Source organism: Populus nigra, chromosome 13, assembly GCF_951802175.1.
Source record: "Populus nigra chromosome 13, ddPopNigr1.1, whole genome shotgun sequence".
NCBI classification, from domain to species: domain Eukaryota; kingdom Viridiplantae; phylum Streptophyta; class Magnoliopsida; order Malpighiales; family Salicaceae; genus Populus; species Populus nigra.
In genome coordinates, this window is record NC_084864.1 from 14,584,022 (window position 1) to 14,701,149 (window position 117,128).

Here is a 117,128-nt window from a genome sequence, read left to right on the forward strand (position 1 = left end):
AAATTTAAAATTGAAAAGCATTTGGTTAATAGGATAGGCCACAGCTTTTTTTTTAGATATTTTCAAGAATAGAAGCTATTTATAAGAATTAAATTGATAATATAATTTTTTCAATAGTATAAATATAGTATTTGTTTATATATGCATTTCAATGGGAAAAAAATCATTTAAAAGAGCTAATACGATTAATAGTAACTAGCTAGTACAATTCTAATCAAAACTTCTCTTTTGCGAAAGATATATTAATTAAATCTTTAGCTCCTTTGACCAACATGTAAGAATATCTCTTCAACTCAAAAAGACTATCTTGGCCCTTCAATACAGTTCTTCCTTTGGAAGTGTAAAAAAATGAGGATACCTTGAATCATCATCATTCACTATCTTTCAAGCATCAAGGCAGGTGATATCCTCGTAGCGGTGTTATGAGCCCCGACTTGAGTAATGCGCCGCGTTTTATTAAAATTTAAGTTTTTTTTATATTTATTTTGAATCGTTTTAATATATTGATTTTAAAAATAATTTTTAAAAAATAAAAAAAATATTATTTTAATACATTTCAGCATGAAAATATTTTGAAGCAATCATAACCACATTTCCAAACAGAAAATCACTTATTGATTTATTAATTCAAGACTTTAACCATGATAAGTGTTTTTCGATTGCTTGACAAGTTAATTAAGTCAAGTCAAATTAAAACTCAATATATTTAATTAATTTTTTTTATCTGTAATTAAAATAATATTGTTTAGTTTTCTTTTCTAAAAATAATCAAAATAACATGTTTTGGATTAAATATTAAAATAAAAAACAGAACTGAGTTAACTCGCTTATATTAATTTCAAGTTAACTCAATAACTCGAGTTTTGAATGGTATCTCTTCCCTACGTCTCAATGTCCATGGCATTTTTTTTGGTTGGTTGGCAACGTGTTGTCCACCAATCACTGCATATTGTTTTAAAAGCATGATTGCTGCCCGACCATAAAAAACACACCAAAAACCTTGCAGAAAGCCAAAAACTTTTTTTTTTCAAAAGTTTTGACTGAGAGACTCTGGTAATTGAATGTTTGATTGGAATTCATATGGTCAATGTTTTAATTACTCGTTTGCCGGCCTGCTAGGGCTCCATATAACTGTTGTGGATCAAGCTTTGGCATCCCATAATCATGGCTGTTCATCGATTAAAACCTTTTTGTTTGCTAGGGTTTTCTCAGAACCTAGCTAGTTCTCTTATTGATACAATTTGATTTACTTTATTATTCTCTATCTTGACTATATATATATATAGGTAGTTATAGCCAGCCTCCTCGAAGGTTAAGCCCTGAATATTGTTTTTAACTACTCTGTGAAAAGAAAATTTAATTAATAACATGAAAATTCAGTGGGACATTAATGGATTTTCATTAATTTTCCTGTAACAGAAGGAATTTATTAACCACATGTAAATTGATAATTGTAGCGGGGCATGTGATATCGAGGTAAGCAATCAACTTAGATCTATGAATTCATGGATGGATGTCTATCCATCCATGCCATCTTGGGTTTCCTCCACGCCCTTCACACCTTAGAGGTATTAGTTCTAGTATTTTTTAAAAAAAATTATAAATGTTTGAGTTAGTTTACGAAAATCTTAATTAATTTCTCGAGATTTTAAAATTAACAATCAGATGAATCTCTAATAACCCTAAAATTTGTGGCATTCAAACTAGTGATCTCTAGAGAGTAAACTCACAATCTGACTAATTAAACTATATCCCTCAAAATTAGTTATAGTGGTTTATAAAAAAATATTTGGATATTATTAACTCGCACCTTAGAGTTACTAGTTATAGTATTATTTGTTTTTTAATTATGAATGTTCGAGTTAATTTATAAATATTTTAATTAATCTTTTAAAATTTTGAAATTAACAACCAAGTAAGTCTCTAATAACCTTGAGATTTGTGGTACTCAAATTAATATTCTATAGGGAGTAAATTTAGGATCTAACTAGTTAAATTATATCCCTTAATATTAGTTATAGTAGTTTATAAAAGAATATTTGGATATTATTAACTCGCCGTTGAGTATTATTATTTTTATAAATACATTAATCAAGTATAAAGATTGAATCAATCACGTGTTGAAGAAGATATTTTTATCCAAAATATATATAAAAAATGAGCATGAATGCTTTAATTGAAAATTCCAAATTTAAGTTCAAAGTGTTGAAAATAAAAAAAAGGAACTTGACTACTTTAATTGAGAATTCCAAAATTAAGTTCAAAGTGTTAAGAATAGCAGTGGAGATTCAAGATGGAAAAGCAACTTTTCAGCATGATGCGTGGAGAAACTTGAATTGATTGGTGGAGCTACGAGGAATGAAATGCCAAAGTCAATTATCGTAGGCCCTCTTCTTTAATCCCCCTTTTTTTTCACGATGACAATATTGTTTTTTTTTTTAAATATGTAAATATTTGTAAACAACCTTAACATTTATTTTTAGTTGTAAATATTTATTTTCAGTAAGATGACAATAATTATTAATTTTAGGTTGCAAATCATCGTAATAGAATCTAATAGCGTTTTATCTTTAATAATAAGTAAGAACATATTAATTTAAGTAAAATTTTAACATTTAAATACATTAAACATTTTTATTATTAAAAATAAATACAAAATAATTTATTTAAAAACTATAGTTAAATTTTTTAATTATTATAAAACTAGACAACAACTGTTTTTCGTAGTTTTATCTTGATTTTATACATAGCACGCCTCAATATAGATGGGGATTTTTTTTTTTTTCTGTTGGCAACGTGTTTTCAACCAATCACTACCTTTTGTTTCAAAAAGCAAAGTGACTGCCCCACCACAAGTAACACCGCCAAAAACTTGGCGGGTAGCCGGAAACTTTATTTTCCCCGAAAGGTTTGAACGTGAGACTCTTAAAATTTTCGAAATTTACATGGTCAATGTTTTAATTACTCGTTTGCCGGCCTGTTAGGGTTCATATAACTGTTGTGGATCAAGCTTTGGCATCCCATAATCATGGCTGTTTACAAGATCCCTCCATGGATGTCTTGGTACAAGTTTAAGGTTATTATTATTATTATTATTTAAGTTTAAGGTTATTTAAACAGTCTATCTATACTTACAGCGAACCAAATTCAAGCATCCAACCGGCAATGATTGCAATAAAGGGCAAGTTGTGCCCTAAAGCCTGTAATAAAACCACACCAGAGACCGCCATTGCCACATCTATGCTCCCTCTTACACGAACACCAACAACTTATTATTACGTTAATTGAAAAGGAAAATGATTTAATGTTTCATGCACCATGAGAATAGGATGATTCTACGTTCTTGACATTGCTTGTAATAGTAGACGTACTCGTCCTGATTGCTCAATTCACAACTTATTTTAAGATTTATTTAAAAAAATAAAGTAAAGGATAACATTTTAAAAAAATCAAACTAGATTTTGAGTAGGCTAACCAAATCTCGTATCGACTAATTATATTTATTAGAGAATTATATAAATTATATCTTGAGATTTTCTCTAAAAATTTAACCTGTTGCGCTGAGATCGTTCTTCAACATGATATTAAAACCTTGATAACCAAGCGGTCATAAAATCGAATCTCACTATCCTCAATATATTTGATAAAAATTAAGTATACAATAATATAAATTTCAAACCAAAAACAATTTTCATGTAAAATTATATAAATTATATTTTAAAAACTCAACAACTATCTCATATTTTTAAATTAAAATAATTTTTTAATAATGTTATTCAATGTTTAATTTAAAAACTCATCCAAGTCAATTCCGGGATGGACAGGACACGGGGCATTAATTGTGGCTTTTGTGACTTTCTTGTGAAGAAAAAGGAGGTGTGGGATAGCTTTGGTCAGTTGTGGCTTTTATATTTCCCGACCTACAATAAATGCTTTGAATTCCAATTATTTTTGTCAGAAGCGAGTGTATTTGCATTAAAAAAAATCAAATCGACAAGACATAAAAGGGTACTTGTTATGTTACGTAACACGTGGTGTATACCATGGATCATAGATTTTTTTAATGTATTTCTGTAATTTAAAAAATTTAAGTTTAAATAAAAAAGTTTATATACATATATATATATATATATGTATGTATGTATGTATGTATGTAATTAAAATTTTTTTTAACTATACATGCAAATAAATAAATAAAAAATCATTAACGAAATGTAAAAATAAAACTTTAAAAATCAAGAAACATATATAAATCAAGATATTTAATCCTGAAAGACATGATATTTACCGGGTTGTGTTTGCTAAATTTTTTTATTTAAGAAAATTATAATAGAAATAAAGACATAAATTAAATTGATCGAATAAAATAAAAGGAGAAAAGAACATTATGCAAGGCTACACATATTAAAAATATTATTTGAAAATAATTTTTTAATTTTCAAAAATAAAATTCATCAATACAAAAGATAAGTATAAATGAATCAAAAAAACTTTTCAAAGTTAAATGCCTAAAAAAATTAATTATCATTTAAAATAGACTCTTCAAATAAAATGAAAGAGAAAATGGATTTTGATTTAAATATAAATTAAAACAATAAGAGAAAAACTATAAAAAAATAATTAATTTTTGAAAAAAATAGAAAAAAGAGAGTAAAGGTCAAGTACTGCTGGGTCTGTCAATCCATGACATCTCATCTGGTCCATTTTATAGGAACTCGTGCTATTGGACCTTTAATTTATTTTTTTTATATATTTGAGGTAGATGAACCTTAAATGTTTTTGAAAATTTGCTAGGATTCTGCTTATTGTAGTGATTGAAAAATTGAGATTTAATTTTTTTTTATCAAAAAACTAGTTTTTAGCTAATTTTGATTAAAAACACTTGTAAAAACATCGTATAAATCATAATAAATCTATATATGACATAAAAAACCATCCTAAACATCAAAATTGACCATAATCAAGAGGGAGCCTCAAATGTTTTTGAAAATTTGCCAGGATTCTGCTCATTGTAATGGTTGGAATATTAAGACTTAATTTTTTTTACCAAAAAACTAGTTTTCAGCCAATTTTTAATTAAAAATATCTGTAAAACACCGTATAAATCATAATAAACCTGTATATGACATAAAAAACCATCATAAAAAATCAAAATCGACCATGATCTAAAAATCAATTTGAGTTAAAATATATTTTTTTCATGAACTTTAAGAGGTATACAAACATTTAATATGAACTTTTTTTTATCAAATAAAACCATTTGACACAAATATAGTTTATTTTAGTGGTCTAAATCAATGCCAATAATATTTTTTTCTCTTTACAAATTTAACGACCTCTCTTTCTTTTTTCTCAATCAAAAACTAAAAAAATAACAAAAATAAATTTTTATATAAAAATTAAACTGGAAAAATATCAAGGAACTAAACTTATATAATTCGTGTAATTTTTGAACTTCAAAAACCAAAATATATCTTTTATAAAACTTATAGCATACCACCCTATTTAAAACCATTTTCATTTTATCCCTCTTCTTTTAATTCAGTTGATTAAAAACCTTGATTAAAAATCCATCAGTCGTCCCCGCAGGTCCGTTTTACAACAAATGGGCAAGTCCTGGTCTGCAGCCCTATACGAAACCTTACCAGCAATGGTAAATCCGTAAATGTATCTATTTTTCTTCACAGGAAACAAACCCTAACAACCTACTGCTACTGCTACAAGACTCGCATTTCTAAGGTTCGAGTAATATGTTAAGATAAATTAACCTAGATTAATTCAGTTTAAATTGAAATGACATTATTATGAAAAAAAATCCAATCTAGCTCAACATGAAATCCTAACTCTAGTAAGGTTTTAGGTCGACAAAAAATAAGGTTAACCAACTTCTGAAAAAAAAAAAAACCAATTATCAATTGTATTAACTAAGTTTAATTTGTTAACTTTTTATTTTATTTGATATAAAATTTAATCTAATTGAAACTTAAAATTAATAAATTATCAAGTTAATTTGCTATACTTATGACATTGTAACAATTATACCATATGCATCACCAAAAGTAACAAAAAACAACTTGATGTAATCCAGATGTAATCCAGAGAGGTGTAATTTAACCAATAACTGGTCACATTTTAAATTTACTCCGTAAAGACTATTAGTTCAAGTCTCATAAATTTCAGGGCTACTAAAAGCTTATATGGTTGTTAACTTTAGAGCCCGTAAGATTAGTTAAGATATGTACAAACTAATCAAGATACCTATATTAATAATAATAATAAAAAAACGTGATGTTACCACAATTATAACCCATGCATAACATTTCTGTTGTAATAGTATAAATGTCGAGAAAGTAAAAATCATTGACCCAAAAACTACCAAGAAAAATGAACTATTGCACGAGATGGGTCCCTCTCCCCAAATCTACACCTCTCTTTAAATTTTTTTATTTTTAATTTTTTTATTTAAAAATATATTAAAATAATATTTTTATTTTTATTTTTAATATCAACATAACAATAACAAAATAATTTAAAAATATAATTTAATTTGAAATAAAATAAAAATTATTTTTAAAACATAAAAATAAACTGGATTTAAATATCATGTTGTATTATATAATATCTTATTTCTTGTGAAAAAGTTTTTTAAAGAAAATGTTTTCCTTTTTAACATAATCTGTACCTTTTGACAATTTGAGTATATTTGGCAACACTGCTAGCCATGTTTCTATTAAAATTTATTTTTTTATTATAAATTTATATTTTTTTGATATTTTTAAATTATTTTAAAATGTTAGTAAAAAATCTAATTTTGAAAAAATTAAAAATATTATTTTAATATATTAATAAGTAAAAATTAATACTACCGACCATTGAAGGATGGTGGCACATGCATGCTGACATATCATTCACAAAATATCAATGGCCTAGATCTTCCTTGTACGGACAAATTAACGGTCAAGATCTAACTCACTCTCTCTTTCTCTTACAAGTATCTCTATCTTTCTCTCTCTACTGTCCTCAAGTCCAGCTTTGTCGGGTCCTCTTATAAGGCAAATGACACTGACCTCACTCACTGCATTCTCTCCTTTTCTCCCTGTAAACAGTACTGTAAGTTAAATAGCTCGAGTGAAAGATTTGAGCTTTAAAGCCAAAACCCACTCTGGTGAGGTCATTTTCATTTTCCTGGAACTTAGGTGAAAGGGAAAGTTTCTTGCTTTTATGGGTTCTTGATTTGTGTAATGAAGTTGCTGAAACACTGCGAAAGTTTTGATCTTTTCTCCAAGAAAGTGAAGGAGAAGATCTAAATGGATTTGGGGTTGGTTTGGTTCTCAACTTTGTTATCTTTTTTTGGGGGTTTTGTGGTTAGGGTTTTGGAGGGGAGGAAATGAGAGGAAGGAAAGGCGGGGTTAGTGAGAGTGAGAGAGAAGCAGTGGTGTGTTTTTGTAGGATTAGAAGATGATTATTATTATTAGTATGGCAGCTGTTAGTGAGGGTTATTTATAGTAATTAATTAGTCGGACTATCTGTATTTAGCAGTATTAATTACTATATTTGTTATAATTAAGTGTATTTATTTAATAAAATTAAAAAAAAAGGTGTGATATGAAGCTTTCAACATCAGGGTTGGGTGGTCAGCAAGCGGGTCAAGAAGGTATTTATCTTATTAACCTTCATTTTACTTCATATTATTACTATTTGTGTCATTTCAGGTTCTTGTTTGGTTTCTTTGAGTTTTAAATGTCTTCACATTTATCCTTGAAAACTTATGATTGAATTTTAAAGGGATCGATTTGCTTACTAAATTGTGTGTGTTATCGTTATGATGATTGTGATGATAGGGGAGAAGAAATGTTTGAATTCAGAGTTGTGGCATGCTTGTGCTGGACCACTGGTGTCCCTACCAACTATGGGGAGCAGAGTGGTCTACTTCCCTCAGGGTCACAGTGAGCAGGTGTTCTTCTAATTCTCATTATCTATCTTTATTATGATTCTGAATTCTAGTTCCAAAAGTAATGCTTTTCTATTTGTTGCTTGTTATATGTGCACAATGTGGGGGAGATTGAAAAAGAATGAACTTTTTGTAGGTAGCTGCAACTACTAACAAAGAAGTTGATGCACACATACCAAATTATCCCAGCTTGCCGCCCCAGTTGATATGCCAGCTCCACAATGTCACTATGCATGTGGGTTCTGTTTGCTTAATTTAATCAATAAAAGTTACTTCATTTTCCCTACCCCCAAGAGCGCTTTTTTTTTCTTTCTAAATATTCACTTATGATTATGCTAAGGCCATCTGGAAATGCTAAGCAATAAGTGTGTTTGAAATTTCAGGCAGATGTTGAAACAGACGAAGTTTATGCCCAGATGACATTACAGCCTTTGACACCTGTAATAACTGATTAAAATTCAAATCTCGAGTTCATTTGTTTATTAAATTGCTTTTTAGCAAAAGAATATTTGTTGGTTGTGTATATTTAGATGTTGTCTAATCACCTTTTGTTATTAATGAACATATAGCAAGAGCAAAAGGAGACTTTTCTTCCCTTGGACTTGGGAATGCCAAGCAAGCAGCCCACAAATTATTTTTGCAAGACATTGACTGCAAGTGATACTAGCACACATGGAGGATTTTCTGTTCCTCGTCGCGCTGCTGAGAAAGTCTTTCCTCCCCTGGTAATCTCTTTAAGTGGCTTGTATTGCCTCAAATATTTAGGCAATGCTAATGGTTTTTCTTTTATTGTGTCTGTTTCTTTGTCATGTAGGATTTCACCCAGCAGCCTCCAGCTCAGGAACTTATCGCTAGGGATCTCCATGATGTTGAATGGAAGTTTCGGCATATTTTCCGAGGTAAGTAATGGAATTAATGTCCATTAATCGGACGGGTTTCTTATTGAATTAGGATGTATTTAAGGTTGAATATCAGGATAATGATGCTCTAAGGTTATTACTTGGTGCCTCCTAGGATTCTCAACAATGATGCCATTGCTTTAACCTGTAACCCTACTGGAGGAAAATAGGCTGCCTGTGTTCTGCCATCACAATAACTTTGTGTAATGGCAGCTAGTGTCTTAATTATAATAGCTTTGTTGAATGGCAGTGTCTTACACCGCATTTTGATGCCATGACTCTGAAAAGATCAATTTTAGCTATAATTCTTACTCATAATTCATATTTCTAATTCTTTAGTAATAATTTATCCTCCATTTGTATTGTAATTTTACCACGCAAACAGACTTTATACATATACTATGGGTTATCAAGTAACTTAACCAAGAAGAAATTTGTGCATATAGAAGTCAAATTCCTTCATTAATGGGGAACTTGATAGTCAATTGCATTGCAGATTACTTTTATTGAAAAGTGACTCCGCAATTAGGCACCAAGTATGTGGTGGTTAATAATGATTACCATGTTTTGAAACTAGTAAAAAACAAGTGAATACGGAGTAGCATTTCTTAAAAGCTTACATGGTAATGAATCAAAATCCAATTCCAGTTGTGTTTGCAGTATACATTAGGTGTAACTCTTATTAATTAAGTAAATATGTATGAAATGAGCTGTCAGAATTACAGCCATGTACCAGCTACTTATCAACTATACGAGTCGGTTTATCATGCCTATAATATGGCTTTTCTATCATTTCTTTTGCATCAATGAAGTTACTTTTGTGCACACCTGCTAGCGTGTCTGTGCATGTTGTGCTCTACTTTTTATTGGTGTAGCTCACACCCTAAGCTTCAATGAACACTGTGCCCGGATGCTGAACTTATTTGGAATTGCTTCTCCTAACACTAGCCGTGTTTACCACCTGCCTTGATGCAAAACAAGGCAAATTACTTAAATACACCTGTTTCTGCAGGACAAGTCAAATGCACCATTTGTTTCACGACTCATTGACTCAATTTATCACCATTTGGCTTATCAAAAGATGCTTGCCACCAGACAATTTTGGGCAGCTCATCTATATGGGACATTGAAAACTGTTCTCCTTGTACATCATGTATCATGCTTATAAAAGAAACATGGAAAACTAAAGTTTTATCTGAATACGTACTAAATAAGTCACAGCAGAAAAAAAGTGATTGATTATGCTGGAAAAATACTTGGTTTATTTCCATTGTATAATATGGGAGACTGGACTTTATTCTTCATGACCCATAGACTGTTTGTGTGGATTATAAACCCAGCACAAGGGAAGTAATTATTATGAAACCTACCACTACCGGTGTTAATGGGACCAAGTATGTGCTTGGTTGTGCAGTTGCTTATAAGCCACTACTGCTATGGTGTAAGGTACCTCTAATTGGAGCAAAGCATTCATCTGAGTGATACTTTTCCCCAATTGGTGGTAATAATGCTAAGAAGGCCACACTTCCCTGTTGTTAGCATTTGCACTCGCTTTGTCTTCGTATAATAACTGCCAATGAGTTAATGTTGTAGTGCATAATTGGATGTTCTTCTATCATGTCATTGCTGATTTTTGTGCTGGCTTACATTTTTTTTCCATCCTCATCTTGCAGGACAGCCCAAACGGCATCTACTTACGACAGGTTGGAGTGTGTTTGTAAGTGCCAAAAGACTTGTTGCTGGAGATTCTGTTCTTTTTATCTGGTACGTAATCATCTTATTTCCTTTCCAAAAATTTTCAGTTAATACAGCTAAGCTTGTCGTTTCCTTCTATTAGGAATGAGAAAAACCAGCTTCTTTTGGGAATTCGCCGTGCCACACGACCGCAAACTGTAATGCCATCATCTGTGTTATCTAGTGATAGCATGCACATTGGACTCCTTGCTGCTGCTGCTCATGCTGCTGCGACTAATAGCTGTTTCACAGTGTTCTATAACCCAAGGTGGTAGACATGTTTGTAAGTTCCTTGCTATTGTTGCTTTAGTTTTTCATCTGACATGTATATTTTTTGCAGGGCTAGTCCATCTGAGTTTGTTATACCTCTATCCAAATATGTTAAAGCAGTTTTTCACATACGCGTTTCAGTTGGAATGCGCTTCCGGATGCTTTTTGAGACTGAAGAATCAAGTGTCCGTAGGTATTATTGCAGTTGATAGTTTAGTGTTATTTATATTCTACCGCTTGGGTCTTTCAACTCACATAATTGTTTATATTCTGTGAAGTGTCTCTCAGGATTGATGTATTCTTCAGCAATGCATGGCATTAAGTTACATAACTTTCATATTCTATTGCTTGTCAATTTGTTAATTAGCTGCAGATGAACTTAGACCTCATGGAAGCAAAAAATATTCTTGATGTAGAGGTGCATTCTCGTGTCATGATGCTGAGGGTTAGATGGCATGCACGAGTATCATCCTTTTGAGGACTCAACTTGGATCTTAAGGTATTACAACCACAAATATAAGAGTATCAATCTACAAATTACTGTTTGCTAGGTTGGCGTTGTAGGAAATGCAAATTCATCACAAAATTATGGGCCTTGTGTGTGATTTGGGCTGATGAGTAAGTTATTGGTTCTGATAGCAGGCCACTGAAAGCAGTCATAATGCATGCCATGTATCCCTCAACATTATGATGATGCCAAGGAGCTGCTGCCTCTACATCACTCATTTTATTTTGTCAAACTGCCATGTACGTGTGTGCAGCTATGTTTATGTGGAAGGCTTGTCTTGTCCAGGTACATGGGAACGATAACTGGCACAAGTGATCTAGATCCTGTTCGCTGGCCTAATTCACATTGGCGATCTGTCAAGGTAATTGATTTAATGTGTAGACTCTGGATCCATAATACCAGGCATGTTTGTACCATTATATCTCATGCTATGTCATGTAGTCACTCAATGCATTGCTTCATTTTCAGTTGGACAGGTATTTGATTTCTTGTGTTTTTGCACACACACACACATTTATCCATCTTTAATTTTCTTTTGAACTGAATTTAAATAACCAATTCTTTCATGTTCTTTCATGGTTGGCGCTGCACACATATTGCAGTGTTGTTTATTTTCCCATTAAGTATTTAGCTCGTGCCTGACATTAGGGTGAAAACTGCACTTGGTCTCTGCAGGTGGTGCATGTTGACACCTTTCAAATAAAGTAGGTTGTCTTTTATGGTTTAAAATAGTTTTTAATACTGATCAGTCCTGTTGGAAGTCCTGATGTGGACTATTTTTATTTATGTGCAACTATCATTATCTAAAGAAAAAAAAGCAAGCTTGCTTTGAGCAAGACTAACATCCTCCTGTCAAAAGTTTTCTGGTGAGAATTCCCTCTCCTTCATATGTATATGTATATGTATATGTATATGTGCGCCTGTATGTATACAATGTGCCTCTTTGATGGCCGAGGGATTCTACTTTGCCTACTAGATAGCATAAGGCATAGCTTCTGTTTGTTTTACCTAAAACTTTTGAAGCACCTTCTTATTTATTATTTGTATTCCTCTAACTTTGTCCTTAACCTTTTCATGCAGGTTGGTTGGGATGAGTCCACAGCAGGTGAGAGGCAGCCAAGGGTGTCTTTATGGGAGATTGAACCTTTAACCAGTTTTCCCATGTATCCATCACTATTTCCCCTCCGACTGAAACGGCCTTGGCATCTTGGGTCCTCATCTTTGCTTGGTACGTTCTCTATATTTAAGGACATGTTTGATGCCTTTCCTTAAGAAAGCTAGTAGGATTTTAGTTTATATCAAGGACCTGAACTCAACAAAGTCTTCTTTTTAGGGATGTGAATTGATAATTGAATAACAGGGGAAGAAGATTGACTATTCTCGTAGGTTAGAAAATATTTGGAAAAGCTTTAGATGCAAGGGGAAAAAATGAATAGCTTACTTTCCCTCATCTCCATCAAAGTTTTTATTAAATGGCCTTCTGAAGTGATTGCTGATAATGAATCTACATGTTTTGGCCAAACTGTGGCTTGCAATAGTTGGAGCTGGGAGTTGTAGTGGTTGTCTTGTGCACAATAGTTGAGCAGTTGGAGTGACTGGGGGGCTGTAAGAATAAAACAGCAAAACAAGAAAATATTAATATAATGGCTAATATTTGAAGGAAAGCTGGAACAAGTGATTTAGGTTTAAAGTTACATGACTAATAGGGAATCCAAATAACACAAGGATTACTAAACTAAATAATAAAACTGAAAATAGTAAGGAGAGCTAAATGAACAGCTTCTGCTTCACGGAGGAACTACCCAGGGGAGGGTTGATAAATTGAATATTATTCTCAATAGGTGGATTTTTGGGATGCACGAGTGTATGATCTGGATAGCCAATATGTAGCAATCGTGCCACATGTGGTAGAAGGTGTGGTTTGAAGGAGAAAAAGGAATAAAAGAAGGATCCCAGGTTATGCCTGTGTAACTGTGGTGCTTTCACCATCCCAGATCAGAAGTGTACTATCTGTATTTTCAAATTTGAAAATCTGTTGTTTTGCTTCTGTGAGGAGAGGTTTCATGACAATCATATTATCAATTCTTCTGTCAATGTGTTCAATGCTCTCATTAGAAGTTCTTGAAAAACAATTCCTCTTACTAGAAAAAGTGACGTGCATGCTCGTTTGAGAGTTTACTAGTTTTGCTTAGGAGTTCTAATAGCCTACTTGAAAAAATTTACAAAGAAATCCTTTTCAGAATGGTAAAATCAATGATTGTCAAAAATGAATTAACTTTGAGGCTGATTCTCAAGGACAGGGTATGCATTTTCTGCATATCAAGCACACAGTTATGTGAATCATATCCCACTTTTGTTGAGCTTGAATTTTCCATATGTTACATTGTAGCTAGTCTAAAGTTACAGATTGCACGGCTAATGTGTATAAACAGCTGTAATTGGAATGGTAGAACTGAAACTGCTCATATTGGATAATTTTTGTGTAGCATAGTCCTCACTCCAAGGTCTTGTGTGGGTCTAAAATCGACAGCTTGTAATTTTCTGCCCTTATGTAGGTCTAAAGTTAACCTCTGTGTGTGTCTCTGTCTGTCTTCCTTCCCTCTCTTTCTTTCAATCGCGTGCGCGCATGTGTGCGGTAACCTCCTCATTTTCAGATAGCAGAGATGAAGCAAGTAATGGCTTAATATGGCTAAAGGGTGGAAGTGGAGAACAAGGTCTTCCATCTCTGAATTTTCAAGCTAATATGCTCCCCTGGATGCAGCAGAGGCTAGATCCAACGATGCTGGGAAATGATCATAATCAGCGGTACCAGGCCATGTTGGCGGCTGGTATGCAAAATCTGGGAGGTGGAGATCCCTTGAGGCAGCAATTTATGCAGCTTCAGCAGCCTTTTCAATACCCCCAACAGTCTAGCAGCCCCAATCCACTGTTGCAGCTGCAGCAGCAACATCAAGCAATGCAACAATCCATCCCTCATAATATTCTGCAACCACAAAACCAAATTTCTTCGGACAGCTTGCCCCGTCACCTCCTACAGCAGCAACTCAACAATCAGCCAGGTGATCAGGCTCAGCAACACCAACATGCCTATCATGATGGACTGCACATTCAAACTGATCTACTCCAGAGACAACAGTCAAATTTGCCTTCTCCATCATTTTCAAAAACAGAATACATGGACTCAAGCCCAAAGTTCACAGTATCTACGACCCCAATGCAAAACATGCTAGGTTCTTTGTGTACAGAAGGGAGCGGTAATCTTTTGGACTTCACCAGAGCTGGTCAGTCCACACTAACTGAACAGTTACCCCAACAGTCCTGGGTCCCAAAGTATGCACATCATGATGTCAATGCTTTTTCTAATTCACTCTCTCTCCCACGAACCTACCCTGAGAAAGATCTTTCAGTGGAAGCAGAAAACTGTAATTCTGATGCCCAGAATCCTACTTTCTTTGGACTCCTGCTACCTACCACAGTGCCCAGATATCCTACTTCAACAGTTGATACTGATGTTTCCTCAATGCCATTAGGGGATTCTGGGTTCCAGAATTCTCTGTATGGTTGTGTGCAAGACTCTTCTGAGTTATTGCCAAATGCAGGACAGATGGACCCACCAACCCCAAGTCGAACATTTGTCAAGGTACAAGCCATCAGTAATTTGCTTCTGTCTTGTCACCACTCCTGATTGTTCCAAGGAATGTGTAATTTCTCCTTATTTTTGTTTTAGGTCTACAAATCAGGATCGGTTGGGCGCTCATTGGACATATCCCGGTTCAGCAGCTATCATGAGCTGCGAGAAGAACTGGCTCAGATGTTTGGAATTGAGGGGAAATTGGAAAACCCTCATAGATCAGGCTGGCAGCTTGTATTTGTCGACAGGGAGAATGATGTACTTCTCCTTGGAGATGATCCCTGGGAGTAAGCACTCAAGTCTCCTTTTCCAGCTTCTTTGAGAACTCTCATATTTCAGCCAGCTTTCAGCCTAATACTGTTTTTGTCGTCCCCATCTGCAGGTTATTTGTGAACAATGTTTGGTATATAAAGATACTCTCTCCGGAGGACGTTTTAAAAATGGGAGAGCAGGGTTTTGAATCCTCTGGCCCAAATGCTGTCAAAGGATGAGTGGCAGCGTGGCTTAAGAACTGGCCACTGGCTCGCTGAAATTGAGTGATGTAAACCATATGGCATTCTTCCTTCCACGTAGTTCATTAAATCCTCACACCCTGGAGTTAAAGATGAACTTACACGAGATCCCATCTCCTCCAACGTGTGCACCTCTCCCTGTTTCTTTGTATGTCTCAAGTTATATTATATAGTATTCCTACATATTTTGCTTAGACTAGCTAGTTATTCTGAAGAATTGACTTCTATCATGGATTAGATACTTGTAAGTTCATTAGTGAGCCTAAAGAATTAGAATCTGGCAGAATGGTTCTAGGTATGTAAACTTGTACGAGCAATCATGCCATTCATGTTATTGAAAGATCTTACTGTTTTTGCTGTTTTATGGTTGTTATGCAATCTAGTGTGACAAACAACTGCATACCAGTGTCCATGTGAACATGCAAAGGTACACCATGCTTTCATTTAGTGACCTGATTATCTTAAACATGTTTGTAGGAAATTATCTTTGAGAAATATTTTCAAACTAGTTACCCGGTAGATTGATGTTTCTTGAATTGGTAATGCTGCAGCTGATACAATTATCTTTAAACCGATTACTGGAACATTGAGCCATGTAGTTGACTAATAATCACGACCTATTCCTTCAACGAGTTTATCTCCTTACACAAGATCCCTTCAAGTTAGATTTTTGTTTAGTAGGATTGATCATATTTTTGGTTATTAGGATTGGTCATTTCTGATACCCATCCTCCATGGAAAACAGACATGATAATTCTCCATCAATTAGCTCAGGCAATAAGATGGTAATTTGGTTCACATAGAATGTTCATTGTCCTGGTAGCTATCTAACTCCTCTTCCCCAAAACGAACAAGATCCTTTCATATATAAAGAATTTACTTGTGACTTATATAGCTTTCGAAGTTATGACTACCAAAATGCATTCAATGCATATGATGGCCATTCGTTCAATACCATCTCAAGTAGAAGTAAAATGATCTCTTTTAACAGTCAAAAGATTCAAGAATCAAAGATATCCTCGTACTGGAATCGGCTCTGAAATAGATAATATCCTTCTCATGATCTTCAATCCAAACCCAAGATGCTGATATCGTCAAAAGCATGCCTGTTATTTTTACCCCAAAGATGAATCATTCTCATTAATGAGAAAATAAGTTTGTGCCTCCAAATGATTTTGGAACCGACTTACAAGGACATTTAGAGTCAGTTGTCATACGTGCAGGATTCAACAAGGACCGTCCATGCTACATCATGAACAGCACTTGAACACAATCGCAATGAGTTTCACAAGAGGAAATGAAATAGGGTGAGGATCCCTGTAACGTGTTCTCAGTGTATACCCCACTAACGAAATTAAATGCATGACTACAGAATTGCTAGAATAGAAAATGAATTACACCACATCACCTCCGCTATAGGTTTTATGGAATCAGTTTGTGCACGTACAGCATCATGTTCCTGAGATTAGTCAGTAGGAAACAATACTTTGGTCAATTTATTCTTGAAACTTGAGATATCAGATATCCCTGTAAAATGGAATACAAGGGCACGCACAACATGGACCAAAGATTTAAAATTTCTTGGCAAGATCTTAGACATCAACATCATCTGGTTTCATAACATATTTGTTTTCCCTGTCACAAGCTGTTCATGAAACACTACAAAACTGTAAAAAGACCATAAAAGAGAAGGGAACCCTGGGTAGAAGTTGGTCCAGTACAAAAAAAACCAAAACAGATCACTTAAAGCCCGGCTACTTCTGACCCTCTTCAGCAACAGCTTCAAAGGTCTCACCAGCCACAAGATCTGGGACATCATCATCTTCTTGTGCAGCACCTGCCTCACCAGCTGGCATCTCCTTTTGAAACTGTTCTGCTAACTTCCTGAGGTTGTCCAAGTTATCTGGCCCTGAAAATTGCGGCAGCAAAATATCAATGACACATCTTTCAAACTACAGAATTGATCACAAGGCATGGGTAGAGCATTGCAGAAGAATTGAAGTTAAATTATGAGTATTACTAGGGAAAATGCCTTCATTTGATTAAATAGATTAGTGGAAGAGGTAATCAGATAACAAGCTACCCCACATAACAAGTGAAAGAAAAGGGTATGCAGTAACTAGCACAAACCAGTACATGTGTGCTTATGTGCCCTTGTCAACAAATAGACACGTCTGTTTTTATAACTACCAATGACCAAATTTCCAGAAGATTGCAGTTTGGAATGTTAGGATTTTATTATATTACATGCCCATGAATATTTAGCAGAGTGAAAACTGAAATTAGTGGACAAGACAGCATGAGACAGTTTAGCATTATTAAAAATTTACAAAAGGAATATATCCTCTCCAGAGGATTATCAATAGCAAAGCAGGAAGTGCTTTCAAGAAATGCACTGATCCAACATTGGTTAAACAGTGTCTGCTTTAAGAAAACAAGCTGAGGATTTGGGCTCAGATAACACATTTTGAACATTAAATGCCTCACATGTCTAAACTCTACTTTTAAACTCGAGGCTTCGACAGCTCTATACAATTATCTCATTGTGCGTCAAGTTGAAAACTTCACCATCAGGGAGATTTTCATGGCAATTTAAGTTCAAGGTATTTTAAAGAAAGCTTGAGGGGAATCTGAAAGGTTTTCATAACAATTCATGTATAAGATAACATTTTTGCTTTTGGCACAATCAATCCAAACGCATGACACCAGCAAGCACACAGATAGAAAAAAACTGGATTAAAACAATACAAGCAAAAATGAAAAGCAATTTGAGTTATTAACCCAAACATTTTTGCACATTTAAATATGAAAACAAGAAAAATGTATTGGACAAGAATGAACTAGTGCAATGTTTGGAGCTAAAGATCCTGATGGCTGAAAAAGCTATGTACACAGAGAACAAGTGCAGGAGGTAAACACAACCACTGTGCAAGAAAAACTAAAATCTCATACTTAAACACGAGTATTATACACCGGAAACTTCTTGATTCCCACTTTTGAAATATAAAAGCAAAAGAACAGTATGACATGTGAAATGGAGACTATATGTAAAATCTACATACCAAGTTGGTTGATGATTCCTGGAAGAATATCTTGCAGTTCTGCAGCCACACAAATTTAATTCGTGTAAGTTCTTGTCAGTCTCACTAACTCACTGACTCATGTATAAAAAACTTTAAATTAAAGATTGCAAAAAGACGGTAGCAAAGTCAGGTCACAATTAAACACCCACTTCATATCAACAGTATCGCAAGAAACAATGACATTTCGTTTGACTAAAACCAGTGTCAAATTCTTAACAGAACACCAGTACAGATAAGCTAGTACAATTGTTACTCAACCAAAGCATTGCATGGACTATTGCAAAACAGAAACCAATCCAGTTGAAATAATCAACAAACAAAAATACACCTCCAAGTAAAGATAGCATAAAAACTTACTTCTGGTTTGAGGAGTGCCAGAAATAACCCAAGTGTTAGCAGGAATAGAGGCTTGAACTTTAGGATTAACAAACTGAATAACCAAATCATCCTTAAAGATGTTCACTTCTTCAATAGCTGGAATTGTATTAACCCCAATTCTCTTCAAAGTACTTTGCAGCTTCTTGTCATCAGTTGTTGATGGCTTGTGCACTGCCTTCTTCTTTCTACACAAACAAGACAAAAAGAAAACAGACTTTGAAAAATCCACAAAAGATAACACCTTTATGCAAATAATGCTCCAATACTAACACAAACAAGCAAAAGAAGAAAAATCCATGATTTTATTTTTTGAAAAATAAAGAAGCACCACATTTTAAAAACACAGATTAAAGCTTTATGCAAACAAAATTCTAGCACCACCACAAATCAACCAAAAAAACTAAACTTCAACTCTTCAAAAGCACAAAAAGTTTGAATCTTTAGAAGTTTTACAGCAATACAGTACCTTCTCATGGTTCCCTTGCCACCGGTTCGAACAGAACCAGCCATCTTCATAAGCTTCTCTCTATTCATCTGTATGTATTTCACTACAAAGTCAGTCTCTTTGAAAAAAACCTAAAATTATTTGCTATTAAACCCTAGTTTATCATCAAAAGAACAGAAAGAAAGACAGAGAGAAGTAAAGTTGCTAAGAGCTTAGAAGTTAACAGTGAGTAGTAACTTGTGAGATTAGATTTCTTGAAGAGATAAAAGAGAGAGGCAACTGTTAGCAGCAGCAGCAGCGAGCAGAGCTAAAATGATGAAAGAACCGAAGGAGAGATTGGGGTTAGCATGATGGCAAGGGTTTCCTTACGCTATCTAAGGTATAATTCCTGTATTACCCTTCTCCATTTTCTTCTTTTTTTTTAGGACGATCAAACTCTACTTTTTTTTTTTTAAAGTAAAAAAATCTACTTGTGCTTTCCAAATCTTTAGGTTTTTTTTTCCATTTAATTTTTATTTTAATAAGTGTTTAATATTGCCATAGTTTTTATAATTATAATTTAAAAATATTTTTAGTTATAATTTTAAAAAATATATATTTAATTAAAACTAATATGAAATAGTTTATATATATATATAAAATAAATAAAAAAAATATTATTTTAACTTCTATAAAATCAAATTTTGAAATATAATTATATGTGAAGTTTAGTAAATGTTTGGCATTGAAATCTTTGATATTTTTAGTTTTAAATAATTTTTTTTATATATTTTTAAATTATTTGATGTACTATATCAAAAGATAAATTTTAAAAAATAAAAAAATATTTTAATATATTTTCAAATAAAAATACTTTAAAAAATAATTTTTAATATATTTTTAAATAAGTATTAGTACGGAAAGTAAAAAATATTTAGTTAAATAAATGATTTTTTTCTTAGATGGTTAAGAAAAAAAAAACCGCCTACAAAATACCAAACCATTCTAAATAAAATCATCAAGAGATTCTCATTTTTTTTTTTAGTCATTTGATGGGGCCATTCACATTCAAAATGTTCAATCGGCGAGGAATTTTATTTTCATAACATTGGATTGTATTCGAATTGAAGAGAATAATTTAGAAAGCCAACCTATTTATTAAGCTAATAGATTATAAATTCTAATTATCCAGTTGATGTAATTGTTGTTGGAAGTTGTAGATTATGGCAATGTTTTTTCATTTATTATATACATTGAGTACTCGATATCTTGAAATATATATATAGGAAAGAATACTCCTAGAAGAATCACTAGATTATTTCAATTTATAGATGGTGTGTTCAAACTGGAGGAGGAAATATTTTTTAAGAGAAGATTAGAGGAGGCATCGAATACTAAAAGAAGAGGTCGTTCATGTCTCGTTGTGTCTTGGTTTAGGAAGCAATGAAAGGTTTAGGGCGTCTGAGATGAACAATGATCAACGTTTATGAAGATGATAAAGACAGATGAGACATGTTTTCTGTATATTCTATTTTAAAAGAACAAAATTCACTTTAAAAGTGTCTCAAAAATAAATTTGAGATTTGAGACAACGAGATATGTGAGCTAAACAATCAAGACAGTGCCATTAGCCTCACCATTTCTCAGCTGCATGTGATATGTCAGCTTCCAAATATTTGAAAGCAAGCAAGAAAACCATCTCCCTCTTAGACCAAAAAGGCCTAACCATCTCACAGTTGAAGCAAATTCAATCCCATCTCACTGTCACAGCCACCCTTAAAGATCCATATGCAGCAGCAAAAATTATCTCTCTCCATGCACATTCCAATGCCAAAAGCTCTCTCTTTTATGCAGAAAGACTCTTTCTTTGCCTTCAAAACAAGTCCACCTTCATCTGGAACACCATGATGCAAGCTTTTGTAGAAAAAAATGAGGCCGTTAGAGCCTTTTCTCTATATAAGCACATGCTGGAGAGTAATTACTTGCCTAATAACTTTACTTTCTCTTTTGTTATCAGGGCTTGTATTGATGTTTTTAATTTGCAAATGGGTTTATGTTTTCATGGCCAAGTTGTTAAATTTGGATGGGAAAGTTATGATTTTGTGCAAAATGGATTGATTCATTTGTATGCAAATTGTGGGTTTATGGACTTGGCTAGGAACATGTTTGATATGAGTATAAAGAGGGATGTTGTTACTTGGACTTGTTTGATTAGTGGGTATTTAAATTCCGGTCAAGTCTTGATTGCTAGGGAGTTGTTTGATAGAATGCCTGAGAAGAATCCGGTTTCGTGGGGTGCCATGATCGCAGGGTATGTGCGAATTGGGTTTTTTAAGGAGGCTTTAGAGGTTTTCTATGATATGCAGGTTTCTGGGTTTAGGCTTAATCGTGCTAGCATTGTTGGTGCTCTTACGGCGTGTGCTTTCCTAGGGGCTTTGGATCAAGGAAGGTGGATACATGCTTATGTTAAGAGGCATCATATGTCATTGGATAGAATGCTTGGCACTGCGCTAATTGATATGTATGCAAAGTGTGGATGTATCGAGATGGCTTGTAGCGTGTTTGATGAGATGGATGATAGGGATGTCTATGCTTTTACTTGTTTGATTTCGGGACTAGCTAATCATGATAAGAGTGAAGCTGCCATTGATTTGTTTAACAGGATGCAGGATGAGGGAGTTGTGCCGAACGAGGTCACATTCGTATGTGTCCTCAATGCTTGTAGCCGTATGGGAATGGTGGATGAAGGGTTGAGAATATTCGAGAGCATGAGTAATAGATATGTCATTGAGCCACAAATCCAGCATTATGGCTGTTTGGTGGATCTTTTGGGGAGAGCTGGGAAGATAGAGGAAGCAAAGAAGGTGGTGAGAGGGATGCCACTGCAGCCAGATTCATATGCCTTGGGAGCATTGCTAGATGCATGTAGAGTACATGGTGATGTCCAGTTGGGTGAAGAAATGGTTGATAGCTTGGTGCAGCGGTGTCTTGACCATGGTGGTGTACATGTTCTTCTTTCAAACATGTATGCCTCCGCTGACAAATGGGAGGATGTCTCAAAGGTAAGGAAGAAGATGGAAGATAAAAACATAAGAAAGTTGCCAGGTTGTAGTTCAATTGAAGTGAATGGTACTGTTTGTGAATTTGTCACTGGAGATAGGTCCTATGCACTTGAGGAAGATATCATGTTCTTGCTGTTTGGAATTGACAAGCAGTTAAAGTCTCTTTTTCTTGATGATGATGAGCATTATAACGTAACCATGGAACAAGTTCCCTCGTAGCCAAGAGTGCGTGCACAATCAACTGTATTGCAATCGCTGGGGACAGGTCCTCTGCGCTTAGAGAAGATATCATGCTCTTGCTGTTTGGAATTGACAAGCACTTAAAGTCTCTTCTCTTGATGACGATGATGATCATGATAGTGTAACCTTGGAGCAAGTTTTCTCATAGCCATTAGCGGGTGCACATTTAACTGTATTGTGATTGTTATTCACACAGTGTATAGGAAGGATAAAACTAGGGTTCTGAAGTTTTAAGATTAATTATAAGAGAGATTTAAAGAAATGTTTTTGGTATTTTTATTAAATCTGAATAATAATATTGAATAAACTAGAAATTTCTATTTATATTTATATTAAATTTTTTTTTACAAAATAATTTCTAATTAAAATCTACATAATCAATAGAATCTATCTATCTAGCTTTAGATTTACGACGTAGGAAAATATTAATTAAATTTAAAGTACTAAACTAAGTAAAAAAAAATAATTAAAATTTAAAATTAATTAAGAAAATAATTAAAATACAAAAAACAATAACTTCATGATTCAATTTAGTCCATAAACTCTTAAAAAAATTGTTTTATGTCAGTCTCAAGCCTGATTGTAAGTGTCATCCCCCCGATGCATGTCTTTTTTTTTTTCTAGTTTATGCTTGCATGCAACCCTAATATCTAAAGTTGTTAACGCTATTGGATAATGATTTAACCGACTCCATATATATCCCTTGATCACCGTCACATAGATGATTGTCACCAACTGCTCCATAATTCTCTTCTCTATTCTCCATGGATCTAGATGTTGATACACTCTAATATCACTAAGTACAGCTTATAACAAAGATAAAGTTACTAGATTTTTCAAGCTCTAAGGTTACATACCAAATTATAGAGCAATTAGATAAAATTCTATAGTATTTTTATTGAATCTAAATAGTAGTATTGATCTCTGTAGAATAAACTACACACCTCTATTTATATATATAAATACTAAAATTCTTTATAGGAAGTAATTTCTAATTAAAACTTATCTAATTAAGTGAATTCATCTAATATTAAAATACTAATTAAATTAAAATTTCTAAATTATATACTAAATAAATAATTAAAATCCAAAATTAACTAGAAAAATAATTAAAATAAAAAAAACAGCAACGGTAAATAAACTCCTATGATGATTGTTCCATGTTAGTTATGCATTAAGAAAGTAGAGCCTCTTTCCTCATTGGTGAACCACTAATTTGGCTTATTGTTTTTTCTCAGCCTGGTGCAATTTGAAGCAAACACTTTCACAGTTGAAACATTGTAAAGACCCTGTAATAAAAACGTGGATGTAATGATGTTTGCCTCCATTGTAGGTGTAGGTTTCTCATACAAATTGTTTCCCATTTTCTTTTTGTTGCTAATTATTTAATTGCCAAAAGTAAAATCGTTTTGCGTTCTGAAAACAATTCATACAATTTCTTTCATTTTTTTCCATGTTGCAGTAGTTCGATGATATCAGTTAAAGTGGGGAGTTTTATCCTTTTCTTTAGTTAAGAATTTATATTTTGTGTTCCTCGTGAATTTCCTGTGAATTTTGGAACTCAGTAGTTAGATGGTTTTGGTTAGAGTGCTAGAGCTGAAAGTGGGGTGCGCATGGTTTCAGTGGCTGTTAAAATGATTGTCTTTTATTCACAAAAATGACTAATCAAGCTTAAGATCATTTGCCTGTTATTGACAACAGATGTCAAGTGAAAGGTTCAGGAATAGATTTCGTTTTCCTTTGAATGGTCTTATTTATGTGCCAATCTCTCATGGAGGGATCACGATGATGCAAATTCACAGGTCCTATTAACTATTCATCTTCAAGGCTTGTTGCCAAAGTTGCACGTCACATTTTATGAATCAACGGGTCAGCGAGCAGACACCACAGAGAAAGAAGCAGTGGCATTGGATGAGGAGGACGCGGTAGAAGTGGATCTGTCTCCACGGATCCTTTCAACAGATTCAACAAAGGGAGGTCTAGTTGGTTGCGTGTGCTCCAGTGAACCCCTACTTTTGAACAAAACAACTACCTCGGACATTGTTGGCCTTAAAGTTGGTGATGATTGGGTGCACATCAAGGCAATCTCTATGATTTTCTTTGCATGCTCTGCTACATACTCACTGGGATCTAAGCTTTCATCCACCAATTCAAGGTGCGCTCCATTCTCATATAGCTTCCATGCCTGTTGAACATGACGCAGACAAAGATACAAGACTGAAATGACAGCATAATAAACAATGTCTTAGTTAAGGTTCTAGCCTTCCGGGACTCACCTTTTTGAGGAGGTATTCAGCACCAGGATCAGCTATCATCTCACTGCTCTTCTTGCCACTAACGATTTCAAGGACAACGATACCAAAGCTGTACGTGTCAACTTTTTCCGATAACTGTCCATGGAGAGCATACTCAGGTGCTGTGTATCCCCTGAATTCATGCGCATTGATTCAAATTTTGATGTGAGATATAGAGACATTTGACAAGTATTAGTGTTCTTTAACAAAATTTGGTAGTATGAAACCCAATCTGTTATGACTAAATGTGAAACATCGTAACTGATTCGTGTTCCATTAGCATGGATTATAGTTATGTTCACATCCACCATCATGTTTGCTATATAGTTTCACCATACAAGGAAATACAACAGGAATCTAGTAGAAAAATGGTGGAAAGCTGTTATGAGACTTAAAACTCTTCTATATAGTGCTGCAACCGCATTCATCTTTCTGAAGGTAATGTTTCCTGTGCTTACAGATGAAAGTTTTACTTCCCAAGACATAAGGGACAGGGACAGATACCGGAGAGATAGAAATATGTTTGGTTGAAGAAACAAAGAAGAAGATATCAAATAAATTTGTATCACAACAATTGCATGGACCATTCTAATTTCAACAGTTTATTGCAACTTACAATGTTCCGGCAAATTTTGTGCTCAGGTGGCTCTGATTTTCAGGTAGAAGCCTTGCCAACCCAAAATCTGCTATCTTGGGTTGGAAATCGTCATCCAGGAGAATGTTGCTGGATTTTATATCTCTATGAATGATGCACACATGGAATTGCTCGTGCAGATAGGCGAGCCCTTGAGCTGTGCCGAGGATTATATCAAATCGTTGCTTCCATCTGAGGGATCCTCGTTTTTCACCTGCTCCCAAGTAAAGATTCAGCTGAAATTTCAGTCTTAAAAAAAATTGTAACTATTTTGAAGTGGCATCATAGCCTATTTACGTTACCAAATAAGAATCTATCAAGGCTGCTGTTTGCCATGTATTCATATACAAGAAGTAGCTCTGGTCCTTTGTTACAACAGCCGAGTAAACGGATAAGATTCCGGTGATGAACATTGCTTATCAGTGTGACTTCACTTGCAAAATCTGCTTTGACCCTGTTGGACTGGCCTAGAGCTAGTTTCTTTACTGCAACTACTTTCCCATTCTTCAAAGTACCCTGTGAAATTGACAAAGGATTTATTAAAAATAGAACAGTGAGGCAAAGGGTAGAACTGATATGAGCGTTTTCCATAAAGGAAAAAAGCTTCCATGCTAGATGTGATGGCTATATGTTGCAGAATATTTGCAGTCTCTTCTATTTCACCTTGTATACATCACCAAAACCTCCTTCTCCTAGCTTGTTTTCTTCTTTAAAATTTTTTGTTGCCGATTTCAAGTCCTTATAACTGTATATGGTGGCGACTCGCAGCTCGGTTGCATCTAATATATTACCTGCAACAATATTAGGAGTTAGGATTTCACTTTGTAATAGAACATGAAAAGTGAAGATTGTGACCATGCCGTTCACTTTACCTCTAGGAGCTGCCTTCCGCTTCTTAGATAGTTTAAACCAAACAAACAATCCAACAATAAGCAAAACAAGGGCTGCCCCTCCAGCTGCACCCCCGATAATCGCGCCTTTTTTGGAGCTTGATGAACTTTCTGCAAGAAAAACAGAATGTTTGATTAGCATACAGGACTGGACATAGCCAGTAAAAAACATCACTTTTTTGTTTCAGTATCATATGCTGGCTTCAGACGTCTATCTGAACGAAATGTGCTCTGATGAACATAAGTCCGCATAGCCAGTAAAAAACATCACTTTTTTGTTTCAGTATCATATGCTGGCTTCAGACGTCTATCTGAACGAAATGTGCTCTGATGAACATAAGTCCGTAGATGATCTAGATTGCACAGTTGCTTCAATTTGCAAATGTCCATAGCATTTTTCTAAATCACAGAAAACATAACTTAATTGGCTCAAAGACCTCATGAAATAGACAAGAAAACAGATGGAGACTTGGTGTTGGTGGAGAGGAAATCTCACCAGTTTTCAAGAAAGGCAGGAGATTGATAGTCTGGTTATCAGCAAAGAAGGGTTTGTCCGAGTATCTCATAAAACATCCTGAATCAAGTGCCCTGCCATCCGCATTTGGAGGACACTTCTGTATGTTTTTATAGGCAACTTCCATACAAGCTTGGCAACCAGCCGAATCAATAGTTTGCACACATTGTGCAATGCCATACACGGATACATTTGAACCTGCCACTTCCCTCTCGCTAGCAGCAAAGAAACCATCTATCCTTGGTGTCGCCACTTGAAGATCGCCTAATAGGCCTGCCACAGTTGTGTTAAAAGTAGTATCTGGTGATGATGTAGTTTGATTCCCGCAATACTCGCGATTGGCATCCCGAGTGGTCTCCCCATAGAAATCGCTCCTCTCATACCTCAACAAAGCAGAGAACATAAAGTTTAGTAACAGGTTAGCTAGTTGCCAGTTTTCCAGGGTGTCTCAACATCCTTGGTTCCTGAATTATTTGCTGTATTTTGAAGCAATAGAACCATAAACCAACAGGTTATTGATGAGAAAAACTATCCAGGAGAAACTGACAGTTCATGGCAAACTATTCGACCATCTAAACAGTTAGATGCTGTCCACTGACAGAAGGGATTGATTGGTAGTTTGATGCCATTTCTGGTCATAATTTTGCTAGAATTTTTCACCTTAGGCAACAAGCATATGAACTCACAAGCAGGGTGTTTCTCTGTTAGAAAATGTTTTTCTTCCTAAAAACTGTCCTGAGATCGTTTTCAACATCAAGAACACGGGAAATTCTTAATATATGATTAGATGCTATAACATGTTAAAACCTCAAAAGAAATTCTTCAACCAAGTCTTAACTTAACTTACAGTATCCAGGAAAATACCTGAGGAAACATCCATCATAGACAACACGAGCACCATTGGCCACAGAGCAGTTGCGAATCTGCGTCGAAGCAGCAGAAAAACAAGCAATGCGGTCAGCTTCAGACATATAATCTCTGCATTGAAACATGACATAAACCGGGTCCGAACCACTCAAACTTTGCTCGGTTGCAAAGTGTTTGCTGCTGTTCATCAAGTCTGTCCTGACTAACCCGAAGGTTATGTTCAGGTTGCTCTTGAAATTCGACACGCTGCTAACATTATAATTGCTGCAACCTTGGCTTAGCATATTGATTCCTGGGTCTGATACTCCCATTTTCAGCATAAAACACCATGTAATTACTACTACTGCATTAAACATGCAATTCCTGGCCTCCATCTTTGTGTTCATTATTTGATTGTCTTTCTACAGGACAAAATTAAAATAAAATAAGATACTTAAATATCAAATGACCGGGAACAAAAGCCGCCTACACAGAATTTTCTGTTATATTTTTCAGTATCTATCCACTATTAATTATCATGTGGAAGCCTATATATGTGTACATGTTCAGGAATGAGAACCCTATGGGTGGATCAAACAGCCTGGTTTAGAACATTGTTGTCGCCACAGCTAGTAGATTTGTAACCTAGGCTGTCTTAAAATAATTCTTTGAGGGATATTATTTTTCTATTATGTATTATTATTCTTTTCTATTTGAAGGGTTGTAATAGCCTTTGTAAAACATGAATGAATAAAATCAAATATTTTCAAAGTCTCTCACAATCACAAAGTTTTTAATCTTTAACTGTTTCAACTTTTAACAAACCCTATTATCTTTTATTATCATTTTATAAAATGAAACTTTTTCTTTCTTGAAATGAAGGGTCAACCACTTGTTAACTTGAGTAACTTATAATTATTCTTAGAAATAATTGAGAAATGGCAGTGACACAATTGCATGCGTCACAATTTTTTCAAAGAAGAAACAATAATTGAGAGATGTTAATTAGATAATAGCACATCTATCCTTAGAAGCTTGTACTCCTCCAAAGAAAGGTGAAAATAACTCATATCTGGCCTGTGCAAACGACAAATTCCCCAGCAAAAGGGAGTTCGACACAATCTTAACCCAATGAGGTAGACAGACATGGGGCACATCTTCTCCCTTACGCATAAATGGGGTTGGAATGGAGGAGGTGGCGATGGCGATGGGATGGGGACAAGCCCCCGCCATCTCAAGCAGTCTCTGGACTCGATTGTATGGTGCTAATTTAATTTTTAAGATAAACCTGTCGTTGAATATGCTTCCATTACTTAGATTTTACCCTTTTTTCCTCCTAGTATTAGACTTTACTATGTATCATCAAAATTGTAGTAAAATTCATTATTTATATGTAATAATTTTTTTTGTCCGAACATTGATTTTTAACTATTTTAATTACTTTGTATGTGTGTGTTTGTGTGTATATTCATCGATGTAGAATCTCTTAACTTACTCCAATCTTATAAAAACCTCGATAAATATGAGGTGTACACAAAAAAATATATTTTTTTCTGATATGTTATCACCTGACTGGTTTGAAATTTTTTTTAACTGTTAAAATAGATTCAAGTCAAATTCGACAGGATTGAAAAAACCCTAACAAATAAAAGAAATTCAAAACTTCAAGTCAAATACCATGTCCATAATCAACTTACAATAATGCACAATATCTAATGTTTTAAAAGGTCAACAAGCTGGCAGAGAATGCTGGGTTACACAGAAATAACAGGTTTTGCAGGTGAGGGAGGGCTAATTCGAGATAAACACGGGCTTTTGTACTTTAATTAGAGCAGAGTTATGGATTAGTCTTGAACTTGTATGGTAGCTTGAAGTTTATCTTATTTAATTTAGAGCCCGACTCTTTTCTGATAGTGAATCTTGTTACAAAATAGGTGAGAAAATAGACAGAAATTATACTTTTATTGTTAGAGCTTGTACACTTTTTACTTAGAGATTGGGAAGTCAAGATTTAACATAATTTTCGAGAGGTTAACTCTGCAGCAGACTGGTTAATGAACTTTGATTTATCTTGCAACTCATTTAATAAGGAAGATTGTATTATTAATGACCCTTCTATGAGTTTATACACTATTTTGTATTACAACCTCAAGTCTCTTTTACCTCGTTTAATGTAATTTTTTTGAGGCATTTAAGCCCCAATTTGCACCAAAAAAATAATAATCATGCAGAGAATGCTAGGTTACTTTCTTTGCAAGCAACAAAATACTAGTTTAACAAAATAGAAGAGGAAGGTGAGATCACAACAAGGAGAACAAAACAAGAAACTTGCACGTTGTTTATAGAAGATGGCTTTGTTTTTCTTATTATTTTCTCATCTTTAAAATATATTTTTTGGTTGATGGGATGATCAACGTTATTGTTGCTAGACTTTTTTTTTTTATTTTACATGAGGGGCCTAAGCAAGCCCAAAACAACAAGTAAAAGTCTACCTGTGATACCTAAACTATCCAACCTCGGCCCTATGAAATTTGTATGCAAGCAGTGTACAATACAATCAAGAGGTTCATGCAAACTGCAGAGTTAGAGCCTAAGGGAGCTCCTTCGTTATCCAAAACATTTGCAGTGTTAGTCTCACGAAAAGTACTATTCTCAATCTGCACATGCCAACATGACTCCAAAACCTCATAAATAGCAGCGGAGGTATAGTTTTAAACCCGATCCAGTCTTATATATATGTTGATCTGCAAAATCTGTGATTCGAGGTCTAACTTAAGAAGGTTTTAGTTGAATCATGCAATATATTAACTTGGCCAAATCTGCTTAGCCAAACCAATCCTGGTTCAAATCCGGTCGGTTCAATGTCTTGTAAAAAAAAGCAACAAAATGCTACTATTTTAATAGAAATGATTCAAGTTTGGCTGAAAATGGGTCTAGAGTTGAATTTACGAACGGGGTGAGAGTAGATGTAGATGTCAAGGTTGTGCAAATGGTAGATGAAAAAGGAACTTGAAAGGGGGACATGCTTGGAGAACGGTTGCCAAATAATGTTGTGCAAACCCTTGCTAGCATATGCCCTCCCAGCCCCTCTAATGGAGATGATAAAAAGCAATATGGCCTTGGGCCTGTAAAAGGGGGTTCTCAATATCAGCTGCTTATGATTATGTTGCAGAAGAAACATGGAACAACATGATTCTACTTGGGACAAAATCTGGAAATGAAAGGGACCACAGAGAGGATTAGAGTTTTTTTTTTGTGTGGCTGTCTGTTATAGAAAGATTGTTAACTGATGCTGAAAGAAACAGGAGACATCTTGTAGAGGATGACTACCGTGACATGCCTAGGTTAGTCTGAATCACTTATACATGTGCTCAGAGGTTGTAAAGCTGCAATTGACATATGGTCTGTTTTGCTCTTCAAGAACACATGAACTGGTTTTGTCAATTGGAAACACAAGATTGGCTTATACAGAATCTTTGTTCTTTGCATGCCCATTTGGGATGATGCCTGTGGCCGATTTTTGGTTGGTTGTTGTTGTTGCTGGAGCAGGGTGGTGCAATGCCATCAAAGCTGAGCTGTAGGCAGCCACACTTGGACTTCAGCTTGCTTGGGACAATCGATTTAGAGCAGTGGTTCTGGAAGTGGATTCTAAACTTGTGTGCCAGTTGATCATTTGAAGACGAGTATGTTAATTCTCACTCTTCTTTGCTGGCCTATATTTTTGCTACTGGCCGATATTTGTAGACAATAACAAGGCAGAGGAACGGGAAAAAGAAGAAGAAGAAGATCTCTCTCATGAAGAGCCCAGGTCCACTAATCGTATTCAAAGCATAAATATCCAACTCTGACAGCCCATCAAGAGGAGACCTCTCAACACTCTTGAAAGGATCGGAGAAAGACATCTCGTTAAATATAAATCAGTAAAAGGGCTGGATTAATTTTTTTTTTAATATTAAAAAAATACTTGATAATACTGTTTTTAAAAGAGGAAGAAAAATTTAGGATTCAGGTTATTTATTTGAATAAATTTAATAAGATTGTTAATTTAATAATATAATTATAAATATAAACCAAGGAAAGTAAAAACAAAAAATTAGAAAAGATAAATAAAAAACAACAATGAAAAATTAAAAAAATTAAACACTTGTTAATATTACAAAAAGATATCCTATAAATATTTTTTAAGAATCTGAACGATTTTATTTGATAACAAATAAAAAATTAAATGAGAAGTCAATTACTAACAAATCTAATATTTAAGATGAATTAAAAAAAATTTAAATTTTAAAAAGGATAAAGAAACTTGACCCTAGTTAGAAAAACTACAGTACAAACAGTATATTTTTAGTTTATTTTTATTTACTGTGTTCGGGAAAAAATATATTTTAAAGATGAAAAAGGATTAAGAAAGGTAAAATATTGGGGATACAATTAAAAAGATAATTTAATTAAAAGATAATTAAAATAATAATAATTAAAATAATAGAAACCAAATCTTAAAGATAAAAAAAATCAATGAATAGTAAAATTGAAAGAAAAATCCAAATTAAGGAATTATTTTAAATAAAACAAATAACAATAAAAAATAAAAAATCAAATTTAAAAGAAAAAAATTAAAAAAATTAAGGGAAAGACTTTGAAACCGTACAGGAGAGAAGAACTAATGAAAATTGAAAAGCGAAACGATCACCAGGCCATCCAGAAACAAAGATGATATTGTGAGGATTAAAATGCAATTGTAAAAGTTGGAGTTTGGCCGTTATACGACACTGTACGTGTCATCCGAAGCACCCATAAGTGTTTGTGTGAAATGTGAATAACACATATAACTGGCTTTTTAAAATTAATTAATATTTTTATATTTTTAAATATTAAGTAGGCAAAGAGAATTTGAATTCAAGTGCTTTTTAAAATAAGAATTTTTGCCTCGAAGGGTCATTTCATTGTGGAAAAATACCACCGCCCCATCTCTGCCGTGTGTTTATAATGGCAACCATTCCAATTCACAATACGGATAAGTCTACGTCTACAATAACAAAGCTACAGTAAAAACACGAGGTGTTTTAGTTTCTTTCCATGGATAGACTTTTATTTATTGTGTTCGGCCTGCTTTGACCCCTCATGTAAACCCCCCAATATATATATATATAAACGAAGCCAAGTTTTTTTTTTTTTTTTATAACTCGGGGTGTCCGGGTCAGCTTACGTGCACCACAACTAATCTTCAGATCCACTGAACACCCTGCAAGTTCAGCAGGCAGGTAAGACACCGCGGGAATAACAAGCATGCACGCTGAGTCTCGAATCCATGTGACAGAAATAAGAAAACCTTATCTCTGTTGTTGGACCAGAAAACTCGGTGCACGAAGCCAAGTTTCTTGTTTTGTTCTTCATGTTCTGATCTTACCTTCCACTTCTGTTTTGTTAAACTAGCTGCCTATAGAGAACGTGACATAACATTTTTCTGCCGGCTTGCTGACCTTAAAAAATTACGAGTGTGGAAATCTTCTTGATATATGTCGCTGTTAGCCAGTCGTGCATTATTGCAAGATCATTCATGTGGACATTGTTTATATTTCTTTGTCTTCTTAAATTAATACGACCTTCTTCAGGTCGTGTTGATCTTCAAAATCATGCAGCTGGGAGGAAAAGATAGGGAGCGAAAAGTGTTTTTTTTTTTTTTAGCAAGTTTAGAAATTCTCCATCGACGAATATACACACAGACACACACAATAAATATTGAATTTTACTATAATTTCTTAGGATAAGTAGTAAAATCTCTGAGTAGTTTTACGTTTCCTACCGTTTGACTATGGTTCAAGCTTTGGCATCAGCAAAAAAAAAAGAAAAAAGAAAAAAAGAGTAAAATTTAATGAAAGCATAAATTAAAAAAAATCAATAATCACCATCTAATCGAGTTCAGAGATTGATGGAGATGGGGCAGTCCTCCATCCCCATTTACGATTCATGAAAAAAATGTCCCTCCATTTCAACCTCATTTATGCTTCAGGAAGAAAATGTGCCTCATGTCTGCCTCATTGGGTTAAAATTGTGGCGAGCTCCCTTTTCTTGGGAAATTTGTCATTTCTACAAGTCAGATGTGCTATCATCGATCACATCTGAAAACCAATATTGAGTTATTCTCCCCTTTCTTTGGACATTCAAGTCATCTATGGATCAATATAACAAGGCTAGTTCAAGAAGAGTTCATCCCATAACTTTCAATTTGATAGTTGTATCACTCTCAAATTCGGTGAGAAGATTCTTCAGGCTGATTCTATATAGGAAGGCCTTCAAATTGAGAAGTAATTTTTTTTTTATTTCAAATCTCAAAAGTGATTCTAATAAAGATATCTCTCTGTATTAGAATTACAGGCTAAGAAAACCATGAACTTTTTTGTTTTTGTAAAAAACAAAAATAAATTGGCATGTCACAACAATTAGTTAAGTAAACAATGATTGATTTAAATGATTATTTGGTATTGTGTTTTCAACTGCGTTGAAGTATGTTTGTCTTGTAATTTTTTTAAATGAATATATTTTAGTGTATTTTAATGATTTTAATATGCTAATGTGAAGAATTAAAAAATTTATTTTGATTTTTCTGGAAGCTATCCTGTAAACGAGCGGTAGGAAGGAGAGTTTCTAAAGCCCACAGAAAGTAATGAATTATTTTAAGACTAGGCTACACATCTGCTAGTGGTTGCGACAAAAATATTCTAAAACATGTTGTTTGATACCCAAGTGGTCCTTATTCATGAACGCTTAAACGGTTGTCTTACCAGTCGATTGGTTGCAGCACATACACACTAACATCATTGACGTGTTCATCACCATATATCAATTAGTTTACTCTTCATGTTACATTTTTAAATTCAAATCTCAAAACTCATTGTAATAAGAAAAAATTCTCTGGAATTGAATGACTTGTCTTACTTCAAACTGGAATAGAATCTAGTCTCCATGCACAAAGTTCGGCTGAGAAAACTATGAAACTTGAGAGAAAAAAAAGAAACAGGAACTAGAAATTTGATATATCACGACAATTAGTGAAGTGGATACTGGATAGTGATGTGTTTAAGTCAATTAGTGATGTGTTTAAGTCTCCCTATTTATATATATATATATATATATATATATATATATATATATATATATAAAAGAATCTCTCAATGAATTATTTTAAGACAGCCTAGGCTACAAAACTACAAGTGGTAGTTACAAAAATGTTCTAAGACACGATGTTTGACAAGTCTACTTGTGTGGTTGTTGTTCCTGAACTCACAAGGGGTCTCGCTGTGTCTCACTTCCATATGGGGTCGGTTAGGCTTCCTCGTTTTAATTAATATTGGACAGATACTGAAAAATATCACAGATAATTCTGAGTATAGGCGGCTATTAATTGTTTCCAGTCACTCAATGTTATGTATCCTATTTGATATTGATTTTGTCGGTCAATTAATGAACCCAAAGATGGAGTCCAGGAATTGCATGTTTAACGCAGTAGTAGTAATCACATGGTGTTTTATGCTGAAAGTTGGAGCATTAGACCCAGGAATCAATATGCTAAGCCAAGGTTGCAGCAGTTATAATGTTAGCAGCGTGTCGAATTTCAACAGCAACCTGAACATAACCTTCGGGTTAGTCAGGACTGACTTGATGAACAACAGCAAAAAATTTGTAACCGAGCAGAGTTTGAGTGGTCCAGACTCAGTTTATGCCATGTTTCAGTGCAGAGATTATATGTCTGCAGCTGATTGCATTGCTTGTTTTTCTGCTGCTTCGACGCAGATTCGCAACTGCTCTGTGGCCAATGGTGCTCGTGTTGTCTATGATGGATGTTTCCTCAGGTATTTTCCTGGATCCTGTAAATTAAGTTAAGACTTGGGTGATGAATTTTTTTTGAGGTTTTAACATGTTATAGCATCTAATTATATATTAAGAATTTCCCGTGTTCTTGATGTTGAAAACGATCTCAGGACAGTTTTTAGGAAAAAAAACATTTTCTGACACAGAAAAACCCTGCTTGTGAGTTCATATGCTTGTTGCCTAAGGTGAAAAATTCTAGCAAAAGTATGACCAGAAATGGCGTCAAACTACCAATCAATCCCTTCTGTCAGTGGACAGCATCTAACTGTTTAGATGGTCGAATAGTTTGCCATGAACTGTCACTTTCTCCTGGAAAGTTTTTCTCATCAATAACCTGTTGGTTTATGGTTCTATTGCTTCAAAATCCTGCAAATAATTCAGGAACCAAGGGTGTTGAGACACCCTGGAAAACTGGTAACTAGCTAACCTGTTACTAAACTTTATGTTCTCTGCTTTGTTGAGGTATGAGAGGAGCGAATTCTACGGGGAGACTACTCGGGATGCCAATCGCGAGTATTGCGGGAATCAAACTACATCATCACCAGATACTACTTTTAACACAACTGTGGCAGGCCTATTAGGCGATCTTCAAGTGGCGACACCAAGGATAGATGGTTTCTTTGCTGCTAGCAAGAGGGAAGTGGCAGGTTCAAATGTATCGGTGTATGGCATTGCACAATGTGTGCAAACTATTGATTCGGCTGGTTGCCAAGCTTGTATGGAAGTTGCCTATAAAAACATACAGAGGTGTCCTCCAAATGCGGATGGTAGGGCACTTGATTCAGGATGTTTTATGAGATACTCGGACAAACCCTTCTTTGCTGATAACCAGACTATCGATCTCCTGCCTTTCTTGAAAACTAGTGAGATTTCCTCTCTACCAACACCAAGTCTCCATCTGTTTTCTTGTCTATTTCATGAGGTCTTTAAGCCAATTAAGTTATGTTTTCTGTGATTTAGAAAAATGCTATGGACATTTGCAAATTGAAGCAACTGTGCAATCTAGATCATCTACGGACTTATGTTCATCAGAGCACATTTCGTGCAGATAGACGTCTGAAGCCAGCATATGATACTGAAACAAAAAAGTGATGCTTTTGACCGGCTATGTCCAGTCCTGTATGCTAATCAAACATTCTGTTTTTCTTGCAGAAAGTTCATCAAGCTCCAAAAAAGGCGCGATTATCGGGGGTGCAGCTGGAGGGGCAGCCCTTGTTTTGCTTATTGTTGGATTGTTTGTTTGGTTTAAACTATCTAAGAAGCGGAAGGCAGCTCCTAGAGGTAAAGTGAACGGCATGGTCACAATCTTCACTTTTCATGTTCTATTGCAAAGTGAAATCCTAACTCCTAATATTGTTGCAGGTAATATATTAGATGCAACCGAGCTGCGAGGCGCCACCATATACAGTTACAAGGACTTGAAATCGGCAACAAAAAATTTTAAAGAAGAAAACAAGCTAGGAGAAGGAGGTTTTGGTGATGTATACAAGGTGAAATAGCAGAGACTGCAAATATTCTGCAACATATAGCCATCACATCTAGCATGGAAGCTTTTTTCCTTTATGGAAAACGCTCATATCAGTTCTACCCTCTGCCTCACTGTTCTATTGTTAATAAATCCTTTGTCAATTTCACAGGGTACTTTGAAGAATGGGAAAGTAGTTGCAGTAAAGAAACTAGCTCTAGGCCAGTCCAACAGGGTCAAAGCAGATTTTGCAAGTGAAGTCACACTGATAAGCAATGTTCATCACCGGAATCTTATCCGTCTACTCGGCTGTTGTAGCAAAGGACCAGAGCTACTTCTTGTATATGAATACATGGCAAACAGCAGCCTTGATAGATTCTTATTTGGTAACGTAAATAGGCTATGATGCCACTTCAAAATAGTTGCAATTTTTTTGAAGACTGAAATTTCAGCTGAATCTTTACTTGGGAGCAGGTGAAAAACGAGGATCCCTCAGATGGAAGCAACGATTTGATATAATCCTCGGCACAGCTCAAGGGCTCGCCTATCTGCACGAGCAATTCCATGTGTGCATCATTCATAGAGATATAAAATCCAGCAACATTCTCCTGGATGGCGATTTCCAACCCAAGATAGCAGATTTTGGGTTGGCAAGGCTTCTACCTGAAAATCAGAGCCACCTTAGCACAAAATTTGCCGGAACATTGTAAGTTACAATAAACTGTTGAAATTAGAAGGGTCCATGCAATTGTTGTGATACAAATTTATTTTATATCTTCTTCTATGTCTCTTCAACCAACCATATTTCTCTCTTCGGTATCTGTCCCAGTCATAACTATAATCCATGCTAATGGAACATGAATCAGTTAAGGTGTTACAAATTTAGTCATAACAGTTTGTTTTTCGATACTACCAAATCTTGTTAAAGAACACAAATACTTATCAAATGCCTCTATATCTGACATCAAAATTTGAATCAATGCCCATGAATTCAGGGGATACACAGCGCCTGAGTACGCTCTCCACGGACAGTTATCGGAAAAAGTTGACGCATACAGCTTTGGTATCGTTGTCCTTGAAATCGTAAGTGGCAAGAAGAGCAGTGAGATGATAGCTGATCCTGGTGCTGAATACCTCCTCAAAAAGGTAAGTCCCGGTAGGCTAGAAGCTTAACCAAGACATTGTTTATTATGCTGTCATTTCAGCCTTGTATCTATGTCTGCATTATGTTCAACAGGCATGGAAGCTATATGAGGATGACAAGCACATTGAATTGGTGGATGAAAGCTTAGATCCCAGTGAGTATGAAGCGGAGCATGCAAAGAAAATCATAGAGATTGCCTTAATGTGCACCCAATCATCACCAACTTCAAGGCCATCAATGTCCGAGGTAGTTGTTTTGTTCAAAAGTAGGGGTTCACTGGAGCACACGCAACCAACTAGACCTCCCTTTGTTGAATCTGTTGAAAGGTTCCATGGAGACAAGTCAACTTCTACTGCCTCCTCCTCATCCAATGCCACTGCTTCTTTCTCTGTGTTGTCTGCACGTTGACCCATTGATTCATAAAATGTGACCCGCAACTTGAAGCAGAAACTCTTTGGTTTCTTTAATTATTCTTGTATTTTATTTTTTAGCTTAAAAATCTTATTTTATTTTTATATTCAGCTTTACTTGGACATTCTTGCTTTTCTTTAATAAAACTGTTATTCTTCTCTCCCGGCTACATGAAAACTTTGACAAGTCTTTAGGATGAATAGTTAATAGGACCAGCAAATTTATATTCCCAACATGAGAGACTCTAAGTGCTTGTCAAGTCCAAACAGCAAGAACATGGTATCTTCCCTAAGTCCAAACAGCAAGAACATCAAATGTGACCTATCTCCGGTGACAAATTCACAAACAGTAACCATTCACTTCACTTCAACCACAACCTGGAAATTACTTTCGTATGTTTTTATCTTTCGTTTCCTTCCTTATCTTTGAGACACCCTCCCATTTGTCAGCAGAGGCATACATGTTTGAAGGAAGAACACGTAAGCCACCATGGTGAAGACACCGCTGCACCGAGCAATCAAGCATTTCTTCACCCAACTGGACATCACCATGCATGCGCCGCCCAAGATATATGAATATCTTGATACATCCACACTTAGCATACATATGAATTAGCCATCTTGATACATTCCCAATGCTGGCATGAGTAATTTTTCATTTTTAATTTGCCTACTATGTTTAAAAAACATTTTCTAACACAAGATCACAGATACGATTGACTTCTCAGATTACCTGCAATGGATTTTTTTTTTGACATAAATTAGGACCTATGTTTTCTCATTGGAATCGATAAAAAAGAGCTTGAAACTCTTCTGGCATTGGGGATTTTTGAACAATTATTACAAAAAAAAAAACTGCAAATTTAATGTCTTATAAAATTATAATTAAATACCTTTAAGTGATTTATGGTTGACTTAATTTCTTTAGCTATAATAAGATTTAAATGGCATGCTAAAAACTTTTAGGCCGTCTAACCAACAATTTGATTCTTCCTCTTTAAAACTTCATTTTATTAGGCCGTCGAACCAACAAGGAGCTGTCTCTCAATTTCTTTATCTTCATAAAACCTGGAAAAATGTCTGTAAATGTACTCTTTGCCCTTATAAAATTAATTTTCAATACTTTTATATAATGATATATATATTTTTTTCAACAAAACATTTAATTTTTTTAAAATAGTATCACCTTTTGATTTTTATCTCATAAAATACACCCAAGTCGTTTCTAGGGTAGTGCACTGTGAGAGGAAGCGCATTAACCGGCAATGAAATAACGTTTTCTTTTTAGGTTTATTGTATAATATATACTTTGGCCTTTCTCTGCTTTTAGCCATCCAATTAGAAGCATCTGCATCACGTTTACTCCATTCATGCCTCCATTGTTGTCTGATTATATATTATCTTCATAGACAACCTTAAAGCTTTTTGTCTATTTTCTTCTGGGATAACATTTCCTCTCTTCATCTCTCTCTCTTTTACACCTCTTAATATTGTTTTTAAATAAAAACTCGTTTATAAATATTTGGTTAAAAATTAATGTTGAAAATAAAATAATTGAAAAGCAAAAGATTGCGCGTAGAGGGATATTGTTTTTGCTAAACCCAAGGATGTTATTTTAGCAAACTAGTAGTGGATTTGCAGCAGTAGTTTTCTCATTTGGACCGTCGTTTGTTGCAGGTCCACACAAAATCCCAGCACATTGCAGGTACCCGAATGGGTAGAAGAATGTGGCTGAAACAAAACGCAGTCACGACCAATCAAACAACCAGAAATTCTTGTAGTGTTTGTTTTCGTGGTTCCATTATGTTTTTAAGAGTTTTAATTTTTAATTTTTAAAAAATAACTGTCAGGCAAAGTCTACCTAATTAGTCTCAGTAACTGTATGTGTTTCGTCTTGGCGTATTCTCCTGTTAGTCTTCCTCTTATGACATAAACTTATTTACTCTCTTGCATTTCCCTGTATATAAATCGGCACTGGGCTTACCGGCATTGGAAGTGTAGAGAGCACACCCCGAACCTCTCACTGTCTTTATTGCAAGGATTTAATTTGCTTGCTTGTCTCACTTTGTTCCATTTTGAGTTTCTTTTGAGCAAGACAGAACTCCAGTGTTCAATTAGGTTGACAGAGTAACTGTGAGCTTACATAATTGCTCCAAGGAGATAGCTCAAGAGTGTGCGTTCAGGCAAGGATCAGGTGTGTAGAGTCTCTTAAGGCAGTATTTCTGAGCTGGAGAATATGTCAACTTCACTACTGTCTTGCATGCTATTAATTTCCAGATACAATGTTTAAATATCTGAAAACGGTCCCACCCCACAGGTTCACCTGCACACACAAGTCATGAACTGTTAACGTTGTTATATATATGATGTCTCAGTAGCATATTTCCTGCTGGTTGCGCATGATCCAATTTCCATATCAACTAGCAAAAAGATCTGTGCTCTAGGACCACGCATTTACTAGATTTTCAGCATGGAATTTCAGCTTTGAAATGTCTTCGGCTGCTTTGACTACTTCAGTAGAGAAAATATCCGGCATCTTCAATCAATTTCTTAGCCTCACATTCTGATGCGTCTTTTAAACGTAACATGGAAATATTCATATGAACTCATTTATCTTTCTGGTTCCACAATCCTTTTCGGAATTTTTAAAAAAACTTTTAATAACTTCCATATTACTAGCTCTTAATAAATTTGTAGTTTTACTCTTTTCTCAGTTGGTTGCAAATAATGGTTGAGCTACAGGGTGAAATCTTCTTCTTTCAGAGCCAGCAATTTATCTGAAGTTGCAAAGGTGGAGGTCTGCTAAGTGGTAGCTCACAAACAAGCTTAATCTTGTAAGTTACAGAAATGGCTCTGGGTCCGATTAAGAAGGTTGTCTTAGGTTCAGTTGCCTTCGCTGTCTTTTGGATTTTGGCAGTTTTCCCAGCAGTTCCTTTCTTACCCATTGGAAGGACAGCAGGTTCCATCCTCGGGGCAATGCTTATGGTTATCTTCAAAGTCATCACCCCTGAGCAAGCATATGATGCCATCAACCTCCCTGTACTGGGCCTTCTCTTTGGAACCATGGTTGTAAGCATCTATCTTGAAAGAGCAGACATGTTCAAGCACTTGGGAGTCTTGTTCTCATGGAAGAGTCGGGGTGCGAAGGACATGCTCTGCCGGATCTGCATTGTTTCTGCCATTTCAAGTGCTCTGTTCACTAATGACACCACCTGTGTCATTCTCACTGAATTCATATTAAAGATTGCTAGAGAAAACAATATTCGACCCGAACCTTTCTTGCTTGGGCTGGCTTCAAGTTCGAATATTGGATCCTCTGCAACTCCAATCGGCAACCCTCAAAACTTGATAATTGCTATTCAAAGTGGCATCTCTTTTGGGGAATTCGTATTGGGACTTCTTCCCGCGGTGCTTTTGGGCGTCTTTGTAAATGCTTTAAATCTTTTATGCATGTTTTGGAGGTTGTTATCTGATGTTGAGGAAGATTCAGCTGTCCATCAGATTTCGCTTGCTACCATGTCATCTCCCAAATCTTTGGAATCTCACGAATGTGATCCCATTACAGAACATGTGACCTCCCAGAGTTCCCCTGTTATAAACAGGAATGGAGGTCATTCCAAGAATCTTAAAAACAGGTTGAGTGAATTGGATATGTGCAGTGATTCCTGTGGTGAAATTGAGCTGAAGAAACCAGTCCTTTCAAAGAAGGAGGCAACTGATAATATGTTTTCTGAAATAGGAGAGCAAAAGGAGGAAAGTTTTGCAAGGGGTGGAGTACAAGGGACCATGGAGATGATGACTGATTTAGAGTCCGGGCCGCAACAGTCCACCGAAGAAAGTAAAGGCCAGCTGAATAGATGGAAGAGACTGTGTATTTACCTTGGTACTGTTGGAATGCTGGTTGCTTTTCTAATGGGTTTGGACATGTCTTGGACTGCACTCACAACAGCCCTCATTTTTGTGATTCTTGATTTCAAAGATGCAGGGCCTTGCCTAGAGAAGGTAATCAACAGGTCTTTCACAAAAATTCTATTTGCTTTCCTAAATATCTTTTCAACAACTGTAATACTTCCATGCAGTATTCGATTGAGTAAAAATCTACTTACCCGTAGTTGCTTGGATCAGGTTTCATACTCTCTTCTGGTATTCTTTTGTGGAATGTTTATCACGGTTGATGGCTTCAATAAAACAGGAATTCCTGGCAGTCTCTGGAGCTTGATGGAGCCTCATGCACGGATCGATCATGCTAGTGGGATTGCTGTGCTGGCCATTGTAATACTTCTTCTCTCAAATGTTGCTTCGAATGTACCAACTGGTAAGTTGATGCCCTGATTCTCTTCCTTTGATTTCACTACAGCACTACGGCTTTAGAGTCTTATAGAAGGGCAATAGTAATTAATTTCCGGTTGACATATCACTTCATGGTAGACAATTGAGGTCTCCATCTGGTACCTCTGTTTCTTGTTGGAGGAGAGGGTTTGGTTGGGGGTGGGGGGAGAAAACTTGTTCATCGGAGCAAATTTAAGATAACGTTTGTTAACTGTCTGGAAAACAGAGAGACAAAGATAGCGTGGACCAAAGGAACATGTTTCATTGTCCTTTATCCAAAGATAAAAATTCCTTCCAAAATTATTCTAAAAATATATTTATTTTATATTTTTGTTTTTATCCTTTTATCCAATACGTGGCTGTCATTTTTATATTTATCTTTTTTAATCTTTAAATACTAACCAAACACATTTTAAAACAATTTTTATTCAATTTAAACATGCACTCTCTTTCGAGGAGATATTATCATTCATTGAAGCACGATTTAAAAAAATTGGGTGCGGGGTTTTTGCTTAAATAGAAAAACAAATAAACTAGTTATCATTACAAGATTTTAGAGTGAAAAGGATATTTTTTATTTTTTTTATCCCATAAGCAGCTCAAATTTTGCAAAAAAACATTCCAAAGAAAATTTTTGAAAGTAATGTATACTTTTTTTTATTTAACACAAATTATAACATAGATTGACACGACCAAAAGATTGATGTCTTCTCCCAAGTGCAGGAGTGTCGAAGTAATAAATAACCCGGCAAGACCGGGGTCGAACCACAGGGAGGTTAATTGTATAAATTATACACAACAATAACAACAACAATAGTAACAATAATAACAATAACAATAATAGTAATAATAATAATAATAGTAATAGTAATACTAGTAGTAGTAGTAATAATAATAGTAGTAATATTAATACTAAAGAAGAAGAAGTTGATGAGAACTTTGAGATTAAAGATTAACGTAAGGATTAAACAATGATAACAACAAATGTCAAGGTTAGAGGATCCACTAATGGTACATCAAACAAGTATAATATAAACTCTTATTATTCAATTGGAAACCACACACAAAGGAGGTTCCAATCGGATTATAAATTGTTAACATGATTACATTAGTTATCTTATTCGAATAATGCTAATACTTGTAAATGTTGTCAGGCATTCATGATTATAACTTATGTTAACAACAAATCAAGTTCCTTTCATAGCTCAGGTGTCGGTTATACCATACAGTATGGGCTATGAAAGTGCCAAGTATTTGTTGTACCAAGTGTTATACAACATAAATCTAGATAAACCATTTAACAAGCAAAGTATTAAAAGTGAACAAGATAACAAATATAAAGCATGTTAGTATCCAACATTAAGGTCCATGTTAAGTTTATATTATACTTATTCTTACACCATTAGTGTACCCTTTTCACCTTGACATAATTAATTTAGCTAGACATAATGAAAGAAAGAAACATAAATAAACAAGGAAAGGAAATGAAAAGCATAAGCAAGAGATTAATATAAGCAAAACTTAAGCATTACAAAATATAAAGAGAGAAAGCAAGAGCATGATCTTGATCTCAACACCAAGATGCCTAAATACATGGCAAATGCCTCCTTTTATAGGCCAAAATTCAGAACTATTGATTTGTTGACTAATTGATGAGTGGGTGGCCACATCTTGACTTGGTGACAATTCTTATCTTCTTGTCTGCCAAAAACGTCATTGATGACGTCATAATTTGAACAAACTTGAATCATGAAAGTTCTAGGGAATTTTCTCATCTTTCCAGGGTAAAAATTTGAGATCATTTGAACTTCTAGAACTCGAGATATGGGCTGAACACTGAACAGTGTCTGGGCTGCAGGACAGATTCAGACTTCTTCTTTGTTGCTACAATTTGGACTTGAAAACGGCCTTGTTAAATCTTGGGCTCCACATGAAAGTTGTAGGCCTATGTCTTATCTTTCCATCCATATAAAATGGACCTAAATCCAAGATCTACAGCTCCAGATATGACCCAATTACCGAACAGTGTTCCAGTTTGGACTGCACCAACATCTCTTTTCTAAGTTTGGCCATCTCTTTGTCCTTTCAATTTCAGTACTTCAACTCATCAATCAATTCTTTCATTTATGTGATAGGCCTGCATTTAAGATGAACATTTACCATAAATTAAAGGTATCTTATATAATTAGATATGTTATTATAAAACATGCTTTAGTTAAGGAGTTATTGATACTTTAAGTGCAAAATGATGATATAAAACCTTGATAAAAATGCACTTTTAAGTACTAATCACACCCCCCAACCAGCTTATTACTAGTCCCTAGTGATTAAGACGTTAAAATAGAAAAACAATTTGCAAATTCCACAAAGCAAGGCATTCATCATTCAACTTCCATTAATCTATTCAGATAAACAAACTCTCATTAAATTTTGTATATCTGCTCAATATCTCTTAAACAAAATATTAATAAACCTTCCTTGTTATGTGCTCAATGTATGAAACATAGATGATGGGGCTTTTATTGGAAGAAAACAATATTTTGTTCTAATATTTAAGGTTAACTTCCTTGGGTTGGGATTATTTTATTTTATTTTATTTTACTCTTTTTTTTTAATATCTATACATATAACTTAAAACACAATGCATCTTTAACCCATGTAACGAGCTTTCGGCTAATGACTCCCAGACCAGTTGATCTTAGGGCATTAGGTGTTGAGACACCCCTACGAGCTTAGTAACTCGGGTTGCAGATACTGATACGTAGATAGTGCAATGTTTGATTCCCTTAAGCTTTTCTCCTTAGCCCATGTAACAAGCTTTGAGCCAATAGATGAACATTTACCATAGATCATTGCTTCAAACATGTTGGTTCATTGTTAGTTGTGTTGGAATTAAAAACATGATTATCGAATTATTTAAAGACAAATTAAAAGTGGAGTTCATCCACTTTTAAGGTTAAAATTTTGTTGGAATTTAATCTCTAATATATGCTCTTTAATTAAAAGTAAGATTCACCCTTTTTTTGCCAACTTAAATTTAGGCTTGGATTTGGTCCATAAAGAATTATCTTTTATAGTCAAACCCATTGTTTTGTCCATTCCATGAAAGGAAGAATCTGATTAGTTTTTCCAATATTTTTTCAACAAAACCTAAAGATCTTTTTCTCAACTTAAAATATATTTGTTTTATGATCATAATGTATAAATTTTATTATGAATTTATGGTAGTTAATAAAAAGTTTATAGTGTGGAAATTAATTGTTTAATACAAAAATTAATTCTTTAACTTTTTAGCTTCAAAAATCAATTATAGGGGGGGGTGAAGAAAGAGTTCAAGACAATGTTTTTCCTGATTTTAGATACTCTTTCTTTCCTCAAATCACAATGGTTTTTCTCCTTAATTTTTAAACTTTTATATTTCTTCGAAATCTAGAGCTTAGATTTATTTTAATGAGAGATTATTGAGTCCATCTACTTTGTTTCAAAGATTTCGTTTAGAAGTGTATTTAAACTAAGATGGTGTTGAATTATAGGAGGCTTATTGCAAATAAGAGATAAATAATAAAGTCTAAAGGATAAATAATTCATTATTAACGATAACAAAAGCTTTGTTATTTAAAGTGCTTCAATAAATAAATATATTTTTATTTTTATTTAAACATATGTATATTGCCTAATTAGTATACATGTTATAGTCTTTGTGTGTGTGTGTGTGTTTTTTTTTTTTTTGTAATGATAAACTAAACAATCTAATCTCTACTTATTTTTGGCTTATAAGTTCTTTTGCTTGGAGCAAAGGTAGCTGCTTCTGCCATTGCAATATCTCCTAGTAAAGAGAAGAAAGCTTGGCTCATCCTGGCATGGGTTAGCACAGTTGCTGGAAACCTTTCGCTATTGGGTTCTGCCGCAAACATAATTGTGTGTGAACAGGCCCTTCGTGCCAAACCTAGTTACAATATCACCTTTTGGAGCCATTTGAAGTTTGGTTTTACATCCACGCTTATTGTCACTACTATTGGCTTAGCTATTGTTTATTGCTATGATGTTTGAAGGGCCTATTTAAATTGGGCTCTTCTTTAGGCTCTGGATCTTTATAGTGTTCTAGACCCCTTTGCTTGTAATTGGGTTTTTAAGAACATGTCACTTTAACTCATATTTCCAAAGATAGAATTATGTTTTTCTTTTTTCCTGCCTAAGCGAACTTCTCTTTAGAACAAATGGTGTCAAAGAAATGATCTTCCATTTGTATACTGTATTCCACTACAATTGTGTGCAAGAATCCTAGGCAGGTATACTAAGCAATAAGAGCCCAAAAAAGTTGTCACAATTTGATATTGTTAACTCACAATCCTATAATGTAAGCAGTGTCATACCAAGAAATCATCAGCAATTAATAGTCTTTAATACCTTATATGTAAGCAGGTATGACCTTTATATCTTATATCGTGGTAGCTGCATCCCTTATCTTAAATGTGGGTGACAGAAAGATTAAAAGTACAATTTCATACCTAGGTAGGAATTCACTATAAGTTAATAACACCATAATAAAACCTGGCCCGACACAACAACTCAACTCAATAACCTGTCATCTAGAGCTTAGCTTGAACTAGGTTTTACTTTGAATAAGTTTTTTTTATATCAACCCACCAACTCATAAATTAACCCATCCAAACTATTAACTTGATTTAAACTAAGTTAACTACTACGTTAAATTTTATAACTACAGATCATGTTAAATTGTTTGAATAGCATCTACTAGCATCTATTGTTAGCAACGTGTCAACATTCTCAAATCCATAAGCCATCCAACCATAGACATGGTAGTTGTTGTCAACTTTATTAAAAGAACTAATTTGCATTGGAAAATATTATTCCCCTAAATTTAGAATCATTGTTCATCAGAAAGTTTAATGGTGGTTTTGCCCTTCCCACAAAAAACCACTGAATTGTCTATTAGAGGCAGTACAGTTTTTCCATAAGGTCTAGTGGTTATTATCATATTATTCGGGGACAAGTAAATCCTTTCGCATTTTAGAAGCATAATGAAACAACTAAAATATCATTGGTAACATAAATTTTAAAGCTGGCGTACAGGGGCTCTTTTCTTCTTTTCATATTGATTTTTTTTTTATGATAATTAAGTTGGATAATATGCAATTTGCTATTTTAATAAATATAAAATATAACTAAAGAAACAAAAGTGGTTAGTGCATGTAAGGCACGCACCAATGTGTGTGAGGCGCTCACACTATTCAAGATATGCATGTGGCGCCTCTCAGTGGGCAAAAAAACCTTTTCACCATGTCATTAGAATATTTGTTTCATCATCTTCCTTTTAGGATGAAGTGTAGTGTCAGTGGTGGCGCGATTTATTGTTGGCAACATTTTGTTTCTTTTCCCCTCTTTTCTCTCTTTCCCTTAAAAAATCATGATGGCAATACAAAAATTAGGAGAGGTCTTATGTATTAAGAGCTTGCCAATTCCTAATAGCTACTTGATGTGTGTTGTTGAATAATCATAACTGGAAGAGGTCACATAACATGATGTGCTTGTGCCAAATGTATAGTGTTAATGATCTATGATGAGGTAACCCACATAAAAGTATTGGGAAACCATAATGGGGTGAACCATTCATAAAAAGATGTTTGTTGTATTTGACAGTTTCTAACTAAGATCTGAACAGTTCTTTGTAGCCTGAAAATACTGATGCAGGAACTTAAAAAAGAAGAAGATATTTTTCATAGTTAATTTAATGTTTTTCTATTTAATATTATTATGCCTTTTAATTTTTTTCCTATTTAAAGAGAATATTTTTCCTATTCTATAATAGGGTTTTTTAGTTTTTCTATATAAAGGGTTATAATAGGTTTTTGGAAAATAAAGACTTAGACAAGTAAAAATTGAATATTTTAGGTGTATCCCCCTATATTTATGTAGAGTTTTGACTTGTAATAAACCTGGTTATCCTTTGCCCTGTCTATGTAAAAAACACACAAATATCATAATAAAACTTGAAAAAAAAGAAATATTTATCAAAATATTACATAGTTGTTTTAGTAAATAGAACTTCTAAATAATTTATTTATGATCCATACAATATAAGAGCTAATATATTTAAAATAAAATTCATTAAGGTTAGTTAATTTTAAATTATTTAAGATAATTAATTATGTAATTAAATATTAATTAGTTACTATAATAGATCGTTGGTCCACACTACATTGCAGGTCAGATTAAAAGCATTTAACGTAAAAAGCAACATCTATTCATTTTTAATATTTTTCTAGTAGAAAAAAATTAAACTGTGTGGGGATTGACTAATTGTGACCTGGTCAACTTGGTAAGTTCAAAGACAACTCAGATGACTAATAAAAATATAGTTTGATTTAAAAAAACTCAAGACGATATCTTTTTAAAAATATTAAGATGACAATATATTGGATCAATCTATGTCAACCAAGGTTAACCTGCCAAATTCAACACTCGTGTTATGAGACCATGATAACCCCATATAAAGCAAATCAAAATAAATTATGTAGTCTAATTCTCAATCAACTCAATGTTAAAGGATGAAATTGAAAATAAATAAATTAAAAAAGACAAAAAAAACCAACTCGAGTCAACCCGAGTTAACCTGTCAAACTTGCAACCTAAGTCATAAGATTGAGATAACCCTATAGAAAGCAAATCAAAATAAATTATGAAGCCCAATTTCCAATAAACTCATTGTTGAATAATGAAATTGAAAAAAAAATCAATCCAAAAAAGGAACACAATAAAATAACCTGAGCCTACCCGAGTTAACCCGCAAACCAACAACTTTGATCACGAGACCAATATAACCCTATAAAAAGCGAGATAAAATAAATTATAAAACTTAATTCTTAATTAACCCATTGTTAAAATTGAAAGAAATGTCAATTAAAAAAAACTTGAGTCAATTAGGGTAATATGCTAAACGAGCAACACGGGTCATGAGACTAAGATAATCACATATAAAGCAAACCACAATAAATCATGAAGCCTAATTCTCAACAAACTAAATATTAAAGGATGAAATTAGAGAGAAAACAAAACATGGATTAAAAAAAACTATTGCAATGAATAGTATTGAGTAAGGTGGTGCACAGTAAAAACATTACCCCTTTTAGTTATTGTTGATAAAAAAAATTAAGTTTATTTAATTTTAAAATTTTAAAATCATTTTTGTTTTTAAATAAAATAAGCATTTTTCCATATCTCAAAAACATTCCTTCCCATTCATTTTAAAAATAAAAGTTAATGTTTCTAATATGATTTTATAAAATCTCAAAAGTTACGCAACATTTTAAAAAAACTTACTAAATACATTTTTTATGTTTTGCTTTAAAGCAAAGCAAAACAATAAAATCTCTGTTTATTTTTGTAGTACAATATAGTGTGGTTTGTGTTTTGCCTCAACCACATATTTAAAAATGTTTGGTTAATAAACCCGTACAATAGTTTTGCATAGGTTCCAATGAAAACTCTTTATTGAAATCTTGGTTAAGAAAAAGTTATAATTTGTAACTTTTCTTAACCTATGTTTTCAAACCACAATCACAAAAACTATTATAATGTCAAAGACACATTAAAACCTAGAGAGATAGGGGATATGGTGAGTGGATGACGTGGGGAAATTCCTTCAATATTCTTGGCATAATAATGTTTATTGAATTATTTTATTAGTGGTTAAACTATTTAGGTTTTGAGGAGATTAAGGAGACTCCAAGATACAATTTGGTAAATCAAGCTTAACTTTTAATCCAACTATTGGATTGAGTTAGAATTTTGACAAAGGATTTTGAAGGCCATGTTTCCTATTAAGTTAAAAATTCCTTAAAAGTTATTGTGCAAGATTGTTTTTATTTACCTTGTTATATTTGGATTCTTTTTCTATTTATCTAAGGACTTTTAATTTAAATAGTATTTTATTATTTAGGAATCCTAATGTTATATGGATTTTATTAGTTAGGTAGTTTTAATTAGTATTCCTTTCCTATAAAGGATTCTAGGTTTATAACTAGTATAAATAGAGATGCCTAATTTATTATTTTTCACATTCAGACTATTATTCAAAATTTATAAAATAACATTGAGTTTTATCTAAATTTCTCTACAATTTAGGCTTGTAATATTAGGGCTTAAGGACTCTAGCTTTTATCAACATTATACACCGTGTCAATACATATCAGAGCATGTTGGTTTTTTTTATGATTAGAGATGGTAGCAACCTACTCCGCGATGCAGGAGTGGAGGCCCTCTTTTCTTTTTTCTTTCTTTTTTTATCTAGACCCTGGTATCTAGAAGTCCATTGGACCACAACTAATCCGGCTGAGCCAAGTTAGCCAATTAAAGTAAAGCTCTCTCAGTGATGGTGTACTCCATTCATAAGGCTCGAACTCGAGACCTTGTTTAAGGGGAACAAGCGTCGAACCACTTGAACCAACCACCATTGGTGGAGTGGAGGCTCTCTAAGGCACCATATGGGCTCAAGAGCAGAAATTAGATCATTGGGAATGGAGGTTTGATTGCTTGAAGCAAACTGTAATAGATCTAGCTCGGCTAATGGGTTTCACAAACAAGGATCGTGAAAAGGAGAGGAACTTGCCTAGAAATTTACCTCGAGACAAGCCAAACCCCAAACCCCATACCTATTATTGAATTCGATGGGATTACATTATATGATATGAGATTTTTGAAGAAAGGATTTATTAAAAGGTTAACAGAATTGGAAGTTTACTTTTATTTCAACAAGGTTCCTTATCTTCAAAAGGTAGGACTTGTCACACACAAGCTTTATTATGGTGCTAGAGAATGGTGATTTGAATTTCTAGACTTTAGAACTCGTATTGGTATGTCTTTAATTTCAGTTTGGCAAGATTTGAGACAATTATTAATTTTGGAGTTTATACAAGATGATTATTGTTGTTATCCATTTTTAGGTCCTCACACATAAAAGGAGAAAATACAAAAAAAAATCAAAAACAAATATTCGAAAGAAAATAAAAAAAAATAATAGTAGTGAGAAGAGGATGTCGGAGAGCCCAGAAAATGACCAAAAATTGAAATTTGATAGTATATGTTTTATTGATGAAAGACCTGTTGACAAAAAAAATTCAATTTGATAAAGAAAAGTCCAAAATCAGATGTTTATGGACTCTATTAAATTTTATTGAAGGTTTAATTGACTTTATAGAGGGTTTGATTGCAAGAAAATTGATTTTTAAGTCAATTTGAGCTTTAATTGGAAGAAATTAAAGTTTAGAGGTCAAATTACAATTTTTAAGATTTGATTTGGTCAAATCAGGGGCTTATTAGCATAGATATTAAAGTTTGATGGTCAATTAGGGACTTGATTAAAGAAATCTAAAACCAAGGACCAAACTAGAAAAATGTGCGTAAATAGAGGGGCTGAAATTGACTAAATCAGGGGCCAAATTGAAGAAATTAGAAGTTTATTGATCAATTAAAGGTTAAATTGTATAAATTCAAGACTAAGGATCGAAATGAAAAAGGTGGCCAACTTTAGGGTCGATGATTGAATTTGACAGGGGGCGTAATTGAATTGATTCTTGAAATCAAAATTACAATTGATGACTTAATTGAACAAATCATAAATTAAGGACTGATTTGGACTTTTCCATGTTTTTAGCACCATTTTTTTAAAATGAAACGATGTGTTTTGTACTAAACAACACCCTTTTAGTGCACTATTCATAAAAAAAAAAGAGAGAAAAACAATGTCGTTTTGAACAACATTGTACTTCTTCTTCTTCTCCTAAACGCACACAGACAGGGGAAGAAGAAGGAATTCTCTCCTGTATTTTCCCTCCCCCCCCTGAAATCAAAATTGCAATTAAGGACTTGATTGAACAAATCATAAATTAAGGATTGATTTGGACTTTTATATGTTTTTAGCACCATTTTTTTAAAATGAAACATCGTGTTTTGTACTAAACAACACCCTTTTAGTGCACTATTCACCAAAAAAAAAAAGAAAAGGGAAAAACGGTGTTGTTTTGAACAACATTGTACTTCTTCTTCTTCTTCTCCTAGACACACACAGGCAGGGGAAGAAGAAGGAATTCTCTCCTGTATCCCCCCCAACTTGCTCAAACCCTGACATAACCCACACCCTTCATGGCCTACAACCATCATGGAAGGGGTAGAGGAGCCATGCTCTGCAAACACCTTTGGGGCAACTGTACAAAGGCCACCCTAGCCACCCTATCCTGTCCCATGACTAGACATGGGTAAGGTAGCTCCCGCTCCCCTGCCCTTATAAAGATTATTTAGAATTATATTTGGATTCTATTTTCTATTTAGTTTTGGATTTTAAATTTAAATAGTATTTTATTATTTAAGAATCTTAATGCTAAATAATTATATTAGATAATTAAATTTTAATTAGGAATCCTTTTGTGAGTATTTTAGTTTTAATTAGAAATCATTTCTTATAAAGGATTTTAAGTCTATAAGTAGTATATATAAATAAGAATGTTTAGTTAATTTTATTCATATTTAGATTTTATAAAATACTAAAATTTTCTCTAAATTTCTCTCGCAATTAGATATGCAATTAACTGTAATACTTCCATGCAGTAATTGATTGAGTAAAAATCTACTTACCCGTAGTTGCTTGGATCAGGTTTCATACTCTCTTCTGGTATTCTTTTGTGGAATGTTTATCACGGTCGATGGCTTCAATAGAACAGGAATTCCTAGCAGTCTCTGGAGCTTCAATGGCTGCACGGATCGATCATGCCAGTGGGATTGCTGTGCTGGCCATTGTAATACTTGTTCTCTCAAATGTTGCTTCGAATGTACCAACTGGTAAGTTGATGCCCTGATTCTCTTCCTTTGATTTCACTACAGCACGACCGCTTTAGAGTCTTAAAGAAGGGCAATAGTAATTTCCAGTTAATATCACTTCATGGCAGACAATTGAGATCTCCATGGGAGGAGAAATCTTGTTCATAGGAGAAATCTCTCGAGGCAGTATTTCTGAGCTGGAGAATATGTCAACTTCACCGCTGTCTTGCATGCTATTAATTTCCAGATACGATGTTTAAATATCTGAAAACGGTCCCACCCCCGGTGGCGGAGCCACATAGGTGGGGCCAATTATCCCCTTAATTTTTTTAAAAAATATTTTTTATATTAAAATATTAATATGATAATTTAATGAATGGTTGGTATAGAAAAGTTGTTATTTTTTTCCTTACTCTAATTATGCAAATTTCTCTTTTGTTTTCTCGGCCTCTCTCGCATGTATATGTCCAGCTCGTTCCTTGCTCTCTCCGATATATAAATTTATCTTCAAGTATAGTTAAATAATTAACTATTTTTGCTTTTTGCTTTTTATTTTAGATCAATTTTCTTCTTTCTTTTTATTTGTTTTATTGTCTAATTTTTAATTTTATCTTTTTATCTGTGCTCTAGGAACACGCATTTACTAGATTTTCAGCATGGAATGTCATGCTAAAGGTTACTTTGGAAATTGTTAGCTTGCTTTGAAATGTCTTCGGCTGCTTTGACTGCTTCAGAAGAGAAAATGTCCAGCATCTTCAATTCTTTTCTTAGCCTCTCATTCTGATGCGTCTTTTAAACGTAACATGGAAATATTCATATGAACTCATATATCTTTCTGGTTCCACAATCCTTTTTGGAATCTTTTAAAAGACTTTTAATAACTTCCATCTCACTAGCAAAAAGATCTGTGCTCTAGGACAACGCATTTCCCTTTTGCTAAAAAACTACTAGATTTTCAGCATGGAATGTCATGCTAAAGGTTATTTTGGAAATTGTCTGCTTGCTTTGAAATGTCTTCCGCTGCTTCAGAAGAGAAAATATTCAGCATCTTCAATCCATCTTAGCCTCTCATTCTGATGCGTCTTTTAAACGTATCATGGAAATATTCATATGAACTCATTTATCTTTCTGGGTCCACAATCCTTTTTGGAATTTTTTAAAAAACTTTTAGAAACTTCCATCTCACTAGCTCTTAATAAATTTGTAGTTTTACTCTTTTCTCAGTTGGTTGCAAATACTGGTTGAGCTACAGGGTGATATCTTCTTCTTTCAGAGCCAGTAATTTATTGAAGTTGCAATGGTGGAGGTCTGCTAAGTGGTAGCTCACAAACAAGCTTAATCTTGCAAGTTACAGAAATGGTTACAGAAATGGTTCTGGGTTCGTTTAAGAACGTTGTCTTAGGTTCAGCTGCCTTCGCAATCTTTTGGATTTTGGCAGTTTTCCCAGCAGTTCCTTTCTTACCCATTGGAAGGACTGGAGGTTCCATCCTCGGGGCAATGCTTATGGTTATTTTCAAAGTCATCACCCCTGAGCAAGCATATTCTGCCATCAACCTCTCTGTACTGGGCCTTCTCTTTGGAACCATGGTTGTAAGCATCTATCTTGAAAGAGCAGACATGTTCAAGTACAGAACTCCAGTGTTCAATTAGGTTGACAGGGTAACTGTGAAGAGAAGAAAGCTTGGCTCATCCTGGCATGGGTTAGCATAGTTGCAGGAAACCTCTTGCTGTTAGGTTATGCCGCAAACATAATTGTGTGTGAACATTCGTGCCCAGCCTAGTTACAATATTACCTTTTGGAGCCATTTGAAGTTCGGTGTTCCATCCACGCTTATTGTCACTGCTATTGACTTAGCTCTTGTATATTGCTATGATGTTTGAAAGGCCTATTTAAATTGAGCTCTTCTTTAGGCATTGGATCTTTATAGAGTTTTAGGACTTCTGCTTGTAATTAGGTTCTTAAGCACATGTCACTTTAACTCAGATTTTCAAAGATGGAATTATGTTTTCTTTTTTTCCTGCCTAGGATGAAGCGAACTTTTCTTTAGAAGAGATGGTGTCAAAGAAATGATCTTTCATTTGTATACCATATTCCACTGCAATTGTGTGCAAAAATCCTAGGCAAGGTATACTAAGCAAGCAATAAGAGCCCAGAAAAGTTGTCACAATTTGATATTGTTAGACTCACAATCCTATAATGTAAGCAGTGTTATGCCAAGAAATCATCAGCAATAGTCTGTAATACTTTATATGTAAGCAGGTATGACCTTTATAGTAGCAGGGTGGCAGCTGCATCACTCACCTTAAATGTGGGTGGCAAAAAGATTGAAAGTATAATTTCATATCTGATTAGGAATTCTTAACAACACCCTAAGAAAACTCGACCTAGCCCAACAGCTCAACTTAATAACCTGTCATTTAAAGCTTAGCTTGAACTAGGTTTTACTTTGAATTATTTTTATTTTTTTTTAGCCAAAACAACATTATTTTAAATTTTTATATATAAAAAAACCATAATTTAGGTCAACTCACCAACTTATAAATTAATCCACTCAAATTGTTAACGGGATTTAAACTAAGTTAACTACTTAAGTTAGATTTTATAATTATATATCATGTTAAATTGTTTGAATAGCATTTACTAGTGTCTATTGTTAACGTTTCAACATTCTCAAATCTGTAGGCCATCCAACCATAGACATGATAGTTGTTGTCAGCTTTATTAAAAAAAACTAATTTGCATTGGAAAACATTATTCACCTCGATCTAGAATCATTGTTCATCGGAAAGTTTAATGATGGTTTTGCTCTTCCCACAAAAAACCATTGAATTGTTTATTAGGGGTAATACAGTCTTTCCATAAGGTCCAATTATAGCAACCCTGATTTTCTATGTCTTTTTTCGCGATACATTAGAAATTTTCAGGTAAATGTTTTTTTATACAGGTTCCACTAAAATTTTGGCAAAGTCTCCCCTATATTGGGAGGTCCCAAGTTATTGACAAAATCATATTACACTTTTAATTTTATTTCACATCTCGATCCAATCATCCTGGATCTCAACCCAACTCATCATAATCAACACAACACATCTTATTCAATAACATCATATAATATAATTCAAGTGAAAGATTCGATTTCAACTATAAATATGCATGGTTAAATAGGTACTTAGAGTTACAAACATTAGATTAAAGTCATACATTTAAATTTACAGATTAATATTACATTTCAAGTTTTAGGAGAAAAGTCTCTTAAATTACAAATAATTACATGGTCAAAAGCAAAAGGTAACTAAACCAATATCACTCCTGACACGACCCTGATGGACATAAAAATAAAAATTAATGTGTACACATAAATATAAAAAGGTAGTAACAAACAATAACAATGACAGGTAATAATTTCCATGGAATTTCTTTTGATACATAAAATTAGGCACAAACCTCTTTTACAACATACATTTTCCATCTATTACCAATATCCATCTAATATCCTATCCCATTTGTCGAGAATAATTTCATCTTGGAAATCTCAACACAACTCAATAGTTTTCGAACATCATCTCCTTATAAATCAATTCTCACTTGATATTAAGATATTCCTCTCTTGGTATCATTAGCTTGTCTCATTCTTTTGGAATAACTAATCAATATTTTCCCTTCTATTTTCTGAAAGGTAATTACCGATACTAAGAAATCTTATTAGTATCATTAGTCTCTTAATATTGAGTTAGACTAATCAATTACATTCATGTGTCGATATCATTACAACCGATTGGTATCATTAACTATTCCTTCCCTAGAATAGTTAATGAAATCTTATTCATATCTGGTTTACCATCAAAGTTGATGATGTCAAGAACCCTTGACATCATTAGCCTCCTTACCTAAAGTAGCTAATCACACCAAAAATTATTGTCGATACCAATGTGACCCATTGATATCATTAACTATTCTCAACCCAAAATAGTTAATCAACTTATCCTTTTCACTTAACTAGGAGTAACCATGTCAATGTTAGTAATCTTTACTAACATCACTCACCCAATTGCTCGGGATCGACTAATCAATTAAAGAAATGTTGGCACCGATAAAACCCCATCGAGACCATTAGCTATCCAAACTCGGATAGCTAATCAGTATCATCTCAAATGTCGGTACTAATGGAACTTTATTGATACCATTAGCTATCCAAAACCAGATAGCTAATCAATGTCATCTGAATCTTCCATTTGTACCAATCCCCTTCCATTTTTCTTATTAACATAATATGCATTGTAACCACGGTTGCCAAGTATCATTCGCATACAATCTTAGTTATCGACACTACAGCCATTAAGCATTATTCAGATAACCTTGTCACCCTCATCATAATGCCAAGTATCAATTTATTCCCTTAGCCACCCTCATCATGGTGCTAAGTATCATTGTAATTCATCATTAACCATCGACACTATGGTGACCAATTATCTATCATTTCTCCTTCAATCTCTAAGTCATTGTGAATAAATTCATAATGAGGTATGTAAGATAATTACGTCTATTCCAAAGTTATCATGACTAATTCGATACCTATCAATGTAAGGTAATTGTATCCATCCTAATAATAATATAATTAATTTGATACATAACAATGCACACAAGGTATTAATATTCTTTCAAACATTATCCTAACTAATGGAGGTATACTGTTGTACGCAAGGTACTCTTATTCATTCCAATAATATCATCACAAGTTTGATACATATCAATGTATGTAAGATACTCATATCCATTTCAATTATATCATAACTAGTCGATACACATCAAAGCATGCAAGGTACACATATTCATTCCAATATTATCGAAGCAAAAAAAACAATAAATTCTGAAATTTATTAATAAGTTACACAAATTAAAAAGACAAGGTGTGATGCACCTACCTAGAGTATGTGCACATGTTGCCACTCCATGCAATTGTCCGATCCCCAAAGCTTCCCCTGTACCACCAGGGATTTAGTTTTTATCAATAATACAACCAACATCACAACTTCATTTAATTCTCATTTAACTAGTATTCTCAAATTAATCACAAGGAATTTTCTTAGAATCTCATACTCTTACCCATTTTCGTGTTCATATTCATTCTTATTTTATTATTAAAACCATCACTCAACAGCAATTCCAAGTAAAGATTAAAAATTATCTAATTCTAATCAATTTAGCATAACCAACCCAGAACACTATCTAGTGTTTTAATCATAACTAAAGCTGTAAAACTCGGTTTTGGCGTGATTTGTCTCTATGAAAGGCTAAAACATAGAAATACAACTTTCATGTAGAAATCAGCTCCAAATTATTTCGTTTTAAGACTCAAAATCAACAATCACAATAGCCCCTCCTTTATAGCTAAAATTTTGGACAACGAGGATTTTTATCCCTTGGAAATTCTTTTCAACTTCCAACTTATTTTAATGCATAAGCAACATTATCCAAGGTCATTTAGCATCATTAAATCACAAATTTAAACCAATTTTAAAACAGACTATTTAAACAATTTCCTTACCTCTATAATATAGCAAGATTCAGCCAAAATATGGGAACTCATCCCTTTGGAATTTCTCCTATTTTTTTTACACATGCTACATATGTTATTATCCTTGTTTAGCATTATTAATACAACAAAACAATGAACCATTTATTTTCTTTCACTTTCTCCTCGTGTAATTAAACATATACGACAAACCTTAACAATTAATATTATTACATCATTATCACAACAATAATTTCACCCTACTAGTTAGAATCCATGATAATCTTCATTAACTAATCAATTTGTCAAAAATATACTTATGACTAGCCTTAAATATGTTTTATTTTCCAAATTTTTTTCATTTCAATTTCTTCATGGTTCCACCCCATTCATATCCACACAGCTAACAAGTTAGCCTTTTATTCAATCAGCATGTTCATATAGTAATGTTCATTCCTATTCTTACACCATAATCATTCTACCCTTCCTATAAAGAATACACAATTAATCTATAATAATATTAATAACAACATATTTACCATTACATCTTCCATAAACCCTAACACCTACACAATTCTAATTTCATCAAAACATGTATTTAATCAAGTTTCTTAAATTTTGCCAAAACTAACAATAGATTCAAAAAGCAATAAGTCATCCACCTTAGATTTCATTTTCTAACCCAATGGTCAGAATATAGATCTTGGAGTCGTGCACAATATATCTCAAAATCGAAATGATCCAACGGTTAAGTCTCCCTAGATCTGAATAAAACTGAGCTAACCTGAAAAATTATGAGCTATTGTTTAACATGAATGACACCCTTCCGAAGAGTGTGTTTCCGATCTCCACTGTCCATAAGGAAGGAAACATTTAGGCGTACTACATATCCAAATATAGACATGATCCAACGGTCAAAGATAGAGAAATCGACCAGCCATCAAAACTACCCTGCAGGTGTATTTCCTTTTGTTTTCCAGGAAATTTCCGAAGATGATTTCTATCAAACGGGTTATGTGCTTTCAAATCCCTCTGGCTAGTTAGTAGAGGTGTGTGAGAAGAATAATATATCTATAAAGCAGCATGATCCAACGGTGGCTTCCAACGATATGGCCACCAGAGCATTATTGCCTTCTTTGGATTTGCTCCAAATTATGCACTTCTCTCTCTAGCCGAATTTTCTCTATTGTCTCTCACCTTTTTTTCTAGACTGGTTGGATTCTTTGCTGTTTTAAAGGCATATTTTCCATTAATTATAATTTTATCCCTTATTTATGCCTTTATGTATTTTATTTTATTTTTCACGTAAACTATTTGGTTTGTTTCTACTTAAATCGCTAGTGTTTACCGAACTCTGATTGGGATGAAATCTTTAACCAAGGTAGAAAAACATATTAATAGACTTTATGCAAAATTGCATCTTGATCTGGCGATTGGATTGAGAGCTTTGCTTTCTAATGTAAAATTGGTCAGTTTATTACTTTTCATCAACAATCTAAATTTTCTTATTCAATCTTCACACAACATCATATCAATTATCATTCTAAACCTTTAAGGTCATTTTATTATTTTGAAATATATTCATTTTAAAATTTCCACCTTTATTTATTTATCGGGCTTATTACCGTTTTAAAGTAACGTCACTGATTTTTAATCGGTGTTTGCACCTTCAGTCTTGCCCTTTTCATTGCATTATCCTTTATTATAATTTATTCTTTATTACCTCACTTATTACCTAGAAACATTATGTCATTTTACTTATTATTTTATCCATCAAAACGTGTTACCAATTTCTCTGTCCTTATGAATTCTAAACCAAAATTCATTTTATGAAGGTCATCCCCTCCATTATATATCATATTTATCTATTATTTCTTATCTTGGTTTTCATCACTCATCAAGATCGTACCACTTTCAGTCTTATGTTTACATGAAAGTTTACACATCCGCATATTTAAATTATAAATTTCTAGGGTTTCACACCAATGGTCATTATCATATTGTTCGGGGACAAGTAAGTCCTTTCGCATTTTAGAAGCACAATGAAACAACAAAAATATCTTTCTTTTCATATTGATTTTTTTTATGACAATTAAGTTGGATAAAATATAATTTGGTATTTTAATAAATGTAAAATATAACTAAGAAACAAAAATGGTTGACGCATGCAAGGCATGCACCAGTGTGTGTGAGGTACTTACACTATTCAAGATGTGCATATGGCACCTCTCGGTGACAAAAAATACCTTTTCACCATGTCATTAGAATATGTGTCATCATCTTTCTTTTAGGATGACTCGTGGTGTCAGTGGTGGCACGATTTATAGTCAACAACATTTTCTTTCTTTTCCCCTCAAAATTCATGATGGCAATACAAAAATTCAAAGAGGTCTTATTTATTAAGAGCTTGCCAATTCCTAATAGCTACTTGATGTGTGTTGTTGAATAATCATAACTGAAAGAGGTCACATAACAGGACGTGCTTATGTCAAATGCATAGTGTTAAGAATCTATGATGAGGTGACCCACACAAAAGTATTGGGAAACCATAATAGGGTGAGCCACATATAAAAAGATATTTGTGGTGTTTGACAGTTTCTAGCTGAGATTTAAATAGTTCTTTTTAGCCTGAAAATACTGATGCAAGAACTTTAAAAAAAAACATATATTTTTCATAGTTAATTTTATGTTTTTCTATTCGATATTATTATGCTTTTTTAATTTTTTCCTATTTAAAGGGAATATTTTCCTAGTTTATTTTTCATATTCTGTAATAGGGTTTTTTATTTTTTCTCTATAAAGGGTTATAATAGTTTTTCAGAAAATAAAGACTTGGACGAGTAAAAATTGAATATTTTAGGTGTCTCTCCTATAATTATGGAGAGTTTTGACTTGTAATAAATCTAGTTATCTTTTGCCCTGTTTGTGTCAAAAACACACAAATATCATAATAAAACTTGAAAAAAAAGAAACATTTATCAAAACATTACATAGTTTTTTTAGTAAATAGAACTTCTAAATAATTTATTTATGATCCATACAATCTAAGAGCTAATATATTTAAAATAAAATTCATTAAGGTTAGTTAATTTTAAATTATTTAAGATAATTAATTATGTAATTAAATATTAATTAGTTACTATAATAGATTGTTGGTCCACACTACATTGCAGGTCGGATTAAAAACATTTAACATAAAAAACAACATCTATGCGTTTTTAACATTTTTCTAGTAGAAAAAAATTAAACTGTGTGGGGATTGATCAATTGTGACCTGGTCAACTTGGCAAGTTCAAAGACAACTAGACGACTAATAAAAATATAGTTTGATTTAAAAAACTCAAGACGACATCTTTTTTAAAATATTAAGATGACAATATATTGGATCAACCTAGGTCAACTAAGGTTAACCCGACAAATCCAACACGCATGTCATGAGACCATGATAACCCCATATAAAGCAAATCAAAACAAATTATGTAGTTCAATTCTCAATCAACTCAATGTTGAAGGATGAAATTGAAAAAATAATTAATTAAAAAAGATAAAAAAAACTAACTCGAGTCAACCCGAGTTAACTCATGTTTCCTGCTAAGTTAAAAATTCATGACTATTGGAAATTGAAAAGCCCTTTAAATAAGACTCGAAAGTTATTGTGCATGATTGTTTTTATTTACCTTGTTATATTTGGATTCTTTTTTCTAATTATCTTAGGACTTTTAATTTAAATAGTATTTTATTATTTAGGAATCCTAATGTTATATGGATTTTATTAGTTAGGTAAGTTTTAATTAGTGAACATGGGTATAGCTCATAATTTTAGAATGGGAAGAACCATAATATGTAGGAATACATAGAAAATAAATAGCGTAGAAGAAAAGAGAAGTGAGGTTGGCAGAAAACTCACTTAGGAATCGCTGATGAATTTTGGGAAAATTCGTCATGCATGTTCTAAGGGATATTTGGGCCTCAGAATGATAAAATTTAGGAAACACCTCTCAGAGAAATTGTATCATGAAATGTTAGCTTACCAATGAATTCGACCTCGCTCGATTTGGAGCTCTAAAGCTCCAGATATATGTGAATATATAAGTAAAGGTCAAACTGCCGCCCTTGCTGGCAGATTTAACGAGAATTATTAAAATAATGGATTATGCCGTGATAGGGGCAGAAAACCAGTTTTCTTCCCACCAAAATTTTTGTAACATTGAATCTTGACTCTGGTAGGGGATAAACCACATTTAAAAATGAAGTTGATGATGCGCGTAATGATTTAAAACAATGAAACGTAAAGAGTAAATATTGTTGTTGATGCCTTGCTATTTGCGAAATGGAAACTGCACATGAACTAATATGGTATACTTGTGAATTTAGGAGGAACCGCAGAGAGAGTACAACAATAACAAGGGAACACAAATCGAGCATCAGTGGCAAGTAGGTGTTCCATGCCTACACTCTCCTTAATTGATAATAAACCTTGTATTCAAATTTATGTTAGAGTCAATACTTATGAATATGGCTAAAGAAAGGAAAGATATGGTGAAACGGACATGGAATGAAATCTGATTTTTGGTCGTAGACTCTTGGACCTTGATTTCGAATAAGGACCTATTTGAAGGAAAAAAAAAACCTAAAACAACCACCTTTAGACTTGATTAGTTGATCTCCAACAGGGGTGGCTAATGATGTTAGCAAAAATTGTTAACATCGGCATGATCTTGATGGAATTATAATGAACATTGAACTTGGTTAACTATTTGTATCAAGAATAGTTAATGATACCGACGGATAATGTCAGTATCGGCAATCCCATAACAACTTGATTAGCTTCCTAAGGAGGAAGTTAATGATGCCAAGAGAACTTGGCACTGACTTTATTGGAAACACCTCCAAATGAGATGGAAAGGAATTGATTGATTATTTCGAGTTGGAAATAGTCAATGGTATCGACCGATTAAATTGGTACCAACATTACTAAGGATTTGATTAGTCGGTCCGGGTAAGGGTGACTAATGACACTAATAGGAGTTATTAGTGTCAGCAGCGACCTCCTCAGAACTTGGGGCAGAGTAATGAGATGGATGTATCCGATGAAGAATAATATGTAATAATTAAGAGAAAACCATAGGTGGTTGTGGAAGGATAGGCTCTATATGTAGTAAAGGAAGCGTCAAGTGTGTTCTTTTTTTATGGATCAACGATGTTATGCCCTATTGGTTGTGCACTTGTATACATAGATACATGTAGTAGTGACCCTCCATTAATTTGTTGTATTTTATTTATTTAATATAATTATTCTTATATTTTGATGTTACGGGTCTCTCTCATTCATGCCAGGAGTAGTGTCCTAGATGTTTACTTCTTTTGCGCGAGTTAGAAAATTAGCGCCTCAAATTCTTTTGTATGAATTAGAAATTTCATTTTCTTAATTCCTTTTGTATAAATTAGGGGTCAGCATTTCTACTTCTTTTGTATGAACTTAGAATGAAACGAATATTGAAGTATGTTGCTTTAATTAATTATATGACTTGAGTAATGTTAGTATTTTCTTATGTAAATCCTTGAGACTTAAGGCCTCTATTAATTTATGTTTTTAATATTAATGTTACTAATCAAGTTTATTACTATTAGTTTGTGTTGTAAAACTCTATGCTGAGTTGAATCTATGGAATTCTTATATTATGACTATTAATGGTTGTAACTGCGATGCAACATAAATATGTGGTGACTATGGAATGAACATAAATTATGTGCAGGATTAATTGTCGATAACTTGGGATCTTCTGATATAGGAGAGACTACCAAAATTTTGGTAGAATGTGAAATAAACCGCTATAAAAAAAATTCTACCTATAAAATTTTAGTAATAAACCACTTGAACTAACCATCATTGAAATTTTTATTTTATATCTTTTTTTTTTATCCAAACACGAGTCTGTTATTTCTATATTTATTTATTTATTAATCTTGAAATACTAACCAATCACATTTTAAAACAATTTTTATTCAACCTAAACATGCACTCTCTTTTTCGAGGAGATATCATTCATTGCATTTGAAACATGGTTAAAAATTTTTGGGTGTGGGGTTTTTGCTTCAAGAGAAAAACAAATAAACTAGTTACCATCACAAGACTTTAGAGTGAAAAAGATATTTTTGTTTTTTTATCCCCTAAGCAGCTCAAATTTAATAAAAAAAAACATTCCAAAGAAAATGTTTGAAAGTAAAGTATATTCGTGTTGGTGATGTTACGAGGATTTTATTTAACACAGATTATAACATATACCATTGCTTCAAACAAGTTGTTACAAAGATTAAGAAGCCAAGCTCATATGGTGACTCTATTTTCCTAGAGCCGTGTATTCGTGTTGGTGATGTTACGAGGATCAAGAGTGTGCGTTCATGCAAGGATCAGGTATGTAGAGTCTCTTAAGGCAGTATTTCTTCACTGGAGAATATGTCAACTTCACTTCTGTCTTGCATGCTATTAATTTCCAGATACAATGTTTAAATATCTGAAAACGGTCCCACCCCGTAGGTTCACCTGCACACACAAGTCCTAAACTTCTTACGTTGTTATATGATGTCTCAGTAGTATATTTCCCGCTGGTTATTGTTTGCTTGCTTTGAAACGTCTACAGTTTCAGCATGGAATGTTGGAAATTGTTTGCTTGCTTTGAAACGTCTTCGGCTGCTTTGACTGCTTCAGAAGAGAGAATATCCAGCATCTTCAATACATTTCTTAGCCTCCCATTCTGATGCGTCTTTTAAACGTATCATGGAAATATTCATATGAACTCATTTATCTTTCTGGTTCCACAATCCTTTTTGGAATTTTAAAAAAAACTTTTAATAACTTCATCTCACTAGCTCTTAATAAATTTGTAGTTTTACTCTTTTCTCAGTTGGTTGCAAATGCTGGTTGAGCTACAGGGTGATATCTTCTTCTTTCAGAGCCAGTAATTTATCTGAAGTTGCAAAGGTGGAGGTCTGCCAAGTGGTAGCTCACAAACAAGCTTAATATTGTAAGTTACAGAAATGGATCTGGGTCCGTTTAAGAAGGTTGTCTTAGGTTCAGTTGCCTTCGCAATCTTTTGGATTTTGGCAGTTTTCCCAGCAGTTCCTTTCTTACCCATTGGAAGGACAGCAGGTTCCATCCTCGGGGCAACTCTTATGGTTATCTTCGAAGTCATCACCCCTAAGGAAGCATATTCTGCCATCAACCTCAACCTCCCTGTACTGGGCCTTCTCTTTGGAACCATGGTTGTAAGCATCTATCTTGAAAGAGCAGACATGTTCAAGCACCTGGGAGTCTTGCTCTCATGGAAGAGTTGGGGTGCGAAGGACATGCTCTGCCGGATCTGCGTTGTTTCTGCCATTTCAAGCGCTCTGTTCACTAATGACACCGCATGTGTCTTTCTCACTGAGTTCATATTAAAGATTGCTAGACAAAACAATATTCGACCCGAACCTTTCTTGCTTGGGTTGGCTTCAAGTTCGAATATTGGATCCTCTGCAACTCCAATCGGCAACCCTCAAAACTTGATAATTGCTATTCAAAGTGACATCTTTTTTGGGGAATTCGTATTGGGACTTCTTCCCGCGGTGCTTGTGGGTGTCTTTGTGAATGCTTTAATTCTTATATGCATGTTTTGGAGGTTGTTATCTGATGTTAAGGAAGAAGAAGATGATGCTTTGTATGAAATGATTGTTATGGAAGAAGAAGATGCTTTGGATGAATTGATTGTTAAGGAAGATTCAGCTGTCCATCAGATTTCGCTTGCTACCATGTCATCTCCCAAATCTTTGGAATCTCACGAATATGATCCCATTGCAGAACATGTGAACTCCCAGAGGTTGTGTGAATTGGATATGTGCAGTGATTCCAGTGGTGAAATTGAGCTGAAGAAATCAGTCCTTTCAAAGAAGGAGGCAACTGATAATATAGGAGAGCAAATGGAGGAAAGATTTGCAAGGGGTGGAGTACAAGGGACCACGGAGAAGATGACTGATTTAGAGTCCGGGCCGCAACAGTCCACTGAAGAAAGTAAAGGCCAGCTGAATAGATGGAAGAGATTGTCATGGAAGTTGTGTATTTACCTTGGTACTGTTGGAATGCTGGTTGCTTTTTTAATGGGTCTGGACATGTCTTGGACTGCACTCACAGCAGCCCTCATTTTTGTGATTCTTGATTTCAAAGATGCAGGGCCTTGCCTAGAGAAGGTAAATCAACAGGTCTTTCACAAAAATTGTATTTGCTTTCCTAAATATCTTTTCAACAACTGTAATACTTCCATGCAGTAATTGATTGAGTAAAAATCTACTTACCCGTAGTTGCTTGGATCAGGTTTCATACTCTCTTCTGGTATTCTTTTGTGGAATGTTTATCACGGTTGAGGGCTTCAATAAAACAGAAATTCCTAGCAGTCTCTGGAGCTTGATGGAGCCTCATGCACGGATCGATCATGCCAGTGGGATTGCTGTGCTGGCCATTGTAATACTTGTTCTCTCAAATGTTGCTTCGAATGTACCAACTGGTAAGTTGATGCCCTGATTCTCTTCCTTTGATTTAACTACAGCACTACGGCTTTAGAGTCTTATAGAAGGGCAATAGTAATTTCCAGTTGCCATATCACTTCATGGTAGACAATCCAGGGAGAAATCATGATCAAGGGAGCAAGTTTAAGGTACGTTTGGTAACTGTCTTGAAAATAAAAAATCACAGAGATAACAAGGACAAAAGGAACATGTCTGCTTGTCCTTTCTAATAAAAATTCATTCCAAAATTATTTCAGAGATATATTTATTTTATATTTTTATCTTTATCTCTTCATCCAAACACATTGTTTATCATTTTTATATTTACTTTTATTATCTTGAAATGCTAACCAACCACATTTTAAAACAATTTTTATTCAACCCAAACATGCACTATTTTTCGAGGAGATATCATTTGTTGAAATATGGTTAAAAAAATTTGGGTGTGGGGTTTTAGCTTCAAGAGAAAAACAAATAAACTAGTTAGCATTACAATAGTTTAGAGTGAAAAGTATGTTTTCTGTTTTTTTATCCCTTTAGCAGCTCAAATTTTGAAGAAAACATTCCAATGAAAATGTTTGAAAGTAAAGTAAACTATTTTTTAACACATATTATAACGTAGATCATTGCTTCAAACATGTTGGTTCAATGTTAGTTGTGTTGGAATTGAAAACATGGTTAATGAATCATTTAAAGACGAATGATAATATGTGTTTCCCTTTAAAGAAATATAAAAAAATAATTCACTTAAAAAAATAATCGAGGCTAACTCGAGTAGTCATCTTTAGACAAAGATGATAAAGTTGAGTAAAAAAAGAGTAAAATGATAAAACTGACCAGAATCTTTGATCTTGATTTTCTAATATATTTGTTGGAAAATGAATTGTGGACCTACTCTGAGGCAATGTTCTATCTGAAAGCTTTTTATTGGAATGAATTGGACAGTAATAAAATAGAATTCATTATGAATAATCATACATGAGAACTAGTGGATCTTCCTTCAAGAAGTAAACCATTAGGCCATAAATGGATCTTCAAAAAGGAGATAAAAGTTGATGGTACTATTGATGAATACAAAGTCAGGCTTATTGTTAAAGGATTTAGACAACAAGAAAGTGTGGATTATTTTGATACATATTTACTTGTATCGATAATAACTTCCATAAGAATATTAATAGTCCTTGCAGTTATCAACAAGCTTGAAATACATCGAATGGATGTTAAAATAATTTTTTTTGAAATGGTGACGTTGATGAAAAGGTTTACATGGAATAACCTCAGAGGTTTGTTGTTAATAGATAAGAAAAAAAAGTTTGTAAGAGTTGTTCAGTGCCAAAATAAACACAACACCGAGAACCAAATAAAATCTTTGGGTAGACAACTATGTGAGTACTATTGACTTGGTTTACATAAAAGGTTAAATAGTCCAAGACATCATGTTTACTATTTGGCTGAGTAAATTTGATAGTATTTCACTAAGAAAGGTTCAAAGTCAAAAGTTATCTATCCTAATATAGTAATCTATCAAATCAATATCTCTCAACAAATATTCAAGTCATTTTAAAACTAATAAGATAATTTTCATTAATGTGGGAGGTTGTTGAAAATTTATTTAAAGAAGATAGTTAATGGGCACATTTAAGGCCAAATAAAAAATGAGATCCACTTACTTTTAGGATTAAAATTTTGTTGGAATTTAATCTCCATCATGTTTTGGTGAAACTTAAAATCTTTTAAAAAACTTTATCTCATATTACAAAGAAACAAAGTTTTCCTAGTGTTTATGTAATGGGTAATTGAAGAGTTAAGATTGGGCTCAAACAGCACCCAAGATTTTAGAGGGGAGAAGAGCAAAATTAATTCTTTAACTTTTTAACTTCAAAAATCAAATATAAAATGGGGTGAAGAAAGAGTTCAAGACAATGTTTTTTCTATTTTTAAATACTCTTCCTTTCCTCCAATCATAGTGCTTTTTCTCCTTATTTTTTAAACTTCTATATTCCTTCCAAATCTAGAGCTTAGGTTCATTTTAATGAGAGATTATTGAGTCCATCTACTTTGTTTCAAAAATTTCATTTAATGTAAACTAAGATGGTGTTGAATTATAGAAGGCTTATTGCAAATAACTTTTGCACCAAGAAAGAAGCAATAAAGTCTAAAGGATAAATGATTCATTATTTACAATAACAAAAGCTTTGTTATTTAAAATGCTTCAACAAATAAGTATATTTTTATTTAAACATAGGTATATTGCCTAAATAGTATACATGTTATAGTCTTTATATATATATATATATATATATATATATATATGTTTTAATAATGATAAACTAAACAATCTAATCTCTACTTATTTTTGGCTTACAAGTTATTTTGCTTGGAGCAAAGGTAGCTGCTTCTGCCGCTGAAATATCTCCTAATAAAGAGAAGAAAGCTTGGCTCATCCTGACATGGGTTAGCACAGTTGCTGGAAACCTTTCGCTATTGGGTTCTGCCGCAAACATAATTGTGTGTGAACAAGCTCTCCGTGCCCAGCCTAGTTACAATATCACCTTTTGGAGCCACTTGAAATTTGGTGTTCCATCCACGCTTATTGTCACTACTATTGGCTTAGCTCTTATACATTGCTATGATGTTTGAAGGGCCTATTTAAATTGGGCTCTTGTTTAGGCTTTGGATCTTTATAAGGTTCTAGGCCCTTCTGCTTATAATTAGGTTTTTAAGCATGTCACTTTAACTCAGATTTCCAAAGATGGAATTACGTTTTCCTTTTTTTTTTTTTTGCCAAGGAAGAAGCAAACTTCTCTTTAGAACAGATGGTGTTAAAGAAATGATCTTCCATTTGTATACCATGTTCCACTGCAATTGTGTGCAGAAATCCTAGGTAAGGTATACTAAGCAATAAAAGCCCAAAAAAGTTGTCACAATTTGATATTGTTAGACTCACAATCCTATAATGTAAGCAGTGTCATACCAAGAAATCATCAGCAATTAATAGTCTTTAATACCTTATATGTAAGCAGGTATGACCTTTATATCCTATATAGTGGCAGCTGCATCCCTCATCTGAAATGTGGGTGGCAAAAACATTGAAAGTACAATTTCATACCTGGGTAGGAATTCAATATGAGTTAATAACACCCTAATAAAACTTGGCCTGGTCCAACAGCTCAACTCAATAACCCGTCATCTAGAGCTTAGCTTGAACTAGGTTTACTTTGAATTAGTTTTTTTTTTACCAAAACAATATTATTTTAAATTATTATATATGTCGCACGTCATAAAAATCTGCGCGGCGTCGGCTGATGATTTTTTCGTTATGCGTTTTGCTTTGATTACATCGTTGGGAGTCGCCACCTAGTAATTTATTGAAGGCTACTAGGAAACCTGGGTACTGGTCTTATCAGAGATTCGCGGGTAAGGGACTGGTTCTGGTTAGGGAAGGTATTAGCACCCCTAACGCACCCTACCTGAGGTAAGCTGCTTCATGGACTTGATGTGTTAAAGAAGTTTTAAAAATTCTGTTCTTTCATCGAATTTTAGAAATACGACTTACATGTAAGTTCATAATTCTTTATCCGTGATCAAATCAAAATATTAAATTCTTTTTTATTCTTACAATTTTATCATACAAAAAAACATTCATAAACAAAATACAAATCACACATTCACTTTCACTATACTTTCCTTTTTTTCTTTTCTTTTCCCTTTTTTTGTTCCATTCACACTACAAATGATAAAAATTCAATACTAAAAATTAAAATTACATCAAACAATTTAAAATTTACAAAAACAAACCCTAAAAACAGAATCAGGAACAGTGCAGCCACGGGTGAACAGTGTCGGAGGCTTCTGGGCGCCAGAACAGTGGCGGCGCGTCTTCCCACCCGTCACCGCCGCTAGCAGCGCTTGGGTTCACGCGCCGCCGCTGGCACAAGCCAAAAGATGGGCGGATCCCGGATGATTTCTCTTCATCTCCCCTTCTGCAACGATGTTGTCCTGCAAAGTAATCCAAAAAAAACATAACAAAACAAATTGATTTCAGTCTTGTTCTTTGTTTTTCAATCGGCTTCATTTTTCCAGATCTTCTCCACTTCTCTTCAAATCCGCTCTTTTCCCCTGCCTCATCTCTTCTCTACCTCATCTCTTCTCTGTCTCATGGATTTCGTCTCCTACTCCTCTGCTTCGGGCGGTGCTGCTGGCTGATGGTGGATCTGTGGGTTGCTGCTGCCGCTGGAGGTTGTTCGGCGGCTGATGACCTTGCTGCTGTTGTCGTCCGCTCGGCTGGCTTCGTTGTGGAGACGGGAGCAACTGTTGAGCAGGGAGGCTGAGAGAAGGAAGAGGAAGCAGGGGGACAAAGCCGTGTCTTTCCTTTTTTGTAAGAGCTTGGGGTTGCCGGCTGGTCTGTTTTGCTGAGAGTGAGAGGGTGATGTTTTTTATTGCTGGGGAAGTCAGCCGAGAGAGGGGGGAAATGGAGGGGAATAGGAAAGACTGAAAATGGCAGGGGGAGGGGCGTGTGGCTGGCCCCAGTTTGGGAGAAGAAGCTCCCGATTCAAAACCTCAAGACCGGGGTCTCCCTTCAATTTTTTTGGATGGAGGCGGTCGGTTGTCTCTTGGAGGAAAAGGGGCTGGAGACAACTACTGGCTTTCAGTTTCAAAGGGAGAAGGAGATGTGCGGCTGCTGTGGTCTTGGAGAAGAAGCTCAGTCCGGTCTGTGGAAAAAAGGAGAGGGGCTGCACCCGGTTTTGGTTTTGAAAGAGAGGGAGCTCTCCCTTGTTGCCGGCTGCTGAGGGGAAGACTGAGGAGAAGATCAAAAACCAAAGGGGGGTGGGGGGCTGGCCAGACGGCAGATTGGAGAAGAGATAGATTTAGGGTTTTGGTTTTGTGTTGTCTCTCTCCTCAAATATCAAAATTGCCCCTCCCCCCACTTTGTTTGAGTTGTGGACCAGTATTTATAGGTAAAATGTTGCATGGATCTCAAAATTGGTCCCTCAACTTTCTTTATTTTTTTGTAAATTTGATTTTTCTTAATTTTTTTGTATTTTTTGAAAACGAGCAATATCAACATCGACTCAATGAAGAAAATCAATGATTTTAAAAATAACGAGTTAAAAGTTGAACACATTCCAAATGTCTTTCAAAATTTAAATTCTTTTGAGACGATGCTAAAAATGCTAAAAACGATGTAAATGTATTAAAAATGTATTTTTTGGATTTTCAATGTTTTTCGCTATTTTTTGGATTTTTTCTGAAAATTTATCAAAAAATTGGTCAAAAATTGGATAGCAACAATATATAAGAGAACCATAACTTGTGTTAACCCACCAACTTATAAATTAACTCACTCAAATTGTTAACGGGATTTAAACTAAATTAACTACTATGTTAGATTTTGTAACTACATATCATGTTAAATTGTTTGAATAGCATCTACTAGCGTCTATTGTTAGCAATGTTTCAACATTCTCAAACCCATAAGTTATCCAACCATAGACATGATAGTTGTCAGCTTTATTAAAAGAAACTAATTTGCATTGGAAAAAATTATTCACCTAGATTTAGAATCATTGTTCACCAGAAAGTTTAATTGTGGTTTTGCTCTTCCCGTAAAAAACTATTGAATTGTCTATTAGGGGCAATATAGTATTTCCATAATATTCAATGGTCATTATCATATTATTCGGGGACAAGTAAATCCTTTTACATTTTAGAAGCACAATGAAACAACTAAAATATCATTGGTAGCAAAAATTTTAAAGCTGGTGTATATGGGCTCTTTCTTCTTTTCATATTGATTTGACTTTTTGTTGTGATAATTAAGTTGGATAAAATGTAATTTGGTATTTTAATAAATATAAAATATAACTAAAAAACAAAAATAGTTGGCGCACGTAAAGCGCACACCAGTGTATGTGAGGCGCTCACACTATTCGAGATGTGTATGTGGTGCCTCTAAGTGGCTAAAAATACCTTTTATCCATGTCATTAGAATCTTTGTGTCATCATCTTCCTTTTAGGATGGCGCGTGGTGTTAGTGATGGCACAATTTATTATCGGTAGCATTTTCTTTCTTTTCCTTTCTTTTCTCTCTTTCCCCTCAAAATTTATGATGGCAATACAAAAATTAAGAAAGGTCTTATTTGTTAAGAGCTTGTCAATTCCTAATAGTTACTTGATGTGTGTTGTTGAATAATCATAACTGGAAAAGGTCATATAAAAGGATGTGTTTGTGTCAAATGTATAGTGTTAAGGATCTAAGATGAGGTGACCCACTCAAAAGTATTGGGAAACCATAATAGGATGAACCACACATAAAAATATGTATGTGGTGTTTGACAGTTTCTAACTGAGATCTAAACAATTCTTTCTAGCCTGAAAATATTGATGCGAAGAACTTTTTTTAAAAAATAGATATTTTTCATTGTTAATTTTATAATTTTTTATTTGATATTATTATGCTTTTTTAATTTTTTTCTATTTAAAGGGAATATTTTTCCTAGTTTATTTTTCATATTCTGTAATAGGGTTTTTTAGTTTTTCTATATAAAGGGTTATAATATTTTTTTGGAAAATGAAGACTTAGATGAGTAAAAATTGAATATTTTAGGTGTCTCTCCTATAATTATGGAGAGTTTTGACTTGTAATAAATTTGGTTATTCTTAGCCCTGTCTGTGTCAAAAACACACAAATATCATAATAAAACTTGAAAAAAAAACATTTATCAAAACATTACATAGTGTTTTTAGTAAATAGAACTTCTAAATAATTTATTTATGATCTATACTGTCATAACCCAATTTTTTATTTTTTTAATAAGATAAAAAAAATAAATGAATAAAAATATATTTGATAAATAGGTTAAGACAACATAAATATAAAGTTCGAGGATGGAATTATTAAATTTGAGAGTCAATTGGTATATGTTTGGGGACTTAATTAAACTCTGGATTAGTTTAATTAATGAAATCAGGAGCTTAATTGAAGAAATACCAAAGTTTTGGGCTTATTAGAAACACAATTTTAGGAAATTAAAGTCCAATGACCATAGTGAAATGGTGGGTGTACTTAAGGGATTGTAATTGATTTTTTCAGGGGTAATTTTGAAAGAATTAAAACTTGAAAAGTCAATTAATGACCAAATTAAATAATCCAGAAACCAAGGATTGTTTTGTAAATTTTGCCATAATCTAGGGGTTTAATTGTAATTAATCCAGGGGTAAAATTAAAAAAAAAGAATGAATTTCCTGAAGAAAGGGCTTGATTACAAAAGTTCAAAACTTGAGTGACCAAACTGCAATTTGTCAGTTCCATCCCAAACAACGCCGTTTTGAACCACTATTCATCGCCTTCTTCATCTCCAGACCAGAGACTGATTCAACAGGAAAACCGTTTTCAGCCACGTCCCCCACGTCTCCTCAGCTGCATTATCCTCCAAGAGCCACGTTGAACAGTCCTGCAAAAGCAGGACTGTCATTCCCCTGTTTCTTCTCAAAGAAACACACATTAACAGGAGGTGGCCATTCTCTGGTTTTATAAAAGCCAGAGAAGGTCACACAGGGGGGAGGGGACTAAAGAAAAACACACAGAGAGAAAGACATTGATGGGGAAAAAAAAAAGGAGAAGAAGACGGAAAAAATAATTTTGATGTCATTCCCCTGTTTCATCCTTAGTTTTTTTGGTGTTTTTAAATCATTTTGATGCGCTGATGTCAAAAATAATTTTTTAAAAATTAAAAAAAATTATTTTAATACATTTCCTAGTGAAAAGTAACCGCAACCACACTCTCAAACATGTCTTAGTGGTTAAAATTTTTAAGTTTTGAGAAAACTAAGGAGATTCCAAGATAGAGTAGAGTTTGGTAAATCAAGCATAACTTTTAATCAAATTATTGGATTGAGATAAAATTTTAACAAAGAATTTTGAAGGTTATGTTTCCTACTAAGTTGAAAATTCATGATGATTGGGAATTGAAAAGACCTTTAAATAAGACTCGAAAGTTATTGTGCATGATATTTTTATTTATCTTGTTATATTTGGATTTTTTTTCTATTTATCTTAGTACTTTTAATTTAACTAGTATTTTATTATTTAGGAATCCTAGTGTTATATGGATTTCATTAGTTAGGTAAGTTTTAATCAGTAATCCTTTCCTATAAAGGATTTTAGGTTTATAACTAGTATAAATAAAGATGTCTAGTTTATTTTTTTCAAACCATAATTTGTAGCTTTTCTTAACCTATTTTTTCAAATCACTACCACAAAAAAAAAACTATTACAATGCCAAAGACACTAAAAGCTAGAGAGAAATGGTGAGTGGATAACGAGGGGAAATTTCTTCGATATTCTTTGCATAATAATATTTATTGCATTATTTTATTAGTAGTTAAAAATTTTAGGTTTTGAGGATATTAAGGAGACTCCAAGATAGAGTTTGGTAAATCAAATATAACTTTTAATCTCACTATTAGATTGAACTAGAATTTTGACAAAGGATTTTGAAGTTCATGTTTCATGTTAAGTTAAAAATTCATGACGACTAAAAATTGAAAAGACCTTTAAATAAGACTTGAAAGTTTTTGTGCAGGATTGTTTTTATTTACCTTATTATATTTGGATTCTTTTTTTATATTTATCTTAGGACTTTTAATTTAAATAGTATTTTATTATTTAGGAATCCTAATGCTATATGGATTCTATTAGTTAGGTAAGTTTTAATTAGTAATCATTTCCTATAAAGGATTCTAGGTTCATAACTAGTATAAATAGAGATGTCTAGTTTATTTTTTTCACATTCAGACTATTATTCAAAATTTATAAGATACCATAGAGTTTTCTCTAAATTTCTCTACAGCTTAGACTTGTAACCTTAGGGCTTAAGGACTCTAGCTTTTATCAACGTTATACACCGCGTCAATACATATCAGAGCAGGTTGGTCTTTTTGATGGATAGAGATGGTAGTAACCCACTCCGCAATGCAGGAGTGGAGACCCCTTTTTTTTAGACTCTGATATCTAGAAGTCCATTGTCCCCAACTAATCATGTCAAGCTAGGTCGGTCCACTAAGGGGTAAAGCTCTCCCGATGATGGTGTACTCCATTCACAAGGCTCGAACTCTAGACCTTGCTTAAGGGGAACAAGCGTTGAACCACTTGAACCAATCATCATTGGTGGAGTGAAGGCCCTCTAATGCACTATACAGGCTTAAAAGCAAAAATTAGATCGTTAGGAACGGAGGTTTGATTACTTGGAGCAAACCATAACAAATCTAGCTCAGCTAATGGGTTTCACAAACAAGGATCGTGAAGAGGATAGGAACTTGCCTAGAAATTTACCTGGAGACAGGCCAAACCGCATACCTATTGTTGAATTCAATGAGATTACATTCTATGATAAGAGATTTTCGAAGAAAGGATTTATTAAATGGTTAACAGGATTGAAAATTTACTTTTATTTCAACAAGGTTCCTTATCATCAAAAGGTAGGACATGTCGCACACAAACTTTATTATGGTGCTAGAGAATGGTGATTTGAATTTCTGGACTTTAGATCTCGTATTGGTATGTCTTTAATTCCAGCTTGGTAAGATTTAAGACAATCATTAATTTTGAAGTTTATACAAGATGATTATAAAGAGATTTTATATTGAGTAAATAAGAAATTAGAATGTTATTATTTGTTTTTTATTCAACCTTCTAAAATAGCAAGTAGAAAATTATAAAAAAGATGTCGTCTCTTCAAAGCAGATAGTTTCAACATCACAATAATAACACCAACAACACTTCTGCAAATACTACTCTATTTGTCGATGTTTCATCAATTAATGGTAAAGAAGAAATCAAGAAAGCTCTTAAATTAGTATCTTTTAGTGATTCTGAAGATCTTGCAAAAAAGAATATGGAGTACATGGGACAATTCTTCTAAAGATATTATGAAAAATTATCTTGAAGTTTCTTTACATACAATGGTTAAAGTATTGGAGATCATGGATGAACTCAAGTTTTAAGCAAAAGAATGTGGGAAGAAACTATAAGTGAATTTCATAGAAACATAAAGTATAATATTAATATGGATTATGTTTTAGTATGCACACATCATAAATTAAATTTTGGAGTTCACACATAAAAGACATATTACTTCGTGAATATATCGGCTACAATATTGTATTTTTGTTCCTTTAGAAAGGAAGAGTTCAATTTTTAATAGATAGCTCGAGGACAAGTTTTTCAGAAGTAAAAGAAACTAGTGTGGGGAAATTTCTTTATTTTTCTTGATATAATAATATTTATTACATTATTTTATTAGTGGTTAAGATTTATAGGTTTTAAGAAATTTAAAAAGAGTTCAAGATATAGTTTGGTAAATCAAGTATAATTTTTAATTCAACTGTTGGATCGAGCTAAAATTTTAACAAAAAATTCTGAAAATCTTATTTTCTACTAGGTTAAAATTTCATAACAATCAAAGATATGAAGGCCTTCAAATAAGGCTCAGAACTTATTGTGCCGAATTGTTTTTAATTACCTTGTTGTATTTAGATTTTTTTTCCTATTTCGCTTAGGTTTTTAATTTAAATAGTATTTTATTATTTAGAATTGTATTTGAATTTTTTTTCTATTTAGTTTTGAACTTTTAATTTAAATAGTATTATTTAAAAATTCTAATGTGAAATAGATGATATTAGATAGTTAAGTTTTAATTAGGAATCTTTTCATTGAGGATTTTAGTTTTAATTAGAAATCATTTCTTATAAAAAAATTCTAATTCTATAATTAGTATAAATAGAAATATCTAGTTAATTTTATTTATATTTAAAATTTATAAAATATTATAAGTAGTCTCGAAATTTCTGTACAGCATAGATACGTAATTTTAGAGCTCGAAAAGCGTCAGTGGACATCTTGTAATTGAAATCCGCTATGTATCCAGGCCATTTACTATTAAAAGGGACACTGCAAAATCCTAAGATCTTCATTGAGTTCTAATACAAACTAATAAACTTACAAGAAGATGGAGGAAATATGAACTCTACTAATAAACTTATTATTTTAAAATACTAATTAACCATGTTTTAAAATATTTTTTGTTCAATTTAAACATGCATTCTATTTTGAGTATCATTCATTGAAACATGGTTAAAAAAATTTAGATGTGGGGTTTTTGATTCAAGAGAAAAACAAATAAACTAGTTACATCACAAGACTTTAGAGTGAAAAGGATATTTTTGTTTTTTTATCCCTTAAGCAGCACAAATTTAATAAAAAAAAACATTTCAAAGAAGAAATGTTAATTTGAAAGTAAAGTATATTTTTTTTAACACAAATTAAAACATAGATCATTGCTTCAAACATGTTGGTTCAATGTTAGTTGTGTTGGAATTAAAAACAAAGTTAACGAATCATTTAAAGACAAATGATAATAAAGCAAAACGCAGTCACGACATTAAAACAAACAGATATTATTGTACTGATTGTTTTTGTAATTTAATTGTATTTTTAAATGTTTTTTATTTTTTGTTTTAAATTAATTTATTTTATGTGTTTTTTTAATTGTTTTGATGTTGTAATATCAAAACTAAATTTTAAAAAATATTTTAATATATTTATAAGTAAAATACAATTTAAAAACAATGATATACATACCTAATTAGTCTTAGTAACTGTATGTGTTTCTTCTTGGCGTCTTCTCCTTTTATAGTCTTCCTCTTATGGCATAAATTTATTTACTCTCTTGCCTTTAATTCCCTGTATATAAATCCGCACTGGGCTTACCGGCATTGGAAGTGTAGAGAGCAAATCCCTAACCTCTCACTATCTTTTATCCAAGGATTTAATTTGCTTGCTTATCTCACTTTGTTCCAGTTTGAGTTTCTTGGGAGCAAGACAGAACTCCAGTGTTCAATTACGTTGACAGAGTAACTGTGAGCTTACATAATTGCTCCAAAGAGATTGCTCAGTGGGAACCTGCAGCAGCTTTAAGACTCCCTGTCGAGAAGTTGGAAGCTTAACAAGCCAAGCTCATATGGTGACTCTATTTTCCTAGAGACAGGTATTCGTGTTGGTCATGTTACGAGGATCAAGAGTTTGCGTTCCTGCAAGGATCAGGTATGTAGAGTCTCTTAAGGCAGTATTTCTTAGATAGAGAATATGTCAACTTCACTTCTGTCTTGCATGCTATTAATTTCCTGATACGATGTTTAAATATCTGAAAACGGTCCCACCCCACAGGTTGACCTGCACACACAAGTCCTGAACTGTTAACGTTGTTATATATATGATGTCTCGGTAGCATATTTCCTGCTGGTTGCGCATGATCCAATTTCCATATCAACTAGCAAAAAGATCTGTGCTCTAGGACCACGCATTTACTATAATTTTCAGCATGGAATTTCAGCTTTGAAATGTCTGCGGCTGCTTTGACTACTTTAGTAGAGAAAATATCCGGCATCTTCAATCAATTTCTTAGCCTCACATTCTGATGCGTCTTTTAAACGTAACATGGAAATATTCATATGAAATCATTTATCTTTCTGGTTCCACAATCCTTTTTGGATTTTTTTGGATTTTTTTTTTAAAAAAACTTTTAATAACTTTCATCTCACTAGCTCTTAATAAATTTTTAGTTCTACTGTTTTCTCAGTTAGTTGCAAATAATGGTTGAGCTACAGGGTGAAATCTTCTTCTGTCAGAGCCAGCAATCTATCTGAAGTTGCAAAGGTGGAGGTCTGCTAAGTGGTAGCTCACAAACAAGCTTAATCTTGTAAGTTACAGAAATGGCTCTCGGTCCAATTAAGAAGGTTGTCTTAGGTTCAGTTGCCTTAGCTGTCTTTTGGATTTTGGCAGTTTTCCCAGCAGTTCCTTTCTTACCCATTGGAAGGAAAGCAGGTTCCATCCTCGGGGCAATGCTTATGGTTATCTTCAAAGTCATCACCCCTGAGCAAGCATATTCTGCCATCAACCTCCCTGTACTGGGCCTTCTCTTTGGAACCATGGTTGTAAGCATCTATCTTGAAAGAGCAGACATGTTCACGGGAGCAAATTTAAGATAATGTTGGGTAACTGTCTCGAAGATTGAAAAGACAAAGATAATAAAGATAAAAAAAACCTTGTTTTCTTGTGTTTTTTATTTTTTTAAAATAGAAATTTATTCTAAAATTATTTTAGAAATATATTTATTTTATATTTTTGTTTTCGTCTTTTTATCTAAACACGTGTCTGTTATTTCTATATTTATCCTTTTTATCTTGAATTTTTAAAAGAAAGATGAAAATTGATGGTACTATTGATAAATATAAAGTCAGGCTTATTGTTAAAGGATTTAGACAACAAGAAAATATGGATTATTTTGATATATATTTACTTGTATCTATAATAACTTCCATAAGAATATTAATAGTCATTGCAGTTATCAACAAGTTTGAAATACATCAAATGAATTTTAAAACAAATTTTTTAAATGGTGACCTTAATGAAGAGGTTTACATGGAATAACCTAAGAGGTTTCTTGTTAATAGACAACAAAAAAAAGTTTGTGAGAGTTGTTCAGAGCCAAAATAAACGCAACAATAATAACCAAACAAAATCTCTTGGTAGATAGCTTTGTAAGTACTATTGTCTTGGTTTATATAAAAAACTTAATAGTTCAAGATATCGCGTTTACTATTTGGTTGAGTAAATTCAATAGTATTTCACTAAGGAAGGTTCTAAGCTAAAAGTTATCTATCCTAATATAGTGATCTATCAAATCAATATCTCTCAACAAATATTCAAGTCATTTTAAAACTAGCAAGATAATTTTCATTCATGTGGAGGATTGTTGAAAATTTATTTAAAAAAATATGGTTAATGGGCACATTTAAGGCCAAATTAAAAATAGGATCTAAATTTATTCGAATTTAATCTCCAACATATGCTCTTTAATATAGAACATTAACATGATTTAAATAAATTGTAGGTGAATGAGAAATTATTTCAAAGAACCTTTGGTTTGCATGTTTTGGTGAAACTCAAAATCCTTTAAAAAACTTTATCTCGTATTAGAAAGAATCAAAGTTTTCCTAGTGTTTATATAATGGGTTGTTGAAGAGTTAAGATTGGGCTCAAAGGACACCCAAGTTTTTAGAGGGAAGAAGACTTTAAACAAAGTGGACTTTGGGCTTAAACTTTTGTGTTGGCTCAACCCGGCTTATACTCAGGTCTGTGGCCTAGACTTGAGTTTGGATTCATTGTAAAATAATTTTTTGGATAACAATTTTTTTTACCAACTTAAATTTAGGCTTGGATTTGGTCCATGAAGAATTATTTTTTATCGTCAAGCCCATTATTTTGTCCATCCCATGAAAGGAAAAACCTAATTAGTTTTTCCAGTATTTTTTCAAAAAAACCTGAAGATTTTTTTCTCAACTCAAAAGACATTTGCTCAAGACAAAGTTTTTCCTTATTTTAGATACTCTTCTTTTCCTCAAATCATTGTGGTTTTTCTCCTTATTTTTTAACTTCTATATTCCTTCCAAATCTAGAGCTTAGGTTCATTTTGATGAGAGATTATTGAGTCCATCTACTTTGTTTCAAAAATTTGTATACCATATTCCACTGCAATTGTGTGCAGAAATCCTAGGCAAGGTATACTAAGCAATAAGAGCCCAAAAAAGTTGTCACAATTTGATATTGTTAGACTCACAATCCTATAATGTAAGCAGTGTCATACCAAGAAATCATCAGCAATTAATAGTCTTTAATACCTTATATGTAAGCAGGTATGACCTTTATATCCTATATCGTGGTAGTTGCATCCCTCATCTAAAATGTGGGTGACAAAAAGATTGAAAGTACAATTTCATACCTAGGTAGGAATTCACTATGAGTTAATAACACCCTAATAAAACCTGGCCTGACCCAACAACTCAACTCAATAACCTGTCATCTAGAGCTTAGCTTGAACTGGGTTTTACTTTGAATTCGTTTTTTTTTTTGGTTGACCCACCAACTCATAAATTAACCCATCCAAACTATTAACGTGATTTAAACTAAGTTAACTACTAGGTTAGAATTTATAACTACAAATCATGTTAAATTGTTTGAATAGCATCTACTAGCGTCTATTGTTAGCAACGTGTCAACATTCTCAAATCCATAGGCCATCTAACCATAGACATGATAGTTGTTGTCAGCTTTATTAAAAGAACTAATTTGCATTGGAAAACATTATTCCCCTAGATTTAGAATCATTGTTCATCAGAAAGTTTAATGGTGGTTTTGCCCTTCCCACAAAAAACCATTGAATTGTGTATTAGAGGCAGTACAGTTTTTCCATAAGGTCTAGTGGTCATTATCATATTATTCGGGGACAAGTAAATCCTTTCGCATTTTAGAAGCATAATGAAATAACTAAAATATCATTGGTAGTAGAAATTTTAAAGCTGGCGTACAAGGGCTCTTTTCTTCTTTTCATATTGATTTTTTTTTATGATAATTAAGTTGGATAATATGCAATTTGGTATTTTAATAAATATAAAATATAACTAAAAAAAAAGTGGTTGGCGCATATAAGGCACTCACCAGTGTGTGTGAGGCGCTCGCACTATTCAAGATATGCATGTGGCGCCTCTCAGTGGCAAAAAAAAACCTTTTCACCATGTCATTAGAATATTTGTGTCATCATCTTCCTTTTAGGACGAAGTGTGGTGTCAGTGGTGGCACGATTTATTGTTGGCAACATTTTGTTTCTTTTCCCTCTTTTCTCTCTTTCCCCTCAAAATTCATGATGGCAATACAAAAATTAAGAGAGGTCTTATGTATTAAGAGCTTGCCAATTCCTAATAGCTATTTGATGTGTGTTGTTGAATAATCATAACTGGAATAGGTCATATAACATGATGTGCTTATGCCAAATGTATAGTGTTAAGGATCTATGATGAGGTAACCCACACAAAAGTATTGGGAAACCATAATAGGGTGAACCATACATAAAAAGATATTTGTGGTATTTGACAGTTTCTAACTAAGATCTGAACAGTTCTTTCTAGCCTGAAAATACTGATGCAAGAACTTAAAAAAAAAAGATATTTTTCATAGTTAATTTAATGTTTTTCTATTCAATATTATTATGCCTTTTAATTTTTTTTCCTATTTAAAGAGAATATTTTTCCTATTCTATAATAGGGTTTTTTAGTTTTTCTATATAAAGGGTTATAATAGTTTTTGGGAAAATGAAGACTTAGACAAGTAAAAATTGAATATTTTAGGTGTATAATAGTTTTTGGGAAAATGAAGACTTAGACAAGTAAAAATTGAATATTTTAGGTGTCTCCCCCTATATTTATAGAGAGTTTTGACTTGTAATAAATCTGGTTATCCTTTGCCCTGTCTATGTCAAAAACACACAAATATCATAATAAAACTTGAAAAATAAGAAATATTTATCAAAACATTACATAGTTGTTTTAGTAAATAGAACTTCTAAATAATTTATTTATGATCCATACAATCTAAGAGCTAATATATTTAAAATAAAATTCATTAAGGTTAGTTAATTTTAAATTATTTAAGATAATTAATTATATAATTAAATATTAATTAGTTACTATAATAGATCGTTGGTTCACACTACATTGCAGGTCGGATTAAAAACATTTAACGTAAAAAGCAACATCTATGCGTTTTTAACATTTTTCTAGTAGAAAAAAATTAAACTGTGTGGGGATTGACTAATTGTGACCTGGTCAACTTGGCAAGTTCAAAGACAACCCAGACAACTAATAAAAATATAGTTTGATTTAAAAAAAACTCAAGATGACATCTTTTTTAAAATATTAAGATGACAATATATTGGATCAACCTAGGTCAACCAAGGTTAACCCGCCAAATCCAAAACTCGTGTCATGAGACCATGATAACCTCATATAAAGCAAATCAAAATAAATTATGTAGTCTAATTCTCAATCAACTCAATGTTAAATGATGAAATTGAAAATAAATAAATTAAAAAAAAACAAAAAAAACCAACTCGAGTCAACCCGAGTTAACTTGTCAAACTTGCAACCTAACTCATAAGATTGAGATAATCCTATAGAAAGCAAATCAAAACAAATTATGAAGCCCAATTCCCAATAAACTCATTGTTGAATAATGAAATTGAAAAAAAAATCAATAAAAAAAAACACAATAAAATAACCTGAGCTTACCCGAGTTAACCCGCAAACCAATAACTTCGATTACGAGACCAATATAACCCTATAAAAAATGAGACAAAACAAATTATAAAACTTAATTCTTAATTAACCCATTGTTAAAATTGAAATAAATGTCAATTAAAAAAACTTGAGTCAATTAGGGTAATATGCTAAACGAGCAACACGGGTCATGAGACTAAGATAATTACATATAAAGCAAACCACAATAAATCATGAAGCCCAATTATCAACAAACTAAATATTAAATGATGAAATTAGAGAGAAACAAACATGGATTAAAAAAAACTATTGCCATGAATAGTATTGAGTAAGGTGGTGCACAGTAAAAACATCACCCCTTTTAGTTTTTGTTGATAAAAAAAATTGAGTTTATTTAATTTTAAAATTTTAAAATCATTTTTGTCGTTAAATAAAATAAGCATTTTTCCATATCTCAAAAACATTCCTTCCCATTCATTTTAAAAATAAAAGTTAATGTTTCTAATATGATTTTATAAAACCTCAAAAGTTACGCAGCATTTAAAGCAAAGCAAAACAATAAAGTCTTTGTTTATTTTTGTAGTACAATATAGTGTGGTTTGCGTTTCGCCGCAACCACATATTTAAAAATGTTTGGTTAATAAACACATACAATAGTTTTGTATAGTTTCCAATGAAAACTCTTTATTGAAATCTTGGTTAAGAAAAAGTTACAATTTACAGCTTTCCTTAACCTATGTTTTCGAACCACAATCACAAAAACTATTACAATGCCAAAGACACACTAAAACCTAGAGAGATAGGGGAAATTTCTTCAATATTCTTGGCATAATAATGTTTATTGCATTATTTTATTAGTGGTTAAACTATTTAGGTTTTGAGGAGATTAAGGAGACTCCAAGATACAATTTGGTAAATCAAGCATAACTTTTAATCCAACTATTGGATTGAGTTAGAATTTTGACAAAGGATTTTGAAGGCCATGTTTCCTATTAAGTTAAAAATTCATGATGATTGCAAATTGAAAAGACCTTTATATAAAACTTGAAAGTTATTGTGCAAGATCGTTTTTATTTACCTTATTATATTTGGATTCTTTTTCTATTTATCTAAGGACTTTTAATTTAAATTGTATTTTATTTTTTAGGAATCCTAATTAATGTTATATGGATTCTATTAGTTAGGTAAGTTTTAATTAGTATTCCTGTCCTATAAAGGATTCTAGGTATAAATAGAGATGTCTAGTTTATTGTTTTTCACATTCAGACTATTATTCAAAATTTATAAAATATCATTGAGTTTTCTCTAAATTTCTCTACAACTTAGGCTTGTAATATTAGGGCTTAAGGACTCTAGCTTTTATCAACGTTATACACCGCGTCAATACATATCAAAGCAGGTTGGTTTTTTTTTTTTTATGGTTAGAGATGGTAGCAACCTACTCCGCGATGTAGGAGTGGAGCCCCTCTTTTTCTTTTTTTCTTTTTATCTAGACCCTAATATCTAGAAGTCCACTAGACCGCAACTAATCCGGTTGAGCCAAGTCAGCCAATTCAAAAGTAAAGCTCTCTCAGTGATGGTGTACTCTATTCACAAGGCTCGAACTTGAGACCTTGCTTAAGGGGAACAAGCGCCGAACCACTTGAACCAACCACCATTGATGGAGTGGAGGCTCTCTAAGGCACTATACGGGCTCAGGAGCAGAAATTAGATCGTTGGGAATGAAGGTTTGATTACTTGGAGCAAACTGTAATAGATCTAGCTCAGCTAATGGGTTTCACAAACAAGGATCGTGAAGAGGAGATGAACTTGCCTAGAAATTTACCTCGAAACAGGCCAAACCCCAAACCCCATACCTATTATTGAATTTGATGGGATTACATTATATGATATATGAGATTTTTGAAGAAATGATTTATTAAAAGGTTAACAGAATTGGGAGTTTACTTTTATTTCAACAAGGTTCCTTATCTTTAAAAGGTAGGACTTGTCACACACAAGCTTTATTATGGTGCTAGAGAATGATGATTTGAATTTCTAGACTTTAGAACTCGTATTGGTATGTCTTTAATTTCAGTTTGGCAAAATTTGAGACAATTATTAATTTTGGAGTTTATACAAGATGATTATTGTTGCTACCCATTTTTGGATCCCTACACATAAACGGAGAAAATACAAAAAAAATCAAAAACATATATTTGAAAGAAAAAAAAATAATAGTAGTGAGAAGAGGATGTCGGAGAGCCTAGAAAATAGCCAAAAATTGAAATTTGATAGTATATGTTTTATTGATGAAAGACCTGTTGACAAAGAAAATTCAATTTGATAAAGAAAAGTTCAAAATCAGATGTTTATGGACTCAATTAAATTTTATTGAAGGTTTAATTGAATTTATAGAGGGTTTGATTGCAAGAAAATTGATTTTTAAGTCAATTTAAGCTTTAATTGGAAGAAATTAAAGTTTAGAGGTCAAATTACAATTTTTAAGATTTGATTTGGTCAAATAAGGGGCTTAATGACATAGATATTAAAGTTTGATGGTCAATTAGGGACTTGATTAAAGAAATCTAAAACCAAGGACTAAACTAGAAAATTATGCGTAAATAGAGGGGCTGAAATTGACTAAATCAGGGGCTAAATTGAAGAAATTAGAAGTTTATTAATCAATTGAGGGTTAAATTATATAAATTCAAGACTAAGGATCGAAGCCAACTTCAGGGTCGACGATTGAATTTGATAGGGGTGTAATTGAATTGATTCTTGAAATCAAAATTGCAATTGAAGACTTGATTGAACAAATCATAAATTAAGGACTGATTTGGACTTTTGCATGTTTTTGGCGCTATTTTTTAAAAATAAAACAGCGCGTTTTGTACTAAACAAAACCGTTTTAGTGCACTGTTCACCAAAAAAAAAGAGAGGAAAAAACAGTGTCGTTTTGAAAACATTGTACTTCTTCTTCTTCTCCTGGACGCACACAGGCAGGGGAAGAAGAAGGAATTCTCTCCTGTATTTTTCCTCTCTCTCCCCCCACTTGCTCAAACCCTGACATAACCCACGCCCTTCATGGCCTACAACCATCATAGAAGGGGCAGAGGAGCCATGCTCTGCAAGCACCTTTGGGGCGACTGTACAAAGGCCACTCCAGCCACCCTACGCTGTCCCATGACTGGACAGGGGTAAGGTAGCTCCCACTCCCCTACCTTTATAAATACTCCCCTCACCAGGTGGTGAGGATGGTGGGATGAAAAAACAAAGATTATTTAGAATTGTATTTGAATTCTATTTCTTATTTAGCTTTGGACTTTAAATTTAAATAGTATTTTATTATTCAAGAATCCTAATGCTAAATATATAGATTATATTAGATAATTAAGTTTTAATTAGGAATCCTTTTGTGAGGATTTTAGTTTTAATTAGAAATCATGGATTTTTTTTTTTTTTTTTTATTATCGTGGGTGTCCGGGCCAGCTTGCGCGCACCTCGACTAATCCCACGGGCCCTGAAGTTAACGACCATGTAAGCCTCCAGTGGCCATCATATGAGCAGCCATAGGGTTTGAACCTGAGACCTAAGAGGGAGCAAACCCCTTAGTCCCAAGCTCTTACCACTAGACCACCACCTAGATGGTTAGAAATCATGGATTTTAAATCTACAAGTAGTATATATAAATAAGAATGTCTAGTTAATTTTATTCATATTTAGATTTTAAAAAATACTAAATTTTTCTCTAAATTTCTCTCGCAATTAGATATGCAATTAACTGTAATACTTCCATGCAGTAATTGATTGAGTAAAAATCAACTTTCCCGTAGTTGCTTGGATCAGGTTTCATAATCTCTTCTGGTATTCTTTTGTGGAATGTTTATCACGGTCGATGGCTTCAATAGAACAGGAATTCCTAGCAGTCTCTGGAGCTTCAATGGCTGCACGGATCGACGGATCGATCATGCCAGTGGGATTGCTGTGCTGGCCATTGCAATACTTGTTCTCTCAAATGTTGCTTCGAATGTACCAACTGGTAAGTTGATGCCCTGATTCTCTTCCTTTGATTTCACTACAGCACGACCGCTTTAGAGTCTTAAAGAAGGGCAATAGTAATTTCCAGTTAATATCACTTCATGGCAGACAATTGAGATCTCCATGGGAGGAGAAATCTTGTTCATAGGAGAAATCTCTTGAGGCAGTATTTCTGAGCTGGAGAATATGTCAACTTCACCGCTGTCTTGCATGCTATTAATTTCCAGATACGATGTTTAAATATCTGAAAACGGTCCCACCCCGGTGGCGGAGCCACATAGGTACAAAAGGGATCAATTGTCCTCTTAATTTTTTTTTAATATTTTTTTATTAGAATATTAATATAATAATTTAGTGAATGGTTGGGATAGGAAAGTTGTTATTGCAGCTCATTCTTTTCTTTTCTTTTTCCTTACTCTAATTATGCAAATTTCTCTTTTGTTTTCTCTGCCTCTCCCCCATATATATATGTCCAGCTCGTTCCTTGCTCTCTCCAATATATAAATTTATCTTCAAGTATAGTTAAATAATTAACTATTTTTGCTTTTTGTTTTATATTTTAGATCAATTTTGTTCTTTCTTTTTATTTGTTTTATTGTCTAATTTTAATTTTATTTTTTATAATTAGTTATTAAAAATATTAGAATTTATGATAATTTAAAATCGATAATAAAGTTATTATTAAGCGGTTTTAAAATATAAAAATTCGGAGAAAATAATTATAACATAATTTTTTATTTTAAAGTATTTTTAAATTAATTTTATTTGATATAAATTATTATATATATTTTGAATTAATTTGTAATGCATATCTATATTATTTATTAATAATTTACCCTTTTATTTAAAAAACTCTCCCACCATAGGTTCACCTGCACACATAAATCCTGAACTGTTAACGTTGTTATATGACGTACGTCTCCGTAGTATATTTCCCGCTGGCTGCGACTGATCCAAATGGAACACGCATTTACTAGATTTTCAGCATGGAATGTGTCATGCTAAAGGTTATTTTGGAAATTGTTTGCTTGCTTTGAAATGTCTTCGGCTGCTTTGACTGCTTCAGAAGAGAAAATGTCCAGCATCTTCAATCCATTTCTTAGCCTCTCATTCTGATGCGTCTTTTAAACGTAACATGGAAATATTCATATGAACTCATTTATCTTTCTGGTTCCACAATCCTTTTTGGAATCTTTTAAAAGACTTTTAATAACTTCCATATCAACTAGGAAAAAGATGTGTGCTCTAGGACCACGCATTTCCCTTTTGCTCAAAAACTACTAGATTTTCAGCATGGAACGTCATGCTAAAGGTTATTTTGGAAATTGTCTGCTTGCTTTGAAATGTCTTCCGCTGCTTCAGAAGAGAAAATATTCAGCATCTTCAATCCATCTTAGCCTCTCATTCTGATGCGTCTTTTAAACGTATCATGGAAATATTCATATGAACTCATTTATCTTTCTGGGTCCACAATCCTTTTTGGAATTTTTAAAAAAACTTTTAGAAACTTCCATCTCACTAGCTCTTAATAAATTTGTAGTTTTACTCTTTTCTCAGTTGGTTGCAAATACTGGTTGAGCTACAGGGTGATATCTTCTTCTTTCAGAGCCAGTAATTTATTGAAGTTGCAATGGTGGAGGTCTGCTAAGTGGTAGCTCACAAACAAGCTTAATCGTGTAAGTTACAGAAATGGCTCTGGGTCCTTTGTGGAATGTTTATCACGGTTGATGGCTTCAATAGAACAGGAATTCCTAGCAGTTTCTGGAACTTGATGGAGCCTCATGCACGGATCGATCATGCTAGTGGGATTGCTGTGCTGGCCATTGCAATACTTGTTCTCTCAAATGTTGCTTGGAATGTACCAACTGGTAAGTTGATGCCCTGATTCTCTTCCTTTGATTTCACTACAGCACTACGGCTTTAGAGTCTTATAGAAGGGCAATAGTAATTTCCAGTTAATATCATTCATGGTAGACAATTGAGGTCTCCATCTGGTACCTCTGTTTGTTGTTGGAGATGAGGGTTTTGTTGGGGGTGGGGGGAGAAATCTTGTTCACGGGAGCAAATTTAAGATAATGTTGGGTAACTGTCTCGAAGATTGAAAAGACAAAGATAATAAAGATAAAAAAAACTTGTTTTCTTGTCTTTTTTATTTTTTTAAAATAGAAATTATTCTAAAATTATTTTAGAAATATATTTATTTTATATTTTTGTTTTCGTCTCTTTATCCAAACACGTGTCTGTTATTTCTATATTTATCCTTTTTATCTTGAATCTTTAAAAGAAAGATGAAAATTGATGGTACTATTGATAAATATAAAGTCAGGCTTATTGTTAAAGGATTTAGACAACAATAAAATATGGATTATTTTGATATATATTTACTTGTATCTATAATAACTTCCATAAGAATATTAATAGTCATTGCAGTTATCAACAAGCTTGAAATACATCAAATGAATTTTAAAACAAATTTTTTAAATGGTGACCTTAATGAAGAGGTTTACATGGAATAACCTGAGAGGTTTCTTGTTAATAGACAACAAAAAAAAGTTTGTGAGAGTTGTTCAGAGCCAAAATAAACACAACAATAATAACCAAACAAAATCTCTTGGTAGATAGCTGTCTTGGTTTATATAAAAAGCTTAATAGTTCAAGATATCACGTTTACTATTTGGTTGAGTAAATTCAATAGTATTTCACTAAAGAAGGTTCAAAGCTAAAAGTTATCTATCCTAATATCTATCAAATCAATATCTCTCAACAAATATTCAAGTCATTTTAAAACTAGTAAGATAATTTTCATTCATGTGGAGGATTGTTGAAAATTTATTTAAAGAATATGGTTAATGGACACATTTAAGGCCAAATTAAAAATAGGATCTAAATTTGTTCGAATTTAATCTTCAACATATGCTCTTTAATATATAACATTAACATGATTTAAATAAATTGTAGGTGAATGAGAAATTATTTCAAAGAACCTTTGGTTTGCATGTTTTGGTGAAACTCAAAATCCTTTAAAAAACTTTATCTCATATTAGAAAGAAACAAAGTTTTCCTAGTGTTTATATAATGGGTTGTTGAAGAGTTAAGATTGGGCTCAAAGGGCACCCAAGTTTTTAGAGGGAAGAAGACTTTAAACAAAGTGGACTTTGGGCTTAAACTTTTGTGTTGGCTCAACCCGGCTTATACTCAGGCTTGTGGCCTAGACTTGAGTTTGGATTCATTGTAAAATAATTTTTTAGATAACAATTTTTTTTTACCAACTTAAATTTGGGCTTGGATTTGGTCCATGAAGAATTATTTTTTATCGTCAAGCCCATTGTTTTGTCCATCCCATGAAAGGAAAAACCTAATTAGTTTTTCCAGTATTTTTTCAAAAAAACCTGAAGATTTTTTTCTCAACTCAAAAGACATTTGCTCAAGACAATGTTTTTCCTTATTTTAGATACTCTTCCTTTCCTCAAATCATTGTGATTTTTCTCCTTATTTTTTAAACTTCTATATTCCTTCCAAATCTAGAGCTTAGGTTCATTTTGATGAGAGATTATTGAGTCCATCTACTTTGTTTCAAAGATTTTGTTTAGAAATGTATCTAAACTAAGATGATGTTGAATTTTAAAAGACTTATTGCAAATAACTTTTACATCAAGAAAGAAGCAATAAAATCTAAATGAAAAATGATTTATTATTAATGATAACAAAAGCTTTGTTATTTAAAGTGCTTTAATAAATAAGTATATTTTTTTTTAATTTAAACATAAATATATTGCTTAATTAGTATGCATGTTAAAGTCTTTTATATATATATATATATATATATATATATATATATATATATATGATAAACTAAACAATCTAATATGTACTTATTTTTGACTTACAAGTTCTTTTGCTTGGAGCAAAGGTTGCTGCTTCTACCACTGCAATATCTCCTAGTAAAGATAAGAAAGCTTGGCTCATCTTGGCATGGGTTAGCACAGTTGCTGGAAACCTTTAGCTATTGGGTTTTGCCGCAAATCTAATTGTGTGTGAACAAGCTCTTCATGCCCAGCCTAGTTATAATATCACCTTTTGAAGCCATTTGAAATTTGGTGTTCCATCCACGCTTATTGTCACTACTATTGGCTTAGCTCTTATATATTGCTATGATGTTTGAAGGGCCTATTTAAATTGGGCTCTTTTTTAGCCTTATGCTTGTAATTGAGTTTTTAAGCATGTCACTTTAACTTAGATTTTCAAAGATGGAATTATGTTTTCCTTTTTTCCTACCTAAGAGGAAGCAAACTTCTCGTTAGAACAGATGGTGTCAAAGAAATGATCTTCTATTTATATATCATATTCCACTGCAATTGTGTGCAAGAATCCTAAGCAAGGAATACTAAGCAATAAGAGCCCAAAAAAGTTGTCACAATTTGATATTGTCAGTGCTCATAATCCTATAATATAAGTAGTGTCATCCCAAGAAATCATCAGCAATTAATAGTCTTTAATACCTTATATGTAAGCAGGTATGACCTTTATATCCTATATAGTGGTGGTTGCATCCCTCATCTTAAATGTGGGTGATAAAAAGATTGAAAGTACAATTTCATACCTAGGTAGAAATTTACTATGAGTTAATAACACCCTAATAAAACCTGGCCTGACCCAACAACTCAACTCAATAACCTGTCATCTAGAGTTTAGCTTGAACTAGGTTTTACTTTGAATTAGTTTTTTTTCTTGGTCGACCCACCAACTTATAAATAACCCATACAAACTATTAACGTGATTTAAACTAAGTTAACTACTAGGTTAGATTTTATAACTACATATCATGTTAAATTGTTTGAATAGCATCTATTAGCGTCTATTGTTAGCAACGTGTCAACATTCTCAAATCTATAGACCATCCAGCCATAGACATGATAGTTGTTGTCAGCTTTATTAAAAGAACTAATTTGCATTGAAAAACATTATTCCCCTAGATTATTTTTTTATGAATCATTTATGAGCCGAAAAGTTTTAGTGAGTTTGGTAATGACGTTTAATTGATAACAACGGTCAGATGGAGCCCATAAGAATTGTGAGAAATTTCTATTCCTGCGGGTGGGCCCGCGGATCTTGTTGGGGCCAAGACACTGGACCTGTTCATCGTAATTTATTTACATAATCGCCTACGTTCTTTTTTCTCTTTTTTTTGCATAGGAATTCTTGTATTTGAAAATTTTAGTCAATTGAGTAATATGACGATTCCATTAAACGTGGGTGTGAAAAGAATTGGCACCGTGCCAGAAACTTTATAATTTTTTTTTATTTCAATGGATTACATAAGAATAAAAATAAGAAAATTCAAAACTTTTAAGTTTGGTGTTATAGTTAGAGCTGTTTTTTATATTATTTTTTAATTGATTTTTTTCTAATTCATCATTTGTCATTTGATTTAGTAATTTAATTTCAGATTTTTTATTTTATTCTCTCTCAATAAAGCTGTCTCATTCTCATTAGTTATTGTTTTGTTATCAAATAATAATATTCAAAACTTTATTTATCGTTTGATTTTCTAGTAATTTAATTTTAGATTTTTTTATTTTATTCTCTCAAGTTATCTCATTCTTATTTAATTATTGTTTTATTATCAAATAAAAATATTCAAAATTTTTAAGAATATTTAAATGCTAAACTTTCATAATACTATCATGCCATTATTTTTCTTGATTAGTGGTTGTCTTTTATTTTGTTATTAATTGTTTTATAATTATTTATCAAATAAAATAAGTTTATTGATCTATTCAAATCAAGGACTTGTGTTCCAGATTTTTCCTAATTAAAAACATCATCATAATCAAAGTGTTTGATGCTTTTTTTTATATTTGAAAATTTTTAATCCGGTATAATATAAATCTCCTATGTAGTTAAACCATGTACTATATGGGTCAAAAACAACTGGACCTGCCATGCCTCCCGGCCCATGTTCCAGGTTCACCCTGCAGCTTGTCTTTGAGTTTTTTTTTTTTTTTCCTTTTATCCCCTTAATTTTTTTAAAAAATATTTTTTATATTAAAATATTAATATGATAATTTAATGAATGGTTGGTATAGAAAAGTTGTTATTTTTTTCCTTACTCTAATTATGCAAATTTCTCTTTTGTTTTCTCTGCCTCTCTCCCATGTATATGTCCAGCTCGTTTTCCTTGCTCTCTCCGATATATAAATTTATCTTCAAGTATAGTTAAATAATTAACTATTTTTGCTTTTTGTTTTATATTTTAGATCAATTTTCTTCTTTCTTTTTATTTGTTTTATTGTCTAATTTTTAATTTTATCTTTTTGTCTGTGCTCTAGGAACACGCATTTACTAGATTTTCAGCATGGAATGTCATGCTAAAGGTTATTTTGGAAATTGTCTGCTTGCTTTGAAATGTCTTCCGCTGCTTCAGAAGAGAAAATATTCAGCATCTTCAATCCATCTTAGACTCTCATTCTGATGCGTCTTTTAAACGTATCATGGAAATATTCATATGAACTCATTTATCTTTCTGGGTCCACAATCCTTTTTGGAATTTTACTAGCTCTTAATAAATTTGTAGTTTTACTCTTTTCTCAGTTGGTTGCAAATACTGGTTGAGCTACAGGGTGATATCTTCTTCTTTCAGAGCTAGTAATTTATTGAAGTTGCAATGGTGGAGGTCTGCTAAGTGGTAGCTCACAAACAAGCTTAATCTTGCAAGTTACAGAAATGGTTCTGGGTTCGTTTAAGAAGGTTGTCTTAGGTTCAGTTGCCTTGGCAATCTTTTGGATTTTGGCAGTTTTCCCAGCAGTTCCTTTCTTACCCATTGGAAGGACTGGAGGTTCCATCCTCGGGGCAATGCTTATGGTTATTTTCAAAGTCATCACCCCTGAGCAAGCATATTCTGCCATCAACCTCTCTGTACTGGGCCTTCTCTTTGGAACCATGGTTGTAAGCATCTATCTTGAAAGAGCAGACATGTTCAAGTACAGAACTCCAATGTTCAATTAGGTTGACAGGGTAACTGTGAAGAGAAGAAAGCTTGGCTCATCCTGGCATGGGTTAGCACAGTTGCAGGAAACCTCTTGCTGTTAGGTTATGCCGCAAACATAATTGTGTGTGAACATTCGTGCCCAGCCTAGTTACAATATCACCTTTTGGAGCCATTTGAAGTTCGGTGTTCCATCCACGCTTATTGTCACTCCTATTGACTTAGCTCTTGTATATGCTATGATGTTTGGAAGGCCTATTTAAATTGAGCTCTTCTTTAGGCATTGGATCTTTATAGAGTTTTAGGCCTTCTGCTTGTAATTAGGTTCTTAAGCACATGTCACTTTAGAAGCGAACTTTTCTTTAGAAGAGATGGTGTCAAAGAAATGATCTTTCATTTGTATACCATATTCCACTGCAATTGTGTGCAAAAATCCTAGGCAAGGTATACTAAGCAATAAGAGCCCAGAAAAGTTGTCACAATTTGATATTGTTAGACTCACAATCCTCTATAATGTAAGCAGTGTTATGCCAAGAAATCATCACCAATTAATAGTCTTTAATAGTTTATAAGTAAACAGGTATGACCTTCATATCTTATATAGTGGCAGGGTAATAGCTGCATCACTCATCTTAAATGTAGGTGGCAAAAAGATTGAAAGTATAATTTCATATCAGATTAGGAATTCTTAACAACACCCTAAGAAAACTCGACCTAGCCCAACAACTCAACTTAATAATATTGTTTTAGCCAAAACAATATTATTTTAAATTTTTATATATAAAAAAACCATAATTTAGGTCAACTCACCAACTTATAAATTAATCCACTCAAACTGTTAACGGGATTTAAACTAAGTTAACTACTTAAGTTAGATTTTATAATTACATATCATGTTAAATTGTTTGAATAGCATTTACTAGTGTCTATTGTTAACGTTTCAACATTCTCAAATCCGTAGGCCATCCAATCATAGACATGATAGTTGTTGTCAGCTTTATTAAAAGAAACTAATTTGCATTGGAAAACATTATTCACCTCGATTTAGAATCATTGTTCATCGGAAAGTTTAATGATGGTTTTGCTCTTCCCACAAAAAAACCATTGAATTGTCTATTAGGGGTAATACAGTCTTTCCATAAGGTCCAATTATAGCAACCCTGATTTTCTATGTCTTTTTTCGCGATACATTAGAAATTTTCAGGTAAATGTTTTTTTATACAGGTTCCACTAAAATTTCGGCAGAGTCTCCCCTATATTGGGAGATCCTAAGTTATTGACAAAATCATATTACACTTTTAATTTTATTTCACATCTCGATCCAATCATCTTGGATCTCAACCCAACTCATCATAATCAACACAACACATCTTATTCAATAACATCATATAATATAATTCAAGTGAAAGATTCGATTTCAACTATAAATATGCATAGTTAAATAGGTACTTAGAGTTACAAACATTAGATTAAAGTCATACATTTAAATTTACAGATTAATATTACATTTCAAGTTTTAGGAGATAAGTCTCTTAAATTACAAATAATTACATGGTCAAAAGCAAAAGGTAACTAAACCAATATCACTCCTGACACGACCCTGATGGACATAAAAATAAAAATTAATGTGTACACATAAATATAAAAAGGTAGTAACAAACAATAACAATGACAGGTAATAATCTCCATGGAATTTCTTTTGATACATAAAATTAGGCACAAACCTCTTTCACAACATACATTTTCCATCTATTACCAATATCCATCTAATATCCTATCCCATTTGTCGAGAATAATTTCATCTTGGAAATCTCAACACAACTCAATAGTTTTCGAACATCATCTCCTTATAAATCAATTCTCACTTGATATTAAGATATTCCTCTCTTGGTATCATTAGCTTGTCTCGTTCTTTTGGAATAACTAATCAATATTTTCCCTTCTATTTTCTGAAAGGTAATTACCGATACTAAGAAATCTTATTAGTATCATTAGTCTTTTAATATTGAGTTAGACTAATCAATTACATTCATGTGTCGATATCATTACAACCGATTGGTATCATTAACTATTCCTTCCCTAGAATAGTTAATGAAATCTTATTCATATCTGGTTTACCATCAAAGTTGATGATGTCAAGAACCCTTGACATCATTAGCCTCCTTACCTAAAGTAGCTAATCACACCAGAAATTATTGTCGATACCAATGTGACCCATTGATATCGTTAACTATTCTCAACCCAAAATAGTTAATCAACTTATCCTTTTCACTTAACTAGGAGTAACCATGTCGATGTTAGTAATCTTTACTAACATCACTCACCCAATTACTCGGGGTCGAGTAATCAATTAAAGAAATGTTGGCACCGATAAAACCCCATCGAGACCATTAGCTATCCAAACCCGGATAGCTAATCAATATCATCTGAAATGTCGGTACTAATGGAATTTTATTGATACCATTAGCTATCCAAAACCAGATAGCTAATCAATGTCATCTGAATCTTCCATTTGTACCAATCCCCTTCCATTTTTCTTATTAACATAATATGCATTGTAACCACGGTTGCCAAGTATCATTCGCATACAATCTTAGTTATCGACACTACAACCACTAAGCATTATTCAGATAACCTTGTCACCCTCATCATAATGCCAAGTATCAATTTATGCCCTTAGCCACCCTCATCATGGTGCTAAGTATCATTGTAATGCATCATTAACCATCGACACTATGGTGACCAATTATCTATCATTTCTCCTTCAATCTCTAAGTCATTGGGAATAAATTCATAATGAGGTATGTAAGATAATTACGTCTATTCCAAAGTTATCATGACTAATTCGATACCTATCAATGTAAGGTAATTGTATCCATCCTAATAATAATATAATTAATTTGATACATAACAATGCACACAAGGTATTAATATTCTTTCAAACATTATCCTAACTAATGGAGGTATACTGTTGTACGCAAGGTACTCTTATTCATTCCAATAATATCATCACAAGTTTGATACATATCAATGTATGTAAGATACTCATATCCATTTCAATTATATCATAACTAGTCGATACACATCAAAGCATGCAAGGTACACATATTCATTCCAATATTATCGAAGCAAAAAAAACAATAAATTTTGAAATTTATTAATAAGTTACACAAATTAAAAAGACAAGGTGTGATGCACCTACCTAGAGTATGTGCACATGTTGCCACTCCATGCAATTGTCTGATCCCTAAAGCTTCCCCTGTACCACCAGGGATTTAGTTTTTATCAACAATACAACCAACATCACAACTTCATTTAATTCTCATTTAACTAGTATTCTCAAATTAATCACAAGGAATTTTCTTAGAATCTCATACTCTTACCCATTTTCGTGTTCATATTCATTCTTATTTTATTATTAAAACCATCACTCAACAGCAATTCCAAGTAAAGATTAAAAATTGTCTAATTCTAATCAATTTAGCATAACCAACCCAAAACACTATCTAGTGTTTTAATCATAACTAAAGCTGTAAAACTCGGTTTTGGCGTGAGTTGTCTCTATGAAAGGCTAAAACATAGAAATACAACTTTCATGTAGAAATCAGCTCCAAATTATTTTGTTTTAAGACTCAAAATCAACAATCACAATAGCCCCTCCTTTATAGCTAAAATTTTGGACACCGAGGATTTTTATCCCTTGGAAATTGTTTTCAACTTCCAACTTATTTTCATGCATAAGCAACATTATCCAAGGTCATTTAGCATCATTAAATCACAAATTTAAACCAATTTTAAAACAAACTATTTAAACAATTTCCCTACCTCTATAATATAGCAAGATTCAGCCAAAATATGGGAACTCATCCCTTTGGAATTTCTCCTATTTTTTTTACACATGCTACATATGTTATTATCCTTGTTTAGCATTATTAATACAACAAAACAATGAACCATTTATTTTCTTTCACTTTCTCCTCGTGTAATTAAACATATACGACAAACCTTAACAATTAATATTATTACATCATTATCACAACAATAATTTCACCCTACTAGTTAGAATCCATGATAATCTTCATTAACTAATCAATTTGTCAAAAATATACTTATGACTAGCCTTAAATATGTTTTATTTTCCAAAATTTTTTCATTTCAATTTCTTCATGGTTCCACCCCATTCATATCCACACAGCTAACAAGTTAGCCTTTTATTCAATCAGCATGTTCATATAGTAATGTTCATTCCTATTCTTACACCATAATCATTCTACCCTACCTATAAAGAATACACAATTAATCTATAATAATATTAATAACAACATATTTACCATTACATCTTCCATAAACCCTAACACCTACACAATTCTAATTTCATCAAAACATGTATTTAATCAAGTTTCCTAAATTTTTCCAAAACTAACATTAGATTCAAAAAGCAATAAGTCATCCACCTTAGATTTCATTTTCTAACCCAATGGTCAGAATATAGATCTTGGAGTCGTGCACAATATATCTCAAAATCGAAATGATCCAACGGTTAAGTCTCCCTAGATCTGAATAAAACTGAGCTAACCTGAAAAATGATGAGCTATTGTTTAACATGAATGACACCCTTCCGAAGAGTGTGTTTCCGATCTCCACTGTCCATAATGAAGGAAACATTTAGGCGTACTACATATCCAAATATAGACATGATCCAACGGTCAAAGATAGAGAAATCGACCAGCCATCAAAACTACCCTGCAGGTGTATTTCCTTTTGTTTTCCAGGAAATTTCCGAAGATGATTTCTATCAAACGGGTTATGTGCTTTCAAATCCCTCTGGCTAGTTAGTAGAGGTGTGTGAGAAGAATAATATATCTATAAAGCAGCATGATCCAACGGTGGCTTCCAACGATATGGCCACCAGAGCATTATTGCCTTCTTTGGATTTGCTCCAAATTATGCACTTCTCTCTCTAGCCGAATTTTCTCTATTGTCTCTCACCTTTTTTTCTAGACTGGTTGGATTCTTTGCTGTTTTAAAGGCATATTTTCCATTAATTATAATTTTATCCCTTATTTATGCCTTTATGTATTTTATTTTATTTTTCACGTAAACTATTTGGTTTGTTTCTACTTAAATCGCTAGTGTTTACCGAACTCTGATTGGGATGGAATCTTTAACCAAGGTAGAAAAACATATTAATAGACTTTATGCAAAATTGCATCTCGATCTGGCGATTGGATTGAGAGCTTTGCTTTCTAATGTAAAATTGGTCAGTTTATTACTTTTCATCAACAATCTAAATTTTCTTATTCAATCTTCACACAACATCATATCAATTATCATTCTAAACCTTTAAGGTCATTTTATTATTTTGAAATATATTCATTTTAAAATTTCCACCTTTATTTATTTATCGGGCTTATTATCGTTTTAAAGTAACGTCACTGATTTTTAATCGGTGTTTGCACCTTCAATCTTGCCCTTTTCATTGCATTATCCTTTATTATAATTTATTCTTTATTACCTCACTTATTACCTAGAAACATTATGTCATTTTACTTATTATTTTATCCATCAAAACGTGTTACCAATTTCTCTGTCCTTATGAATTCTAAACCAAAATTCATTTTATGAAGGTCATCCCCTCCATTATATATCATATTTATCTATTATTTCTTATCTTAGTTTTCATCACTCATCAAGATCGTACCACTTTCAGTTTTATGTTTACATGAAAGTTTACACATCCGCATATTTAAATTATAAATTTCTAGGGTTTCACACCAATGGTCATTATCATATTGTTCGGGGACAAGTAAGTCCTTTCGCATTTTAGAAGCACAATGAAACAACAAAAATATCTTTCTTTTCATATTGATTTTTTTTATGACAATTAAGTTGGATAAAATATAATTTGGTATTTTAATAAATATAAAATATAACTAAGAAACAAAAATGGTTGATGCATGCAAGGCATGCACCAGTGTGTGTGAGGCACTTACACTATTCAAGATGTTCATGTGGCACCTCTCGGTGGCAAAAAATACCTTTTCACCATGTCATTAAAATATGTGTCATCATCTTTCTTTTAGGATGACTCGTGGTGTCAGTGGTGGCACGATTTATAGTCAACAAAATTTTCTTTCTTTTCCCCTCTTTCCTCTCTTTCCCCTCAAAATTCATGATGGCAATACAAAAATTCAAAGAGGTCTTATTTATTAAGAGCTTGCGAATTCCTAATAGCTACTTGATGTGTGTTGTTGAATAATCATAACTGGAAGAGGTCACATAACAGGACGTGCTTATGTCAAATGCATAGTGTTAAGAATCTATGATGAGGTGACCCACACAAAAGTATTGGGAAACCATAATAGGGTGAGCCACACATAAAAAGATATTTGTGGTGTTTGACAGTTTCTAGCTGAGATTTAAATAGTTCTTTTTAGCCTGAAAATACTGATGCAAGAACTTAAAAAAAAACATATATTTTTCATAGTTAATTTTATGTTTTACTATTCGATATTATTATGCTTTTTAAATTTTTTTTCCTATTTAAAGGGAATATTTTCCTAGTTTATTTTTCATATTCTGTAATAGGGTTTTTTAGTTTTTCTCTATAAAGGGTTATAATAGTTTTTCAGAAAATAAAGACTTGGACGAGTAAAAATTGAATATTTTAGGTGTCTCTTCTATAATTATGGAGAGTTTTGACTTGTAATAAATCTAGTTATCTTTTGCCCTGTTTGTGTCAAAAACACACAAATATCATAATAAAACTTGAAAAAAAAGAAACATTTATCAAAACATTACATAGTTTTTTTAGTAAATAGAACTTCTAAATAATTTATTTAGGATCCATACAATCTAAGAGCTAATATATTTAAAATAAAATTCATTAAGGTTAGTTAATTTTAAATTATTTAAGATAATTAATTATGTAATTAAATATTAATTTGTTACTATAATAGATTGTTGGTCCACACTACATTGCAGGTCGGATTAAAAACATTTAACATAAAAAGCAACATCTATGTGTTTTTAACATTTTTCTAGTAGAAAAAAATTAAACTGTGTGGGGATTGATCAATTGTGACCTGGTCAACTTGGCAAGTTCAAAGACAACCAGACGACTAATAAAAATATAGTTTGATTTAAAAAACTCAAGACGACATCTTTTTTAAAATATTAAGATGACAATATATTGGATCAACCTAGGTCAACTAAGGTTAACCCGCCAAATCCAACACCCATGTCATGAGACCATGATAACCCCATATAAAGCAAATCAAAACAAATTATGTAGTTCAATTCTCAATCAACTCAATGTTGAAGGATGAAATTGAAAAAATAATCAATTAAAAAAGATAAAAAAACTAACTCGAGTCAACCCGAGTTAACTCATGTTTCCTGCTAAGTTAAAAATTCATGACTATTGGAAATTGAAAAGACCTTTAAATAAGACTCGAAAGTTATTGTGCATGATTGTTTTTATTTACCTTGTTATATTTGGATTCTTTTTTCTAATTATCTTAGGACTTTTAATTTAAATAGTATTTTATTATTTAGGAATCCTAATGTTATATGGATTTTATTAGTTAGGTAAGTTTTAATTAGTGAACATGGGTATAGCTCATAATTTTAGAATGGGAAGAACCATAATATGTAGGAATACATAGAAAATAAATAGCGTAGAAGAAAAGAGAAGTGAGGTTGGCAGAAAACTCACTTAGGAATCGCTGATGAATTTTGGGAAAATTCATCATGCATGTTCTAAGGGATATTTGGGCCTCATAATGATAAAATTTAGGAAACACCTCTCAGATAAATTGTATCATGAAATGTTAGCTTTCCAATGAATTTGACCTCGCTCGATTTGGAGCTCTAAAGCTCCAGATATATGTGAATATATAAGTAAAGGTCAAACTGCCGCCCTTGTTGGCAGATTTAACGAGAATTATTAAAATAGTGGATTATGCCGCGATAGGGGCAGAAAACCAGTTTCCTTCCCACCAAAATTTTTGTAACATTGAATCTTGACTCTAGTAGGGGATAAACCACATTTAAAAATGAAGTTGATGATGTGCGTAATGATTTAAAACAATGAAACATAAAGAGTAAATATTGTTGTTGATGCCTTGCTATTTGCGAAATGGAAACTACACATGAACTAATATGGTATACTTGTGAATTTAGGAGGAACCGTAGAGAGAGTACAACAATAACAAGGGAACACAAATCGAGCATCAGTGGCAAGTAGGTGTTCCAAGCCTACACTCTCCTTAATTGATAATAAACCTTGTATTCAAATTTATGTTAGAGTCAATACTTATGAATATGGCTAAAGAAAGGAAAGATATGGTGAAACGGACATGGAATGAAATCTGATTTTTGGTCGTAGACTCTTGGACCTTGATTTCGAATAAGGACCTATTTGAAGGGGAAAAAAAAACCTAAAACAACCACCTTTGGACTTGATTAGTTGATCTCCAACAGGGGTGGCTAATGATGTTAGCAAAAATTGGTAACATCGGCATGATCTTGATGGAATTATAATGAACATTGAACTTGATTAACTATTTGTATCAAGAATAGTTAATGATACCGACGGATAATGTCAGTATCAGCAATCCCATAACAACTTGATTAGCTTCCTAAGGAGGAAGTTAATGATGTCAAGAGAACTTGGCACTGACTTTATTGGAAACACCTCCAAATGAGATGGAAAGGAATTGATTGATTATTTCGAGTTGGAAATAGTCAATGGTATCGACCGATTAAATTGGTACCAACATTACTAAGGATTTGATTAGTCGGTCCGGGTAAGGGTGACTAATGACACTAATAGGAGTTATTAGTGTCAGCAGCGACCTCCTCAGAACTTGGGGCAGAGTAATGAGATGGATGTATCCGATGAAGAATAATATGTAATAATTAAGAGAAAACCATAGGTGGTTGTGGAAGGATAGGCTCTATATGTAGTAAAGGAAGCGTCAAGTGTGTTCTTTTTTTATGGATCAACGATGTTATGCCCTATTGGTTGTGCACTTGTATACATAGATACATGTAGTAGTGACCCTCCATTAATTTGTTGTATTTTATTTATTTAATATAATTATTCTTATATTTTGATGTTACGGGTCTCTCTCATTCATGCCAGGAGTAGTGTCCTAGATGTTTACTTCTTTTGCACGAGTTAGAAAATTAGCGCCTCAAATTCTTTTGTATGAATTAGGAATTTCATTTTCTTAATTCCTTTTGTATAAATTAGGGGTCAACATTTCTACTTCTTTTGTATGAACTTAGAATGAAACGAATATTGAAGTATGTTGCTTTAATTAATTATATGACTTGAGTAATGTTAGTATTTTCTTATGTAAATCCTTGAGACTTAAGGCCTCTATTAATTTATGTTTTTAATATTAATGTTACTAATCAAGTTTATTACTATTAGTTTGTGTTGTAAAACTCTATGCTGAGTTGAATCTATGGAATTCTTATATTATGACTATTAATGGTTGTAACTGCGATGCAACATAAATATATGGTGACTATGGAATGAACATAAATTATGTGCAGGATTAATTGTCGATAACTTGGGATCTTCTGATATAGGAGAGACTACCAAAATTTTGGTAGAATGTGAAATAAACCGCTATAAAAAAAATTCTACCTATAAAATTTTAGTAATAAACCACTTGAACTAACCATCATTGAAATTTTTATTTTATATCTTTTTTTTGTTTTTTTATCCAAACACGAGTCTGTTATTTCTATATTTATTTATTTATTAATCTTGAAATACTAACCAATCACATTTTAAAACAATTTTTATTCAACCTAAACATGCACTCTCTTTTTCGAGGAGATATCATTCATTGCATTTGAAACATGGTTAAAAAATTTTGGGTGTGGGGTTTTTGCTTCAAGAGAAAAACAAATAAACTAGTTACCATCACAAGACTTTAGAGTGAAAAAGATATTTTTGTTTTTTTATCCCCTAAGCAGCTCAAATTTAATAAAAAAAAACATTCCAAAGAAAATGTTTGAAAGTAAAGTATATTCGTGTTGGTGATGTTACGAGGATTTTATTTAACACAGATTATAACATATACCATTGCTTCAAACAAGTTGTTACAAAGATTAAGAAGCCAAGCTCATATGGTGACTCTATTTTCCTAGAGCCGTGTATTCGTGTTGGTGATGTTACGAGGATCAAGAGTGTGCGTTCATGCAAGGATCAGGTATGTAGAGTCTCTTAAGGCAGTATTTCTTCACTGGAGAATATGTCAACTTCACTTCTGTCTTGCATGCTATTAATTTCCAGATACAATGTTTAAATATCTGAAAACGGTCCCACCCCGTAGGTTCACCTGCACACACAAGTCCTAAACTTCTTACGTTGTTATATGATGTCTCAGTAGTATATTTCCCGCTGGTTACGAATGATCCAAATTCCATATCAACTAGGAAAAAGATGTGTGCTCTAGGACCTCGCATTTCCCTTTTGCTCAAAAACTACTACAGTTTCAGCATGGAATGTTGGAAATTGTTTGCTTGCTTTGAAACGTCTTCGGCTGCTTTGACTGCTTCAGAAGAGAGAATATCCAGCATCTTCAATACATTTCTTAGCCTCCCATTCTGATGCGTCTTTAAACGTATCACGGAAATATTCATATGAACTCATTTATCTTTCTGGTTCCACAATCCTTTTCGGAATTTTAAAAAGAACTTTTAATAACTTCCATCTTACTAGCTCTTAATAAATTTGTAGTTTTACTCTTTTCTCAGTTGGTTGCAAATACTGGTTGAGCTACAGGGTGATATCTTCTTCTTTCAGAGCCAGTAATTTATCTGAAGTTGCAAAGGTGGAGGTCTGCCAAGTGGTAGCTCACAAACAAGCTTAATCTTGTAAGTTACAGAAATGGATCTGTGTCCGTTTAAGAAGGTTGTCTTAGGTTCAGTTGCCTTCGCAATCTTTCGGATTTTGGCAGTTTCCCCAGCAGTTCCTTTCTTACCCATTGGAAGGACAGCAGGTTCCATCCTCGGGGCAACTCTTATGGTTATCTTCAAAGCCATCACCCCTAAGCAAGCATATGATGCCATCGACCTCCCTGTACTGGGCCTTCTCTTTGGAACCATGGTTGTAAGCATCTATCTTGAAAGAGCAGACATGTTCAAGCACTTGGGAGTCTTGCTCTCATGGAAGAGTCGGGGTGCGAAGGACATGCTCTGCCGGATCTGCATTGTTTCTGCCATTTCAAGTGCTCTGTTCACTAATGACACCGCATGTTTCTTTCTCACTGAGTTCATATTAAAGATTGCTAGACAAAACAATATTCGACCCGAACCTTTCTTGTTTGGGTTGGCTTCAAGTTCGAATATTGGATCCTCTGCAACTCCAATCGGCAACCCTCAAAACTTGATAATTGCTATTCAAAGTGGCATCTCTTTTGGGGAATTCGTATTGGGACTTCTTCCCGCGGTGCTTGTGGGTGTCTTTGTGAATGCTTTAATTCTTATATGCATGTTTCGGAGGTTGTTATCTGATGTTAAGGAAGAAGAAGATGCTTTGTATGAAATGATTGTTCTGGAAGATTCAGCTGTACATCAGATTTCGCTTGCTACCATGTCATCTCCCAATTCTTTGGAATCTCACGAATATGATCCCATTGCAGAACATGTGAACGCCCAGAGGTTGTGTGAATTGGATATGTGCAGTGATTCCTGTGGTGAAATTGAGCTGATGAAAGCAGTCCTTTCAAAGGAGGCAACTGATAATATGTTTTCTGAAATAGGAGAGCCAATGGAGGAAAGATTTGCAAGGGGTGGTGTACAAGGGACCATGGAGAAGATGACTGATTTAGAGTCCGGGCCGCAACAGTCCGCTGAAGAAAGTAAAGGCCTGCTGAATAGATGGAAGAGATTGTCATGGAAGTTGTGTATTTACCTTGGTACTGTTGGAATGCTGGTTGCTTTTCTAATGGGTTCGGACATGTCTTGGACTGCACTCACAGCAGCCCTCATTTTTGTGATTCTTGATTTCAAAGATGCAGGGCCTTGCCTAGAGAAGGTAAATCAACAGGTCTTTCACAAAGATTCTATCTCCTCTGCTAAATATCTTTTCATCAACTGTAATACTTCCATGCAGTAATTGATTGAGTAAAAATCTACTTATACGTAGTTGCTTGGATCAGGTTTCATACTCTCTTCTGGTATTCTTTTGTGGAATGTTTATCACGGTTGATGGCTTCAATAGAACAGGAATTCCTAGCAGTTTCTGGAACTTGATGGAGCCTCATGCACTGATCGATCATGCTAGTGGGATTGCTGTGCTGGCCATTGCAATACTTGTTCTCTCAAATGTTGCTTCGAATGTACCAACTGGTAAGTTGATGCCCTGATTCTCTTCCTTTGATTTCACTACAGCACGACCGCTTTAGAGTCTTAAAGAAGGGCAATAGTAATTTCCAGTTAATATCACTTCAAGTTTAAGATACGTTTGGTAACTGTCTCGAAAAAAAAAAAGAGAGAGATAACAAGGACAAAAGGAACATGTCACCTTGTCCTTTTTATTTTTTTAAAAAATAAAAATTTATTGTAAAATTATTATAGAAATATATTTATTTTATATTTTTATCTTCATTTCTTCATTCAAATACATGTATATCATTTCTATATTTATCTTTTTTATCTTGAAATACTAACTAACCACATTTTAAAACAATTTTTATTCAACCTAAACATGCACTCTCTTTTTCGAGGAGATATTATTCATTGAAACATGATTAAAAAAATTTAGGTGTGGGGTTTTAGCTTGGAGAGAAAAATAAATAAACTAGTTACCATCACAAGACTTTAGAGTGAAAAAGATATTTTTGTTTTTTTATCCCCTAAACAGCTCAAATTTTAAAGAAAACATTCCAAAGAAAATGTATGAAAGTAAAGTATACTATTTTTTAACACATATTATAACATATATCATTGCTTCAAACATGTTTCAATGTTAGTTGTGTTGGAATTAAAAACATGGTTAATGGATCATTTAAAGACAAATGATAATATGTGTTTCCCTTTAAAGAAACATAAAAAATAATTCATTTAAGAAAATGATCGAGGTTAGCTCGAGTAGTCATCATCAATCAAAAAATGATAAAGTTGAGCAAAAAATAAGTAAAATGATAAAACTAACCAAAATCTTTGATCCTGATTTCTAACATATTTGTTGGAAAATGAACCGTGGACCTAAGGTAATGTTCTATTCAAAAGCTTTTTATTTGAATGAATTGGTCAATAGTAAAATAGAATTCATTATGAATAATCATACATGAGAACTAGTGGATCTTCCTTCCGAAAGTAAACCATTAGGCCATAAAGAAATCTTAAAAAAGGAGATGAAAGTTGATGGTACTATTAATAAATACAAAGCCAGGCTTATTATTAAAGGATTTAGACTACAAGAAAGTGTGGATTATTTTGATATATATTTACTTGTATCAATAATAACTTCCATAAGAATATTAATAGTCATTGCAGTTATCAACAAGCTTGAAATACATCGAATGGATGTTAAAAAAAAATTTTAAATGGTGACATCGATGAAAAGATTTACATGAAATAACCTGAGAGGTTTGTTGTTGTTCAGGGACAAAATAAACACAACACTGAGAACCAAACAAAATCTTTGGTTAGACAACTATGTGAATACTATTGTCTTGGTTTATATAAAAAGCTAAATAGTCCAAGATATCATGTTCACTATTTGGCTGAGTAAATTTGATAGTATTTCACTAAGAAAGATTTAAAGTCAAAAGTTATCGATCCTAATATAGTGATCTACCGAATCAATATCTCTCAACAAATATTCAAGTCATTTTAAAACTAGTAAGATAATTTTCATTAATGTGAGGGATTGTTGAAAATGTATTTAAAGAACATGGTTAATGGGCACATTTAAGGCCAAATTAAAAATGAGATCCACTTACTTTTGGGATTAAAAAGTTGTTTGAATTTAATCTCCACCATATGCTCTTTAATATAGAATATTAACATGATTTAAATAAATTATGGGTGAATGAGAAATTATTTCAAAGAACCTTTGGTTTGCATGTTTTGGTGAAACTCAAAATCTTGTAAAAAACTTTATCTCATATTACAAAGAAACAAAGTTTTCCTAGTGTTTATATAATGGGTAGTTGAAGAGTTAAGATTGGGCTCAAAGGGCACCCAAGTTTTTAGAGGGGAGAAGAGTAAAATTAATTCTTTAACTTTTTAGCTTCCAAAATCAATTTTAAAAGGAGGGTGAAGAAAGAGTTCAAGACAATGTTTTTCCTAATTTTAGATACTCTTCCTTTTCTTAAATCATAGTGGCTTTTCTCCTTATTTTTTAAACTTCTATATTCCTTTCAAATCTAGAGCTTTGGTTCATTTTCATGAGAGATTATTATTCATCTAGTTTGTTTCAAAGATTTCATTTAGAAGTGCATCTAAACTAAGATGGTGTTAAATTATAGGAGGCTTATTGCAAATAAATTTTGCACCAAGAGAGAAGAAATAAAGTCTAAAGGATGAATGATTCATTATTGACGATAACAAAAGCTTTGTTATTTAAAGTGCTTCAACAAATAAGTATATTTTTTATTTTTATTTAAACATAGGTATATTGCCTAATTAGTATACATCTTATAGTGTGTGTGTGTGTGTGTGTGTGTGTGTGTGTGTGTATTTTTACAATGATAAACTAAACAATCTAATCTCTACTTATTTTTGGCTTATAAGTTCTTTTGCTAGGAGCAAAGGTAGCTGCTTCTGCCATTGCAATATCTTCTAGTAAAGAGAAGAAAGCTTGGCTCATCCTGGCATGGGTTAGCACAGTTGCGGGAAACCTTTCGCTATTGGGTTCGGCCGCAAACATAATTGTATGTGAACTGGCCCTTCGTGCCCAGCCTAGTTACAATATCACCTTTTGGAGCCATTTGAAGTTCGGTGTTCCATCCACGCTTATTGTCACTACTATCAGCTTAGCCGTTGTATATTGCTATGATGATTGAGAGGCCTATTTAAATTGGGATCTTCTTTAGGTTTTGGACCTTTATAGGGTTCTAGGCCCTTCTACTTGTAATTAGGTTTTTTAAACGTATGTCCCTTTAACTCAGATTTTCAAAGATGGAATTATTTTTTCCTTTTTTCCTGCCTAGGAAGAAGCGAACTTCTCTTTAGAACAGATGGTGTCAAAGAAATGATTTTTCATTTGTATACTACGTACCATTGCAATTGTGTGCAGGAATTCTAGGCAAGGTATACTAAGCAATAAGAGCCCAAAAATAGTTGTCACAATTTGATATTGTTAGTACTCACAATCCTATAATATAACCAGTGTCATATCAAAAAATCATCAGCAATTAATAATTTTTAATACCTTATAGGTAAGCAAGTATGACCTTCATATCCTATACGTGATAGCTGCATCCTTCATCTTAAATGTGAGTGGTAAAAAGATTGAAAATACAATTTCATACTGGGTAGGAATTCACTATAAGTTAAAAACACCCTAATAAAACCTGGTTTGGTCCAACAGCTCAACTCAATAACCCTTCATCTAGAGCTTAGCTTGAACTAGGTTTTACTTTGAATTAGTTTTTTTTTTAACCAAAACAATATTATTTTAAATTTTTATATATAAAAAAACCACAACTTGAGTTAACCCATCTACTTATAAATTAACTCACCCAAATTGTTAACGGAATTTAAACTAAGTTAACTACTAAGTTAGACTTTGTAACTACATATCATGTTAAATTGTTTGAATAACATCTACTAACATCTATTGTTACCAATGTTTTAACATTCTCAAATCCATAGGTCGTCCAACCATTGACATGATAGTTGTCAACTTTATTAAAAGAAACTAATTTGCATTGAAAAAAATTATTCACCTAGATTTAGAATCATTGTTCGCTAGAAAGTTTAATGGTGGTTTTGCCCTTCTCATAAAAAAACCATTGAATTGTCTATTACGGGCAGTACAGTCTTTCTATAAGGTCCAATGGTCATTATCATATTATTCGGGGACAAGTATATCCTTTCATACTTTAGAAGAACAATGAAACAACTAGAATATTATTGGTAGCTGAAATTTTAAAGTTGGCGTACATTGGCTCTTTCTTCTTTTCATATTGATTTTTTTTTTTTGTGATAATTAAGTTGGATAAGATGCAATTTGGTATTTTAATTTTAATAAACATAAAATATAACTAAAAAACAAAAATGATTGGTGCATGCAAGACACGCACCAGTGTGTGTGTGAGGCGCTCATACTATTCGAGATGTGTATGCGGCACCTTTAAGTGGCCAAAAAAACCTTTTCACCATGTCATTAGAATCTTTGTGTCATCATCTTTCTTTAAAGATGGCGTGTGGTGGCACTATTTATTGTCGGCAGCATTTTCTTTCTTTTCCCCTTTTTTCTCTCTTTCAATTTTTTTTTTATTATAGGTAAACGGGTAAAAAAATCATCTTTCTTAAAAAATGGAGGAAAAACCCCTTCGCCTCAAAATTTGTGACTACAATACAAAAATTAAGAGAGGTCTTATTTATTAAGAGTTTGCCAATTCCTAATAGCTACTTGATGTGTGTTGTTGAATAACCATAACTGGAAAAGGTCACATAATAGGATGTGTTTGTATCAAATGTATAGTGTTAAGGATCTATGATGAGGTGACCTATACAAAAGTATTGGAAAACCATAATAGGGTGAACTACACATAAAAAAAATATTTGTGGTGTTTGACAGTTTTTAACTGAGATCTGAACAATTCTTTCTAGCCTGAAAATACTGATACAAAAACTTTTTAAAAAAATAGATATTTTTCATAATTAATTTTATAATTTTTTATTTGATATTATTATACTTTTTTAAATTTTTCCTATTTAAAATGAATATTTTTCCTAGTTTATTTTTCATATTTTGTAATAAGGTTTTTTAGTTTTTCTATATAAAGGATTATAATAGTTTTTTGAAATATGAAGACTTGGACAAGTAAAAATTGAATATTTGAGGTGTCTCCCCTATAATTATAAAGAGTTTTGACTTGTAATAATCTAGTTGTTCTTTACCCTATCTATGTCAAAAACACATAAATATCATAATAAAACTTGAAAGAAAAAAAAACATTTATCAAAACATTACATAGTTTTTTTAGTAAATAGAACTTCTAAATAATTTATTTATGATCTATACTATCACAACCTAATTTTTAATTTTTTTTGAATAAAATAAAAAATAAATGAATAAAAAAAATAATTGAGAATTGGGTTAAGACAATACCAAATTTAAGTTCGATGATGGAATTATTAAATTTGAGAGTCAATTAGTTAGAAATTAAAAAATTAAAAAGTTTGGGGACTTAATTAAACTTTGTATTAGTTTAATTAATGAAATCAGGAGCTTAATTGAAAAAATACCAAAGTTTTGGGCTGATTAGAGGCAAATTTTCATAAAATTAAAGTCCAAGGACCATAGTGAAATGGCAGGTGTACTTTAGGGATTTTAATTGATTTTTTCAAGGGTAATTTTGAAAGAATTAAAAGTTGAAGAGTCAATTAAGGACCAAAATGAATAATCCAGAAACCAAGGATTGTTTTGTAAATTTATCCATAATCCAGGGGTTCAATTGTAATTAATCTAGGGGTAAAAAAAATAGGAATTTCCTGAAGAAAGGGCTTGATTACAAAAGTTCAAAACTTGAGTGACCAAAATTTAATTTGTCAGTTCCATCCCAAATAACACCGTTTTGAATCACTGTTCATCGCATTCTTCATCTCCATACCAGAGACCGATTCAACAGGAAAGCCAAAATCGTTTTCAACCACGTCCCCCACGTCTCCTCAGCTGCATTATCCTCCAAGAGCCACGTTGAACAGTCCTGCAAAAGCAGGACTGTCATTCCCCTGTTTCTTCTCAAAGAAACAGAGGTGCTCGTGCCTCACGATCGTGAGGCACGAACACATTAACAGGAGGAAGAGGTGGTCATTCTCTGGTTTTATAAAAGCCAGAGAAGGTCACACAGGGGGGAGGGGACTAAAGAAAAACACACAGAGAGAAAGACATTGACGGGAAAAAAAAAAAGGAGAAGAAAACAGAAAAAGAACAAACCGAAAGCACAGAGACGGAGGTACCCAGAAGAACACATGGAGAAAAAGAAACTAAATCCACAACCACAAAAAAACTATTACAATGTCAAAGACACACTAAAAACTAGGGAGATATGGTGAGTGGATTACATGGGGAAATTTCTTCAATACTCTTGTCAAAATAATGTTTATTATATTATTTTATTAGTTGTTAAATTATTTACGTTTTGAGAAGATTAAGGGGAATAAACATCAAACCACTTAAACCAATTATCATTGATGGAGTGGAGGCCCTCTAATGTACTATACAGGCTTAAGAGGAGAAATTAGATTGTTGGGAATGAAGGTTTGATTACTTAGAGCAAACCATAAAAAATCTAGCTCAGTTAATGACTTTCGTAAACAAAGATTGTAAAAATAATAAGAACTTGCCTAGAAATTTACCTTGAAACAGGCCAAACCCAATACATATTCTTGAATTTGATGGGATTACATTCTATGATAGGAGATTTTTAAAGAAATGATTTATTAAATGGTTAATAGAATTGAAAGTTTATTTTTATTTTAATAAGGTTCCTTATCATCAAAAGGTGATTCCTTTACCGTGCACACAAACTTTATTTTAACAAGGTTTCTTATCATCAAGGCCAAACCTCATACCTTTACTTGTCACACACAAACTTTAGTATGGTGCTAGAGAATGGTAATTTGAATTTTGTATTGGTATGTCTTTAATTCCGGCTTGACAAGATTTGAGACAATCATTAATTTTAGAGTTTATACAAGATAATTATAAAGAGATTTTATATTGAGTAAATAAGCAATTAGATTGTTATTATTTGCTTTTTGTTCGACCTCCTAAAATAGTAAGTAAGAAAATTATATATAAAAAAAATTGTTATCTCTTCAAAGCAGATAGTTTCAATATCACAACAATAACACCAACAATATTGCTTTAAATTCTGCTCTAGTTGTCGATGTTTCATCAATTAATAATAAAGAAGAAATCAAGAAGGCTTTTAAATTAGTATCTTCTAGAGATTCCAAAGATCTTGCAAAAAAAAAACAAGGAGTACATGGTAATTTCCAACAATTCTTCTAAAGATATTATCAAAGATTATCTTGAAGTTTCTTTACATATAATGGTTAAAGTATTAGAGATCATGGATGAACTCAAGTTTGAAGCAAAAGAATGTGAGAAGGAACTATAAGTGAATTTCATAGAAACATAAAGTATAATATTAATATGGATTATATTTTAGTATGCACACATTATAAATTAAATTTTAGAGTTCACATGTCAAAGACATAGTGCTTCATGAATATATTGGCTACAATGTTATATTTTTGTTCCTTTAGAATGGAAGAGTTCAGTTTTTATAGATAACTCGAGGACAAGTTTTTCAGAAGTAAAAGGAACTGGTGTGTGGAAATTTCTTCATTATTCTTGATATAATAATGTTTATTACATTATTTCATTAGTGGTTAAGTTTTATACTTTTTAAAGATTTTAAAAAGAGTTTAAGATGTATTTTGGTAAATTAAGTATAATTTTTAATTTAACTGTTGGATCAAGCCCAAATTTTAACAAAAAATTCTAAAAATCTTATTTTCTACTAGGCTAAAATTTCATGAGAATCAAAGATCATAAAGACCTTCAAATAAGGCTCAAAACTTATTGTGCCGAATTGTTTTTAATTACCTGTTGTATTTAGATTGTTTTTCCTCTTTAGCTTAGGTTTTTAATTTAAATAGTATTTTATTATTTAAAATTGTATTTAGACTTTTTTTTATTTCGCTTTGGACTTTTAATGTAAATAATATTTTATTATTTAGAATTGTATTTGGATTTTTTTTCTATTTAGTTTTGAACTTTTAATTTAAATAGTATTATTTAAGAATCCTAATGTTAAATAGATTATATTAGATAGTTAAGTTTTAATATAGGAATTTTTTCATTGATGATTTTAGTTTTAATTAGAAATCATTTTTTATAGAGAATTCTGAGTCTATAAGTAGTATAAATAAAAATATCTAGTTAGTTTTATTCATATTTAGAATTTATAAAATATTATAAATTTCTCTAAATTTCTTTATCACTTAAATATCACTTAACCTTGAGAGATAGGTCAACTGATTATGCCTTAGGTTTGCTCCCCAATGATCACAAGTTCAAGTCCTCTCAGAACCACTAAAAGCTTACATGATCATTCACTTCAGGACTTGTGGGATTAGTTAAGGTGCGCGTAAGTTGACCCGAATATTTCCATTAATTCAAAAAAAACATAGTTAATGAATCACTTTGCTAAATTTTAAAACATTTTTTGTTCAACTTAAACATGCACTCTCTTTCGAGGAGATATCATTCATTGAAACATGGTTAAAAAAAATTTAGGTGTGGGGTTTTTGATTCAAGAAAAAAACAAATAAACTAGTTATCATCACATGATTTTAGAGTGAAAATGATATTTTTGTTTTTTTATCGCCTGAGCAGCTCAAATTTCAAAGAAAATGTCTGAAAGTAAAGTATACATTTTTTTAACACAGATTATAACATAGATCATTGTTTCAAACATGTTGGTTGTTAGAATTAAAAACATAGTTAATGAATCATTTAAAGACAAATGATAATATGTGTTGAAGAATGGGTAGAAGAATGTGGCTGAAACAAAATGCAGTCACGAATGTTAAAACAAACAGATATTATTTAGATATTATTGTAATGATTGTTTTTGTTATTCAGTGTTTTTAAAGGTTTTTGAATTATTTTTTTGTTTTAAATTAATTTATTTTATATATTTTTTTAATTATTTTGATGTGATGATATCAAAAATAAATTTTAAAAAATATAAATAAATATTTT

The 117,128-nt window shown here is 32.9% G+C and overlaps 8 protein-coding genes across 13 annotated transcripts; 6 read left to right on the forward strand and 2 right to left on the reverse strand.

Annotated features, from left to right (window-relative positions):
• Window positions 1-7,024: 7,024 nt before the first annotated feature.
• LOC133671375 (auxin response factor 8-like) lies at window positions 7,025-15,867 on the forward strand. Its single transcript, XM_062092123.1, has 14 exons — window positions 7,025-7,654; window positions 7,842-7,954; window positions 8,088-8,186; window positions 8,335-8,391; window positions 8,521-8,676; window positions 8,766-8,850; window positions 10,524-10,614; window positions 10,688-10,852; window positions 10,925-11,047; window positions 11,648-11,723; window positions 12,443-12,590; window positions 14,017-15,002; window positions 15,090-15,280; window positions 15,376-15,867. Exons 1-14 carry the CDS (start codon window positions 7,606-7,608, stop codon window positions 15,482-15,484), a joined length of 2,448 nt encoding a protein of 815 aa, XP_061948107.1. The 5' UTR covers window positions 7,025-7,605; the 3' UTR covers window positions 15,485-15,867.
• Window positions 15,868-17,064: 1,197 nt separating this feature from the next.
• Window positions 17,065-19,808, reverse strand: LOC133671376 (nascent polypeptide-associated complex subunit beta-like). Of its 2 annotated transcripts, none has more exons than XM_062092124.1 (5): window positions 19,649-19,808; window positions 19,433-19,500; window positions 18,946-19,151; window positions 18,568-18,606; window positions 17,065-17,414 (listed from the first exon to the last, which is right to left on the reverse strand). In XM_062092124.1, exons 2-5 carry the CDS (start codon window positions 19,498-19,500, stop codon window positions 17,260-17,262), a joined length of 468 nt encoding a protein of 155 aa, XP_061948108.1. In that variant the 5' UTR covers window positions 19,649-19,808; the 3' UTR covers window positions 17,065-17,259. The 2 variants fall into 2 exon arrangements, with proteins under 2 accessions (XP_061948108.1, XP_061948109.1); XM_062092125.1 differs by having other exon boundaries at window positions 19,636-19,750.
• An 893-nt stretch (window positions 19,809-20,701) lies between these two features.
• Window positions 20,702-22,954, forward strand: LOC133671069 (pentatricopeptide repeat-containing protein At5g66520-like). The gene has a single exon (XM_062091694.1). The coding sequence runs from the start codon at window positions 21,049-21,051 to the stop codon at window positions 22,669-22,671; it is 1,623 nt and encodes a 540-aa protein (XP_061947678.1). The 5' UTR covers window positions 20,702-21,048; the 3' UTR covers window positions 22,672-22,954.
• Window positions 22,955-24,309: 1,355 nt separating this feature from the next.
• Window positions 24,310-28,280, reverse strand: LOC133670987 (cold-responsive protein kinase 1-like). The gene is made up of 8 exons (XM_062091594.1): window positions 27,889-28,280; window positions 27,007-27,407; window positions 26,493-26,621; window positions 26,284-26,411; window positions 25,923-26,136; window positions 25,603-25,834; window positions 24,969-25,119; window positions 24,310-24,877 (listed from the first exon to the last, which is right to left on the reverse strand). The coding sequence occupies exons 1-8, from the start codon at window positions 28,275-28,277 to the stop codon at window positions 24,563-24,565; spliced, it is 1,959 nt and encodes a 652-aa protein (XP_061947578.1). The 5' UTR covers window positions 28,278-28,280; the 3' UTR covers window positions 24,310-24,562.
• Window positions 28,281-35,089: 6,809 nt separating this feature from the next.
• LOC133670485 (cold-responsive protein kinase 1-like) lies at window positions 35,090-38,919 on the forward strand. Its single transcript, XM_062090987.1, has 8 exons — window positions 35,090-35,720; window positions 36,202-36,602; window positions 36,892-37,020; window positions 37,102-37,229; window positions 37,377-37,590; window positions 37,679-37,910; window positions 38,200-38,350; window positions 38,442-38,919. The coding sequence occupies exons 1-8, from the start codon at window positions 35,290-35,292 to the stop codon at window positions 38,754-38,756; spliced, it is 2,001 nt and encodes a 666-aa protein (XP_061946971.1). The 5' UTR covers window positions 35,090-35,289; the 3' UTR covers window positions 38,757-38,919.
• A 2,409-nt stretch (window positions 38,920-41,328) lies between these two features.
• LOC133670608 (silicon efflux transporter LSI2-like) lies at window positions 41,329-53,960 on the forward strand. Of its 3 annotated transcripts, none has more exons than XM_062091137.1 (3): window positions 41,334-42,760; window positions 42,884-43,073; window positions 46,886-47,032. In XM_062091137.1, the coding sequence occupies exons 1-3, from the start codon at window positions 41,606-41,608 to the stop codon at window positions 46,915-46,917; spliced, it is 1,377 nt and encodes a 458-aa protein (XP_061947121.1). In that variant the 5' UTR covers window positions 41,334-41,605; the 3' UTR covers window positions 46,918-47,032. The 3 variants fall into 3 exon arrangements, with proteins under 3 accessions (XP_061947122.1, XP_061947121.1, XP_061947120.1); XM_062091136.1 differs by having other exon boundaries at window positions 41,338-42,760; window positions 46,866-47,271; XM_062091138.1 differs by lacking the exons at window positions 42,884-43,073; window positions 46,886-47,032 and adding an exon at window positions 53,757-53,960 and having other exon boundaries at window positions 41,329-42,760.
• A 12,203-nt stretch (window positions 53,961-66,163) lies between these two features.
• On the forward strand, window positions 66,164-93,384 carry LOC133670609 (silicon efflux transporter LSI2-like). Of its 3 annotated transcripts, none has more exons than XM_062091140.1 (3): window positions 66,164-67,656; window positions 67,781-67,970; window positions 93,051-93,384. In XM_062091140.1, the coding sequence occupies exons 1-3, from the start codon at window positions 66,472-66,474 to the stop codon at window positions 93,161-93,163; spliced, it is 1,488 nt and encodes a 495-aa protein (XP_061947124.1). In that variant the 5' UTR covers window positions 66,164-66,471; the 3' UTR covers window positions 93,164-93,384. The 3 variants fall into 3 exon arrangements, with proteins under 3 accessions (XP_061947124.1, XP_061947123.1, XP_061947125.1); XM_062091139.1 differs by lacking the exon at window positions 93,051-93,384 and adding an exon at window positions 70,340-70,762 and having other exon boundaries at window positions 66,168-67,656; XM_062091141.1 differs by lacking the exon at window positions 93,051-93,384 and adding an exon at window positions 70,360-70,499 and having other exon boundaries at window positions 66,171-67,656.
• A 13,416-nt stretch (window positions 93,385-106,800) lies between these two features.
• On the forward strand, window positions 106,801-111,183 carry LOC133670851 (silicon efflux transporter LSI2-like). The gene is made up of 3 exons (XM_062091446.1): window positions 106,801-108,206; window positions 108,331-108,520; window positions 110,912-111,183. Exons 1-3 carry the CDS (start codon window positions 107,058-107,060, stop codon window positions 111,181-111,183), a joined length of 1,611 nt encoding a protein of 536 aa, XP_061947430.1. The 5' UTR covers window positions 106,801-107,057.
• The last annotated feature ends 5,945 nt before the right edge of the window (window positions 111,184-117,128 follow it).

Excerpts from the sequence above, each read along its gene's own strand:
- LOC133671375 (XM_062092123.1), top strand. The coding sequence starts at position 7,606 with ATGAAGCTTTCAACATCAGGGTTGGGTGGTCAGCAAGCGGGTCAAGAA. Across the intron at positions 7,655-7,841 it reads TCAGCAAGCGGGTCAAGAAG|GGGAGAAGAAATGTTTGAAT; the intron begins GTATTTATCTTA and ends TTGTGATGATAG. Across the intron at positions 7,955-8,087 it reads CTCAGGGTCACAGTGAGCAG|GTAGCTGCAACTACTAACAA; the intron begins GTGTTCTTCTAA and ends AACTTTTTGTAG.
- LOC133671376 (XM_062092124.1), bottom strand. The coding sequence starts at position 19,500 with ATGAATAGAGAGAAGCTTATGAAGATGGCTGGTTCTGTTCGAACCGGT. Across the intron at positions 18,607-18,945 it reads TGGCACTCCTCAAACCAGAA|AACTGCAAGATATTCTTCCA; the intron begins GTAAGTTTTTAT and ends GTGTGGCTGCAG. Across the intron at positions 17,415-18,567 it reads AGGAATCATCAACCAACTTG|GGCCAGATAACTTGGACAAC; the intron begins GTATGTAGATTT and ends CGCAATTTTCAG.
- LOC133671069 (XM_062091694.1), top strand. The coding sequence starts at position 21,049 with ATGTCAGCTTCCAAATATTTGAAAGCAAGCAAGAAAACCATCTCCCTC.
- LOC133670987 (XM_062091594.1), bottom strand. The coding sequence starts at position 28,277 with ATGAACACAAAGATGGAGGCCAGGAATTGCATGTTTAATGCAGTAGTA. Across the intron at positions 26,137-26,283 it reads GTTTTGGTGATGTATACAAG|GGTACTTTGAAGAATGGGAA; the intron begins GTGAAATAGAAG and ends TCAATTTCACAG. Across the intron at positions 25,835-25,922 it reads CCTTGATAGATTCTTATTTG|GTGAAAAACGAGGATCCCTC; the intron begins GTAACGTAAATA and ends ACTTGGGAGCAG.
- LOC133670485 (XM_062090987.1), top strand. The coding sequence starts at position 35,290 with ATGTTATGTATCCTATTTGATATTGATTTTGTCGGTCAATTAATGAAC. Across the intron at positions 36,603-36,891 it reads CCTGCCTTTCTTGAAAACTA|AAAGTTCATCAAGCTCCAAA; the intron begins GTGAGATTTCCT and ends TTTTTCTTGCAG. Across the intron at positions 37,591-37,678 it reads CCTTGATAGATTCTTATTTG|GTGAAAAACGAGGATCCCTC; the intron begins GTAACGTAAATA and ends ACTTGGGAGCAG.
- LOC133670608 (XM_062091136.1), top strand. The coding sequence starts at position 41,606 with ATGGCTCTGGGTCCGATTAAGAAGGTTGTCTTAGGTTCAGTTGCCTTC. Across the intron at positions 42,761-42,883 it reads CAGGGCCTTGCCTAGAGAAG|GTTTCATACTCTCTTCTGGT; the intron begins GTAATCAACAGG and ends TGCTTGGATCAG. Across the intron at positions 43,074-46,865 it reads TGCTTCGAATGTACCAACTG|TTCTTTTGCTTGGAGCAAAG; the intron begins GTAAGTTGATGC and ends TTGGCTTATAAG.
- LOC133670609 (XM_062091139.1), top strand. The coding sequence starts at position 66,472 with ATGGATCTGGGTCCGTTTAAGAAGGTTGTCTTAGGTTCAGTTGCCTTC. Across the intron at positions 67,657-67,780 it reads CAGGGCCTTGCCTAGAGAAG|GTTTCATACTCTCTTCTGGT; the intron begins GTAAATCAACAG and ends TGCTTGGATCAG. Across the intron at positions 67,971-70,339 it reads TGCTTCGAATGTACCAACTG|TTATTTTGCTTGGAGCAAAG; the intron begins GTAAGTTGATGC and ends TTGGCTTACAAG.
- LOC133670851 (XM_062091446.1), top strand. The coding sequence starts at position 107,058 with ATGGATCTGTGTCCGTTTAAGAAGGTTGTCTTAGGTTCAGTTGCCTTC. Across the intron at positions 108,207-108,330 it reads CAGGGCCTTGCCTAGAGAAG|GTTTCATACTCTCTTCTGGT; the intron begins GTAAATCAACAG and ends TGCTTGGATCAG. Across the intron at positions 108,521-110,911 it reads TGCTTCGAATGTACCAACTG|TTCTTTTGCTAGGAGCAAAG; the intron begins GTAAGTTGATGC and ends TTGGCTTATAAG.